This window comes from Synchiropus splendidus, chromosome 7, assembly GCF_027744825.2.
Source record: "Synchiropus splendidus isolate RoL2022-P1 chromosome 7, RoL_Sspl_1.0, whole genome shotgun sequence".
Taxonomy (NCBI): domain Eukaryota; kingdom Metazoa; phylum Chordata; class Actinopteri; order Syngnathiformes; family Callionymidae; genus Synchiropus; species Synchiropus splendidus.
Window position 1 is genome coordinate 5,169,016 of NC_071340.1, and position 144,179 is coordinate 5,313,194.

At 42.7% G+C, this 144,179-nt stretch overlaps 3 protein-coding genes across 7 annotated transcripts; all 3 read right to left on the reverse strand.

Annotated features, from left to right (window-relative positions):
- Positions 1–11,158: 11,158 nt before the first annotated feature.
- Positions 11,159–58,541, reverse strand: tmem8b (transmembrane protein 8B). The gene is made up of 13 exons (XM_053871955.1): positions 58,353–58,541; positions 51,325–51,514; positions 48,634–48,841; positions 45,942–46,075; positions 43,607–43,875; positions 41,033–41,415; positions 33,522–33,618; positions 31,911–32,034; positions 28,123–28,265; positions 27,037–27,215; positions 23,330–23,476; positions 17,696–17,812; positions 11,159–13,514 (listed from the first exon to the last, which is right to left on the reverse strand). Exons 1-13 carry the CDS (start codon positions 58,432–58,434, stop codon positions 13,179–13,181), a joined length of 2,409 nt encoding a protein of 802 aa, XP_053727930.1. The 5' UTR covers positions 58,435–58,541; the 3' UTR covers positions 11,159–13,178.
- Positions 58,542–59,419: 878 nt separating this feature from the next.
- Positions 59,420–81,722, reverse strand: mccc2 (methylcrotonyl-CoA carboxylase subunit 2). The gene is made up of 17 exons (XM_053871607.1): positions 81,534–81,722; positions 77,759–77,825; positions 77,034–77,118; positions 74,792–74,893; positions 72,243–72,370; positions 70,276–70,388; positions 70,019–70,132; positions 69,675–69,739; positions 69,423–69,522; positions 69,250–69,345; positions 67,968–68,040; positions 67,718–67,794; positions 64,780–64,846; positions 64,496–64,652; positions 64,028–64,142; positions 62,055–62,140; positions 59,420–60,067 (listed from the first exon to the last, which is right to left on the reverse strand). The coding sequence occupies exons 1-17, from the start codon at positions 81,654–81,656 to the stop codon at positions 59,950–59,952; spliced, it is 1,686 nt and encodes a 561-aa protein (XP_053727582.1). The 5' UTR covers positions 81,657–81,722; the 3' UTR covers positions 59,420–59,949.
- Positions 81,723–99,248: 17,526 nt separating this feature from the next.
- On the reverse strand, positions 99,249–134,581 carry LOC128762597 (transducin-like enhancer protein 4). 5 transcript variants are annotated; one of them, XM_053870943.1, is made up of 21 exons: positions 134,176–134,581; positions 133,753–133,850; positions 130,853–130,916; positions 130,733–130,777; positions 122,414–122,476; positions 119,778–119,852; positions 118,706–118,907; positions 117,500–117,516; positions 113,049–113,171; positions 112,517–112,570; positions 112,397–112,446; positions 112,294–112,330; positions 106,535–106,667; positions 105,292–105,482; positions 105,125–105,201; positions 104,802–105,051; positions 104,484–104,731; positions 103,670–103,817; positions 103,413–103,563; positions 102,576–102,652; positions 99,249–102,043 (listed from the first exon to the last, which is right to left on the reverse strand). In XM_053870943.1, the coding sequence occupies exons 1-21, from the start codon at positions 134,218–134,220 to the stop codon at positions 101,936–101,938; spliced, it is 2,256 nt and encodes a 751-aa protein (XP_053726918.1). In that variant the 5' UTR covers positions 134,221–134,581; the 3' UTR covers positions 99,249–101,935. The 5 variants fall into 5 exon arrangements, with proteins under 5 accessions (XP_053726918.1, XP_053726915.1, XP_053726916.1 ...); XM_053870940.1 differs by having other exon boundaries at positions 112,294–112,446; positions 133,753–133,838; XM_053870941.1 differs by having other exon boundaries at positions 112,294–112,446; positions 119,811–119,852.
- Positions 134,582–144,179: the final 9,598 nt, after the last annotated feature.

Consider the following 144,179-nt stretch of genomic DNA (forward strand, 5'->3'; position numbering starts at 1 on the left):
CACGTGACCAAATATGGTAATGAACAAAGTGGGCGGCGTGTCACACAATATGGTAATGAACAAAGTGGGCGGTGCGTCATGTGACCAAATATGGTCATGAACAAAGTGGGCAGTGCGTCACGTGACCAAATATGCTAATGAGCAAAGTGGGCGGCGTGTGACGTGACCAAATATGGTAACGAACAAAGTGGCCAGCGTGTCACACAATATGGTAATGAACAAAGTGGGCGGTGCGTCACGTGACCAAATATGGTAATGAGCAAAGTGGGCGGCACGTAACACGACCAAATATGTTAATGAACAAAGTGGGCGGTGCGTCATGTGACCAAATATGGTAATGAACAAAGTGAGCTGCGCGTCACGCAATATGGTAATGAACAAAGTGGGCGGTGCGTCACGTGACCAAATATGGTAATGAGCAAAGTGGGGCGGCGTGTCACATGACCAAATATGGCAATGAACAAAGTGGGCGGTTCGTCACACAATATGGTAATGAACAAAGTAGGCGGTGTGTCATGTGACCAAATATGGTCATGAACAAAGTGGGCGGTGCGTCACATGACCAAATATGCTAATGAGCAAAGTGGGCGGTACATCACGTGACCAAATATGGTAATGAACAAAGTGGGCGGCGCGTCACACAATATGGTAATGAACAAAGTAGGCGGTGTGTCATGTGACCAAATATGGTAATGAGCAAAGTGGGCGGCGTGTAACACAATATGGTAATGAACAAAGTGGGCGGTGCGTCATGTGACCAAATATGGTCATGAACAAAGTGGGCAGTGCGTCACGTGACCAAATATGGTAATGAGCAAAGTGCGCGGCACGTCACACAATATGGTAATGAACAAAGTGGGCGGTGCGTCACGTGACCAAATAAACGCTCTGATGGAGCGTCCACGTGTTCTTACACACAAGATCAGTTGATGAATATCAGGGCTATGACTCCGTTTGACTTACTACCAGTATTTTTGGTGTCAGTTCCGGAGTTAGTTCATCTTTTGGCTGGGCGGAAGAGACTGAGGAGGAGAGGGAAACGTACCGATGCGCTCGTTCGCCTTCGTCGAAGAGGATCGCGCACTCCGCTTCCCGGGATAATACTCTCCAACGTCCGCTCGCTCAGCAATAAGATGGATGAACTGGCGCTAATGTTGAGAAAGAACAGAGACTTTTCCTCCGCTTGTGTTTTGTGTTTCACAGAGACGTGGTTGAGCTCACCGTCAAAACCAAAGGTTCTGGAGTGTTTTTCTGCATCAATGCTCGCTGGTGTACGGATGTGACTGTGATTTTTCAGCACTGCTCTCCTTCTCTGGAAGGTCTTATTGTGAACTGTAAGCCATTTTACTCCTCACGTGAGTTTGATTCGTTCTTTGATTTGTTCTGGCTGCCGTATATATCCCGCCCAGCGCGGATGTATGTGAAGCTCAGCGTGTGCTTGCGGATCAGGTTCTGCGTGTGGAGCGAACTTTCTCTGACTCTCCTGTGATTGTGCTTGGTGACTTCAACAAGGCGACTCTGAGCGAGGAGTACAAGCAGGTTGTAAAATGCCCCACCAGAGAGCAAAGCGTGCTGGATCATTGTTACTCATCGCTCCGCAACTCTTATACCGCACTGGGACTCTCTGACCACTTGATGGTTCATCTTGTTCCCACATACGAGCAGAAGTTGAAGCTTGCAAAACCTGATGTGAGGACCATGAGGATCTGGACAAGTGAAGCTAGAGAGGAGCTGCAGGCTTGTATGGAGACCACAGACTGCGAGGTGTTCAGGGCTGTGACCAATAATCTGGATGATCACAGACACTGTGACTTCATGGATCAGCTACTGTGAAGGGTGCATAGTTCCAACGCGCACCAAGGTGAGTTAGGCAGCAGTTCACAGCCAATGACTCGGCTGCACAGTGGAGAGGGCTTAAGGTAGTCACAAACTACAGGCCACGGAGATCGGCCATCATCCAGTCCATCCTCACCTCCACCAATACCGTCTGGTACAACAGCACCACTTCCAGGGACAGAAGCAGACTGCAGTGCATCGTACGTTTTGCTGAGAAGGTGATCAGTTGCAGCCTGCCACCTCTTCAGGACCTGTATGTTTGCAGGACCCAGAGACGTGCAGGTCGGATCAGAGCCGACCCTTCTCACCCTGGTCATGGACTGTTCCCTCTGGCAGGAGGCTACGGTCGATCCAGACCAGAACCTCCCGTCACAGAAACAGTTTCTTCCCCTTGGCTGTCAGACTGTTGAATTCGTGATGAGCCTTTGTTGTTTGTGGGTTATTTCATTTTATTTTATATATTTTTATTTATCTCATTTTATCTTATTTTATTGACAGCACTTTATTCTGAAGCACTTTTCTCGTTGGTGGGATCCCGACTGACCATGGCAATAAATTTGATTCTGATTCTAACTCTGAAATGGGTGGTAACAAATGAACATAAATGGCCGGTAACAAATTTCCAAAATGTTCCAAAATGGGCGTTTACAATTTACCATATTGGGAGTCCACTATCTACCAAATCTGCGTTTACACATCCCCAAAATGGGCGTTTACAATTTATCAAAATTAGCAGTTACAAATTACCAAATTTAGTAGTTACTAATTCTCAAAATGGGCCGGTCACAAATTACCATCAATGGGCGATTGCAAATGACGAAAAATGGGAATTGTTACAGTTGTAGAAGTACAAATAAATTGCAGCAGGACAATGGAACACCATTCTTTTTTTTTTTTGTTCTTGCACGAAATAAGATGCAATTGGAACCCCATCAATTTTTTTCCGTTCTCACCAGAACGCAAAAAAGCCGTTTTTTGTGCCCCCAATGCGTGAAGCAATACATTAAATGTTCATGACAGCATGAACGAATTGCATTGAGATCGTGTTGTATATACCAAGATATATGCTATTTTAAAAAGGTAATGTATCAAGTGGATATTGCTATACTCTTTCCAGCTAAAATCTCACTCTTCTTAAGTCTCAACTTACAGCCAAATATTTTATTAAAGGAATCAACAGTACAGGTTTGTATTGAATTGACCAAAGATTGGTCATTTTCCCATTATAGCTGCTGAAATTTTCATGTTTCCACATTATATAGGGCAGTGAACAAACTATGCTTTGTGGAATTCGAGAAATTAGAAATTAGAATTGACATTCCTTAAGGTCAGCGGTCACTGCATGCTGGCCTTCAAGCATCATTCCATTCACCTGACTAACTTCCCACTATGAGCTACACATGTGAAAATTATACAGCAACTTCTTCAGTGTATTTGTAATGTGTGTGTTGAATTTCAGACATGAGTGACATTCTTATAGGTCAGAAGTCACCTTCCTCATGGATTGCCTTCAGGGCTCAAGTTTCTGTGCACCCTCCCTCAACACATCCTCACTACCATGGCGTAATATATTAACGTTGGGAAAGTGGACTTGTGACGCCAAAGGCGACCTTCCGCGCTGCATGTAGACGCATGAGCGTATCAAGAGCTGCAGAAGAGTGAGGACAATGAAGAACTGTCACTCAATCCAACTGACCCACACCACTTCTCAGTCACCTTCCTCCTCTCACTCATGTTAACAGACCCTTTCTCTGAAGCAGAAACAATAATTACTGCCATAGTTACGAAGTCTCTACAGTCACTACAGTGTCACTCATTCATTTGACTCATTCTTTACTGTCTCAGCAGTTCTGGAGGGTGCCTCGGAGTATGACCTACCAGTCCAAATGTGCTTTGTGGAATTGGTGAAGGCACATGACCAGGTGCCCAGGGAGAAGGTGTGGGAGGTGCTTTTGGAGTATGCTGTATGAGGCTCCCTATTGAGGGCCATTCAATCTATGTATTTATGGAACTGGAGTTGTGTCTGGACCCAAAGTACTTTATATAAAAACAATGTTGGATGTTGGACAACAGTCAGCTTGCATCCAGGCTAACGATAACATCGTCATACCTCTAACAGATCGATCAGCACAAGATGGCGGCGAAGCCGGCTTCGGCTGCCCATTTCTTCTCCGTTGGTTCACCAAACCAAGTGAGATGATCAGCGTCGATGCAGAGGGCTTCTCAAATTGTTGGAGCTGGCATTTCCAAAAGGTCTCCAACACTCAATATGCAGGAAACAATACACAGCACTGCAGCCAATGACACGTCCCCATGACGTCATGAGGTATTGTCCCAATTCTTAGGGACGTCAATAACTTCACTTCATTGTTGGAGGGCACTTCATAGTGGAGGGCACTCAAAACCAGTGTTCAATGCTGGTGTTAGGGTGAAAGTTAATGATGGTTAATGTCTGTATGACTGTATCATATCTGAGTGTTTTGAAGGTGTCTTGTTTAATTGTCTGAACTCTGAAATTTCCTGAAGAAAACTCTTGATGCGTTGCACATGCAAGTGAGGTGTGTGGCATTTGACAATTGAGTCATATGACATGGTGTGGAAAAATAAAGAAAAATCCGTCTAATGTTTTTTACTTTGCTTTCATCAGGATGTGCACACTTTTCCCTCCAGTGGTCTTTGTGGCATGTCCAAGGTGGAGGAGGGCTTAGGGCTAACCAAGGACACACTGGGGAGATTATGTGTCTCAGTGGAACTCAAGTCCCTTCGATGAGCCAAAGGAAGTCCTTTGGGTGAAGGAAGTTCACCCCTCTCCGGTTCAAAGACCCGACCTCAGAATTGTATGTTCTGGCCCCAGGAATGAGGTAATGAGACATTCAGCTCTGCCGAAGATGGTTTGAGGAGTTGTGGGGACCATCTGTAGTGGTGAGGATTGATAAACAGGATTAAAAATTCAACAAGGACAAACAAGCCCTCGGTTTGTGCAGATGACATCACTGCTTTGACTCACGCCACCTCCTCATGGCCAAACTCTCTGGTAATTGTTTATCACAGAGTGTAAGCTTAAGAACACTGTTTATATTCACCCTCAATAGTCGGACTGAACTCTCCTCTCTTCACACCGTCACTTTTTTAAAAAGGGCATTTTAAAGCAGCTTAAATTGCTCCAGTGCTGGAGGTTGTGGTTTGCGGAGTAATAATCCTGTTCGAGCCAAGAATCCATGAATACAAAATAGCTCTTCGCTTTGATTCCTCTGGCAATACAAGTACAGTTACAGCTCAGTTTGAAATGTAAATACCAAAGACTTGTCTTTTAGACTAAATATGTCTCATGACTACAGTCAAAGGCTTTTCATTCTGCCCGCAGGTTCAAAAAGTACTCAGAAGGTTCAGTATCTCACCACAGGGTTTTACAGAGGATAGGGTGGGCAAAACAAACTACAGCACAGCTTTTAAAATCCTGTCTTGATAAAGAGGTGTTGAGCATTCAACCTTTTTTTAGTTTTCACTGTTGTGTAATGCCAAGTGTTAGTTTTCATCGTGATCACTTGCACACACCTCTATTACATTCATTCTAACACGTGATGCACCGAAATTATTAAAAAAGAAAAAAAAACTGAAAATGAGGCAACTGAAAACCAAAACTCTGCAGAACCACAGAGGATTTTCAGCATGTGATAAGTGCAAACTAGAGAAAAGATTTAGATGTTACATCTTAATGTACATAATGCTGTATCCATGTATACCTATATATACAACATAAACCTGTATCCAGACGATCACTCACAGGCTGCGGTTTGGCTTGCAGCACCACAACATGCAGTGTTGTTTCTGTTCTAGAAGTCTTTCAGCCAAAAAGCTAAAATAACCTTTTCAGTGGGTGAGTGATTTTTTTGGCGCATCACTAATACTAACAATCCTATCGTGCAGCAGTTATATGATTAACTTCTTACTTCCATCAAACCAGCCGGCGTTCATACAGGTTCTGTGGGTTCGCTCAGTCAATTTGCTTTTTCAAAGACTCGCCCAGGATCTGAACTTTCACTCTGTGAACCAGGCTTAAATGAAGCTTCTGTCATTGAGTTGAATACAGGATTTTTGCCTCGTGCAAACTGTGAACTTCATCTTGTCCATGACATGACTGAGGACAAACATGGACTGTGGGAGGAAGAGAACATCTCAACGAATACACAGTGACAATGGTCCTCAAATCGCCACTGTCAGCCGTCACTGTGGCATCACACGCTTTCCCTGTTACACTAAAGCAGTGTTTTCAACCTCTTTAAGCTGCGGCACACTTTATTCATTGAAAAAAATCCCAAAGCACACCACCAAAGGAACCTCGGCCGAAGCGCAATTGAGCTTATTCAAATGTTTTACAAACGCAACAAATCCCTTTACATTTTTGAAAATCTTTAGCTACTGTTACTCAGTTCTTCTATTGCGGACATTGGATTTGCAAATGACTCCAGAAAGGGGTGGGCAATATGTCAAGCATATTCCATCATTCATTAGTACATTTTAAATCACTTTTTCAATTTTATTACAATCTCACATGTTTTTGAGACTAACACGCATGTTTCTGGTCAGTGTTATTTCGAAAGGGAAAAAAGTGAGAATTTAGGCCAAAAAACATCTAGTTTGGGTAATTTCCAGACAAATCCTTTACATTCTTTGCTTTGGTTTGGTTTAAAACTACCGTTATTATTTCTCTCTACACATTTTGGAGCATTGCATTCAGTTTATAGCCAGCTTTTTAACAACAAAGCAAACTTTCATAGTCTACGAGTGACAATAAAATTTTGAATTGAGATGCAAGTTAGCCGTTAGTTCTGTTAGTGCTGCACTGCAGGAGCACTGTGAAGGTGTGTGGTCAAGTTAGAGGCGCATCAGGTTTTTAAACCTGATTTTAAACCAGGATTTAACCTGGATCATTTCCCACCGCACAGGTTTCTCACAGCACACCGTTTGAAAAGCACTGCACTAAAGTAATGTGTAGAAAGGCAGCAACTCAAGGACTCCAGGGCTTGGCTCACTGCCCATTTTTGTAATTCTTTATAGTCATTGCCCGTCATTCAATCTAACCGACAACATCAAGCAGCCTCAACTTTGAACACTTTTGATGCAAAGCGACTTGATTCGTATGTGTGAATTGATCTGACTACTAATAAATTGCTAAACTGGTCCATGGTATAGCATGGTAGAGAGGGCATTGCCGTGTTGTAGTTTGGCTGCAAAGCTGTGTCATGTGCATTCCTTCCATCCTGTCAGTACGACTCATAATAAAAACAGACGACCTGTGCCTGTGTGCCATGTGTTTCTTGTTATAAAATGAAAACAAAGACAAACAAACATACAGAATCTCTGAAAGAGTCTCCAGGGACGAGACTGCTGTAGTTTTCTCCCTGCTTTATGTTGCCAATCCTCTCCGCCAGTCCCTGTTGAGCAGTGGTGCTCTGCTTTCGTTGCTGGAGAGTTCTCTGCTTTCTGTGCGCTCTCATCTGAATGTAAGTTAGAAGGTCACCTATCTTGTCATCGCTCTTCTGTTTTCATGGCTAACAAAAAACAGCATTAAGCAATAAATAAATATCCGCAGATGGTGGCCTGGAAAACTTCAAGCTTCGAAATATTTACCCATCAATTTAACCTGATGTGAATGCTGTTTGCGAAGGAAGCTTCACTGTTTTACACAAACTTTTCATCATCATTAATAAACTGAAGTGTAGTCCTAATTACTTACTTCATCTCTTGCTTGACTGCGTTCCATTGATTTCCCTCGGCTCTGAGGCAGCACTGGTGGAGATCGCCATCGTTGTCAAATAAGAATCATTGGAATGATAAATCACATCTCCCATTTCCACTACTTCCTCAGATTTCTGCTCATTTCGTTGCTACAGAATATGCCACGACACAGATGATGACTGTGACTGACACAGTGATAATGAATCCAACTCCTTTCTGGTCCTCCAAGTCCAAAATACTATACAGAGATTAAGCAATTGTGAGTCCAACTCACTTCCATTCTTCCAACTTCAGTCAGAGACAGCACTGTGCAGCCATTCTTTAACAACTCCAACGACTGAAGGCACAAGAACTCTCTTTGTCTTGTTCACCGTTTCCATGAGTCCTACCTCCTTGTGAAAACCATTCATGAACAAATGTATTACAAGCCTTGGGTGAGTCACAAGTTAATGTCCATTTGATATCAACCTATTTGTTAATATCTTTTTGAACTAGGACAGGGTTCTCATCGGCCAGCAGGAGAATCCAATGGCCAGCCACGAGACGCCCAACTATAGCAACCATGGCCCCAGAGTGTTGTGCATTAAAACCGTATTTTAGAACATTAAATAATGTAGTTCTGCACATCTTGCTTAGTAAATGAAATAGGAGCGTGAGGCCAAGCTACTGATGCCAGACCTTGCACACGAGTACCGTCAGATCGACCCTTTCCATGATCCACTACTATTCAACACAGGTTGCACAGCTCTTTCATAAAAAGCTAGAGCTTTTATTCTGGGATATATATATATATATATATATATATATATATATATATATATATATATATATATATATATATATATATATATACACCTCACCAACACTTTGCCTCTGGTTTATTCACCTTGTTTTATTCTGAGGCAGATCCCACTGAGCTGGCAGAGTAAGAGTGATCAATAACAGCTTTTCACTTCTTTTTAAGCTTGACGAGAAATTTCCACAAGATTTGATCCAAAAATGTCACTGTGAAGAGTTTCAGTGAGGCCCAGGGATTTCACGTGCTCACGCCAACACCAATTAAAGTTAATGATGCAAGCTGATTGTGATGCACTGGCACAGTAATAACTGACAACTACAGTCGTCTCGGGTGGATTAGCTAAAATATATTTGACTGACAGAGTGGGAACCTGGAGAGGACTCTGAGGAGAAAAGCTCATTTCTATGATTCAGTGAGCAAATCTGCTGCTGGACGTAATGATTGCATTAACTCCATGGCTGCTCCTATATTCTGTTGACACACTTGGAGTCACTTTTTCCAGTTATATAGAGCTGCTGTTTAACACGTCAAATCTCAACTTTCTTATGATCCCTATTGGACATGACCTACATGGCCCATTTGAACGTGGTGTGCCATCGAGAAGGCGGAATTGTGTTGTTCACCCACAATCCTTCCCCAGTCCTGGCTCCAGGGTGCTGCAAGGGCAACGCTGTCATTGTGTCTATTCAAATAGGTCTCACCTCTGACCTTTGCGTCATGGGAGATCTAACGTGTCATGACTTCTGCGGTCACAAATGAAGTGAATTCATTTATTTGTCACGATCCATGAGCCTCCATCCAGGCTGTCTCACCGTGTTTCCCCTCACCTGGATCTCCACTCCATCTGCTCCCAAGAGTCATTTGACCCAGTAGTACAAAAACCAAAAAGAAATTCCAACTTCAATCCCCTGCCAGATTAAGATGCTGCTTACTTTCATAGTTTTGCAGCACTTATCTTCATGTCTGCCTGTATCTTTATAGTGGATTTGGATCTTCTGCCTCACTCCTGTCTCGGTATGTGTTCTGTTGTCTTACAGTAGATATGGATTATGAGAACTTTCAATCTGTTTGACTTTGCCAGTTGGCTTTGAATTGAGCCAATGCCTGCACAGTAATGTTGGAATTCACAGCCTCCTCCTAGGTGCAGTTTTTTGGGCATGTCTGATGGTTGCAACACATCTTTACTGCCATGGCATCAAATATTGACTTTGGGAAAGTTGCATTTTGCATCCCATACTGGCGAAAAAGGCAGCCGTCAGTCTTGTATGTTGATGCATGGGCAGCGCGACACATGAAAAAAGGCGTAGGTTGGGGCTAGGGTAAGCTATGGTATGGCGCTTCATTCATTCTATGTTTAATAATGTGTTAAAATTTTAGGCCATCAAAGGCCATCAAACGTAGTTTTTAGTCAGGGTGACCTTCAGTGCCGTCACTAAGGAGGGGAGCCAAGTAAGGGGTTATAAATAGTCACTGACATCCACAGTGATTCAGTAAAGAGAGCTTCAGCACGTCTCCCTGTCTCCCTGTGAGCCCCTGCACCCCTGCATGCAGTGCTCCTGGCGCCAGGAGCTATATGGGAGTGAGTCATTTTTCTCTCTCTCCACCCACGCATGATGCGCCATGCACCCACACGCGATGCTCCATGTGGCCTTGCACAACGCACGATCCATGCCACCCCACCTGAACGCTTCAGAAGGAAAATATTCCTTTAGTCCATCGAAACGCCTTTGTGTAACATTCAAGGCTGCCTTTTTTGTCAGAACAGGATGCAAAACTCCACTTTCCCAACGTCACTATACTAAGCCATTTGACTGAGGACGGGTTATCTGACACAGATATTATCAGTGCTTTTCAGTAGTACATATCACCATTCATGAGGGCCACATGGGTCCAACTGGGAAGAGGGAAGTCTAGGCCTCTTTACTTTACCTGCTGGCCCCACAGCACAAGGTGAGACATTCAGACGTGGTAGAAGGACCACACATAATGTTTTATGAGACCTTTATGAAAATGAAATTTGTATTTGTCCTGTTGAATGATTCATTTTTTATGCCAAATGATTCCCTAGCAGGACATCATATAGCATAACTGATGTCCACTTCGGAGTTAGAGGAATTAACCTGACAAACAGTGAAGGAGTCCGCACGTGATGAGTAGCAAATCAGAGGCGAGTTTCAGTATAGCCATAGCAAATCTAATCTTAGAGCTAAAACTGCTGTTGTTGGAGTACAAGACTGCAAGCGAGTGAGATGAAGAAGGAACTCAAGTGCTTGCTCAGCAGAGTGCAACCATAACAAAAGAGATTTGATTGATGTGAAATCAGCAACGGACAGCGTATTGGTGGAGCAGTTAGAGCAACATCCTTTCAGCAGTAAGCTCAATTTAATCTGGGACTTTTCTGCTTCTGGGACTTTTTATGTTCTCCACATCTTCTGTGGGATATTTCCTCCAACAATCTGTAAACATTGTCTCTGTTATACTGTACAACAAGAGTTGAAGTGTGACAAACACAAGAAGAAGCTTATGAATTGAACCTGATTATGTTTGCAGCCACTCTCCCTGACTCTCATACAGCGACTCTCCTTTGGAGGGTGTGTTCTGAAGCTGCCATCACCTGGCGGCTGAGCTGCAGAAGAATTATTTATCTACCGCTCTATTCCTGGTATGATCTTGTTGACAGCGCCTCACCGACGGCTTCTATTAGACCTGGAGATTGCTATCCGGTGTCTTGGTGGGAGGTTCACGAGTTCTGTGCCAGAGGTTGAAAAGTATACGTAGAACGGAGGCAAATAAAGAAACATTTATTGTTTATGAATGTGGCATCACGCAGGCCATGCCGGAGAGATACGGGGAGGTGAGGTCTTGGTTTGAGGTCTCTAAAGTCATCTGGGCTCCCCGTTTGCTCCCGACAGGCAGCTGCACTTTGGACTTGTTCCTATGCAGAACAATCAGCACATTCGTGTTCAGAGGCGATACATTGCTGTTGAACAAAAGATACTCTAACATTCCACTTGACGACTAGTTTTTACATTTGTGACGCCACTATGAGTTTACACTCTTATAAAAATGTACACAAGAACATTTTGTCAGTGTCTCAGTGCAAAACATTATTCCAAAAAGAATATCAAGAAAGAAATGCCGTGCCCTTGATAAATTGTTACATCACGTGCTCCCGCCCACAACCACCCGCGACTGGCCCCTTTACAAGAATGCCAATAAATAACCAACAGAAGCAGTTTTACAGTCACCGTCAGATAGCAGCAGTGTTTGTGACCAGCTGGAACTGCCTCACTGATGTTGACACTGAAGTGTGTGATATGACCGCAGCAAGAAGTTGGTGACCTTGTTTGCTAGTGCATGCAGAAATTGGAGACTTAACATGATTTTGACAGTTTTGGTCTAACTGTCACGTGAGTGTACTGTATGTGTGGGTGGCTGTCTTTCTAAGAGGGAACAGCTCAAGCTTCAAGTAGCCAGGATGAACTCCTCCCCTCTGCCGCCTCAAGAAGGGAAACTGCTGACCACAGAGAATGAACGGAAAAGTCACCTACCTCACCAGCAGGTTGGATTTCTTTTAAATGTTCCCCCAGGTTTGCTGGCACTTGTAGCTCAACATTTAAAGGTCAAGTGGATCTCTCCAAACTAAAGTCAAACCGTTCCAGCAGACCAGCTCTTTGGCTTTAGCAGGGCCCCATAGGGTGAATGGGGGTTTGCCAAACAAGTCCAATATTAATTTGAGGACTTGTCAAAGGCAATGTGCCCAGGGGTGTCCTCGAGGAGGTGTTCCAGGAGCATGGGTCACAACGTTGACTGGTTGATAATCTGATTTCAGTGAGTTTTTCATTGAGTCTGGGCCAGAATCTCTAGTGTGAGCCCAAGGCCACATTCACAGATAGATGGGAATCTTTGAAAAAGAATGTCCAGCCCCCAACACTCATCATCGTCCACACAGCTTTAAAAAGTCAGCCGGTATTAATTTGCCGCTGGGCACCATCATGATGATGCCAAACCAATGCTAAACATCGGAAGATAGAATATGATGCCTTGTCTGACATTTGTGAACCTAAAAGCTTCTCTCATTTTATGCAGTCACACATACTGCTTTTTCAGAAATCTCACTTTGGCTGGAGATTACAGACAGAAGCTCCCTCTTCGTGTAAATGTGGTAAAAATGAGGATAGTTTTCGATGGCTTCCATCAGACATGATCTCCGACTGCATAGACAGAAGCCTGATGAAAATGAGAGTGTGAGGGATTGAATTGTACTACGTCAGATGGAGGCTATAGCCCAATGAGCAACCATCTTTAAAAAATATTTAAATCAAGAGAGACAAAACCCTAGTGACTTCCATCCGACAGACTTTCAAGAGCTGCAATTGAAGCAGTTTGAACTAGCTTCCCTCTTCTGTTATATCCCTACCACACTCTCGCAGCCTGAGCCTCAGCTTTTTGATGCTGTCGGCAAGTTCAACAGCTAATAATCATTATCAGTGTCAACACAAGCTGTTGCGGTTTCAGCTCCACGTTTCAGCTTTGACTTAAATACATATTCACAAACAGCCCACGACTTGTCAGGACAACTGTAGATATAGATAATAGCCATAACCGCTTCTGTTTTTTGTTCTTTTACTTCGACAAAAACACCAGAAAAGTCTAATGTGTCACTTTGCATTCAAGTATTTACATTATTGTCTTGAGTCCTGTGGCTTATTTTCCAGAGTGTTTGTGTGTGTCTGTGTGCGTGGGAATCAGCCAAGAAAAAAGAAGAAGGCAATGAAGTGTCTGAGGTGGAGAGAGCAGATTATCAGCTGGTACAGATGCTGTTGATGGTGATGATGCCAGGGTCCACCAGGCCCAGTTCCTCATGCTCGTTCACGCACAGCTGGTAGCCGCAGCCGCGCCTGCGCTTCAGCGGCGTCACTTTGGCGTCGGGCTTAGCACGGGGAGGCAGCAGGAAGCCCACACTGCCCGCGATCAAAATGTGCCAGATGCTGTGGATGTAGAAGTAGTTCTCCTCTGTCTCCACAAAGGCGTAAAGAGCCACTGCTGACGTAGCGATCATTGTGCCAGGGAATAGGAAGAAGACCCAGCGCTTCCATGTGGGAGGGTAACAGCGACGCCGGCGGATGGTTCGCACCGTCTGAATGGAAGATATAAAAAACAAAATGAGAGGTGTCTGGCATGGTTTCACACCAACAAGGAATTTTAAAGGAATGTAAAATCTTCACACACACCCTATCTTATTCTTTTAATGTTATTTATAGGGCCAGTGCTGCCAAGTGAAGCAGCTGAAACAGAGCTTTCTAACAGCCACAGCCATGATAAAGATTCAGGTGTAAATACGCAGCACCAAATTGGATCAGGAGCAAGCCAAAGAGGTCAGGCTTGTAGAGCTATCTAGCTGAAGGCAGACACAGAGCCTTTCTTGAGGTTTCCTAGCCATACAGTCCTCTTGGTTGTAATTGGTACAGATTCTGCGATGGGCAAATTTTGTGGGGTGTGCTCGCCTGAGTCGCAAAGTCGCTGAGTTCGAGCAGTTGAACAGTGATTAGAGAGAATTGTTTGTTATCAAGCTGAAATGTACGTAGTTTGGAGTTTCATAAGGCATCAAATATCGACGATTGTAGAATCAGCATGTTGGCACATTAGCCTTCCAATTGAGTCAAATTTCCTCATGGCGGTCAGACATCACTTACTGTACAAAAAAGAAAGATTGATTTGCATTCACAAAGATGAAAGAGATATGTATCAACTAAGATCAGGTGAAGCATATTTGAATATGGAATAAAGGTGGCACTGAGAGGCAGTGCTGCTGCCTCACAGCAAGAAGGTTCAGGGTGCGAATCCAGCTCTCGACTTTTCTGGGTGGAGTTTGCGTGTTCTCTCTGTGCCTGTGTGGGTTTTCTCTGGGTACTCAGTTTTCCTCCCACAGCTCAAAGACATGCACTCTACATAAATCCTGAACACTCCAGCTACTTGCCCTAAACCTAACCCTACAGAACAAATGGCTAATCCTCAAATTCAGGCCCGACCTTTTGGGCCCCACAAGGTGGTGTTTTCCCCAAAAGTGGACCTCACTGGAATAGATATGTATAGACACACACACACACACACACACACACACACACACACACACACACACACACACACACACACACACACACACACACACACACACTTGTAATTCAACATGACATTACAATAATGTGTTGTGTTTTTATACTGTATATGATCTACAAATAATCTCTATTCACTGACTGATATCAGCAGCAACAGATTTCCATTCACTTCAATTAAAATCCTCCTTAAATAGCGACTGGCATGAAATAACAACACATTCAAATTTGTAGTTCAGTAATTGAACACCACATCCCATTTTGTTTAACATGTGAATTCAATTTTCCCTAAGTGGTTCTGAACACTGAGAATGAAAATGCAGACTGATTCATTATTACGTTTTGCTCTAAACAGCGTTTGAAAATCACTTAATTATGGCAGCATTCATTTCCGATTTCCTGGCTGTACCAACAATGATTGCTTTCTTTATTATTTCTTCCCTACAGTCGAAAGGAATCACAACGCAGTGGGGAAGGTGACGACCCTTGGTGAGACGTGACCATGGTTATTATGTTGCTCTATACATTAGGAGATTAATACAAGATGTGTTTCCATTCTCCTCTCACAAATGCATTCAAGTTTATTGTTGGTTTATAGAGGAATGAGAATTCAGTTCCATGAGGTCTTAAGGAGTCTGTCGATTTCTGTATCTGATGTTATTGGTAGAGGAATGTGAGCAATTGGAAAATTATAAAGTTAAAGATTAGTAATATAACTGCCATACCAAGCAACAACCAGACATGGCTGAATAGGATCCCTCAATTCAATGCACATTTGTAAAGATTCTGGGAATAATGTTCCTGTTTCAACTAATCATGTACTGTTAAAAATATATCTGTATACCATATTCATGTCTTTTTTTTTCACTAAAACCTGCTGGTGCATAGGGAGAGGACAGAGCAAAATGTCCCCTTTCACCCTCTCAATCAAGTCCATTGATGGTGCTGCTTGGGGTTCTACATCCAGGGTGGTGGATCTCATCTATCCCATGAATTCCATGATTGCACGTGGTACTGCTGACATCAATTGGACTGCAGTCCAAACAGATGTGGCAAACCAAAACCTTTGGGCAGTCTTATGTTTAGAACCACAATAACACTCTAGAAAACTCTAGAAAACACAGAAGCAGGTATTGTTGTTGAGTATTTCTGGGGTCTTCAGAAAGAATTGAATATTAAATAAGATAACTCAACTCCAGTCGGTTAGTTACCAAACATAAGCTTGTATTTCATGGGAAAAAAAGGCCCTTTGGTCTGTTTTGCAGATGTAACGATCCCTCGCACTGGCCTCCGCCTGACTGATCTAATTCGGTCGAGGCTGAGAACAATCACAACAGCGACTGTGCCAGAACATGACAGGTTCAAATGAAAGAATCTTCTCAAATAGAGAGGTGTGGCTCGGAGTAGCAGAACGCACATATCCACTGCATGCTGTCATCAAAGCATCAGGAGCTTTTTTTTCCATTTTAAAAATATCACCACGTTCATGGTAAAACCGTGGTGTGCCGGCGCACCAGGAAGATTAGTGATTCACTTCCTCACAATTGTTTCTTGAAATCATGTCACAGCATTCCAGATAATGTCAACAAGCCACGCCAGGTAATGACAAAAGGAAATCCAGCTGAATAACAGTTTAAATCTCTAACAAGCTTTGGAACGGCACAGATTCAGAAACCCTGCCGTTAATCTGAGATTAAACTATAGTAAATTATCCTTCCTCTCTCTATATTTGTGTCAAAACTGGAGGCTTTACACGCTGAAATGAAAAAGTAGCTCCTCTCCCACAGAGCTCCGACTCCCACACTATTCACTTCTCCAAAAAACGACAAGCTTTTCAGACTGGTGTCAGAGGTTTGTTGTGAAAGGCTTCTTCCTCCGAAGGACCTTGCCTCGAAGACTATTATTTTTTATCTGTTCAGTTCAGGAAGCACATTATGACTCGGAGGAGAGTCAGTGGAGGTACAAGCACAGCTATAATGGAACTATAAGCCATGACTAATGCCCACAGGCTGCAAAAACTTTTAAAGCCCCCTGGTTCTCGTTTGAATAGCTGCGCTGGTCAGACAGACTAGAGCCACGGACAGAACAGTAAGTGGATGATCTGCCTTCATGTTGTTCGAACATCTGTCTCCTTAAAGTCACTAATGATATACTTGATACCATCATCAGTTCATCAACTTGGACACGGTTATTCAGCCAGCAGCAAAACCAAGGGAACACACTCCAAACATAAGCATGAACCCTCATGATTACAGGGCCCAGCAGCAACATGTAGTGCAGCAACTAGCTCTTTAGCTTGTAAGATTTAAAAACAACAACATCAGAAAACAGTGGAAACTGCAACAAAATAAATGAATAAATGAACAAGATGATTGAATGACAGGCTATTGTTTTCATCATTCAATTAAAAGAAGGATGTTCTTTGCAAAATAAAAACTGAAGTCTATTCCAGTTCATTAAACCCATTATTCCACTCCAACATTGGCTTCTGTTTTTTATTTATTTTCATTTGAAAGAGAACAAACTCCCACTTTTGGACGTGCAGGAACCCAAAAGTATAGTACACTCAGTGAGTTACTGATTTGTGTGGACGTTGGATTCAAGGATTTTGAAGAATGCAGTGCTGAGTAGAGGGCAACCATTCACCAGGAAAAGTGTGCAACCAGGACCTCCCTAAGCCTTACTCCACAGCTCGGACGGGAACACGCGAGGATGCCCTTCAGGTACCCTTTTCAACTCCTACAGCCCAAAATTGCACTGACCAAGGGTGTGAGTAGTCCGTCCATGCGTCTCATCCTATGAAGCTGGGTCAACAGACATAGGGAGGAATAAATAAGAGTTCTCAACAAGGTAGGTACGTTGCGTTTTTGGGCATAAAATTGTGAACATATTTCGAACCCAACCATGACAGCTAAAGGTTCTGGGGCAAAAGTCACAAGAGGAGGCAGGGAGTCACAAGACTCTCGCTGAGAGTCCTAGACATCTTAAAGGAAGGGAGCGGACAGAAAAAGTTGACAAGAGAAGAGTTTCAAATACAACAAATACATAGAGAACAAGATGATTTTTCCTCCAATATGCCTGCCGCGGGGCACTGAGTACAGAGTTCAATTGTCTCTTAATTTAGGGAAAGAGAAATGTAGCTCTTGTGCCTGTAGGCAATATCACAACAATATCAAAAAAGAGTGAATACATATTTTTGGCTTACCCAGGCCACTGCCATGATGCCCAGAGCAAACAGACTTGGTCCAAGCAGGTTCCACAGACCGTGACGGTCCAGTTGCAGAGCCATCGACAGAGACATGGCCCCCAGCAGATACAGGACCTGAACAAGCACAAACAGACAGGGCAATGAAAATCACAGGCAAACACTGAGTCATCTGAGTGGTACGTTACTGAAATGTACACATTCAGCTAATGAAGCGTCGAAAAAAAACACCTGTGCACACGTGGACCATGATTCATTTCAAAATGATTCTTTATTTTCTCACAAATAAACAGTCCAGGGCGTCTTTTGATAAACGCATCCCTCACCTTGTCAGTGTGAAAACAAACTAAAACAGTCTCCACAATGACAAGTCTGTCATCCGGCAGATGCTCTCCCTGATCAAAACGCTCACCCTCAGCTGAGCAATTGTGTTTTAAAATCATTATAGTGGAGAGCTTTGTGCAGCTCAACCCTGTGATTCGCACAAATAGCCTAGTGAACCTGCTAATCCATGATTGTATGTAAATGGAACTCATCCGGTGGTATTAGGAACCACTTCAAGAGGTGAGGATTCCACTGGTCCATCAGCTCAGTGGCTGGTGCAACAGCAGTGTGATGAGATAGCACACAGACAGTAACAAGCATTCTACGTTCCAGTTGTTTGTACTTGGTGTTCTAGCGCAAGACCGGACTTAGTCGCCAATTAATTGTATTTTCCAATGACTGCTGAAGAATAAACCGCAAGTGAGTGATTCACAAGAGGTTTTTTTTTTTTTTTTCGTGACGCTGTCATCTATGTAATTGAAGGCCCTGCTTGTGTCTGGCTTACACACTTAACACGCCACCAGCACTGACGCTTTTGCTGTCTTGATATGTGTGTTGAGTTTTCACCACCACAGAAAAATGACTCTTCTCGCTCGGCTTCCTGAGTCTCTGAACCATACAGTTCCACAACCCGCCTTCTCTTCGCGTCACTTGATCACAGTCTAGAACGCTGAGTGATCTCAACAGGGCATGTTTGGACATTTGAGGTCAGAAAAAGGAGTTAGAGAATGGTCACTGGTTATTGCCAGTTCTACGTTCCAAATGACATTCCCACTTTTAGACTTTGAGAATTAGTTTGGACACAAATTATAAACTGGAAATCAGTTCAGACTGGATAAGGTTAACAATCAAACCTGAAGAGTATACTGTCTTGTCGTCTTAACTATATTTCCATTTTAGTTTTCCATCATTTTAGAATTTAGATTTCAGAATCTCAGATTTATTTGACCGTACACTATGAACACACGTGTGACGTTGACTATAGTCAACTGAAATCCACTGCACTATGCAAACAAAGCATATGTACATGTTTAAAACAACAAATTTACTAGAGCATAGCTCTATGTGTAGTGTTGCTTCTATGTTATTGAAATCTCTCACATTTAAAAGTAAGAGGCCTACGCCAAATATCTAAATTAGCAACCAGAGTCTTTTGCAACCATTGACTAAAGTAGCGGAACACTGATCATTTCCCCAATAGAAACTGAACTGAAACAAGTGGTAAAAATGGGAGCTAAATTTAACACATCCTAACAGGTCACACGATGAAACTGGATCAGAAAGATTATCTGCACCTCTAACAGTTTCAGTTCAGGGTTCTGGTCGCGCTGGATGGAAGTTTGGATTTTCAAGCAGGCGAGGGTGAGTTGCCGGCAGGAGAACAATACTAATGGGACGCAAGCGGAGTGGAGTGGAGTAGTGTGGCGCTGCCCAAGGACCGAACGGCAACAGCAATCTGTCACCCAGCTCTGCTGGGTCCCACTGAACATGCATGTGTACATGTTCATATGTATGTGGGTGTGAATGCATGAGCACTCACAGGCTGGTACGTGTCTGTAATGAATCTTCATCCATCACCGTGTTGACAGAAGAGGCTGCAGGAGCTATTGCAGGCGTCCTATTTTTATCGCCTGCATGTGTTTTTGACGCACAAAGCTGCAGCGTCTGTGAAGGTGTCAACTCCTGCAAAGGCCACGATAAATAAAACACCTACTGGAAATCAACTTTGACCCAAACCACAATTTATGTATAATTTGCTCCACCTAGTGCTTTTTTTTCCGAATCCTCGAGTCGAGCTGAGCCAGAAAAATAGCCACGAAGCGACTCCTCGGGTCAGGTACGATCATCATGACTTCCTCGTGTTTGTCTTCTTTCTTTCTATTGTATAAACATCTCAGAGATGATTTCCCCCTTTATAAAAGTAACTATAATAAATGCTTAAAACAGCGTTTGAAGGTTTGGTGTCTCCGCTTCTTCATCCCTACAATGAATCCACAATAAATCTTTCTGGGTCACAATAGAAGAACCTGTCGACCAGAAGAGTCCGCATGCCAGTCGTATGACTACAACAGACTGCGAGAACGCTATAGACGGAAGAACTGATGAGAATATTATGACATCATCAAGGCGAGAATCAAACCAAACCAATGTTGTCGACAGCTACGTTCAGGTCTTATTCTTAATTATAATAATTTCTCTATGCATTATGAGATGCTTATGCTTTTTACTCCTATCGTCTATGTACTTGGATTGTTCATCAGGCCATTAGCATGCAACTAAACCAGGGGTGTCAAACTGGTCCTCAGAGGACCACTGTGGGTGCAGGCTAAACTCGACACTCAGTCCAACTTCAATCCACAATAATCCAATAAAAGGCGCTTCACTCGGAAGGAAACAACTGAATGACTTGACTTGACTTGACTTGACTTGACTTGACTTTGACTCGATGTGACGCAGACCTGACAAGACGGTACACACAGACAATGAGCACAGAAACATAGGGGCAGTTAAGGGGAACAAAGCCAAACACCATGTTCAATCAATTACCGGAATTTGGGTAGATGGAGACAATGTGCACGCAGGAAGATGCCACAAACCCCACCAAAATAAAACAGGAAGTGGATGAGAACAAGACAACAGAAAGTACAAATTAAGCTTAGCTAACCATGGCTCGACATAACAAAACGTAACCTAATTGACAACACGTAACACTGCGCTTGCAGGATTGGAACAAAACCCACACCTGAACTAAACAGTTATAATGTTGTCAGGGTTATTTGAATGAGAATCTGCTCTCCAGATAGGATGACAGCCTTCACCCTCACCCCTGCTTTAGACAGAACGGACCCAACTTCCTCATTATATAAAGAGGACTGTGTTCTCAAAGAAAATGTTGGTCCATTCCTCATATCAAAGAGGGTTCTCAAAGGAAAGATAGAAGGTGTGGATTTCAAAAAAACCTCTGAGCCCAAAATGTCCTTGTGCTCCCGCAAACCGCTCGTGGGGTCACAAGTGACTGAGTCACGTGAAGGCCGTAATCGACAAATCCATTTCTTGTTCACTAAAGCTTGCAAATAACCACAAGAACAAAAAAACATCCATAAACTTTTAAAAGCTCAATATACCTGAAGGTGAGCAAGTAAACAGAAAATAATGAACCTTACAGGCGGTAAAAATGATGAATGGCTGAAGCCATGCACAGACAATGATTTTATGTCTGTGAAACAAACACAATGACTGAAAATGTGTCATTATTGATGGTTCCACAACTGACTTTACAGGCCATGTGGTGATTTAGAATCCAAACCTGAAGCTGTCATACTTTATTGCTTCTGGCTTCTGTCTGTGGTGAGCATACCGGCAGAGCAAGCCACAGGCGCCAAACGACTGTTATGAAAAAAAGAGTATTGCAACAACTGCCCCCCGCCCAAAGTGATTCATATGATTCTGTCGCTGCGACCTTCACTGCAGATTAATGCACGTCTTGAAGCACTCCCTTCAAACGGACCGACCTTGGGATATATTCTGTTGTCATATTTTTGTAGACTTTAAGACCTTTGAAGAGAAAAATATTAAATGCTTCCCCTCCCTCACAGAGGTCGTTCACCCTCTGATGCTCAGGAGCGTAAAATGCCCAGACACACAGTTTGTCTCGATGGTACACAAACACATTGCCAGTCCTGACATGTGCAATTTGATTAGTGAGTGTGTACTGCAGTGCTCAGCGAAAATGAAAACTCTAGAGGACAGCAGATGTTAGTACATTCTCATCCTTCCACCCTCCCCCTTCTTCCCTATGTCTCACTTATGGACACAAATACAAACACACACTAGGCAACACACCCCTCGAGGGAGTGCTCCATCGTGTGCAGCCAGGCAGTGACCCGGGGAGAAGGTGCACCTGTTAGTGTATGCTGTTATCCACCCCAACATGTCAACAACCTGGATGTAGCCACATGCACCACTGAAGCTAACACACTGGCCTTTCAATTTAGAGGCTCTTCTCCACAGTAACCCTTAATCCTTCACTACTGGAGGACTCACCACAAATTTTTGGCTCATGACAAGAAGTTCTCAGCGCATATAGAGCGAAGTTCACGATAGCAGACTCGCTGGCAAAATGAAACCATTGAGTTATTGCAACTGAACTGTGGCAGGAGGCTACGGTCAATCCAGACCAGAACCTCCCGTCACAAGAACAGCTTCTTCCATTCAGCCGTCAGACTGAGTAACGTTACATTACACACCTAGGGGCAATTTTAGACTGTTGGATTAACCTACTGAGCATGAGCATTTATTGGACTGTGGGAGGAAACCGGAGAACCCGGAGAAAACAGGCGCAGGTAAATCGATAAGCATGTTATTAAATGAATAGGAATGAGACCAAAAGGCATTTTGTTTGACTTGCCAATCCCGCAAGCTATTCAGCCATCAAATCACCTTCATTTGTCCCTGTGACATGAGCCGCACACTTACAATCTGCTTGGTTGTCTTCACCTACATCCTTCCAGCACTCATTCTTGGACAAGACCACCTGTTACCATCCTGTTTCGTTTCCGTCCCTGCCTCACTCTTGGACTGCTCTGGGATCATCTCAACTTCTTGACTTTGGTGGAGCGCACTGAGTACAGTTACATGATGGCACAGAAGACCAAATTATTGCGTTAGTCCAGCTAAATTCGGACTTGTAAAATGCATGTAAAAACATTTTTCTACTGGAGACTACTGGAGAGACTACACAACCTGGATAATATGGTTAATAGCTTGACTGAGCAAGAATGTAGCCGTGTAGCTCGACTATGACTATGACCTGTTAGCCTCAATGGCTCGTCCTTGTATGGCCATAGGAAATGGCAGGACTGAAAGCCTCAGGGTGCCACCCCTGATCACAGTGCTACTAGTATCATAGTTCGATTCTCTCTGCACTGCATGGAAACCAGGAGAACATGATGCAATCAGACTCAGCAACTTAGTCGAGCTATTGCGATAGTCGGGCTGCAGTTACTGTAAGACGTCTTCTTTAGAGCCCATGTAATATGCTGACTGTCAGACTTGGTGTTGAATCTCAACACGCTGTCCATGTAAACAATGTGTTTTGCTGCTCTGCATCAACACAAAGTTTTGTTTAGAGTGTCTGTGCATTGATGGCCTAACACAAACAAGCTGTGACACTTCATTGAAAATGAAAGCAGATTAAATACAATATCCTTATCCTATCCATGCTCTACGCTTTCTTCCTGACTTCAATTGCTGAAACAAGAAGTGTGTGGGACATGATGCCTGACTGTAGAAGCAGGTCAGTCAACCAACCTGTTTGATGATGGACTTCAGTCTGGCCATGGCGATCACAGTGACCCAGACGGACATGAGCGAGCCCAGGAAGTCACAGAACTGCAGGACATCATACTCCATGATGCAGAAGACGACGATGCCCGGCTGATCGCAAGCATGGTAAAACTGTGAGAGACAAGAATAACAATGAAAAAATACAGCTGTGCATTGTAAATCTTAGATGTTCTCAGTTAAATTGAAGTGCAGGTGTAAAAGATGCGCCTGTGGCCGAGATTTATCACCAACCAGAGGAAGTAGTTGTTGCCAGTTTTATGTTGTCTGAATGAATGGAACCAAATTCCACTGAGAGATCACTTGGCCAATTGTGATTCAGCCGATATTTATAGCTGTTAATTGGCTGGCTGTCAGTAAACCAATCCTACGCCTTATTTGCTATTCTTCATGACCTTCCAAAACCATGGGATTCACAATTACATACATACTTCTAAAGAACAAAGCTCTGCTGGAGTGATATGTAAAGAGGAGTAACTGCACCTAAAAGGCTCAATTAGTTGCTTTTCTAATCTCATATTTTCTCACAGCTGCAGTGCCGTAATATTTCCTTTGGTGTATTTTAATCAAGAAACTTGCTGACTTTAAGTGTGTCACCGTCTTACATCAGTTGCAGCAGTCTTCCATCCTTTTAACGCAAAACTCAATTCTGAAGAATAAGGAATTCCTGGGCGGTGATTCTCCAGGTGCCCATTTCCTTTGTATCTCTTCTCTTTCATGTTCATATTTTCCCTTCTGCGGTAAATTGAATGTGGCTCTTCCTAAAACTTGAGGCAGCAGTCATGTCAATTAACTGTGCCCGAGATTCTCAAGGAGGTGCTCGTCCTCGTAGTCCTCGTAGCCATGTTTGTAGTTGGACTTATACTATACATCGACCGAGACAAATATACATCGACCGAGACGTCTGGAACCCCAAAATCATGAATTATGCTGCGTGGCTGACTTTTAATTTTTTTTTATTTGTAGACAGAATTTTATTGCCTGCTCAGCAGACTTAAGTGCATCTGTCCGTCAATAAGCCAATCCATTCTTTTCCTCTTATTCAAAGTCGGATGATTTGGGAGACTGGGAGTCCTGGTTCTTCCCGAGGGCCTCCACCCTTGTGGACATGCATGGGACACATTCACAAGAGCGGTATCAGGAAAGCATCCTGACAACCAGTTCTATTCAAAACCAGTCTTGCATGGTAATGCTTCTTACTTCAAGTGAGTCCAGACACCTATGAAGAAACTCATTCGGCTACTAGTGCTCGCAACCAAAGCTAGTGAAACAGGTGAGAGAAGAAATCAACTTCTCTTATAGTAGAGCTCTTGTATCACCACAACCCCCAGCAGGGCTGTACACATTGAGACCGGTAGTGGTGCTCGAGCACTAGGCCTTTTCTATGAGTGACTTTTAGAAAAGTGTCCCTGGTGAGGAACAATTCCGCCCAAATGTATTTTGGTGTCTGACGGGGCATGTATTGGAATTCTTATGAGAATCAATTCTGACCTGTAGCACGGATCCCGCAAGCCTAACCAAGCGGCTCCTTTGATCTGTAGCATCAGACTGGTGAACACTGTATTTGAGTGAGCCATTCATTTGGCGTAGTGTTTTATTAGCACCTGGATAATGTGATTAATAGCTCAACTCAGCTAGCATGTAGCCAAGTAGCTGGACTATGATCGGACTGGGTGATGTGTGGCTGCGCGAGCTCCAGCTACACAGCGGAAGTAAACAAACTCCATGACTAATCATAGTCTAATGGTGTCTAATAACCTTGTTTTTTGAGAAGTTGTGAGTGTAACCTGATGCTTAGTATGTGTGTCTTAGCCAATACACATAACAAACTTGATCAGCTGTTAACCTCCAGTTTCCCGAGGCCATCCCTAATTTTTTTTGTGCCAAGGACCGGTTTACTGTCAGACAATATGTTCATGGACCGGCCTTTAAGGTGTGGTGGATAAGCAGAACAAAATTAAAAGAGACAACTGACTAGGTAGTCTGCTGAAAATAAATATCCACTCTGTACTGATATGCCACTTTATTACAGAATGACCAGCGGTGTGTGAGACCTATTCCACTTACAACAAATTCTGCTTAGACTCTCATTTCCTGTCAAAGGTGTGCTACAAGTGGACTGTTATATATGACCAGACAGGTTGGACCAAAGCATGAGAGGTCAGGGATATCAGCCATTTAACTATGACAGTCAGTGACTTTGGAAGCATTGTGTCATGATTCCGCTGTTATTTTGGTCCCTTGAGTCCCGTTTTGCTTTCTCCCTCCTGTCTTCCTGTTCCTGTGGCACACAGCCGATCAACCCCGAATCTTCCAAGCTTAAGAACACCTGGACTCCAGCAACGTGTGCCAGATCGACTCCACTGCTCCCACTGGTAATCTGCTCCATTCGGTCCGCTCTTCTTTGCTGGTGTACATTTTATGTCGTTTTTGAATTGTCTTCTGTTCACCTTTCTAAACCCTGGTGCTCTGAGTTTATGTATTTGGATTTGTACCTTTGGCTTCTTGGTTTTCTATCTTTAATCTCTCACTCATGCGTTCATGTTGACGACCTCGATAGCTTACTTTGTTTCATTGCTCATTGTTTGTGTTCTCTTGCTACAGACTCTGTGTTCTTTCTCCCGGTTGGGTGACACTCTTTGTTTGGACTCATTCCGTTGTGGACTCTTCCCATTTTTGGTGACACTATTTTCTGTTTTCTTCTCTTGGTTCAGTTACGCCTTTTGTTATATTTTTGAATTTTCTTATTAAATAATTGTATTGACTCGCTCCAGCCTCCTGTGACTCTTTCACCACTGCACTGGGGTCCCGTCCCGCGTCTTAAACCGTGACACATTGCCTTTCATGTCTGGATGAGTGCTCCTAACAATCAAGGTCAGACTGGTTGTCAGTTTTGCATAACAATCGGCCAACATTTGATTTATTTAAATCTCGCTTGGAGCAGATTGAAAAAACAGTTCTAATCATTTGCATCCCTGAGTCCTATTCTTTCATATTTTCCACAACTGTTTTGCACATGTTGGTGGATGCAATCTTTTGGTTTGTTAGTTTTCCAGTGTGGCTTTTTTCTTAGATGTCGATTGGTGGACTGAACGTCATGTTCACGTGCTTCGAAGTCTCTTCTCTTCAGCAGTCATGTTTTTGTGTCTCATACATTTTTATATAGTGTCACAAACCGTTGCAGTAGTCTAAATGAGAAGACAAGGAAGGCACGTATAAGCAAATGCAGATCAGTTTAGAGATTTTCCTGGACTGAAAGAAACTATTTCAATCACTAGAACTTTTGCTGCAGGCAGTTTGCACCTAACCATTGTTTTAATTGCAAAAGACATTATTATTATCACAAGTGTTTAGTTCCTGTGCCTCTGAGGACTTAAAAGAACAACACAGCTGGATGCTGTCAGCGAATAAGTGAAAAGCATCTTAAAATTGAATAAAATCCTCATCTATCAGAATCTGTTGGACCTCCGTTGGTAACAAGAACAGTAATAGAGATATGGAAAAAAAAGGCTTGACAACGCTCAGCGGACTAAAAGACCCTCAGTCCTGAAGCAATGATCGCAGGTGTTTCTCTTTCAACCTCTGTGATAATACCATAGCGGTCCTAACATTGCCCGGCGCCATCTATTTTCCAAGGCCACTACTGTGTCTGAGGAGCTGCACGAGTTACTCACCGTGGAGAAGAACATGGTGAAGATATAGACAGAAGCCTCCAGCAGGTAGTGGCTCCGCACTGCGATGACCACAGGCGGGACGAACATCAGGTTACTGAGGCAAAGCAGCAGCGTGGAGAGGAGCTGGAAACTGTAGGAATAAGCCTCCGAGTTGTCGGTACAGCCCCAGCCGTCCCAGCCTAACAGCGGGAGAGCAGAGGATGAAAATTCATCTGTCTCCCTTCATCTACTTCAACTTACACAAAAAGTGTCCTTAAGTAAACTTCCAAAAGTCTAAAATGAAGATCTGTGCATTCAATGGAGATAAAGGATGTGAATGGACCGACCAACTAGTCCTTGTAAACATGTCTCGAATTTATATTTGGAAGTGCTTTAAGCTCATTATAGAGGGTTCTTAAGTGAAACCCTGCAGCACTGAAATGTTTTCACTTCCTGAGATGCATGTGGATCAGCCGGTAGACTGATTGAGAGAGAATTAATGAAATAATTGCGGCGATGGGCGTGCGAGGCCAAGGGCAAGTGCTGAATAAAGAAGTGTCTGCTGTGGAGATGAAGTTTGAATTTCAGTGAATTAAAAGCGTGTCTGATAAATCACCATCAAAGCAGGCTTTAGAAAAAATAAATCCAGCTGAGGACATGCTGCGCTGGGTTTTATAAGCTCGTCTTTTACTGAGCAGCTGCTCGTAATCACCATGTTTTTTGTCCAACCAAAAGGGGTTAGGATTCATCATGACTCATCAGACAGCGGCACTCCGTCGTTCCAGTCGTCACACATTTTCTTATCACAGTGCTGCTTTCTCCATTAAAACACAAACTATTTGTGAAGATGTTGCTTCAAATTGAGGCTTATCTTGACTGTCAAATTAAGCAGGAGTGTTTTTTTTATTATTAATTGTTGGTTTCTGAAGTAATTAATGTAACTTAAAGTCCGTTTGTTATTACATTTAAAAAAAAAAAAAAAAACAGTCAAAGTAATTGCTGTCCAGAGTTGTTCTCTATGGAAACTGGAGGTGATGGAGAAAATATAGAGGTGGCACACTGACAGACTGTTTGACATATCTTCAAGATTCCTTTGGGAATTCATACCTGCTTTGCATTCACACGCAGCGTAAAGGTAGTTGTTGGTGCGCAGGAGTTTGCACTGGCCATAAGTCCCGCAGTCATTGATGCACGGAGTCAAATAAGCCCGCATGTATACCTCTGCTGTCACATTGGTGCACGACTGAAAGCTGTAGAAAATTAAAAAAAGAGACGGGCAGAATACAGATGGAGTTAGGGAACATCACGGTGATGAATCTCTGTTCAATCTAATCCCATTTGGCTCAGCTGTGCAATCTTCACACCCGATATTAAGGTGCTTGCTAGCGAGAATGATAAACCAGTGTGGAGAACCAGGACTGCTTCATTTTCTGCTCATGATTTGAAGAATTACTTCTGCGAGTCCACGTGTTTCATTGTACGTATAACTCAGACTTCTTACACATAGTCAGACGGACAGACTGGGAGAGGAACCCTATGAGTACGCCAAGCATAAAGCATAATATTTTTTACTACTCTCTAGGAGTGTATATAGGGAGTATACTACTCTCTAATGCCTTCACTGCACAACACAATCTTTCCAGATCAGGTCATGATGGGGATTCTCGTCTCTCGACCTCAAACGGTATCAAGAGTTCATTCAAGACCACTGGAGTGGTGCTGCTTGAAGTTTGACAGATTGTGAAGCACACGCGTCACAGAGGCGGGATAAGTGTGACAGAGCACCACCAGGAAGATAAGGGGTCGTGCTGCTAGACCAAGGGTTGCTGGAGTCCTTCCCAGCTGACCTGGGGCAGAAACGCAAACTCAGAGTGAATCCCTGTGGCTGAACAATGGATGGACTACAAGGCTGCCACACACCTACGCTACCAAATGGATATTCATGTTGCTCCTAATTAATTTTGAGGGCATCTTTTTTCGAGTCTAAAGTTCACTACTTGATGTGCTAAAGGGCAGCCTGACAGATTTCGAATCCTGACATTTAACCCGGACATGTGCAAGCAAATATTTGAACGTGGCAGAAGGACATGCTCCTTCATTAAGCGTTGCCGTAGAGGAGCGTAGTGGAAGGACGGTTGAGGTGCAGGTCTCTGCCTGCAGTTCACTTATCCATTATCATTCACCTATATACATCTGCTGTCAGAGGATTGTTTGAACTCAGCTGTGGGAATTTGCCTGGTCACGGCTGTTCATGTGCCAAAGTGAAGGTGGAGTTCTGTTACATGGCTCCTGGAAGACGGTGAAAAGAAGGGGAAATACTGTATGTTGATGCTGAACGTCTGTCGTGCAGTATCGGTAGCTATTTTCATTCAAGACAAGTTTATTGTGCTTTATCCCCATTGCTATCTTACATTTCAAAAATAATAACATTTCCCATACTAATAAAGCTAAAAAAACACAAAACATGTGCATAATTTCTTACTATTTCAGATGGATGAAGACCATCACTGTTGGTGCCATTCACTTTCACAGTTATTCCACTGATTTTTTTATCGGCTAACTATAACTATATTGGACCATTTGCCTGAAGACTAAACATAATGAAATTATGCTGTTTCGACACCCACAAATCCACTTGGGGGGTCCAGTTTATCTGAAAACAGATGGCAACACATGAAGTGGGAGAAGGGAGTGTTGCTGTGTTGTGAAAATGCACAATGACTGTGATGTTCCAACAGTTTCACATGCAGAATCAATCAGGTGTTGCTGCAGGGAAGAGGAGCGGGTGTGAATGACAGGTTCTTGTCTCTGCTACAATTACGCAGATTGATAAGACTTAAAAGATAAAGACGCGAGCAGCTGTGTTAATTGAACAATGAGCTGGAGGAGAAGTGCATTTGCTACATTCTCTGGTTGAATGATTGTCAGAATAAAACCAGCAGTTACATGCCAGCCACCATCAATGCTGTTTATATATATATATAGTGATACATGTCGTGTCAGAGATAAACAAATGACACACAAGTTTATTTAATCAGAGCCATAAAGTGACACACTGCAGTGTGGGACAGCATAAATCATCAGTTGTCAGGGTTACATTCACAAAATATTCACAATCGACCACATCATCATAATCACCTGCCAAATTCCAATCGGTAACTCAGATGAAAAAAAAACCCAGTGCTAAAATGTTGGCAGCGAATCAGACTTTGTGAAAATTAAATATATGTGTATGTCACCGCTGCTGAGATGTTTTTGCCGGCGTATGTATGTTTGAAATCTATCTATCTACAAATGTGGACTTTCTGAAACACGTCATACAACTAGATAATGCTTGATTTATTTGAAGTCAAAATGTGTTGTGGTTGTTGACACTATCGGGAACCCAGGGAGTTCTGATGGAATCTCATTGCCGATGAACAAGAATGATCTTAGAATGTAGGACAAGAAAAATGGATGAAAATCAAACTATGGGCGGAATTGAGTTGCTTGTCTGTGGTCACAGAGTGCTTTCCTAGTGTGCATAATTTGTCTTTAGGATTATTCTAAAAATACAAGCATGCAACAGGATGAGAAGGGAGACGTACAAAGACAATGAATGTTGGCTTGTATGTTACTTCAGTAAAGTCCACACTGCATAGCCAATGTCCAGCTTCTGAGGCTGAAGGAAAGAGACCTCCTACTACTCCAGGAAAATACTGAGGCAACACAGTCTCGCTCTGTGGAAGACACATGTTGACGTTTGGGACATGACACGACCTTATGACTGTGTTGCAAAACTTGACGGTACCATCATTATAAATATCAACATCTGAGATCAATTTCCAGTTCATCAGAGTCATCGCGTGTCCATCGCGTGTCCTGTCCAACGTGTCCTGGGGTAGACCAGGGGCCTCCTCCCTGTTAACATATTCATACCCTTTGAAAGAATTTAGCTCTCATATTTGTGAGAATATGCCTGTCTTGTACCATCAACCCAAAGTGTGAGACAGGAATGTATGACATTGTCCAATGTATCTAATGCAACATCTCCAGCAACACTGGAGTGCAGTGAATATTGAATGTTGAGTCGCAGGAAATGGTTTTATGGAAGGGTGTAATGGAATTGGAGGATGAAAAGACATGACAACACACCCTCTTCACGGATAGCTATTATTCTCCTCACATAGTAGAGCATGAGCTCCCCAAACTTCTTCCATCCCCTTCCACTAATGCTTCATCAATCATTTACACACTCAAAGCCATTCCATATTTAAAACCACATTTTGCATGAGAAGCTGCGTTGTTTCCACCCAGATCTTCGACCTGCCTCTTGACAGACTTGAACACAATCATTACTTCATTATTTCTAAAGCTAATTATGTTAACTGCGCCCTTGTGAAGCCAAATGAATCTACATGGTGACAGATGGTGCAAGAATCTGCCAAAAAATACTGAGCTTGACGTCTACATTAGAGCTCTGAATTATTAATATCAGTCAACAAAGCAGAGATTGAATGACGATCAGACGTTTGGAAAGCCCTGATTTTCTATTGTCCTCCCTTTAACTGACAGCAAATATTGTCTCAGAGAAGCTCGGTGGGGCACGCGAGGAAATGATTACACAAAGTAAAAAAATAATGAGCAGCAGTCGTACAACTGCTCACTGCACGGGAAATATCTTACACTATGAATTTAGGCTTAAACATTTTTCAAACAGTTTTAATAGCAGAGGAGGTTATGCGTCTGAAGGTAAGTCTCAAAACCATTACAGGCATCGATGACAGGCCTTTTATTATCCCCCAACATTAGTCTTATTCCCACAGATGGTGCCTATATGGTGTCTAGAACAACACATCCCTTCTTTCTTGATTTTTGCTTGATGTGTGATATAGAGTGTGATTCGGCTGTCTCACCCATGTTCTGTGGCACACACCGAGCGCAGACTCAGGTACCAGGTTCCTGTTTGTGGATATGGAATCCGAAGCTTGGTGATGTTTGACGTGGCGTTCACAGATAAGAGAAACCCGGCCACCGATTCTAAAGAAGAAGAAAATAGCAAGGGATTTTAATGTCTGGAAAACTGAAACTGAAGGCAAATACATTTGTAATACATTTGTGAGCACTTCATTTTTAGTTTATGTGGCTACCTTCTGCCAAAACAACCCCAAAATATCATTTGATATGACTTGCATCGTCATTTTAGACATTTCTCTCCTTGATTTACTCTGGTTCTGCTGAGCCACCGTAATACATCTACAACATTATGAAAACAAATTAATGACCAAGGGCCACACTGGGCCCCTGGGTCAGACCAAAATGAGTTCAATCCGCTGGCTAGCTCTTTCGCCAACCCTCCTGTTCTAAAAGACGTGCCCCAGGGACCAATATCAGTACCTCCTTTGTTTCCCTTAGACATGAATACTTCTTTGCATTTTTAATGGAAATTATATTCAAACACAACTTACATTATAGCTATATGCAGATAAATGCAAAGTTATGTTTTATGAAAACATGAGACTATTACAAAGTTGACTGAAAATGAAAAGGTCCAACCTTACAAATATGTGTGCATTATTATTGGTCTTTCAAAATGAAGTTGATAAAACCCTATTTTACTGAGAAAAGATATGCAAGCCAGGATTCAGACAACCACACTGGATCGGCTGGTTGACAGGGTCTGTCTGAGCTTTTAAATTCACACCGCACATTTTTACATATCAGAGCTGCTATCTCTGGTAGAATCAAAATATACGGGACACTGTTGGTGTCTGCAGCTTCCATTCTGACCGAGTTTTCAAATATTTTGAAGATTGTGATGTGTATGTTTGTGTGGCCAAATGCTTTGCTTCATATTTCATGTTGTGACTCCTAAATGTATTTGCCGCCGTCCTGCCAGGTCTCGTAAAAGAGAATAGCCAATGACAATGGATTGATTGATCAGACCTTTTAAGACACGAAAAGTTTACGTGATGCTTGCAGTCATCTGGCAGCCTTAATGAAACTATTAAGCATTAACATTTCAAAACCACGTCAGGAGTCTTGTATTTTTATTCAAAATGTAACACAGGGTTGTGTAAACAAAACAGTGATGTCTAAATATTAAATTTCATTGCATGCTATTTAGGTGCTTTTATCCAAAGCAACCTTGAAACAACCTGGCACTGGTGCGCTCTCTGGGACTGTAACCTTCCGACTTAAAAGTCATTATTGCCAAGCAGCTGCTGAATATTTATACTCTCTTGTACTGACACATTAACAGAGTCTTCATCTCATTAATTCAGCAGCTACAATTTGACATCTGAAAAAAAAACAAAGAAAAAAAACCTGAAAATGGAAAGCCCTATTTAATACTTAGACAAAGTTCAAGTCAACTGCTTTGACCCCAAACTGTTTATTCAGCAAACACCCTCGTTTTTGCACTGAGGTGACTCAAAATTGTGAGTTGGAAGTGAGTCTGAGTAACAGTCCCTCCATCGATCATCAGACAGTGTTTAAACAATTAATGATCAACAGAGTGAACTCACCTGATTCGCATTTAAGTGACGAGTTCTCCCTCAGGATAAGTGGCATCCCATGATTCAGGCAGCCAAACACGGTGACGTTGGAACCCTTCAGAGTTGACTGCAAAACCAGTGAGAAGGAAACATTACACAATGGAATAGTTCATGATTTGGTGGGTGCACTCCACCTCGCCATTTTATAGGGTCACGTTAAAGTTTAGAAGTAGACACTGTTTTTTTCATGTGTCAAACACGCAAACTCTCTGCGCGATGGCTGTGGTGACTGCTGAAATCGTTTAGAATGGCTTTAAAAAAATATATTTTTTTAATTATTTACAATCTGAGTAATTCACATTGAGGAATAGAACACGTGTAAAATTTTACATTGAAATAGGTAACAAAAAAAAATCTTTGAATTGTATATATTTACATATGGGTATAACTGAATTATATATATATATATGTATGTATATATATATATATATATTGTCACAGTATTCTGTGACCACTCATCATGGATTGACAGTGAGCCTGTGTGGATCAGGCTAAGACGAACAAGGAACAGGTTTCTTTCACTGACTACACAGTTAATTTTCTCACCTCACTAGCATGTGGTCTCTGTGTATTGTAGTCTGAAACCTGCACTGAAACATTGTCTTTCTCGTTTCTCTCTCTCATCTGCGTAACGCCGTCGCTCTGTGCACACACACATTTTGACCGACCACGAGCAGCTTTAAGAGAAATTAGCATTTAAACATCAGCCAGCTCCAATAGTTCAGTTCAAATAGCAGCTCTACTACTTGCTGTTCGATGGCAAGAAGCCCCGTAGTCCGGAAATTGTAGCAATTTATATTCAGTTCAGGATTAATTTTGTTGCGCAGCATAGATATTTTAATAGAGATCGTATCAGCTGTGCACAATTACGCACGCGTGCAGCTTAGAGGGATCATCGGACAGTGTATAATTGATAATAGAATCTTCAATAACAGTTTCAGGGCGGGAAGAGACAATCTGACTTTTTTACATTTAAAGTTTTAATGAGCGTTTACCAGAATGGCCTTTTTTCTCAGCGAAGAGTGAAGACACCACAAGATGTGTGATTTTCCAATGTCTGTACTGATTCATCAGTCACAATCCTGACAGAAGGTTGACCATCCATGAGTGAAAACCTAACCAACCTTAACCATCCTTTCACAACACGTGTGAAACAACATTTTTAACTGTGGTTCCTGTTGTTGTGCCAGTGTCTCTGTCTACAAATCTTTCTGCCAAGTTTCAAATACTGATGTCAATATCATGCATCCAACACTTGGGAATTTCACTTGTTGTTGCTTCACAGTGAGCACAGATCCACTCATTTCTTCTCCCTGTTAACTTTCTGAACTTTCAAACACATCAAGCCTTTCCTTTCTGACTGCCATCCGGCAAGTGAAGCTGTTGTCAGTTTATCAGCATTAATAATAGAGCACCATCATCTTGCATTCATAAAAAGAGAATTATTCTGCATCTGCTTAAGTTAATTGGCTCAAAAGTGAGCGAAGACCGGAAGAGTATGGTGTGATTCATGCAGAAAAGAACATCCAAGTTAGAGACTCAAATTGCCACCTCAGTTATTCCACATCAGTAACTTTCTGTCCAAAAACACACACATTAGACTTGCTACCAGGAGGGAGTGCAGTTGTAGAGAAAAGTTTGAGCACTTATTTTGTGAATAAAAAAGATTGCGCTCGCCCCTTGGCACCCACTGAGGCTGATGTATATTCAGAGATTTTGCACAGCTGTAGATTAATGCTGGGACACAACAAACACTGTGCTGAGATCTCAAACGTCCTAGACTTACCATCTGGCCTATATTCTCCAGCTAGTAGGAGTCAGTCACACCCACTGGAGTTATTATTGTGTGTCATCTCCCCTGCCCTCTCAAGCAGGCTATCTTTTGAGATACACAAGCGTTGAGCTCAACGAATCAAAGGGGAAGAGTCAAGGAAGAGTGGAAGACTTTGTGTTCTTAACATTTTCCATCTCAAGGTCTCTTGGTTCAACACTGTCTCTCCAATGTCCAAACCATCTAGCCTCAAAATGCCTCCACTTGAGCTGTGTCTATACTTCTTTCATATCTTGCACTTCCCTCCTTCAGTCTCTCAGTTCGTGATTTAATTTCCTTTAACTCTGGTTCCCAAGTGGTAGTGACCACTTCTGTCCAAAAAAGTGTCCCATTCTTGCTAATACACATCACAGTTTTCTCCACTGTTTCAACCTGCCACAGCACTCGCAAACTTCAAATATTTTCTCATCACCTTCTGCACCCATGACACATATGTATACGTCGATTGAGAGTCACTCCGTGTCCACGTCACCGCCACTGATTCCTTACTGTCACTTCCAAACACTTTATCAATGAGCATCCATTGAGTCTCCTCCTTCACGTTGTCTTTCAGTGTCAACTGCCCAGCCTGCCACCCAGCAATGGAATCCTGGGAGATTGCTCTTTGCCTGCCCCTCAGCTCGGACTTGTTTAGGGGCCATAACAGGGCACAATGACTCCGGCAGCATAGTTCCTGTGTTTCTGGGAGGTTCAAACAGCACCACCGTGGTAAAGTGGCGATTAATAGACAGGATGTGATATTGTCAGTAATAAAATAGAGTAGTGAAACTAGCACTTAATGGGTTAAATTCTTAGTTTTGGTTGGTTCAACTTCAGATACACTAACAATTATCAAAGATGTGAATTTGAATCTCATCATTTTCACTGACATTAGCGATGTCATACACTTATTATGGTCACATGACCATCACCGTCAAGAGACTTGGCAGTAAAAGAAACAGTGAAGACCAGATGATTTAAATATGGCTCAGTCGTATTGGAAATGTTGATATTGAATTTTTGGATGTTGCTGATTTTTTTATACTGAATTTCTTATATATACCGGTAAATAATTTTTTTGGTACTTTTTTTTCAAAGGATTTAAAGTGTATTTGTGTTTGAGTCCATCCTCCAGGACAAACATCAAATTGAGGAAGTCAGATTTTCGGATACGTTTGATCGTCCTCCAGTCTTTTATCAGCTCAGAGCAGGAAACTCTGTGTTTGATAGAAGACAGCGTGAAGGCCGGAATTAAAATCAAGATACTATTACAGAATGTGTGCTTTCCGTTGTCTTTTGTGGGCTCCTCTGGCTCCTCATATCTGTGAGGACCTGACATGTTTAATTTCTGTTGTTGTTTTTTTTATTTATCAGCTTCATCTAATATTCATGGACAGAATTCTCTTATTTATCGACGCAATTTGTAAAGCACTTTGCAGCAACGTAGGATGTGTTGTGGCATAAATCACATTTATTGTTCATACTTCTGCCCTCCTGAGCCATTATGCAGCTGTTAGCCACAACTGTGAGGGGAGCAGCCATAACTGAGGATAAACTCAAGGTCGTTTGCTTAAGTGGAATCACACAAGTGCATCAGAAAAAAGTGGAAAAGCTGTGCTTCTAGTTTCTAGTTTTAGTTTTTAGTTTTAGTTTTTTAGAATTTGGGGTATTGGAAATGTTGATATTGAATTTTTGGATGTTGCAGATTTTTTTATACTGAATTTCTTATATATACCGGTAAATAATTTTTTTGTACACTAACACTGAAATACTGAATTTCTGAAATTGGGAGGACTTTGACAGCCTTTCAGGCTTACTGGACCAAAATTGTACTTCCTTGAGTCTCATGCAAATTCATGCTACAATGGGACAATTTCGGGACAAATCCTGGAATGTATTGGGTACTCTGTATCAATAGTCCAAGAAAAGAAATTCCGCCCGATTCCTGGCTGAGCCCCATGTTTTGGATTTTGAATGGTGTTGGTACAACGAAAACGGTGTGGGATCAAAACAAAATAAGCATAGGCCATAAGAACATGGCCTATGGGAAGAACAATTGTATGAAAGTCTATTGAGCATTCTCACAAAAATCTCAACTCACATTTCTTGTTAAAGATACAGTTATGGGATAGTTTCGTAAATATGCATTTTGTTTGACCCCTTGTGCAATTTACACTGCAGTGTTTCTTCTCAAAGCATTCCTGAGCTACTTCTCGAAGCTCATGAATGCACCTTCACCCAGGAGTTTGAATATTCTCCAACATAGAACTCATCATCTGAAATATCGGTTGCGGACAACAGGATTAAAGCCTGCTACAGCAACATGGTACAGTATGTCAATTAGAATCAGAAAACTATAGTGATGAATGATGACATGGAAATATGAATGAATGACTGAATGCTTACTTCAGTCCCTCACTCTGTCAACAGGAATGACATTTGTGAAGTCATCCCAGCTACCTGCGGTGAGAGGCAGGGTGTACCCTGAAAAGGTAGCCAGTCAACCATAGGGCAGGCCTAGAAAGACAGCGCCTGAGGTCCTGCCACCTTTAGCTGTATATTTGGAGGCATTGCCTCCATGGGTGAAGTTTGATTTGAGATGCAAATCTTTAGACATAAAGTTAATCTGAAACATAATTCAGAGGGATTAATGTCATGAAATCTTGTACACCGATGAAAAACATGGATGTTTCACTGTTATTCCTGAATTAGCTCACTAGATAAAACTGCTGCTGTTACAGGGCATTCCTGGCAGCAGGTTGGCCCAATTATGTCAAGGGATTCTGTCAATTAAAAAAAGAAAATTCCCTAGAAGCTAATGCTAGGAGGCAATTACTGTCAAATAAAAGCCACGTCAAATCTGCAAAAAGGGTATATGGCATTCTAGGCATTTAAATACAAGCATTTTTGGACCCTTCAGAATTCTTTCCCGCTTCACTTCTCACTTTTCTGTTTGATGTTTTTTTTTAATTTTATTTATGTATCTCTTTGCTTGATAAGTCTCCACCCCTGAATCCAGCAAAAAGGAAAGCCATGTGGTGTTTATCTTTGAACATCAGGCCCAGCGATAGAAAATGTTATAAATAGATACTAAGTGAAAAATATCAGTGAGGATACCACCATGCTTTCAGAGAATTAGGCGAAGCAGACACTCAAATCTCCCAGCGTCTTTCCCTTCTGGCCACGACTGAATGGATTCACCGCCTGAGACCAGCGAGTGACAGATCATCGCTCAGGGGGGCAGTAACATGCCCAGAGAAGGATGTCGCTTGACAGTCCCCCTGACAAACACAGCTCTTCACTTGTGCTATCAGATCCGCCAGTTGGTATCATACAGCACCATCTCCGACACAGCCAGAGAACCCGCAAATGAAAGTGAACCAAGCAAGACCACAAAGGCTGTTCTCAGGGCTCTCTCCCAGCAAAAGAGCAGCAGGACACCCGCATCATCATTTACATTTCAGCGCATCTGCTGGAAAATAATCACCAGCATCCGAGTCACTGCGAGCTATCAATAAATGATCCAATTAATTAACTAACCTCCTTATCTGAAGCAAAAATGTTGTCAGCGTTTCCTTCTGACATTTTAGGAAATACATTTGTTTTCCGCTGGGATGTGAGATAATTGATAGTCAGTCTAGGCTCTGTGCGATCCGAGGCTGAGATGAGAGATGGGCGTAGCGTTGCATATCATAAAACCCAGGGAGTCTGGAGTAAACAGGCCGCTGGCATTTTAACCGCTGAAATCATCTTTACGGCCACAAAAGGTTTATGCTTCTGTCCACATGGGTTTGTTTGTCTATTAGTCTCAAACCATCCCGCGCCAGGAGGAGATGAAGATCATGGTAATTCCTCTTTTACTGCTTATCCAAGGCTTCAACTTTCTCTCAAACCTTTCTCTGGCACATTCTCGAAAAATAATTGATTGTGGGGAACTGTCCATCAGATTTGTATGATGCCTATTGATATCAAACTGGACTGACAATTACAAGCTCTCCGTACTTAAGAGTATGTTTTCAGAAGACCTGGGGATTGGATCGATTCAGTCACATAGTTCGAGATGATTTAAGAGCACCATCGATGCATCCCAAATGTCCATGTGCATCTGGATGTAGTAGTCTTGATACGAGTCTGCATGACCGAGTCAGGGAGGGTTGGTGGTCAAGTCTCACACTCATGTGTTTGTGTATGTGGTAAGAGAAGGCAACTCCATCGTGTCCAAGTTCAGTTTACAATGGTCACCTCAAATGCACGCTGACATTTGGAATGGCACTCCATGATGGGAAGGACACATGAAAGTGGTCACTGACTGAGCTCGAGCCAAATCATCCACAAATATGCCCAGGCAAACAAAGAGGACTGGCCTGGAATCGAATGGTTCTTTTGACTATTCTGTCCAAGCACAGTAATCATTGATAAAGAAAAATAGAGTTATGGAGCTCACAGCACTTCCATTGTTGTTAATCATAAATAAGAGATGAGCCACCGAGGAAAAAGGCTTCATTATTATGATCCTTCCGTTCAATTACACAGGCAGACTCCCTATGGAAAACGCTTAAGAGTGTCAGTCCAAAAAAAGATGGACAATGACTTATACAGTCTCTTCTACCAAACTATTTAAAGATGCCATGTTTACTCATATGTAAATAAAGACCAGATTCAAAAAGGCGAGCGAAAGTAGATGTACAGCAAATGTAAAACACAAGATCACACTGGTGCAAAATATGAACCGCAGCAAAAGAGCAGGCCACGCGAAGATCTTTGTCTGTAAAAAGATAATCTCTCTCTCTCTTATGGCTGCTGACAGTCAATAAATATCTGTAACCTAGCGTCGCCATGGTGACCATCAATTAAAGTTGACAGAGCTAAGGAGTCATGTGATAAGATTGAGGAGGAGATTAGTTTCCACACCCCCTGCAAAATGTGTCCCTGAGCAAGACTCTGAATCCATTTTTGCTGTTGGTGATTTGACAACTCCCGACATCGGTGTACGGACCAGAGTGAGATTGAGGGAACAAGGTAAAAGTTCTGAAGCACTATGAGGGCTGTTAAGGTTGATAAATTGTCGTATGAATTGAGTCCATCTACCATTTACCACAAACAGTTGTCCGGCATTTGCTCTGCTGCTTTTCCCGCCGCAGCCAGATAGCTGTTTATGCGACCTCAAAATGCGTTGTGGTCCTTATGTAAAAATGTTATCCAAATGATAGAGACGGAGTCCTGGAGCGGGAGTCTGAAATATTCAGCGCATTTTGTGGAGGCGAGTGTTCGCTCTGGCTGTCACAGATAACTTTTTTAGACAGTTATCTGAACAAAAATGAAACCGAATGTGCTTGTTTTACAGCTGTACTTACTCCGATACCATTGACAGATTATTGTTTCAGCTTTTTCCCCTCCCTCACCCCACCAACCAAGCTATGCACAGAAACACAATTTGAGAAGTTCACTTTGTTGGTCCGTTTTAAAGCAAAGTTTAGTGAATTAAATCAAATCATTTAAATAAAATAGATATGCAAAAAAAAGAACAGGTCAAAGCTTTTTTTTTACACTCCACAGCCTGAGAACCAGAATACCCAGCAGTTGTGATGCTCTAAATAGCAAAGGTATTGCCAGCTTTAGAAACCAATGCAATCCAATGCAGACAGATGAGAATCAAGATCCAAAAACTCACCATGTTGAGCTTCAGTTCCATGTTCAAGACTCCCCCGCTGTCAAGAACTGGCATGAGGTTGATGGCAAACACTGCAGCTCTGTCCGGCGGAATCGATATGTTGGGTCCAAAGAACACATAGAAGTGAACAGAAAACGTGTCCAGCTCGTTACGAAGGGTCGGGCGGATGGGCCAACACCTGTTGGTGCCGGCAGTGGGAGCCAGGAACACCACACTTTCCTCTGAGGTGTGTAGATGGGTGGAGTTGTGAGACAAGCTCGGTATCGATGCCATGGAGAGTGTATCAGATAAGGAGAAGCCCATTGCTGTTCCGAAGGATTGGGGCATGTTCATGGAGGATCCTGGCGGGGACTGGTCTCTGGACAAGTTAGACTTGGAGCAATCTGGAATGTGTTCACAGTGATTCACATTACGCTCACACTTTAGATTAGGGAACATTAATAACCATACATGAACTACTTATCAATAATATGCAATAAAAATGCAATACCTGCTTATTTGTCTGTAATATATCATTATCAAGTACATAAAAGTGAGTTGTTAAGCCTGCAATAGTCACTAAAAACTTCGTTCTCAACAGCATCACCATTACTGACTATTGGCAGTAAATAAATAAGTTATTAACCTACAGATAATAGTTGTTGTTGTCTTCCCCAATCTAAAGTCTCCCCACAATAAAGTTCAGGAATACAGATGTGAACATCATCACAGTCATTGATATGATAATGATAAAGCTGTATTTATACGGTATAGCACTTTTTGGAATGCTGCTTAAAATGCGCTTTAGAGTGTTTGCAGTTTTAATGGTGGGTGCACATGTAAACATCAATATAGCATGTGATATAGCATTTATCTGTGCGCAGAGGTAAATGTCAACATATGTATTGGTCAATACAAAAGTCAAATCCCTTTAGTGGAGACAAACCAAAAGTAGTCTGTACCAGTTTTCAAAGCATTTTTCTTGTGCATCATAGTTTTGCAAAATGGACAAACTGACAATGATGTTTGCGGATGATATGATTAATTTAAGAGTGCAAGAGCAGGTTGCAGTATGAGAGGAAGAGGGAACGACTCAGTTCAAAAAATGCAATAGGAGAAAGGAGATGGAAGACTTCTAACTGGCACATTCAGACGTTTGAAACACATGTTGAGGGGAGACAAAGCTGGACAAAGAAGGAGAAGGGGATAGGACCAGAACATGCTTGAGGAGCTGCTGTGGCAACCAGTTAGGACTTGCCAAAAAGGGATCACGAAAACTGAGATATAATATGGAACCTGGCCTTTCCTTTTTCGCCTTGTCTCACACAATATGAACAGCTCAATTATAACAAAGTGGTGGAATTTACTGTGTCATATCCGTGAGATTATTATTGCCAACAGGTTTCAGCAAATGTTTTTTCAATGTTCACAAAAGCAACTGCCTGCGTGACGGTCGTTGACCATGACTGGCCCAGAACCATCAAATATAGCACAGAGCGTCTACAGAGAGCACATTCAAAGTCTTTTCCTGCTCAGCCTTGTTTTCATGCTGTTGTCTCTGAAAGGATTTGATGTTCAATAAGGCTGCCGTCGCGCCTAAAAATACCCAAACACAGCAGTCTGCAGGCAAAACTTTGACAGACAGTATGACTGTATGACAGACTGTATGAAGGAGTGGGCGAGAGGAGAAGAGGCGAGGTTGTTTCATCAGAGAGAGAGAGATATCTGATGTGCCCACTATAGGGCCAAATCACCTGCTGTAGCTCTGATAAATAATACAAAAGCAGCCTAGTTTCGTGGCCCAGCCCTGTCTAGTCGATCTCTGGAAGTCCTGTCAAGTCTATTCAAGTCAGCATTATATAAGAGATCTCTTATCAACAATAACCGCCTCAAGATATTACCCCCTCAACACACTGCGTTCTTCAATTTAAATCCTCGAAAAGGTCAAGACTAAGATTTGGCTGGCAGGCGGGTGTAAGAAACAGAGTGTGAATAATTAGTGTCTGTGTTACCATGGTGACAAAGTGCACCGTACAGTGTCAAAGCAGAAGGAGAGCACTACATGGGAGTGGACTTCCCACAGATCTGAGAGCCATCCCTGCCGAGCGAGTACGAATGGAGTCGTCTCTGCTCAGACAAACAACAAGACTGTGGACTCGTTCATTGTGAGTGGCCTCTTTATCAGAATCCGCCTAGTTTGGGCTGAAAAAAGCCGCTTGGTGTTTCTAGTCTTTGTTTAACCGTCGATTCCTGAAATCCATGTTTTCTTTTAGTTTAAGAACAACTGTTAGTTCCGTCTTAATACTTTTGTGGGAAAATGATTAGAAGAAAAAACATGTAGAACTATTATTATTATTATTATTATTATATTTCTGGGCTGGATTTGGCCCTGGGGCCTGGGGTCTGACACATATTAGTCTCAAACATGACTAGCTGGAGAGATGTTTTCAGCATGACCAACAGGGACAAGGGAACCCATCAGTATTTCCACATAACAGTTGACCCTCTCCCACGATCTGACAGGGATGGATGTAGTTGAAATGACAATGTCATCTAAAATGTATATATACAAATGCATTTCAGTGTACCACTCACCAGTCACCTGCACCCCGATGCGGAAGTAGACGTCTGAGTTGCTGAGATATCTCTCCACCAGGATGTAGTACCAGCGTTCCCAGGTGGGCACCAAGGTGTCCAGCTCACAGGGATTCCACTCCCTACAGTCCAACGCACTGGAGTTATGCACGGGCGGAGCTCGAGCTCTGATCTTCAGCACCACAGGACAACTGTCTCCACTCTTGTTCCTCGTGCTGCAGTTCACCAATTGAACTTTCACCTTCGATACATAGTTGGGGATGAACACCCTGGGGAATGCAGAAATGGAAATCAGTTCCAACAGTGAAGTCCGACTGAAGCATCTTCAACAGAACAACATATCACACTCAAAAGGAAATGATTCTGTCAGATTGGTCTTTGTGCGGCCTGAGACCAGGTATGGGTAAAGCTGTTGTTTTCATTCCTCTATTAATGGAATTACTTGTTTTTAATCATTATAGTAATAGTTTTACTTCCGTTATTTTGTGACAATTTGTCATTTCCTCCAAAAATTTCATTCTGGAAAAATGACTTCACTTGCATCACAAAATATTTGAGCTGAAAAGATTAGTTTGTTGATCCACTGATGTTTTTATGGAGAATGTTTTCAGGCTAAGATTGGAGCAAGACTATGTAAGTGAACAAACCAAAAAAGTCTAATAGTCGAAATAATGATGGGATTATAAAATAAAAATTAATTATTATTTGCCTCTGTGCTTTCTTCCCTTTAATCTTTGCTTTTCTTTTTTCAGTGTTTTCTTTTCAAAACAATACACAATCATTGAAAACATAAACAGTAAAATCAATATATTATATATTATATGAAAATCCAAAGTATTTGTATACTTTTTAAATTACAAATGGACATTTTAGATTTTTTGTGTAACCTAGCACTATTAGACAAAATTTTGGATACTCAGGTTCAGGAGGATGAGGATGCTATATATATATATATATATATATATATATATATATATATATATATATATATATATATACTTGATCTGTTTTTTAGCATTGACTTGGGGCACTTGCTGGTGAAGGTTAATGAACCACCCTGCAGGTAACCAACCAACACTCTTCCTTATCTTCCATATCTGTTCACCTGTTTCACCCAAAAGTGGATAATTCAAGTTCTATTAAAGCCTTAATGTTCGGGGAGGAGTTATTTAAACGGTTTATTTTAGGCAGTAATGACTCTCGCTGGCCTCATTCTCAAATCCTACTTGACCTCCCAATGTTTTATGAAGCAGCACTCCACCAGAGATTTGTGTGTTAACCTGCACCGAGGGGCAACATTAAATGGGGGACAGGCCATTCACAAAGTTTATATAGATCTCTGAAGGCTTTCTATTCTGGTTTGGATTGTTTTGGTTGTTGCTGTGATTTCCGTGATTGCATCGTTTGATAAGATCTATTGCTGCAGCAGCCAAGAGTTTGATACAGTTTTATTTCATCTTTAAGTGCACAAACTTCCTCTAATGTTTGTAAAATAGAATGTAAGGCATGATCTTTGAGAATTTACATTCTACATTATTGTTTTATATATGTTTTATGTGTTTTAAGTGTTGTAATGTTTACCTTTACATGTTACTATCATGTACACAGGTTTACAGCACAGCCAGTGTGGAATACTTGATGTGGTTAGAATCTGTTCGCTGTTTTTTGCTGTGTCGTGTGTCCAGGATGACGATACGACTACTGTTTGGAAAATCGGTTCTGTTTTGGAGTCTTGCCCTCAACAGACTGAGTGTGAAATTGTTGCAGTTTCTTCAGTCATGAGGACTCTGTGCAGCTCTGTCGCAGTGAAGGAAGAGCAGAGTTGAAAGACAAAGCTCTCCATTTCCCAGTGGTTTTCATTCAGCTTCAGGTTGTGACCGAAAGAACAAGATTGCAGATAGAAGCGGCTGATGTTTTCACAGCAGGGTAGAAGCACTTATCATGATGTCCCCTGGACAGTGTCCCAGTGAGGTGTCAAAGGTGCAGTCAAAGTAAGAGGAGGCCCTGGGGTTGACCCAGGACATGACGGCTCTCAGTTGAACCACTTGAGCATATCAACGACCTTGGCTGAAAGGAACGTATTGTATGGAGGGGTGGATACTCATTGACGCAGGTCGGACAGGTTTAACTTCTGATCAATAACGCTCACTCACATATTTTGCTTTGAGCAACGAAAATGGCGGAGATGTCATAGAGCTTTAATGAGGAATCATTACTTCAGTCGTAGACTAATTTCTGAAAATCTGCTTTTAAAGTAGCTCAAGAGAACTGATAGGTTCTGATGTCACATTGAGTCATTGTGGAAATCCCCTGGCAGAGTGGTCAGAAGACTCACTTATAAAGTGCTGATCTGTTGTGGACAGGAATCATTTGGTCGATAAAATAGCCTGGGTACAGGACTGAAATCCCAATCAGTCTCTGGACAATGAGCTGAGGCTGGAACAGATACTGGCACTCCTCAGACAGGCCCTGCAAGGACAAGGAGAGGTTAAACAGTAAAAACACAATCACACTGTTTACCATACATAAGGTGTTCATCTGTGTCCAGGCTGGCTTTTACAGCCGTGACACATCCGAGCCGCTCTCAGCCGTGTGGTTCTGAACCATTAGCGCCTCGTGCCCATTACTGAGCGAGATGAGCCGAGCAACGTCGAGCACAAGGCCACGCTTTGATTCCACACTCGATATGCTGGAAAATTTGTTTGAAAAAGCCACTGAGCTGTTTGCACTTGATTCCAGAGGACAGGTGTGAATGCCAAATGAGGTTTTTCATTCCTGTCAAGTGACGGCTGACCCCTCCTGCTGGAGCCACAATTACGGTGGCATGTCATTAGTCCAGGAGGAGCCGGGTGACCCTTTGATTTATGAGCGCCTGTCGGCTGGACCTGCATGGGCGTCTTGTCCAGCAGGGCCCGCTTTAATTAAATCTCCGGATGCAGAAGGAAAATGTTCCACCTAGATTATGTCCAGTTGCCTTTCATGGCTACCTCTGAGAAATGATCTGAAACTCAACGAGGACTGAAAATACCAGCGACATGGCCAACAGACTGTGAAAGATCTCTGAAGCCAAAGCTCCTTCTCAGCTGAATCGGTTTCCCTGAACCCAAAGTAAGAACATGCTTCACAAAACAATGAACAGTTTTAACATCACAATATGGGCTAGAACTAAAGCACTGATGCAGCACTAAAGCTTCTGAGGAAAAAACATGATATGTCATTCTAGATAGTCTTCCCTCTTTTGACTTGTGCCGCAATTTTCGTAAGGCACCTTAAAGTGTGGTCATGTGAGTTGTGGAAATTTTTCTACATTATCTCTCTCTCTCTCTCTCTCTCTCTCTCTCTCTCTCTCTCTCTCTATATATATATATATATATATATATATATATATATATATATATATATATATATATATATATATATATATATATGGCGATCTGGATTATTCCTTGTCCCATATCAGATATTTCCCAATAATTCCATCCAAATCCGTTCATAACTTTTAAAGTTAATCTGAACACACGGACAAACAGACAGACAAACAATTCAACAGCATTGAAAACACAACCTCGGAGGCGGAGGTAGTAATTGCTGTGGAACTGCTAGCCTCTACATTTATACCACGGAGGTAACGCTCACTTATTACATTACTTTGGTCATGCCACTCAGTGTGATCTACTTCTGGAGCAGAACATTTGGGGGAACACTCAAGGGTACACACCGTATTTCCAGATCATTAGGCAGACCTGAACAACGTAATGTAATGTGCTGCAACAGGGCTGCAATGAATCACATTACATTGGGCCTTTGTTTACACTCTTGAATGATCCCATTTGTAGTCAGGAGCTCTTCTTCTACCCCTGTCTTTTGTTTGTTTTTGTTTTGTTTGATTAGTTGCCATTTTAAATAAAGTAAACAAAGGATGCTAAAGTAAAGACAAACATGAGATAATACAATTAATATGAGATAACATTTTCACAAAAATTCTCATCAGACACTTCTGAATGCAGAAGCCAAACAAAGTTGCTGGAGAGTTGCTTCAGAATGCAGAATCAGCCAGTGTATTTTTCATTTGTTGTCATATTCAGCTGCCACAGATTTTAGTCCCTCTTCGCCCAAACAATTCTTTCCTGCACGTGACTTTGGAGGGCACTCGTGATTTCCAGGCTCCACTGGGAACAGCCGCAGAACCACAACACAGACAAAACTGCAGAAATTAACATGAGTCGTTTTGTTTGGGTTTGTTTTTGTTTTTTTTTGTGTTGAATAGAACATTGTGCAGAAGCTGATGAAGAACTCTTCTATCCTTTGTGAGTGTCTTTTTAATCTAAGTATGATGACTAAGCAAACCACGGCATGTGACACTAACAAAGCTGTCATACAGCACAAACCTTCACCAGCCAGAGATTTTTTCCTGACGATTCATTTTTATCTTTTTATATTTTGAGTTATATGCACAAATGCCAGAAATGGTCCTACCTTCCAAAGTTGAAAATTCCTGGATCCTGACAGAGGTCTGGATCACTCCCAAAATTGAACAATTTGTTCCTGGTTGTTTCCTCAAAATTTCTTCCAAATTCTTGCCAGACTTTTCAAGTTATTTCGAACACAGACCCCACAGAAAACGTAACCTCCATCACCTCCCCCCAGGTCACAAAGACAAAGGCCGGACCCGGGATGCTCATGCAACTGCTAAGCTACCTGTCAGTCAACAAGGACTTTGCATTTCAATGTTAAATGAATGCTTATTTATGATGAATATCAACAGAACCCAACCTCTCAGCTCTACCTTCCTCCCAGCACCCAGGATTTCATGACCAAGAGAATTTCATTCATGATAAAGGCAAGTCATTGTCTTGCTTGGGTAGCATTGGTGGTTTGTGTTTTTTTGAGGACAAGAACTTTAAAGCCTTCCATCTGCTTCCCACACCGTTAAGATGCATTCTTCTATCCACATCCCTTTAGTAAGAAATCCTTCCACTCTCAATGGTATTTCAGTCAAAGCGACTAAGTTTCTGATGGACACTCACCTTGACGGAGATCTTGCCTTCATCCTTCGGTAGATGTGCAGCTAGGAACCAATCTCCAGGGAGAGGACTTGTCACGTTGAAGGCTCCCGTCGTTCGATTTGGAAGCGTCCAGGTCAGAGTAACGGCAAAGGATCCCGGGATGACTGTATCCCGAGGGAAGCGAGTAGACAGGGGGTTGATTACTGGAGGAGCCCCTGACCTGAAGTAGCTGTTGGAGAAAGACAAACATAAAGGACTTCATGAGCACAGAGGGAATTCTGGTTGAAAAATGAAAAACTGAAGCCACATGCCGTTGCAGAATGACAGGAAATAGAATAATGATATTTTAGACTCTAAAGTGGGTAGCATTGTGATAATGGAAGAAGGATAGATAGAAGCCAGAACTGCTATGGATTAACCTGAAAGTGCAAAGGTGAAAGCAGCTTCCCAAAAGCAGCGCATCAAACAAAGATGCAACAGAAGCTGCAAGCTTGACACAAATCCTTAATGATCAGTATCCCATTATTTGGCACTAGCTGACGTAACAATCTGCAACATGGCTGCAATATAATTCAGTCAATAGTTCTTCTTACCTGATACAGAGTTTAGAAAAGAGCAGAGTGAAGAACACTTCTTGTAATTTCTGCCTCTTAGTCCCACCTTCCCTATTTTTGGGATCAGGTGTTGTATGTAACTGTGAGTGTACTTGTGTCTGCGTGAGGTCCTTTATGTTGTGTTGTTTGTTACAGTCAGTTCTGGGTGTGTTTGTTGTACTCTTTTGTGTGTCTGATCACTGAAGAATAATCTAGCAGTTTCTGGGTCAGATGCATTTTCTTGAAAACCATCATATTGTGGAGGATTTTGATTTCCTTAGTCACTGAGTTCACTGACTATTGCAGTGTACGTCAGTCTCAGTGTGGTTCTAGCGTATGGTTGGTAGGACTTCCCTCTTCTTCTCTGCTCCTCCTCATCAGAACATAGTTTAAACAGTCTTTGTAGATGATCCAGTAGCAGTTCACATTTGGCTCTAAACGTTAGCAGAAGTGTTGGTCTTTCTACTAGCTCAGGAAACTGCAATACTCTTGCAACCAGTTCCTTTGTACGTGCCCTCTAATCTACCTTGTACATTATTCTAACAACCGTCTTCTGTAGCAGAAGCAGTGGTCTTGTGTTACTTCGGTAGGTGTTCCACTCCCTAGAGTTGGTATAGGAGTACACTACAGTGTTTACACTTGTTCATTTCTTACAGCTGTCCTGATATTTTCATTCTGCAGTTTGTTATGTGCTGCGGCCATGTGAGGAGCTTTTCTATACTGAAACCCAAAAATTTCACCTCTGATACTCCATCTAATTGTTGTCCATTAATTTTCAAAGACCGGTTTCTGTCCACATTTCGATGAGACAGCTTTAGGGAGAATCTATTTATATGGAGCCATTTCCATTTCCGTGTTCTCAGTTAATGTTTAAATACATGAATTAAGCATGGATTCACTCAGGAGCGAGGAAGGAGCTTGGAGACAAATAAATGGTATACTCTACTATCATTAATAGCAGGGTTTGTTTTTTTCTGCGTAAAAAGAGAAAAGGAGCGAGAGCCAAACCCTGGAAGCATGGTGATATGGTGGTGCAGTGATCACCATTTTCGTCAACACAGGTGAAATATGTATTTCATATTCAAATGTTTATATTTTTGTGTTGAGTGGATGCGAACAGAGCCTCGCGCCGGACTGAGGTGGAAGAAGGGGGAAAAAAAACAAAAACAAAAAAATGTATTGAGCTGACCAAAAGTGTGCGTAGGTGTGTATGTGATAAAGAGTGAGACAGGTAGAGAGGTCGACAGCACTGCTGGCAACAGAAGGACGCTCGACAGTGGCAGAGAAGCGTGACAATGGAGCAGAGGCAAGGAGCTGAGTCGTGACAGAAATCCTGTTTACACTATTGACCTGTCTCCATGTGTGTCCTGAGTGCCCACAGAGGCAATACTGAAACAATGTGAGTCTACTGCTATGGCTTCATTGAGACCAACACCAGTATCTGTAGAAATTACTGCAGTCGTTGCTGATATGCCACAATCAGCGCAGCCCCTGCTGCTTAACATAAGCAACTTTTATTTTATAAAATAGACAAATAAACACAGTGTGGTGTCAACAACATCATTTGATTGAGGATTTGTTCTAATGTGGCAAAAAATACATAGTTCAAATGTATAGATTTTATTTATTTATTTATTTATTTATTTAATATTTGTGTGCTACTTCCATGGTGGACTTTTTGGACATGCAGGTATAAACCCGATTCTCCAGTTGACCCAGAATGACCCAGTAGTCACGATATTGAAGACAATTAACTGCCATATTAGTGTTAATATAAAAACAACCCTACTTCCTGTGAGCTGCACTTCAGTGCTGATAATAAGAAAATGCCATTTTCTCTCAAGATGAATCTGTTGCTCATAGAACATCTTTGAAGAATGTCTCAAGTATGAATCAAAGATGAACATAAATAAGCAGTTGATGCTTTCAAAAAATAATAGAGCCAATAAAGAGCCAGCCCGGCTCACCGTTTTAGCCTGCAGCTCAAAAGGTGAGGACAGGTGAGAGCCGACTTCAGCTTCTAAGCGGAACGTCAATAAAGATGCAACAGAGGCTGCGGGCTTAACACAGACTCGCTCAGGATGCAGAACCATGTGGCGGCGGGGCCTCATTGTCTTACACAGTCACATTGCGGTTCGGGCAGCTGTCTCCGAATGTGCCCCCTTGCTCCTTGAAAGTGATGAGGTTCCATACGGCCATCATGGTGTCGTCAGGCACATTGAAGTGGAACAGCTCCACACTGGCGAAGGAGTTGAAAGCATTCAGCTTACGAGGCGTGCGGGTGAAGTATTCCGTAGCAAAAAGGCAATCTGCAAGAAGGAAGACAAAAGCAAGAGTCAGTGAGGTGCACCTGCTGATATTTCAAAGGCTGTAAACAAAGAAAGGACTAATGTATTTTGCTCGGACCAATATCACATTAATGAAAATCCAGACTTGGAAGCAGCAGGGACAGGGAGCATGTGCTGGCTTACTCATATCCTGCTTAATGTCAAATCCGTGAATTACATCAACTGAAGGCTCTATATAGTAAGGCAGCTGAACAGTGACAGCAATAGTTTGTCTAGCCTTCTGTCAACATCAGAACATACCCAGCAGGGTTGAAAAATCAGGAGGGAAATAGCTTTTTTAAACTATTTTATATTAGGAATTAACTAAAGCCACAGTATTCATTTCACATTATGATGCTGCTAAACCTTGAGCTCATCTTCAACTGCTTGATCGCTCAACTCCATTCAGAGGCCAGAAATGTTTCCAGGACAGAGAGAAGAAGGACCCTCTTCTGTGGAAGGTGAAAAGTTTGACACCCCTGGACGATCATTGAGTAGTAGGTGGCCTTCTCAATGCTGAACATAAGCAGCGGTAGTGTGCTGAGTATCTAAAGACAACACCTGGCATTGTCTTAGCAAGTCCTTCACCTACTCCGCGACCTTGACCATCCTCCCTAGGCACATCGGTCCTCCTACTCACTCTACTTCATTCCTGGACCTCATCGGTTGTTTTCCTTGTTTCCTTTTAATTATTAACTGGTATATCCATCTTCAACATTGTCTACATGTGCAAGCCTCCTGGGCACCATGTCAATACTTCGGTAAGACTTACCAACACACACATCATACGTATCCAGCCGCTGAAAGTGAGTAAGTGGGGATGCAGATTCTTGACTCACTAATTGATTGCGTACTCCACATCACTGATAACGTCCAGCAGGTTGCCGTAGCAACAGAAACAAGATTGATTTTCTCAGTGTTCTGCTTTCACTGTCACAATGCAAGGTGGATGCACAGTGTCAAACTCAATCACGCCAGAGGCCACATTTTTGAACACACTTCGTAAATAATGTATGTTAATTGATGCGTCTGTCGCTAGAACTCCTTCACACAAGAGTCTAAACAGAAAGTGGAATCAGTCTCTCCTTTAAATATTGACGGCTAATTTTAGCACATGTAGTGTACACCTCATCACACCGTCATCCATTCTCTTCTTTCTGCAGCATTTCTTTAGAACCTTTGCAAGATGAACTGCTTATATATGTACGTGCATCTTGCTCAAAAACAGCCCGTTGTGGGTCATGACATCGGCAAGTGTTGGCGATCATATTGTACATGGTACACTTAAGCTACAATTTACTTCAACTTAAACTTTGTACATTTAAAATGTGTCTTCAAAATGACTTGGTGGCCCTGATGTGGGACCTTGAGTACATGTACATGGGATTCAGAGCCATAAATAAACCTCTGTATGTTTTTGGACCGAGGGACGAAGCCACAGTCTGATGGCGATTATATGGGATACTGGTGAACACAGGTGACTGGAATTGACACTTCGGGCCACTCCTCTGCAGCAGCTGTGTTTAGTGACGAAATTCAGTGGTGGCACCTGTGCAATTTGAATCACGTGTTTTCTAAAGGTCACAGAAAAGGGCACATAAAAACATCCGCCACGCTCAATTGGTTCTTGATACATTTTGAGTGACACTCTAGCTTCAGTCACAACACAAAAGTGAGGTCACCATTGATCCAGAATTCTGTCTCTATACTCACACAGTCAGGAAATGTATTTTCGATGTGGAAAGGAGGAGAAGAGGAAGACAACTCAATGAGAACATACATGTAGAGGATAATAATAAATGTGTCTGAACACCTCTGTGAGGTGTGAAGAACCAGAGGCATGAAGCTGAATTCAATTGTTTGAGGGGCATCTAAGCCCCGGATTACTTCCTGACATGCTGCTTCCTGCTGCTCAGCTACAGTGTGAATGGTGATCTCCAGTGGAGTGTCCGACTGACAACCACGTCTAGTAATATCTATTTGACAGCTCTGATTTACCAGTCGCTTCAGGTCATTCAAGCTTTCGCTAAATCGCAAACACTTGTGGCCAACTGATGGAAGATGAGTCTCACTTCACACTGCCAGACAATAAGCACCTTGACTGGAGGTCATGCTCTCTCTATGTGATCTTAAAAGCGAAGCTCTCTGTGCTTTGTGGTTGGTACTGTGACAGCCAGAGTAAGAGGTGTCAGCACCAATCCTGACTGCATGGTTTACTGTCCAGCACACGGGTCAGGAAGGTGATAAAGAAGACGTTCTTCTCTGGAGAAGGGAAAGCCACCATCTGATCTGCTGGTGTGAATCTTGGAGTGAGATGCACTACAGGCCTGCTCTGCACTCTAAATCTATATTATATTTCAGCGCTCATCTTTACATTTTTCTTTACATTATCTTACCATGGAAATGATTGTGCTACAAAATGCCTACACTTTGATTCAGTAGTAATCCCTCTGCTGATTTGTATTTCTTGAAAGGTGCTTGCTTTTCAGAACAAGGTTCCAGCACCAATGGGGCTTTGGATGTTTGGGGTTCCTCACTGAGGTCATTTCAGGCAGTGTCTGCTCAGTGTCTGGCAGAGTCAACACATTAATGTTCCTCGACATTCTGCCACATTAATTTCAGTCAGAGCTGTCATCCAGTCACAGGTTAGGTTCGACTGGTGAGTCAAGCTTAAATCTGTCTTGGCTCTGCAGTTGTTTTCCGTGAGAAGGGCTTTAGTCAGGGGACAAATATCGGGCATTACCGATTATTACAGAACCAAAGCAGCAGATCTTTAGATTCTTTTGAACAGGGCTGGTGGTTGGTGAGGTGAAATTGCATGACCTGTACTCAACTGCAAAAGTCCCATATAACCAGGATGTGAGATTTGTATCTGAACAGAAAAGTGCTCTAAATTTGTACCCAGAAACTAAAGGCAACATATGTGAATTTCAAGATCTGCAGTGGCATAAAATAGAAAATAAAAAGTGGATTTTGTTTAAATTGCAGAAATATGAGCGTCTAAAGAGCACTTCAGTCCGTGGTTCTGCTTGGCAGAAGGTGTAGTGCCAGGAGTTAGCAGCAGATTTGAAAACAAAAAACCTTCACCTTCACCTTCACCTTCTTCTACCGCTTATCCGGGGTCGGGTCGCGGAGGCAGCATTCGGAGCAGGGAAGCCCAAACTTCCCAGTCCGCCCAAACCTCCTCCAGCTCCTCCCGGGGGATCAAAAAACATTATTATTAGATAGATAGATAGATACTTTATTGATCTCTGAAGAGAAATTCCCATTTCCAGCAGCATGACAGGTGGAAACATAAGAGCAAGTTAAAAAAAAAAAAAAAAAAAAAAAACAATGCTAAAGTGATATAGGAAATTAAAATAAAAATAAAAATAAATAACAACAGTTCAGCATGTGAATGTGTGTGTGTCACGAACTAAAGTGCACGTGTGTCTATGGTGTGAGTGTGTAGTGAGTCTAGAGTGTATTTGTCCATTTTATCGTCCTTCTCGAGAGATGTTGAAGAGCCGAATGGCATGACGGAGGAACGATCTCCTCAGTCAGTATTATTATTATTATTATTATTATTATTATATTTAGGTCTTTTAGATGGAAGAAAAGCTGTCTGAGAAATCAAAACTGCCAATAAGTTGAGAATAAATCTGAGCTTCCTTTTAGCCATATTAACAAGCTCTTAACATTTCACACACATACCGGGACAGAATGCAGAGAAGTTCCTCATTCAGAAGTTGTAGGTAATTGCTACTGACCTTCGCAAACAGGAAAAAGCTTCCACTAATTATGACTTAGTGTGGACACAAAAGCTACAAGACATAATGTAACTAACACTTCTGGCAGTTATTTCAAATACAAAAGCCTTTAAACACATTAAAGACAAGCTACAAAGAATACAATTTAAGAGGATCAAGGCCCATGGTAGGCACCTGAACTGGACTTTAGACACACGATTTCAAGTCAAGCAGAACTGAATTGATCAGTTCGCATCCAGCGATAAGATAAGATAAGATAAGATAACGCAGATAGGATGAGACCCCTAACAGGAGGCAGGAGCAGCTCAAAAACTACTTCCTGCATTCGGAATGTGTGGAGCCACTGTTCTGCAGAGTAGCATTGAATTATACCTGGAGATAAAACCATCTTATCAGTTAGCAGGTCATTTCACGCCAGTGTTATGAGCCCACAGTAATTGAAATTAGGGTGATTGAAGAGAAAACTATTCTTCATCCATCCTTTTGGGAACAATTGTCTCACCTGTACTCACAGTTTGCAGTAAAAACACACACTGTTGGGAGAAGGCACTAAAACAGCACGAGACCAATTTAGTTAATAGCTGAGGAGACGGTGAGTGAACTCGCTGCTCCCACACCGCCGTGTGCTTCTTCCTCCTGGATGACGAAACTAGGGTGAGAAACTGAGTCACTTGCTCTGAGGAGCCAGAACAGCTCTATTACTAGTCCTCACTGCTCGCTCACCTAAAGAAGCATCCGTGAATACTAAAAGAGTGAGGCAATCTCACTGTCAAGAGCTAACCCTGAACCCGTCTAGACCAGGAACAGCCTGGTATGTGCATCCGTGAGCAGGTGACTTAAGCATTGTACTGTATTTACCTCGGTGTGTTAATTCTGTGAAGATACTGAAGCAGTTCGTACAACATGGTAGAGCCAAAACAGATAATGGAGGATATCTGCTGAACTTGCCCTGAAAGGGCTAAAAATATATTCATATTTTCAGTGAAAGACTATCTAGCTCTGCGGGAGATGGTATCACTCTGGATATGAGCGCTCTCTGATTTATCTGCCTGGAGTCGTGACTCTCACAACTCCGGAACAGCACACATCAAATTTCTTGAGTGAGTGGGCCGATTTGTTGAGACCGACCAGGCGACCCATAGGACCGTTACACACCGTTTTGACCTACCAGAGCATAGCCAGAACATAATTCTGCAACTCTGGATTTGAAGAAAGAAACGTGTCGTCTTATACCCAAACTTACAATCTATAATACTTGAAGTTACAAAATTAGTTTGACATTTAGCTCAGACTTCTGCCTGAATACCTCTTCTGATGGAATACTCAGGTGTTCCCACGTCTACTAGGCCAGTCCAGGGTCTAACACAGAACCTCCCGTGTTAGCAAATTCAACTGGCCTCTGATAAGGAGGAGCAGCACTTCTACTTTGAATCTCTAATGGACAACGAAGCTTCTGTCTCTAAGACAATCCCGACAGCCATCAGAGAAGACACATTTCAGCCCAGAGCTTATTACTACAAGTGAGCATTGACCGAGCCATTCAACGAAAGTGTCATTTGGCTGAGCTCTTTTTTACATCATGACATTCATCTTGTCTGAAGATGCTGGACCGACTCCTCTTGTAAGCAAGACCTCAACATACCACTCCAACTGATTCCCACATCAGCGGAAGACTCACATCTCCAACTTGACATGGGGGTGCTTCACATTCCACTTCAACTATATACTAATGCAATACAGTTAAACGCTACTCAATTGTAATTGCTTAATATTTGCAGAAGCAACTCAATTATTTAAACTTTAAATACTCCAAACCACACCATAAAATCGGTGGTGGAGTCAACAAACACTGGAGCGGAATGAAAAAGCTTCAAAGTTCTGACCAAAAAAAACTATTTAAAAATGAAAAGTGGTGCACAGTTCATAAATAAATGGTGACAGCTTCAGAAAATCAAGAAAAGTGATATGAAGGAAGTGAAAGCAACCTATCGCTCCCCTATGATGCCCACCACCATTTCCATTGTTGTGGAATGGATTGATGATGTTGTTATTCAAAGCAATCGCACTCTCACATGAATGAAATGCTTTACGGCTGTAACAAATGAGATTAGTGGAGTATTATTTGATTAGAAGAGAGTTGTAGCAGATGAGGTTAGTACATACACTTGTGTATGGAAATGAGGATCCACAAGTCTAAAAATAGCTCAATCCACAGCAATGGGATGAAAATCAACATGCTCACTGAAATTTCCTCTTTGTTCAGTAAGTTAGAGGAAACGTCACATTTCGAGAGACATGTCAGGTACTTGTACAGACTCGTCCATCAGCCACAGTCAGATTTGGAGGTATTCCTGCTTTTTTGTCATCTCTCCCACAAATTGTCCTCAGCTTTAGCCGAGCACAATTGTCAACAAAACATGAACCGTGGTGAGCAGGTGGAGTACTGGTGTGTTGATCAAAGACTGGTCAACGACAGCACCTGAGGCGGCTCTCTGGCACTGTCATTGCAAATACTCAGAGCAATTTTCCCCTAGCTAAAAGACAAGCTGATAAAGCATTAAATATCGATGCTACAGACAAACATCTCTACAGCCTCCTGGGCTGACGAGGATTCCAAAGATTTATGAAACTGCTGGAGCAAAACAGCAACAAGTCTGTCAGGGGACTGCAACATCCTCCACTGGGCTGAAGTGTCCAGCCGACTCACTGGCTCTCCTCTGTGGAAACACACCGTTCAAATTAGCAGGAAGCGGTGATGTCTTGTGGCTCAGGTACCATGTGTGCACTGGATTTATCACTTCAGAGCGAAACAAATACATTGAATACTGGCTTGTCCGCAGTTCTAACTGTCTATGAGGTGATTAGATCCGCTCAAACATGCAAATGCAGCAGTAATAAAAGCGTCCAGTGTTCCGGTGTGGAGACCCACAACACGTCTGAGCAAGTGTCACAGCACAAGTGGAGGGTCGCTCTCAGACGGGAGGTATGCGGGAGCGAGAGAAGAGACGCCAGTGTGATGGTTTCAGCACCAGGACAAAAGGAACAGCTCCTCTGGAGCAGCGCACACTCACCTCCGAGAGCCAAAGAGGAGGAGACGAGCAAGAGGAGCCGCGGCGGGCTCCATCCCGAGCTAAGACCTCGCGGGTTCCACATGGTCCGTGGTGGTGGGCTCCAGCCCGGTGCAGGTCTGGGTCTCGGTGGTGGTTCACATTTTACATCTTTTTTTTTTCTTTGCTTCGCCAACGACCAGCTGTTTGCGCATGACGTCATCAAGACGCGGGCGGGGCATCGCCTTGACACCCGAGCTGATTTGACAACCTCAATATGTCTTGGCTGCTTAGTGGGTGAGGGGAACAGTCAGTCAACATAGGGGGCGGCGCTCGCACACACTGCAGCACAGACGGCGTAACACAGCAGCGCGCCCGCAATTCTCACGCGGCTCCTGAGATGGTCAGGTGGAGGGCACGCGTCACGTGACGGGCGCTGGTTCAGCTGGAGCCTCGATGGCCCACGGGTGGCTCCAGGACACCGGAAGTGGTGGGCAAGCAACCAATAATCGGAGCACGTTTTCTCGCACCGCTCCGTGTGGTGTTGCCAAGTCAACTTGACAGCTGAGAAGAGGAACCTGGACCGTCCCCAAAAACTCATCAGTTGGGACAGTGGCTCAAGAGCTGTTAAATGGTGACCACATCATCTTCGCCAAGTCTGCAGTGGTCAGTGACTGTTGTCCAAGGATGCTTGACTCAATCCTCCCAATCCCAACCAGAGTCCATTCATGAGGTTGTGATAGTCAGTTGACAATTTTGATGGCAATTTTGTTTTTTAGTAAAACAAAGCTAAATTTCAAGGCTTGCGAAGGAGACAGAGGTATGCTGTTGTCAAGTACACAATAGTGGAGTGCCAACACAGTGTGCAAGATATTTGAACATTAATAAAACATGCTGGTCAACCAGTGAATCCTTGCACCCTGTTGTCCAACACGCAAATGAAGGAGCTGTGCACGTCTTCTCCAACATGCATGCGACTCATATTTAGTATAAAAAAGGACGATCCCAGAAATGAAGCACAGGTATTACTTATTTCTTTAATTTAAATGTTTTATTTATTTTAGTTTTTTTTTTTTTTTTACGTACACAAGTTGGCAGTTATTTAATCATAATGGTAGCATTACCCGAAAGTCTGAACTTGATTACCTCCTCTAACTGGTTGTTACAAGACTCAAAGAACAAGATACAGGTGGCTCCCTCCAGATGGGGTGAGATGTTCGGTCTTCTGGACTACACTCAAAGTAAAAATGCTGCTACTTTGCGTCAAAGAAATTGGTTAACTTTCAGTAGATAGTGGGTCCAATCTCCTTAGTTGCCCCTGAAGGCCTCATTATGTGTAATGTAGCAAAGTTAAACAGCGCCCCCTTATGACTTGGTCAGAATCAAACTTAACAATACTTTATTACCTTTATATTTTGACATTTACAATATTTGATGAACATACAAAACAGCAAGGGATTTAAGGCAAAAGTCATGGCCATCTTCTCACACTAGATCGGCACTAACATAGTATGATTCATCCAGAAGTTTTGTTGAGGTCTGTGACAAAGCTACCGGTTCATAATTCACTTTTACTACCAACACAATCTGAGAAGTGAAACAAATCAACAATCGCTGCCCATCACATCCTGAAAACTCCGAACTGTGTCTTCTGCGTTGGTGCATTCAATGCGGCGCTGAGACTCAGACCGACCACAAGGCGAGTATCAGCAGGGTCAATGATCCCATCATCCCAGAGTCTGAGAAAAGAGAGCAAAAATATCACTTCTGGACTTGATCATGTTTGAAAAGAAAAAGGTGAAGGCTTGATTTTGGGCCTGACTGAATTTTCTATTCAGAGCCACAAAGAAAACATTCCGAGATTTAAAGGAAAAACAATACACAAATAAGTTTTGTTCTTCTTAAAGCAACAATAGACAACAAATATACTGAAATATATTCCCACTTTCTGTGATGACAGGTTTCATATAGGACACACAGATGTCACCGAGTCTGTCTCTCTAGCTCTATTATGAGGAATCTCTGGATAACATAACTTTCCCTGTGTGACCCGACCAGCCCACCCACTTGACTACCAACCCATATTACGGCACCTGTGCCGAGCTAACTCTGCAGCAATCATTCATTATCATCATGGCAGAGGTAAGAGATCACAATGAAGAGTTAAAAAACTGATAGTGTGAATCTGAATGAGCAAGAGAACCGTGGACGACTGAAGAGCTCAGACGCTCAAATGACAGTGTTTGCACCGGACGTATGGGTTTTTCCAATGTGGGGAACTTATTTTTCAGATGCTAACAAACGTGAAAATGTCCACTACTCACTTCATTGTGTTCATTACAGTATAATATAGCTTCAGCCAACAAAACTGATTAGCTCCGACATTAGCCATTAACGTCCATGGCAAACGTCCACTGGCTTTTACTAGACAGAAAAAAAGAGTTTAGCAGATTCACTGTTATTAGAAGTGTTTATGGTGCACCTGGCTTGTTCTGTGGACCTGCTTGAAGCTGGTGAGAGACGTGACCAGCGCCACATTTCATCATCCCTGGCAATTGTTCTGGACCGTAATGAAGAAGAATAAATCTGTTTCCCCAGTCAACTGAAAATAAAAGCATGAACGGACATTTTTATGCTCACGCTCTGATCATTGTCTGGTCCTTATTGAAACACCCTGAGTCATAATGTAATAAAGCTAGACAGGAAAAAAGCTGCACCTTTGTCTTTCTACTGCACTATAAAGGATGGTGATGATCTCTTTTTGGTGATATACTCTGACATGATCAAATTATTAAATTTATTAAACATTATATAAATAAAGTGGAAACATTGAAACAAACGGATAGCACTTAACACATCATGGAAGTGGAGATGAAAAGGAAGCTTCTCAGTGTTTTTCATGGAGAAATCCCGAAAGAAACATGACAATGACTGATGCTCTTTGCTCGCAGAACTCCAGTGGAACATTCCGGACATGTGAAGGGCATCTTACAGACAGATTTATTTCTCTTAACTGAAAGATAGCAGTTTGTTGTCACCAATTCAGTAAATGTCAAAACTCTCCTCTCTGCTCAATTCTGAAAGTGCAATCGAAATAAAGTTTTATTATCTGGGTCCGTCGGTCTTGCAGCTGTTTCAGCCTCTCGCAGGATCCTCCCTCTCCTCACTGGCTGAATGATGGAATTTGATTCCTGATGTTGAAAGATAGATGTTTCTAGAGTGGACATTTTTTGCTGTTTCGTTACGGTCTTTTCTCAAAAACAAATAAACGCATGGGGGGCAAGTCGCATTAATTCTAATTTCTAACTAACAACTACAGGGTGAGGTCACAGGGTGTGGCATCACCCATGGATGACTGCCAAATCTAGCCCACGACCCTCTCCAACCAAAGTCAGACCTAATAAGTTTCTATATATATTGCGGTCAACAAATCTCAGCAAACAAACTGAAGTCTTGCATTTGTCATGAGCCATTGTCTCTGCTCACACCAGGGAAATCAATAAATCAGGAGTAGCTGTGACACATTTCACAAACAGCAGGACGTCCAAAGAAGGGAAATAACAGTTTGGATGTGTCCCAGCATCACCTGCGCCCTGATGTGATTAAATATTAAACCACATACAAGCACGGGTGGTCTGGTAGCGACCTCCTCCACTTTCTGTGTACGCTGTTTGTCTTTAGTCACGCAACTGTCTAGAATATGAACAGCCGGGAGGGAAGCTTCACCTGGCGCTGGAGAAGTACGGGCTGCCTTCCTCTTCAAAGCGCCGGACGATTGGTTCTTTCATGGCGGCCTCCTGCTCAGCTGTAAACTGGTGACAGAAGGAAAAAAAAAAGCTTAAACCTCATGTACCTTAAACATATGTAATCATTTAACCATCATTTGACAAAGCAGAGGTGAAGAATTAAACATCATTGCCTGCTTCTGTTTTTGTGACCTGGCTGGAACCCACAACCACACAACATGAGGAAAATTCCACACAAAGGGCAATGAATACACCTGTTTGATAAGTCTTTCATGAAAGACCCAACACAAAACTGGCTCAAACTGGTAAAACAGTGACTGAATGTGGTTTCTTCTCAGGAAGTCAAGAGCTTCAACGTGGTTTATCCAGCAGTGTTCATGTGTACAACTAGCAAGCACACTAATTAGGCAAGGCTAGCCGTCAAACTTGTGTGAAAAAGTTAGTTGTGCGCGGTGGACATATGCATTCTGACGTTTTCCTAGAAAAGGACGTTAGGAGCTCTCTACTGAAGGTGCTGCCACCACGACCCGGCTGGATGGATGGATGTAGCTTATTTCAAACGTCAGAGTTTTTGGCAAATATAAATAAATAAATAAAATATGTGTGTCCCCCAGTCCGTGTAAACAGTGGGTCGAACTCACTCGCTGATAGAAGCAGAGCTATGTGCTGCCATTTCACCCCATTTTTTCAGGAGGGAGCTCAGTCTGTGAAGAAAACGGTGGAGTGGCAAGGATATCTATGAAAGCTCCAGAGGGCAACTGGCTCACTTCAAGCATTTTTTCCAAACAGTTGTTTCCTGTCGCTTGTGTGTATGTAACCTGTAAGTATGATCACCTGACGCATGCATCAGCCACGTGCTTCTAGAGTGGCCGGAGAAGAAGTGAATGATGTAAGGAAAACAAAACACTGGCTGGTTGCATTTCAGACACTTCCAGCATGAAGTCGGATTTAAGGCGACACAAAGAGAAGTAATGTGAGATATAACAAGAGCTTAGAAGGATTGTGACCTGTCCCTTGAAATACGGAATCGTCACGTATTTCAAAAGTAAGCCTTCCATTGGTTGAACATTAGTTGCCATGTGCCAGTGTGTTGAACTTTTTTTTTTTTTTTTTATCTTAAAACACTAAACTGAACAAAGGTGTACCTCAGGGCTCTGTCCAAGCAGCATCACCTTTGCCAAATTCTGTCTGAATGAAGAGTAAAGCTTTCATCGAATCAGTTGTTTCTGACCTCTGAGTCATACATTATATCAAATCTGTGCCTGTTGTTGTTTTCAGTCTGGTGGACTTTGAGATGTACCAGCAGTCATTCAGTGGCTGCCGAAGAGAAAGGGTCGACTGTTTGATTCAATTATTGGAGATAAGCGGAGAGTGAAGTAAAGGCCAGAGGAAGAAGAAGAGGAGCTCCAGGTAATTAAATGTTATTGCTGAGGAAATGGTTGAAGGACCACTTTTCTCTTTATCATCCCTCTATTCTTGCACAGCCTTTTCACAAATTTGGTTTGTCATCTGCTTACATGTAATATGTTATTGAAATCACAGCTGATTAAATTTAGTGTTTCGATGTAAGGCATCGATGCTGTTAAAATGAAAGAAAAACATTACATTAGATTAGATTAGTCCCACAGTGCATTAAATATGATTTACAAAAAGAGATTTGGGGAATGCTTCATGAACACATGACCATGTTATAAATCATGGGGTTTAATATCCAGCATAACAAACTTGCTCACTAATTTGACTCATGGATTTTCATATTCCAATTCTGACAGGTTTCAACTAAACCAAAGCTCATGTGTGTATCGGCCATCATTCAAGCTGACAACACGGTGTCACAAACTAAAATACATTTTCATTTTAAATCAATGACGTGCTTGTGTTTGGCAGACAATGTGCAGCAGATATTGTTAAAGTCCTTACAGCATAGCTGAGATGCTGAAGGGCAATTGTTACCTCCTTTCCCTCACGTGCTCTTTGATCTTTAGTGATGGTTGCCAAGACTGTGGCCGCCTGTTCGCCGCCCATTACTGATATCCGGGAGTTTGGCCACATGTAGAGGAAACGAGGGCTGAGGGATGAGCGGCAAAGACAAAGTCATTGAGGGATGGCAGGTCAAAGAAAAACAGATTTCACACAGAACACATGAAGCAAATATTTAGCTATATGCAGTGAATTGGGCATTCAGGTCTACCAGATGAATGATAAATTAAAATAAAGTGTTAATTGAGTTTAAGAGTAAGTTAAATATGTTGGTGGCATCAAGATTGTTTGTACGTAAAAATCCATATTATTGCCACACTGTCTAACCACAAGGTTCTGACTTTCTTCACACGCTCCTCTGGAACTCCAAATCAGAGCTCTCAATGGGAAAGCTGACGTCAAAGGTGCATGGTTTGTATCCATAAACCAGAGGAGGCATACCTATAAGCTCGGCCACACATGCCGTAGTTTCCTGCTCCGTAAGATCCCCCGATGAGGACCGTGACTTTGGGAACACTGGCACAGGCCACTGCCGTTACCATCTTCGCCCCGTCCTTTGCAATCCCACCGGCTTCATACTCCCGTCCCACCATGAAACCTGAGACACAGCAGGTGAATCGAAAGGAAAACTTGACCATCTGAATGTTTTTGTGTACCATCCTGGTGTTCCTCCTTGTTGCTCCAATGCCAGCAGGAACGACATAAAAAAAAAAAAACACACTGACCTGTAATGTTTTGAAGGAACAGTAGTGGAATGTTTCGCTGGCAGCACAACTCAATGAAATGTGTCCCCTGAAGAAGAAGAAGAAAAAAAAAAAAAAACATGGTTCACACAGAATTGACACGTGTGCAACCAGATGCAGACGATCATCTGGCACTAGGCTTGCTGTTGGAAAGTTTGACACAAACTACTTGACTTATAAATTCATATTTTCATTGAAATGTCCTGTCCAGATGGACATCCTTCTCCTGGTGAAGGAATTTAAGTATCTTGTTTACGAGTGAAGGATGGTTCATGAGGCCCAACAGAAGGATGGGTGCAGCATCTTGAGTATGGTGGGGCTGTTTGGGTCTATTATTATTGTTTAAACCTTTAGCTATTTGTAAGGGTGGTCATTTTCTGTGAGACAAAAGAACTTCAATCTGTGTTGTGTTGGAGACAACAAGATGAATGGAAGGAAGTCAAACAATGTGTAACTAAGAATCACATTGATTTACCAGAAATAAGAAAGGTTGAGGCACCAGAGTTCAGAAATGTCTCATGCTGCTTCATTCTGGCTTTGTGATTATTTTGAAAGCAGCAGCTAAATAGCTTTCGCACAATATGGTGATGTCACCTTCCACTGAACATGTACATAGCACAAACAGTGCGAGCGGAACAAGCAGACACCTCATTTCCCTTCAGCTTGTACTCCAGAATTACCCAGTTTGCTTCTGGATGCCATTCAGCTCTGGCTGCAACTTTGTCGCTGATGATTGTAAGGTGGGAACAAAAGACAGAGGTTTTGTTCAGAGAGAAGCATTATCCACCGATTCTACTGTATTGTTAATTATTTGCTTTTGTTTTTTTCGCACATCTCTCTTAAAAAAAGGCTTCTAGAGTTATTGGCACCACTCACTGTGGATGGAAATTTATGAGGTGCAAAAAGATAGTAGGGTAAACAATATCCTTATTCAGCCTATGATGTGAACTTGAATCTATAGGGTTAGAAAATGAGGTGTAAAATATGTTGAGAAGAACAATATACTCAGAGAAATGAAAAAAAAAATTCTGATAAGTATCATAAGTAATATTAATTTAAAAATACTAAAAAAAATAGAGAAAGAAAAATAATTACCCAAGGAGGCGTAAATAAATCACAAAATAAAACAAATTTGATTTTGATGCAATATGTTGGCAAATGAAAAGATGAACGCCAACCAGCCATATGAATACCTAATTCTCAGTTATTGTTCATGTACTTAAGGTTCCCATTTTAACACAACTGAGTTACACAGATGACATTATCAGAAGCATTTTATCACATTTTCTGACTGTCTGCTACCATTGTTTATTATAGTAGTTGTGCAAGGTGACAAAATGGAAAACAGAACAATTCTTCCCTTCATGGACAACATGTGTGCATCAATCATTAGCATCGGGGAAAATGTTATTTTTTACATACATACATCTGCAGTTAGTCCTGTTCAGGGTTGTGGGGAGTGCATCGCTCTCACGTTGAGAGCGCAGAGGAAAAAAAGCTTGGAATCCATTTGAAAATATGTTTGAAGGGCACGTGAGCTTGTATTCACATACAGTACAAGGCTCCGTATTTTCTCAAAGCTCTGTGAATTTTATTGCTTCATGACAGTAGCTGGCAAATTAAGCCACTCCCATGACCAGAAGATTGTCTCCATGCCATGGTATTAAAATGTTATCACAGAGCATCATGAGACGAGCAGAACCAGTAATTTGGGAGCGTGTCATGAGAGGGAAACACAGCACCTGCCTATTAAGGGTCAGAGTACAGCAGCTGTGAAGACTGAAGCGTCTCTAGAGAAAAATATTGGGATTCTGCATCATCACGGTAACCATTCTGCAGCCACTCTGTTGTGTTCCAGGCCTTGACATTTTGAGAGCTGATTACCAAAACACTGCTTAATATTCAATGTGATGATGAAGCTTTGACTTTTATTTGGCGGCGTGCGGGGATGTTGCCTGCATGCGGCCGGCCATCTGAAAATTAATAGCAAGAACGGTGGCAGAACAAGAAATGCTTGTTAAAAAAAGGTTCTTGTGAAATGACAGCAGAAAGTTTTGACTGCAGACCTGTCAGGCAGAGGTTCCCAAGAAAACACTTAATCTAATCGATATTTACACGGCAAGTTTATTATGAAATATGCTAAGCATGTGACAGCCCTGTGGCTGAAAGTTCGCCACTCCTCCAGATGTGCCCCTGAGCATAACATTTAACTCCCCCACTGCATCGCAGCGTGTGGCTGACTTAGTGTAAAGCACTCTGGCTGCTGATAAGCACAAAAAGTAAGCACAACAGAAGTAAGAGTCATTTACCATCTATCCTAACACAGTGGGAGCTCTGTTCGGTTGAAGGACCCAGGTCTACCACAGTGTACTTCAGGTTAGCATTGAAACCCTCAAATGAACACACTGTGTGGACCTTCTGCATATGGCACATTTCTAATACTCACCAATTATAACAGAGAGTTTGGGAGCAGGATCAAGTCAAAGATGAGAGCATACAAAATAGATACCACACGCTAGACACTAGCTTCCATGCCAGGCCTCTCAATATTTGGTCGGTGACTGAAATACACTCATGAAAAACCCCAGCACACTCACACCACAATGCACGGTCTTACTGTGTCAAACTAGAATTGTTGATTATGACAAGATCATTTCAAGAGCTCAGGCCTGATTTTAGAAAACAATTTGACAATCCAGAATTCCTCTGTTGCAGACATTACTCTACTGTCTCCTCCATGATGTGGGATGACAGCTTTTACATAGATTCAGCCCTCTTGAGGAACTTCAGTGGTTCAAAGTCAAACAATACAGACATCATCCAGACTGGGATTAAAACATTTTGCTCATTGATAAAGGCAAATCACGCATGTCTTTTGAAACCATTTCTATTTCCTTTTTGAAAGAACGACTGAACCCACCTTTTTTGCAGATTCTGAAAACAAGACTCCGTTGTTGCCAATTATTCCTACGGGGTAGCCGAATATTCTTGAAAAACCTGGCAAGAAAGTTGACATTACAACATATCTATTCCACTTATCTCAGCAGGGACAAATCCTGAAACTTCAAAATAAGACAAAACAACTTTGTACCCTTAAATGAGCAGGGTTCCGTATTGTTCTAGCTGGCTTTGTGTAAAGACTCAAATACAGACTGTTGAAAAAAGCTTACCTGTAACTAGTGTGTCTCCATAAAAAGCCTTGAACTCGTCAAATTTACTTCCATCAACAATTCTTGCAATGACCTGTAATGAAAAGAACATTAAGTTTGTTCAACGGACACTCAACAAGGACTTTTTCCAGACAGTATTTGACTCCAAAAGACTAATGCCAGTCATCCGTTATGAACCTGCTTTCTCTTGACAGCTAAATACTGGTTTAGAATGTTAAAGTGGTCAGTGGTAGATGCCATGTCCCTCTGAGGAGCTAGCTTCCACACAAGAGCACCATCTACCCATGTTCAGAAGAAAAAAACTTTTTTTTAACTATGAAAAATGTGACATATATTTTGCTTTTAAAGGAAGTTATGAGATGAATCACCCAGTCAAGAGGAAATAATACACACAATGAAGATTTCAATTCTTGTTATTTCTGATTTAGCAAAAATAAAGGAGAAAAAGGACAGAGAAAAAAATTACATGCCACTTCTAAAAGGCATACAATTACATTAAACAATGGACCCTAACCATCTCCAAATGAGTTTGCGTTTTCACAAAAACAGGCAGAAGAGAAGGTGGTGAAATGAATGCACAGACACATTGACTATGAGGTTGTTCTGTTAACAAAGTCAGCGATCATTTTACCTGAATATATTTTGGGCTGCGATCATTACAACATGAAATACGGAACTAACCAACTTAAATCATGTTTAAATTGTCATACAACTCCTCTGTACACTGATTGGGACATATGGCTCGTTCAAATAAACTATGACTCAGAGTCTCACTAACAGCCAGAGTCATTACTGAGAGGTTTCTAGAATTAAAAATGCATTCAAAACTGCAGTCATGAAAAGACTCTCTTCATGTTGCTGTATTATGGTGTGGGTTGTCACAGGATACTGAGGTAACAAGATGGTTCCAGGCAACATCTGGTCCAAGGGCCACCTGCTGCCAACCAGGGGTTTAGAGACTCAGGAAGCAGTGTGAGGAGAGTCAAAGATGGAGATACAGAGGTTGACATTAGGAGAGGCTAGAAGAGATCTGAAATTAGTATATGAGAGGGACACGTGGAGATGTCGGGAGACAATGTTAGGGAGGCCAGATGGTTTAGTCATGAGAGAGGAGAGTGTGTTAGATCCAGAATGCTGAAGACACGCTGGAGATGGCAACCAAAAAGGTTCTTGGGAGAGGCAAATGAGGACATGAAGAGGATAGCTGTGACACAGGAGGATTATGAGATAAAGGTAAAAGACAGAAAAGTTCCTTCAGTCGTTTCCTTGAGCACGAACGTACCTCTCTGACATCAAAGTTGCGCTTCAGATTATCTCCAACGATGCCATAAATCTCATCTGCAGGGTATAGAGGTGGCTCCGGGCTTTCTGTTGTCACCTCAAAGAGACCATTTTGAACATAGATTAGACAACAGATCATCATCTGTAATCTCTTTGGAGAGAATTATGACTTACATCTATATGTTTCCTGTAGTTCAGATTCCTCACTGCTTTGCGAGCTAAATGAAGCGCATGATCATCATCTAGAGCGTAGTGGTCCGTCACGCCGGATTTCCTAAAGAAAATAAGATACGATGAGATGTTCCTTTGATCATATAGTGCTTGAGGAAAGCTATCAATGTACCTAATGAAAAACAGAATTAGATCATGTACAAATGTTGAACTAAACAACTAGTTGCATGACTATTTATTTACAATGGTCATTACCTGCAGTGGAGATCAGCACCACCAAGGTCTTCGGCTGAAACCTCCTCACCTGTTGCTGCTTTCACCTGTGAAGGGAAATAACAAATTAAGTTTTAACTAAAACCATTGCATATCTCTTACTTAAACAGTACAATCTCCTCAACATGTACCGGAGACACTTCATATTCATGACATTTCTTATCCAGAACTCTATTCCACATAATGACATAAAATCACATATTTGGTAAGCGCAATTTCTGAATGCTGAGATAGAATCAACTGTGAGAACATGGTGAGACAAGAATGCCATACCAAAACCACAATAACAATGTTTTATATTGATAATAAAACAACAGAATGCGCACCAGTGGAGGTCCACCAAGGAAAATGGTCCCTTGCTTCCTCACAATGATACTTTCATCAGCCATTGCAGGAACGTATGCTCCTCCAGCTGTGCAGGATCCCATCACCACTGCGATCTTCAACAAAACAATAAATGTATAAATGTGTTGCAAAAGTTGATATTCATATATTACAGATTACCACTCAATATTTTGTGCATCACTGTATCATAGCACGTGTGCTCTGATCGGTGGTTGTTGTGTTTCTAAATTACTCAGACCTGTGCAATTCCTTGGGATGACAGTCGAGCCTGGTTGAAGAAAATGCGTCCAAAATGATCTCTGTCTGGGAACACCTCAGCCTGTCTGGGTAGGTTTGCTCCTCCGGAATCCACTACAGGTGACAAGAATAAGAAAAAGCATGCAACACATGAAAGGAGAATTTTTTTTCTTTTATAAAAAACAAATAAATAAAACACACAAATATATATATATATATATATATATATATATATATATATATATATATATATATATATGCACTTTGTCTTTCAGCAGTTCAGGGGTTGCTACAGCAAGTCCGTTCCCTTAACTGATCTAGCGCAACTTCCCTTGTCATAGTGTCCCTCCTCATGTCTTGTATCACGTGAATCACCATGAATCTTAATGGTTGTGAATCTCTCCTCCTTTGGCCCAGAACATATCAAACATTCTTCACCCAACAAGTCCTCTGTCTCTCCTCCTCCATGTGTCCAAACCTCCAACTGATTCAGGCATCTTTAACATTTGTCTCTCAGCTTCTTGATTTGAGCTCTGCCTGTGAAGTACTTGTGTCTAGTCTTGCTCTTCAGCAAAATCAGGAATTTGAACACAGAATGTGTTTCTGTGGCTCTGTATCCCCTCTTAAAATATGCTTCCTTCTAAAAGTGGATTTTATTTGCTTGGGAATGAGGCAGAAATATTTCACCATATGATTTTATTAAAATGACTGCTGCTGACAGTGAGTGTCTGAAGTTGAAGGAGAAATGTTTTGCCTCACATCTGTCCTCGCACCAAACAAAAAAAAGGAGCTTGGCAGGAAGGTTTGAGGACTGAAAACTCTGGTTGATGACAGGTGTCAGCTGAGATCAGCTCAGGCTGACGGGAAAGTTACAGGTTCATAAATAACAACAAGTGCAGTCAAAGGAGGAGTGTCTTGTACAGAACCACAGAAAACATTTTTGATGGATGGCCGCAACAGAATTCGATTTCATAATCCTCAGGCAAAGACTGTGAGCTGATGCTGCCCAGGTTTGCGGAAAAAAATGAACAGAATATTGGTAATTTCGCACAGAAGGCAGGGGCAAAATTTGGCAGCTCCACGAGCCCAAATTGATGGACCAAGCCTGATTTGTGTCAACAGTCCAGACTGGCAGTGGTGTTGTTTAGTGTGATGGTATTTGTGTGTTGGGGTTTTTTTCTAACTCAATATTGGACCTACTGATGCAGAAGCAGTGCTGCAGTCTAACTTAACATTCCACTCTCTTGTTCTCAATTATGCTTGTACTACAGAACTATAACTCTACTCATCTCCTCCACGGGTCGTTTTTCGAATTAAACGTATTCCAAAAAGGTGATAAAAACATGGCCACAAATGGTGCTCACACTGAAGTTACAGGTGCTCGCCATCTGCTTGTGTAAAGTAGTCACTACTTAAGGGTTCATATTTGAAACTTGGTTTGATTAAATGCAGCAATCCAAACAACATATTACCACTTACGGCAAGGGCATTTTCATGGGTGTACTTTTGCTGCAAGCAGTTTAAACATTCATGGCTTTGTTGAGTAATTTACAGCAGAAGTAGAAGCAATACAGCAGTACTTTCCTATGTTGCACATCTCACTGTAGCACACTTTTTTCCAGTGTTTTTTCCCATTAAAAAGAAAGACAATTTCAGGGTGATGTTACTTTTGGGACATAATGAAACAAAGCAGATAGTAAATCATCATCATTTTATCATCAGTGTGCAGCCAGACTCAAATACATACAAATGTAGGAACTGAAGCTATGACGTCCCATGGGGGCAAATTAAAAAATCATCAATGGATAGAAATTCACATTTCATGTGTGTGGAATTATTGCTGGGTGAAGTCTTCACAGTGACAAACGTAGGAATTTACCAAGTAATCTTCATGTCTTTTCCCAGTGAGCAGGAGCAGTTGACAACATGGCGCAACAATGATGAAACATCATATACAGTCACACTCACCTAAATAGATACATGGCAAGTGGTTCTGCTGGGCGATCTCTTGTGCCCGGAGATGTTTCTTCACAGTGATGGGATAGTAAGTTCCCCCTTTCACAGTGGCATCATTGGCTACGATGATACATTCAACTCTGGAAGGAATAATGTTAAAAATTAAAGGCTTCAGAGCTCATGACATAAATCCATCTCACAGCATGATACTTGTGAGAAACCCTCACCAGTTGCCATCTGATGTACAAATGTGTGTACTTTCTGTATCACAAAATGCAGTCATCTCCATGGGGACACACAGATAAGGATATGCAGTAGCTATGTACAGTAGATAGATAGTCCTAGGTAAAATGATGCATAAAATAAATCTGTGGAATCGCAGAAGTGTTTCTATGGCTCTCAATAACACTAGACAGGTACTTCAGAGCATTCATATGTCAAGTAACAATACATTCAACTGCACTGGCTGTTGATATCTGAATTTAATATGAAGATATACACTTACATTTGGTTTTCACAACAAACTCCTCCAACTCCACTATGACTCAACTAGTAAGACCAACAACCCTTCTCTCACATCATCTCTCGAGTGAGTGAGGTAGCCATGGCAACAAAAGTTAAGTGTTCCATCGTCCATTTCATGAGAGGTAGTAGCTGAATGAATGTTTACTGGTTAATGAATCAGTCGTTGTGTTTCAAGTGATATTTAGTCACCAAACCCATTTTGGAAACAGCAACTGACAGAAGCCAAGACTGCCAGTTGGCTACCACAACCACTATCCTTCGTGAGGGAGGGGGAGAAACAGATGGCCATATGAGCACCTCCAGACTCATGCCCACCAAATGCAGCCTGAGATAGGGGAATGCAAGTGGACTTCATTCAAAGACCATCCACTCCACCTGAAATTGCACATGAATGTAGCGTGCGCTCTATTTCATGGCAAGGGTGAAATGAACATGGAAATATGCGGTAGCAACTGGTGGTGCAACTTTCCACAGATGTTAGTCCATGGGCTGTGGCCATCCTGCGAAGATTTAACACAGTCCCGCCTTGACAGCATCAGTACTGGTCAGTGGTTTAAAGTGAGTGACTGTTTTTTGTCTGGCTTAACAGATTAGGTGAAAGGTTCCTCACTGCAGAACAGGTGGGCAGGGTTGGACTGGGTTTAACACCATGCCCCTGTCCAAAACCACGTATCCTTGTCCAACCCCACACCAGGTTCAAACCCCCCACAGTAGTTTCAGTCCGAACCAACTAACACAGAGCGACGAGCGACGGTCAGTTCAAGCTAAGATAGGTTATTACTTAATTTCTGTAAAAAAATGAGAGGAAAATAAACTTCACTAACCGTTTCTTAGATATATTGTTAATCCTGCTTGTCCATCAAGTTATTTTTTTCAATGTTTATCTTGCATTGTGTGCAGACAATTACACGATAATGAAGATAGACCATGTGATACCTACCTTACTACTGGAACATTCTGTCGTAGTTACTCATACACTAGTGTGCATATCAAAAAATGAACATAATTTCAATGTGTGTTTTATCTTTTTGATTATGTTTAAGTTAAGGAGACCGCAGAGAGTGATCTTATGCATTTATGAGCGAGACTAAACAACGTATAACATCACTAGTTGAATTCACCCACAAGTTGACTTGCACTTGCTAATTCAAATCGGCACGCACATCTACGGACTTTGTATGTGTTATGAGGACTCATCGTTACTTTTAATACCTGTTTACTGTGTTTGTGATTCTGTGTTTTTGACCTGCAGTGATGCATCCAGCTATATTAACGCGAGAGCACAATCCCCTACCTTCTCTGAAGCAACGACAGTGTGATGCTGCAAATATTGCAGCTTTTGTAAAATGATATTTACACTATCTTACAAGATCAAGAACCACATCAAGATTCGCCTCCAAGTATAAAGGCAGAATTGAAAGGTTCTAATATACTATTGTTTTGTTACAGAGAATTGGCTAACCACATTTCACCACACCATTGGACCTCTGTGTTAGGAGTAACACAGGAGTCTGTTACAGGTACAGCTTTTGGACTTATTTGCATATAACCCTTACTTACTCACTGTGAAGTATCATCATCTACTTTGTGTGGTTCTCTGCAGTGGGGAAGGAATGTATGCATGATGATGGTCAGTGGTCTCAGAATTGGTATATATCATATATCATTGGTGTTTGTGTGTTCCAAATGCAGCGTTTGTAGCTTTCAGACCTTGATCAATCTTTATCATTGTCCCTAAATCACACCTCTTCATGTCCTCATTCCTCCATGAGACTCTATGACTGTTCTCTCTCTATGCGACTTCAGGAATTGCCAAGTTAAAACTTGTGCGTCCATCAAGCCAATGTGTTCAATACTGCAACCAACTGGTGGTAATATTATGAGGACACGTGTCCGTTTATCATAATCGGTGTCTTTTTAGCAGCAGTTTGGAATCACCGGTCAGCAAGTATGTTTCAATTTGTATTAATTTATAGCTCAAAACTTTTGAACCAACCAATCTCAAGACAGATTAAACAAAGGTGGGAGCCTCTCACCCTGACACACGTCCAATCCCCGTGATGATCCCACCGGCTGGAACTTGCTCTTTGCCATACAACTCGTACCCCGCAAACTGGGACAACTCCAGGAAGGGAGAGCTGCAGGAAAAGAAGGGAATACAAATAAATAGGCACATAATAAAGTCATATATATGGAAATGGAAGGGAAATGGACTGGCCTTTTATTTAAAGACACCTGAGGTGAGCAGAGACTGGAGCAGAAAATAGTCTTTATTCATTTCAGATGTCAGAGAACTGTATAATTCTGTCTCCTGTTATTTTCACAAAATGCACACAATGGTTTCTGAAATGTCAAACCAGAGAGGCAGAAATAAAGCGCTGGCTCTGATCGACTTCAAACAATAAATATTAACTCCACTGGTCAAGCTTTCAGTAAAATTATCAGAGAGATTCATGCTGTTGAAATGATGAAGTTCAATTAGACCCAACAAAAAAAATGTGTGTGTCTGGGATTGCAATGTTTAACTGTTGAATTTCCTCATTGTGAGACAAATAATGGACATTTAACACATCAAAAACAGACCTGAGCTGGGGAGCTACAGTGAACGCACCTTAGTTATGTTGACGTTATATTTCACATAAAACCTTTGAAGCATGATGAGCAGATATATTCAAAGAAATACATATACTTAAAGACCTCCGTTTTGGAGATCTCTTTCAACTCAGGGTTAATACATGTTTCTGATCAGACCTGGAGGATTGACTTCAGATATATATGCACATAAACCAATCATGACACGTCCCTGTTTCATTGACACTAAATCCTCTTGAAGCTCTTTGATTTCTAAATGCCAGTTTTGTAGGTTTTCAAAACGTAGGTTACAAACCGGTTTCCTTCAGTAAAATCACACCCAAAATCATAATAATGATGACGGGGATACTTTCCCCCCAGGAAATGAATCTATCGTATCAATTCTGATTCCTGTCCTGGATTGGATGTGTAATTATTTTTGTATATTTGTTTGAAGTGTATGATGTCGGAGTGTCACTTTTAGTGGTGAGATGATTTAGGAGAAACAGAAATCTAAAGCAAGTGCTACGTAACAAAGACCATCGCAATTAGTTCGCAAAAAATACTCTAAATACCAGCTGCAGCGCTTGAAAAGCACTGACAGAGCAAAGCGCAATTCATGCAAAACTAATTTTGATGAGATTGTCAAATCCTAACCACTAGACCACCATTCCGTGGTCTCCAGTTCCCTGCCAAGAATCATTCAAAAAACTGCTTTATCTGGGGTCTACTCTAGTAACCCAGAATACAATCCAATCATGTTCCTCCATTCTTAACTTCAATTGACTTTGCTTGAAGACATACATACAAGGCTCATGAAATGCCTCATAGCCACATTTGACAGTCACATTTCTTCAATAGTAATTCTAGTTAATATTAAAAATGACAATTGCAGCAACCATCTTATTGTTTCATCAGTAGTCAGCAGTAAGGCTGCTTGATCAGGACTCTGTGGATGATGAGACAGAGCTGCTGGATCTGATCCATCGACGTCATAAGGGGAGCCTTATGTAAACACTCAGAATACTATGTTCTTCTGGCTGGGGTTAGGCTGAGGTCAAGTTGTGGGAGCAGTCGATGAAGTAAACAGGTGTGGACATCTCAACTTCCCACTTCACTAATACAGAGATCCTTCATCGTGAAATGACAAACACAATCCCTCTCCCTTTCCCTTTCCCTTTCCCTCCCAATCCCTTTCACTTAATCAGAATGCAGTTTTGCCTCCTGCACTGTGCGATTGTGGGTGTGGCTAGATGGAGGATGATTGGCGGAAGCCACAGTGCAGCCCTACAGAGGGAGTGGAGAAAGTTACAAATACCTGCTACAGCAGCCGGCTCACTGCCTCTCTTCTCCAACCACTCCCAAGCTAGCAGCGCGTGTTGTTTCAGTGGTTCATGTGTATATTCTTTTTTGTTGGTTGGTTTTAGTCCTCAGGGCTTTAACCCGTTTTGTCTTTGTCTCTTGTTTGTGTAAAATCCCACAACTAAAGTTAGAACAAACATACTGAATTAAGTTGTATTGTGTATTGGTGTTTGTCATATTTGTAACCATTAAGTTTCCACTCAGAGTTTTGAATTGGTTTCTCTGTGTCAGTATAAAATAAATTTGTGTTATATTCCCTTTCTTTGCGGCTAGTGTCTTGGGACTGCATGGTGAATCAAATTGTGTCCACCTTCCCCTAGACTAACATACAAGTTAAACAATTACCCAGGATCCAGCAGTCGGTCGATCCGTTCTCTGGGTAGAAGTTTTCCACGAGAAGTGTGTAGAGTTCTGGCTTTTTCACCTCCACCTGAATTCAGCAAATAAATAAACAACATATTTAGGAGGTGTCATAAGGTGTCGCAAACAGCATCGCAGCAGTCATGGGTTTGGAAAAATTCTTTGCCCAGCACTTCCAAGGAACTAGTAAAGACCTCATTTGTGTTATGGAAGCGTAAAAAGGTTTTCATGTATAATAGTGAGTGTCAACAGCTCAGTCACTGCGCCGCTGCTGTGAAGCTCATTAAAAAAACCTCAGCAGAACAGGCTGATAATAAAGTAGGAGCACAAAAAGAACCTGAAGACAAAAGAGAATTACTGTATTGATCCCTGCAGAGAAATTATGCCGTTCATTTGGCTCTGTGACATTTACTTCACTAAATAGCAGCCGTCTCTTTTTATCACATATATACACCATACACGGTTTCACTCTTCAGTCTCTGGAGGACAATAATACTCATGGCACTACGACACAAAAATCACACTCTTTCTGACACTTATTTTAATCAGAGATGTGATCCTTTGAACAAAGGTGCAACACTCTGTATGTCTCAATACTGTCTGAGGTAAAATCACAAGAGTGGTCTAAGACTCACACGTTCCTCTTGGCCTGTAACAGACCTGTTGAAGGTTGCGGGTCAGAGTTCGATTCAGCAGCTTGGGTCACTTACCCAGTTTAATGCTCTCAGCTCTGCTTTTCAGTTGATCAACAAGAACTTGCATCCGTTCATAGTTCTCCTGCAAAAAGGAAACAAAAATAATGTTTCGGATCACGAGATTAGTGCCTGAGATGGTTTTAAACTGCTGCCTGCAACTCTTCCTCCAATAGCTGCAGAACACATTACAACAACTGCAAACCATAAGATATATGTTGTCATAGATTAGTGGCACAACATTTCCTATTGTCTCCCATTTTTATGTGCTTTATAGATGAAAGAATCTCTATTTCAATCTCCTCAATAAAATTGTACCCCGCTTAATATATAATATAATATAATATATATAATGGACTTCTGTTTCTTTGCATTCCATTGCTGCGCTTCCATTACATTGTAATACATCTAATCCAAATATAGCAATTTTATCTTAGATTTCACAGAGATTGATAGTTGAATTCCCCACCCGGTGAGACAAATAAGGGCCTAATCTAATCTAAAAAGGATCATTGAGGAACAGTTCTGATCATTTATGACCCTTATTCCCATGAGACCCTATTTCCTGGACCAGTGGTTGTGTGTAATTGTGAAAGCTTGAGTCTGTGTCATATCCTTTGAGTTGTAATGTGACTGTCAGTGAGTTCCTACTGGTCTTTATCGTCCCTACTCCAGAGTAATCTAGCAGTTTGCATGTCAGATCCATTTTGTTGAAAACCATCATGTTGTTTCGGTTTTTCATATCCTTTGTCATTGAGTTCCACATTTACATTCCCACTATTGCAGTGTCCGTTTGTCTCAGTGTGGTTCTGGCATATGGTTGGTAGACATTCCCTCTTCTCATACGCTCCTCCTCATCAGGAATAACTTTAAATAGTCTTTGTAGATAATCCGATGGCAGTCCATTTCTGGATCTAAACATGACCCGAAATGTTTCTCTGCTAGCACAGGAAACTCCAGTACTCATGCTTTAGCAAACACTTTGTTCGGTTATGCTCTGTATGCTTACCTGTTAAACCATTCTTTAGCAGTAGATGCAATGGTACTGTGTTATTTTGATAAGTGTTCCCCCACACCTCTACTCTGTCGATAAAGTGTGGGCATATCAGACTGCAGTACAGTGTTGTCAACGCTTTTTCACACCAATAAAGAGTAGATTGTGAAAACGGATAGCTACATAGCTACAAGCAAGTACTAAAAGTTTGAATTCTGCGTCACCAACTGAGATGTCCAGATTCAACTACAATTATTAAGGTCCTGATTCAATTAACAACCAATCATTAATGATAATCGATAAGACACAATCACCAATTACACAGACATACATGACATTATGGCCCCAGAATAACACTTTTCATGATAAAACTATGTAAAAAAAAATTTGAATTTTTGTCACTGGTCCTGTGTTGATAAGTACCTGGCTTCATCATAGAGAAAATGTGAGGGTTAGTCATGATGCTGTTTATTGTCCCTGGTCCTCCTCCCCATCACCACCTCCACACACCCTGGCAATGACATGGCCAGCCTTCTTCTCCATCTTGTTCAGCTGTCACAACCCCTCCCCTGCACTACATTCGGAATATGTAGTATTTTAGTGTGGTCTGCCTCACATCTTTTCACAACCTTGGTCTTTCTGTGGACAACATTTGAGAGCATCTTGCACAGCTTTGCATGGACGACCTTGATAGAAAAAATATAGTTCACTTATGGGCAATATACTGTACAGTTAACCAATTCAGCGTTAAATTTCAACAGTTACGAAGTGGAAACATGTATTGACGTTGAAAGAGGGAAAATGTCAGAGTGGAAGCAATGTGGTAGGAAAATGGTGGAGTCGGGGCGCTCCCTGCTGGACAAAATGTTGAATGACAACAACATAATCGCAATTTTTGAAGAGTTTAATTTCAAATTTGTTTACAATAAAATTTGATTTCAAAGTTGCTGTATCTAATATCTCTGAAAAATGTCACCTTCCAGGTCTGAAAATAAGAGCTTTCTGAACTCTAAACATTTATATTTCTGCTTGTTCTATCCTTGAAAGTTAATATTGATTGCACTGTAAAACACACATTAGGTAAATATAGATTCTGAACACAACCAGTACAACACGTCTGATAAGTATCACAAAATATTGCAATATATATCAGTTAATGATAATAAGTGAAGTAATATTAAGTGTGATAGCCATTAGGTGACATCAAAAATACATATTTTTGAAATAGAAAAATGAGAGTAATTCCAACAAATGGTCCAGGAGATGAGCTTTTACATTCACATCAGAATCATTTTCCTCTGGAGCTGCAGCCACATAATAAAGCACAAATGAATGGCTCTCAAATAAAAATAAAAAAACAAACTTAACTTCATATTGTCCACAACAAGAATGTGGACACACACACACACAAAAAGGAGGGTAAATCTCTCGCCACTAACACAGCAATCCTAAAATCAGAGTGTGCCATCAGATGACAAAAACTTGCATATTGGAATGCAGCAAGCAACGTCGTGCGAAGACGGAACATGATGGTTCACTTTTATTCATGTCAAGGTCCATTAAAAGAGTCGCCAACAACGCTGTAGAACTAAGCAAATCAAGTCAAATTCATAGCAAGTGTAGCACGAAGCAACAAACAGAAATGTGCCTCAATGACACAAGAGTCAGTTCCTCAGCACATCTTCTTTCTAATTATGTCTTGACTGACTTGATGTTAGTGACACTTTAAGCAGCTCAGTTTCTTTCAGCGATATCTGTTTTTATTTGTTGAAACTGGAATAAAGTCCATGAACATGCAAAGTGTACCTGCCATTTTTGCAGTCCTTTTCGCCTTTTCAAAGAGTGGCAATACAATTCAAATTCCATTTTCATACAAGCTACAAAGTTCACAGAAATTGACAATGAATAATAGAAGAAATGCACAAGAAATTTTATTTAAGATCATAACGGGTAAGGCTGACCCAACTAACTTAAATTACGAGTTGATAGCAGATTTGCTCCAAGTCAGACAACTGGTGACAGCACAGAGATGCCTGTGGCAGAGGAGACATATGCAAATGTCTTTTCATATATATATTTCATAATTCTTTATTTTGTAGAAATCATCACAGTGAGAAATTGTGCTAGAACTTACTATTTCTACATGTATTTTTCAAAAGAGCGTAGTTACGAATGAAAATTGAAAGTAAGATTTGGAATGAGCAAAACTAGAATCACTCAAATTCAAGGCAATGAATTACAGGATCATATTAGTTATTGTAACATCTTAATAATGGATTTGTTGCAAGCCAACATTAAAAATCCGTCGCCAAGCAGCCAGAAACGGCCTCATCCACTGTGTTGTCATGGCAACCAAATGACCAGGTACTCATTTTATTCCCCAAACACATGAACCAGGAAGCAATATCATGGATTCCAAAACTCGAACATGATCTGCTCGTTCTGTAATGTTATGGTCTTAGATTAGTTATTATGTTAGACTTGCTGTTTAGATGAAGCAAATAACACATTTAACAGGGATTTTGAAATATACATGGAGTACATGCTTGTAACGAAAATAACCACATTTAACACGTTCAGCAAGAGTAAACAACTTTGTTTGTTCGTCATATACAAAGTGTTCCAACAAACGCTTCCTCATGCTTTCGACCTCTTGCGATTCCCATGCCATTCCCATGCAATAAGACAACTTTGAACATCGTTGTCGAACTTTATCTTCATCTCTCCTCCGCCAACATCACGCAGGAGCAGTGGTCAAGGAGAAGGGAGGTAGCTAACATTAGCAGCGGGCTAGTTTACCTGATATTCCGCCGACTGTTTGTCAGGTTGAGAGCCAAGACGAGCCACTTGGTCAGCGTGGTACGGTCGAGAACAAGCCCGGGGGAAGGGCAGCATGCACGATCTGAGAGTCCGAAGAAACATGATCGGGTCTCCACAGCTCAATGTGAACGCTGCAAACTACTAGCTTTGCTAGCTAGTAGCGTTCTTGCTCTCTGATTAGTGTGCAGTCAGAGAGCAATGTTGCTGCCACCAAGTGGTCAAAAATGTCAATGCAAGTCAATTCTCAGATTAGATTTGATGGGTTGTTTGCATTAGATTAGCGTCTTTTTATTTCTAAAAAAGATATTTAACATAAGAAAAATAAACGTGACGGCGTCCTCTACATTACAGTGCATAGTGAATTCACTGCACATTACTGTAAGAAAACATTGGAACATTTGAACAAACATTTGACTGACTGTAAACAAATCTGAATTGATTGACATCTCATAAAACCTCTTTATCTTCTGGTCAGTTTGTTGAAACCACAACTACGTTAAGGGGAAAAAGACCTATTTTCATGAAATCCTGTATCCACACTGTAAACTGGATCACTCCGAATATGTAATCATTTATGCCTGGTCCCATTTCACACATTTCCTGAAAATTTAATCTAAATCTCTCATTCATAGACAAACAGACAACCAACTCTGTCAAAAACACAAGCTCCTTTGCGGAGATTATAATTATTCAGCTCAGACATGAACATGCATCCAAGATCCCTTGTGACCCGAAACCCAGGATTTTTAGATCTTCAGTCTTATGTTATCCCTACTGAACTATTTCAGCACACACCCCCCCCGCTTGAATGCATGTTAAATAATACATGCACATATACACTGAATCAAGCAAACAGTCTAACAGAGACCATGAATGCTAACCCATGGTTTCAGAGTTGTTAGTGGCAATAGTAGTAGTAGAAGAAGGAGGTTATTTCAATGCCACATCTAACATAAATCTCCAGTGCGAAGAACCATCATCATCCATTTCTGACAACGCTACTATAAAGACTTGCTGCCGCAGTCTCATTGAACTGCTCATGCACAATCAAGGTGCATTTTCTGTATCTGAACTTGATGTCAGAATGTGAGCATCTCGACTGAAGCTGTGAATTCTGAGGTTATGCCACCAATTCTGGTCTCCACGACTAGAGTGAGGCTAAATATATAAGAGGCAAGGCCGTTTCTTGCTTATCGGCAATCGAGGGGAATGCAGGTGAATTGACCGTTTTCATCTCCTTACCTGTTTATTACACCTATTATATGCTCACAAATAAAACTGGCTATAAGTAAAGTTTAAAGAAACACACCATGGTTTGTGTTTTTTAGTTTTATTAGGTTGTTGGACCACTCACGTAGTTAAGGCAGGGAGGGAATGTTGTTGTCAGTGTTGATCAGTGGGAGTTGTCTTTCACATCGTTGACACTGTTATTTTAGCTACTTAAGATTAGTTACTTAAGATTAATTTACTAAGCTTAGCGTGCTCTTTAAAGGGCCCTAAGTAAAAAAATTCTGGTTACTCACATAACCTAGGTTCTATGAACATGTGCATAGCCCTCTAACAGTCTTTGCTATTGGTTAAACCACCTGGAGACCTCGTATAGTAACAGTAGAATAAGGGGGTAGTTGTTTTGAAAACCTACTTTTTACTCACCAAAAAACTATTGAAGATAATGAGGGCAGATGGGTTATGGTTGTGGAAAAAATTGGAGGTTCCAAAATAACATTATAACAAATAGTATGTCTAGATTCAACAAATATTGTCAATCCTATACTTACCAAATGAAGATGGACCAACATTTTTCAAAAAGATCCTTTCATCCTTACTTGCAAAGGAAGCAGAAGGGTTTACTCTCATGACGGGAGATTTTAATATAGGAGAAGAAAGAGAACCATATAGCTACACAACCCATAGATGTTACTCCCCCATCTGGAAAGACTCTTGATGGGGGAGTAATGATCAATGAGTGCATGGTAGCTACTTGTGTTTATACATGTTTCTCGTATCAGCAACACACAGCCACAGAGCTTAAGACTGTAAAATTGAACCAATAACACAATCAGATCATGCTCCAGAAATTCTGGGCCTTGGCGATCAATCTCTTTGCCAGCATAGAAAATCACAAATCTTGCCCCAGTTCTCTCTCCGCATGTCCGACAACCCGCTACTATAGGTCGACTCTCTGGGCCATGTGATCTGGCCAGGGGCCAGATCACATGGCCCCTGCTGCTTACTCTGGTTCGGAGGTTTAAAACTCCATGACTGAGTGCAATCATCATAACTCCGGTGTGTCCTAGTGCCCGATGCTTCCCGGAACTACTGCAACTCTCAAAGGGCAAGTATTGGGTGCCTCCAAAGAGATGTCATGGACGTGTTCCGAGGCGCCCTGCACTCGCCTATTCTCCCGGGACATCCTCTAAAAGCGTGGGGGTTCAGAGTCTGAGATGAATGAGGCGAACCCCGATGATGATGTAAAAACGCAAGAGCTCCTTCTATCAGAAGACTCTACGCTGCAAAAAAAAACATATTTTTAATAAATGATGTGTGTAATTCTGTCAGTAATTCTATCAGTACTTTTTGGCTCGTGTCCTCTGTATCCACGATCAGGTCTTGCTAGCTGCTATTTTCGGCGAGAAGTGAACGGTTCAATATAACCATTGTTCTCTGTGCGAAGCCCTCTTGTCTCATCACCCAGCTACTACACATAGTGCAAAAGTTGAATGAATGGTGAGGCATTGTTATGCCACCCACTTTATAGGTTGGTAGCCCCCATTGGGTGGCAAGTTCATGGCTTTCCTCCAGTGCCGGAACAGGGTTCCTGGAGAATATCCAATAGTGAAGCCTTAATAGAGTGCTTCACACACTTCAGAGAATAATGGTTACAGTAGGTAGCCTACCTTTTTCCATGTGAATACCACAAAATCTTTAAAGACGAGCTGATCCCAGTTTTATGCAGAGCATATAATTGTTCTCTCATATAAGTTGCCTCTGACCTTTGTACACACTCCTGCACTTCTTCGTTCCTCATCCACTTTTCTTCCAGATGACATACCAAGAACTCTTCTACCTGTCTCCCTGATCACCTCAACCGTAGTTGTCCAGTCATCTGGAAGTCCTTCTTGGCCACCCAAAGCCTGCTTCAATCACTGAAAACAACACAAGCCTCTTTCTCTTTCAGCTTCCACCACTTTGTCTTCTTTTCTGCCTTTTCCCTCTTCACCTTCCTCACCACCATGGTCATCCCGCACACCACCATCCTAAGTTGTCTGGCCACACTCTCACCCACTACCTTACAATCACTAATCTCCTTCAAGTGACATGGTCTGCACAAGGTATAATCCACCTGTGTGTTCCTACCTCCACTTCTGTTGGTCATCCTATGCTCCTCCTTCTGGAAGACAGTATTGACCACAGACATTTCCATCCTTTTTGCAAAGTCTACAACCATCTGACCTTCAGTGTTCCTATCCTGGATACCAAACTTTCCCATCACTTCCTTGTCACCTCTGTTTCCTGCACCAACATGTCCAGTGAAGTCTGCCCCACTGACCACTCTCTCACCTCTGGGAATACTCTCCTGCAGTTCATCTAATTCACTCCAGAAGGTCTTCTCCTCAAGGTCACATCCTACTACATTGAAGATGACCTCTTCAATTTCTAACTTGAGACCGATCACTCTGTCTGATACTCTTTTCACTTCTAGGACATTCCTGACAAACTCCTCCTTCAAGACGACTCCCACTCCATTCCTCTTTCCATCTACACCTTCATAAAACAGTTTAAAACCTGCTCCTAAGCTTATAGCCTTGCTACCTTTCCACTTGGTCTCCTGAACACACAGAATATCCAACTGGTGAATCTTAGTATTAGTATGTCTACAAAGTTGTATATTTTTCTTAGTTATCTTATCTTAAGTTATTTGGTAACCCACCTATTCACCATGGATCAAACTACATTAATATTTCAATATTAAAATATTCAATTGTGAACATTGGCTCCACTGTGAGCTCAAGAAATAGGATATCTACAAGTCCATTTTTATTTGCAGATATGCTGACGGAGATGATGTCACTGAAATGTGAAATTCATTGAAAGTCAGTTTTCCACTCAGTTGGATATAAAACCCGAAGTGAATTGTGTAATATATTTAGCAGCGATAAAAGGTGACTTCTGAAAATGACTATGTTCTTTTTCTCCTCCCCCAAAAGAGACTCCTTGGCCTCAGAATAAAAGAGTCTCAACTCTCGAGTCTCAAGAGTTGAGGACTCAGACTTTGAGGAAACCACAAGGTACTGGTCATCTATTTAATTTATTTTGATTATAGAAGGAATCACAACGTTCTATGGTTATTTGTGCTTATTGATATTTTGTTGATTGTTTGAATATATTCATGTTAAGCCCCGTTAATTAATTTCATATGTGAAATGCCTATATTGCTATTGCAGTCTTCAATAGTGATGTAGTATATATGTATATTTACCTTGAGCTCTCTCCACACTGCAGCCAAGCCATTGGACGAGAACTGCTGCCTAAGTATATCTGAATATAGAGCCTTAACTTTCTTCAGCTGCCTCTGAAACCGATACTTTAAATCATTGTAGCGGTTCCTGTGCCCACTTTTGTGAACTGTGTCTTTCTCCCATCTTAGCTGTCTGAGTTTCGCTGTGAACCAAGGTTTGTCATTTGAATAACTCACTTGTCTCCTCACAGTAGCTGATCCATGAAGTCACTGTGTCTGTCACGAACCACCTCTGTTTGGTCAATTTGGTTTGGACCGCTTCCTGCTCCCGCCTCTCTCTCCACCTCTCTCTTCCAAGATTGGGGGTCTTTTTCCCACCACAGACACACACACACTTGAGTCTGATCCCGCAATCATCCTCTGCATGACTTGAACACCGGCCAAATGACAACCGGTGTTATGACCCTCCGTGTTTGTCTCGACATCTTGGATGGTTCATCTCTGGACCATGGACATTTTGCTGCCATGCGCTTTCATTTGTGTGTTTTACTGATTGATCTCTTTTTGTTTTCCATTGTGTCTGTGCCTGATAAACCTGGTTTCACCAAGCACAATAATAGGGGAGTCCTGAAAAGTTTGCACCATGTGCAGGGCTGGTCTGCTAGCACGCACTGAGCCTCGTGAACGCAAACTCATGTGGAGAGTAAAATGGCTTCACTGTAAGACATTCCAGAGTGGGAGAGCAGTCTTGCACAATCACCGACACTTCTGTACACCACCGATCGTTGATGTAGAAACATACTCCTCCACCTTTGGTTTTGCCGGTGAACTCCAGAACCCTGACACTGACAGTGGAATCCCTCCAGATGAAGCGCATTGTCCAGGATGAGTTTACTCAACCATGTTTCTATGAAACACAAGAGGAAAAGTCCCTGTTCCTTCTCAAGATCATGTTATTGCTGAGCAAGTGGACGTTGGAGAGGAATATCCTGGGAATGGGTCTGCGCAAGCCACTTCGGCGAAGGCGAACGAGTGAACTGGCTGAAACGTATCTCTGGTGTAAGAATGCCCGGTTGTACCTTAAAAACACAAAAACAAGCAAAATAACATGCACGATAATGCCAGGCCTGTCACTGATCAAACTTGGAACACTCTTTCATCATTATACCATGATGTTCAGGGGGTTTGGTCGTCCTAAAGTAGCATCGTCTCTGCAACCAAAACAATGCCTAATGAGTGCTTCACCATCCATCGCTGCTCAACTCCTCCATAACTGTGATCAGCTGCAGCCGGCGGTGGTGACGAGGCTACGTGAACATGCAGCGATGGCAACGAGAAGAGTTGAGTCATCATCCAGTCCATCCTCACCTCCTCCATCACTGTCTGGTACAACAGCGCCACCTCCAGCAACAATAGCAGACTGCAGCGCGAGAAAGTGATCGGTTGCAGCCTGCCACCTCTTCAGGACCTGTATGCCTCTAGGACCCAGAGACGTGCAGGTCGGACCAGAGCCGACCCTTCTCACCCTGGACATGGACTGTTTGATCCTCTTCCCTCTGGCAGGAGGCTATGGTCAATCCAGACCAGAACCTCCCGTCACAGGAACAGCTTCTTCCCCTCGGCCTTTGTTGTTTATTTTATTTTTTATTTTTTGTCAGCACTTTATTCCAAAACACTTTCCTAGTTGGTGGGATCCCCACTGACCATGGCAATTTCATTCTTTCAGATTCTGATGTTTGGGGGATCTCTGAGATGAAATGTGTGTGCCATATCTGAATGGTGTACTTGTTTATAGTCTGAGAGAAAAATTTGAGAAAAGTCCTGCAACAACAAAATTAGGGTGGTATGAAATTAAGATGTAAGTAAAGTGCAATGAAAATATTGCCACAAAATTGGCTGATTAATTTTCAAAACTGTGTCAACAGGTGCTTTCATGAACAGTTTTTACTGTTGGGGGGCGCCATCACTTTCTTTATCATTTTTGTCTTTGCAAGAACTTCTCCATAGTTAATAACTATCACAGACTTGCGGGTGTCAAGTCAATTCAGAGGCACACTATGCCACCATATGTGTCTAATGCTTTAAAACTGAGCATCTCGCGGCCCTCACGGCCCAAAAGTGTAAAACAAACAAACTCTTAAATATAAAATAAAGCTGCCCAAACTGGATGAAGTCTCGTCAGGGTGTCAAATTTGATTACAGAAGAGAAAGGCCACTGCAGGATGGTTCCTGGAGGCCACACGGCTGCCTTGTGGTTAGCAGTCTCGTCTTGCAGCAAGAAGGTTGCGAGTTTGATTCCAGGGTCGGACTGGTGGCATTTGCGCATGGAGTTTGTCAGTGTGCTCGTGGGTTTTCTCTGGGTACTCCGGTTTCCTCCCACGGCCCAAAGACATGCTCAGAAGTTAATTGGACACTCAAATTGCCCCTCGGTGTGTGAATGGTGTGCGTGCCCTGCGATGCACTGGCAACCTGTCCAGGATGCACCCTGAACAGGAATGGGCAGTGGTCAACTGACAATGTGTGTATGTCTTTACTTCACTGGTAACACAAATAAAAAAATAAAATGATAAAGAAATCAGCACGTTTAAAGGCTTCCCACTATTTTTTTTTCACATTACTTAAATTTGGACCACATACACTAACCCATGGTTCAACAGTAGTGAACAGTGTTAGGAATATAAAACTTCACCTTAATTGATGGTGTGTGAAAGAACCATGTTCCATAGTCATCTGCTTATCCCTTGCTGGGTCACGGGGGCAGCAGCTTCAGAAGGTTGCGCTAAATGCCCTTTTCCTGGGCAACATCCACCAGCTCCGTTTCAGGCACTGAAACACCTCCAAAGGGAGGCGTCCAAGGGGGCATCCTCAACTGACCCTTCTCAACATGGAGAAGTAGCATATCTTCTCCGAGTCGCTCCCGAGTGACAGAACTCCTCATCTTATCCCTAATGGAGACCCCCCTCACCCGTTATTACAATTGTAGGTATTGTTTTTGTAAAGTACGTATAGGCTGTGAACATTAACCTTATCTATCATGCTCATAATATTTTTATACTGTTGTTAAAAAAGTGCTGTGGAGGGTTTGTAAAGGTGCGAATACACATAAAGTAGTCACATAATCTGCCACCTATTGCAGGTGGTCCCGGAATCCAACACCTGCATTAAACGAGGAATAACTGCATTTCAAAAACACAAAATCACCTTTCAGTGATATCTACAGTGAAACATTAAAACAAAACTAACCGTGCAGAAATGAGGCGGCCTCGCTTCTCATTTCAAAATTGGAACTAAAGTTGCTTTTAAGTGGGAATCAGAGTTGGTTTCAAAACTCTAAAAAACACCCGCTCTGACCTCAGTCCTTTATTCGGTGGAGCGGAGCACGAGCTGAAGAGCATTCAAAACAAGAGCTTTTAGTTCATTTGGTTTGAAGAGGCTTTTCTCCTCCAACACTCCCACCTTTTCGATCAGCATGCACACCGGCGACCGTGACCCACACTCAAACAGCCGCTTCTGTTTTCTTAGGAAATATACAATCCTCCACTCTCTGCATGAACTTCCACCCTCTCACTCATCTGGCTCTCTCCACTTAGCCGTCAACTTTGAACTCTCCTCAACACTGCAGCTGTGAAGTGACAGAATAGATGTAGAGGCATGAAAAGCCACTTATAGTTTGATGACTGCACAGAGCACAGAAGAGGAGAGTGCCTCGGTATGAAAAGAAAGCGAGTTGCTTTAGCTGGAGCGATTTATGGAAAATAAGGCAGAAGACAAAAGATTTTGTTAAAGTTCAAAGTTGCCTTTTTCAGAAATATGTTTTTATTTTATGATTTTACTTGATCCTAAAGTTTCTATTCAAATGTGGAAAAGAACGCAGCAGAAGGAAATTAAATTTACTTTAGTTACTTTGTTTTTAACAACGTATATCTGTTTTTCTGTGTTACAACTCAACCAGTTATGGACAGACCTGAAAGACATTTTCAGGATGTATCGGGATCATGGTGAAGGGAAGACGTGATTGGATTTAAGGGCTGATCAAAAGGTGCGTTTGGTTTTGCAGTTCTATTGTAAGACTTTGTGTCCGTTATTCCCAATCCTGTGACCTTCTAGGGTTAAAAAGAAGCCTTGACTTCTTGACTTAATGAAACACAACATTGAGTAAAATCAACAAAGTTTGCCTCTAATGGTTCGAGCAAAGCGGGACCCAAATGCCTTAATGAATAAGACTCACAGGAGATCAGAGTAGCAAATAAATGTATTTCATTTTAACAAAGAATTAACAACAATAAAACAAAATTCGAAGAATCCAAGCAGAAAGCGTCGTCGAACCGGGAGATCCAAAAAAGTAGGAAGTCCAAAAACTGAGGTCGTTGCCAAACCAGGAGGTGTAGACAAAAACTGAAATAAGTCCAACCAAAAGCGTCAACGAACCGGGAGGTCACGAGTGAGGAATCTGAAAATACAAATACAAAACGCGATGATCAGGGAAAAACAAGGTCACAAACGGTTGTAAAAATGAACTCACGAGGGACAAAACAAAAATCAGAGGAAACAGGAAACACGCAGAGATCGGAAGCAAACAAAGAATACAATCTACAATAACTCAGGCACCAGGGAAAAACCAAGAGATCTGAAAAAACGCAGACAGCAAGCGGACAAGGAGAATGATATGCAAAAGCCAATTACCTACAGATGAGTTGATTCGATCTGGCACCCGTTGCTGGAACCAAGGTGCTTAAGAAGGAGAGGATGACGATCTGTAGATCAGTTCCAGCGATCGTTAACGCCATTAACATAATTCATGTCACTGCGCATGCGCGACACCTGACAGCGAAGTCGGAAACTTTTGGTTTTGCGTGTAATTAGCTGCCGCTAACACCAGATTGGATGCGATGGAGAACGTTGGAAGAGGATTGTTGGATGGGATGTTTTTTTTTTCAAAACGCTGAGTGACGGAACAACAGACCGCTCTAAAGTTGTGTGCTCAATTTGTGAGTCTGAATTCCGCTACCATCGTAGTACCTCCACGCTAAGATATCATTTGAAAGCGAAACACCCAACGGAAAGCATCGCATCTACTGCCAGCCGCCAGACAACGCTCCCCGAGTACAGTCGGTCAATCTCCAAACCTGTGAAAGAAAAAATCACGAATGCTTTGGCAGTTTGGGTTGCTGGCGATTGTCGGCCAATTAACAGTGTGGAGGATGCTGGACTTAAGCATGTCTTACTATTGGCATCGGGGGACAGTTCATTTGAACTACCGTCAAGGAGCACAGTTATGACTCACATTCATAAACTCTTTGACACCGAAAGAGCACTCGTAATGAGCATGCTTGACAAAGCTGCTTACGTCACCCTCACCGGTGACCACTGGACATCGTTCATCAATGACAACTACCTCGGTGTCACGGCACATTTCATTGACGAAGACTGGAAAATGCGATCGCTTGCTTTGACTGTAAAGAAAACAGAGTCACGATTTATAGTGGAGACATGTGCAGAGGAATTCGTCGATGTGAGTGATAAACTAACCACACTGTGAACCGACAGTGCTCGTAATGTGATCGCTGCTGCCAGCCTACTGACGTTTGAACATCCACCATGCGCTGCTCACATTTTGCAAAGGACAGTCACCGTCGCCCTAAAAGACAGCGGTTCTATTTCATATGTGCTCCGCCCTCTAACGGCCTTCGCTATTGGTTAATCCATATCGTGGCACTGGCCTCGGCCTGAGACTTCGAATGATTGGCTCTCCACCCAGGAAGACACCACCCACCACGTATAACTCTCCGCTGCTACCGCCGCTCTACTCCTTTTTCCACTCAGCCTGCGACTACAACCATCGGGTTAACATGGAGCGTTCCTGTTCGTCCTGCGCTGATTTACTCGGTGAGTCCGACAAGCATGACGCCTGTGTTTGCTCGGGGCCTGATCACCTGAGTCTGCTGGACTCGTGTCCTGCCTGCGGGAGCGGCGCAGGCGGGCAGGTCTAGCACGCTGGAAGGGAGTCGACCAAGAGCCAGCCTCCCTTCCAGCAACTCGGCCTCCTCAGCCCTCTCACAAACCACCTCCAGCGAAGATGGTTTGGTCGGACGTTTCGGTGGAGGATGAGCGTCGTTTTTACGAGGAGGAGGTCCACCTCATCATTTTTCCCGACGACGACGACTTGGGGATTTCTCAGTGCCTTTGTACGCAAAGGCAGCGAGGAAGGCAAGGCGTCCAGACCCTCAGCCACGGTTCCTAAGATGACCAGGCTTTGGGCTCACTCGGCGAAAGACCTTCAGGCGCCCTTGACTATCAAGGCGCCGCCTAAGGGCTACGCCGTGTATTGCACTGTGGAAGGCGTCGACCCCACCAGGGGGCTTCCACCTCTGGGGGACAGTCAGGGACAGATCGAAGTTGGTGGTCCTTCCGGCTCAAGTTCATCTGGATCTGATCTTTTGGGCCTCCAGCAGTCGTCACACGAAGAAGGAACGGCATCAACAGTCTAAGCGGAGGAAATGCATACAGAAGTCCCTGCGGCCACGTCGCGTGCGCCAGAGCATCCACCCCAGGTGGTTCTAGAAGGGCTCTGTACGACTCCGTGCGAACCACTGGCTGCCGCTTCGCTGAATGTTTTGCCCTTGAAGACGGCTCTTCTTCTAGCCTTAGCTTCAGGTAAGAGAGTGGGCGATCTGACAGCCTTGTCTGTGAGCCCACGGTGTATGTCTTTTGGTGAGGGTTTGACCTCTGTGACCCTTCATCCAAACCCGGCTTTTACACCGAAGGTCATCACGGCTTCGTATCGGTCTCAAGTCTTGATGTTGAGGGCCTTTTATTCCCCACCTCATCAATCTGATCAGGAGGCTAGGATGCACCGGTTGTGCCTGGTGCGGGCCCTAGCTTGCTATGTGGACAGGACAAAGGACTTTCATCAGACCAATAGTCTGTTTGTCTGCTATGGAGGGAACCTGAGAGGCAAAGGTGTCACTTCGCAGCGCCTTGCCCACTAGGTTTGTATGGCCATTTCTGCTACATACAAAGCTGAAGGCTCTGTGGCCCCAGAGGGCCTCAGGGCTCATTCAACTAGGGCCATCTCCTCATCTGCTGCGCTTTTCGGAGGTGCTTCTATGGAAGACACTTCAGTGGCTCACACTGTTTTGTCTATTCAGGGATCTTCGACCTTGGCTGGACCCTCTGGTCGTTGAGTTGTTCTTTCCTGTCAGGTCTTCTGTAAGGCCATGCTGGGAGTGAACTAATCCCTACAGCCTTCGCCGAGGTTTTTAACCAGTAGCGAAGGCCGTTATAGGGCGGAGCACATATGAAATAGAAATAATGGTTACTCACGTAACCCAGGTTCTATGAATATGTGCGTAGCCCTCTAACTGGCCTGTTTCCGCTGAGTTCCAAAAGGAGCAGAGCGGCGGGAGCAGGGGAGAGTTATACGTGGTGGGTGGTGCCTTCCTGGGCGGAGAGCCAATCAATCGAAGTCTCAGGCCGAGGCCAGTGCCTCGATTGGATTAACCAATAGCGAAGGCCGTTAGAGGGCTACGCACATATTCATAGAACCTGGGTTACGTGAGTAACCATCATTTTGAAAACGTCCTCGCTATAAGCCGGAAAATAGTTGGACATTTCAAACACAGCCCATCAAATGCATGTGATTTAAGAGCACAACAGACTGCACTCGGACAGCAGGAAGAATCACTGGTTCAGGATGTCTCCACCCGGTGGAATTCTACTGAGATGATCAAACGAATCCAACGAAACAAGGATCCACTGGCTGCATCCCTGGCTCAGCACAAGACCAACATTGTGACGTTGACAGCACAAGAGATTTCTAAACTGGAGAAGCTGGAGCACTTACTTGAGCCATGCAGGCAAGTACATCTTTTGTCCTCTCTCATATGTGGTTCAGTATGTGCAGTGTGTGTTTGTGTCTGCGTGTGTGTGTGTCTGGGCATGTTTTGCAGGACTTGTGAGTACCAACTCTTGACAGGCCACTTTCTTGTGAGGACATTTGGTCTGTCCTCACAAGGTTTAGAGGGTTAAACATCAGTAAATGTAGTTTATTATAATTAGGTGCAAGTTTGGTTCAGAATCCTGGTTAAGGTTAGCCATATGTTTTGGATGATTGAGGGTTAGAGGCTGGGGATTATGTCAATGAGAGGTCCTCACAGAAATAATGAAATATAACTGTTTATTGATTGCTTGAAAAAAGGCCCTAAAACTGTACCTTCTATTGCAGATATGTCACTGAACTACTTGGAGGAGAGCAGTATGTTGCATGTTCAATGGTCTTGCCAGCCTTGTGCCACTTGTCCCGAGTGATGGCGGTGACTGACGATGACTCTGCCTATGTTTTAAAATTTAAAGAAACCTTCAGAGCAGACCTTGTCAGCCGTGGAGAGAGAACCAATCTACCTTTTTTTTAACTTGTCTTTATACACAGAACAATGCCAATCCTTAACTGGACAAAAAATTCTCAGCCGTGAACACTCCAATGGCGAGCAACGAGAAAAACAACTTAAGAATGCAGGCAAGTTCAGTCAAGCGTGAAAACCACCCAAAGCACCAAAATTGGTTGAATTCTTGTTTGAACTCATATATTACAACATGAGCTACAATATTGTGGAGCAGTCCTGAAAAAAATACAAAATTAAAGTGTTTCCATTATATATATAAAAAAAAAAATATATATATATATATATATATATATATATATATATATATATATATATATATATATATATATATATATATATATATATGTTGATCGTTTGGTCACACAAAGCAGTCATTAATGGGCAACACATCAGTGAATGAGAATATCAAACAGGTACAGTCGGACAGGACGGATTGCAAACACCAAACCTTTCTTCTTTATAATTCGCACAAAATTAATCAGGGAACAGGAAAATGAAAGTGCAATGACAATGTCTGTGTGAGTTGAGTGAGAACAAAGGTAATTACAACCGAATAGCAAACTGGAATTTGACTTGTAATTCCCATCGTGGAGTCTGTAGACCCTCTTAACAGTGATGGCCAGGACAGTCCACTGATGCAGAAATACAGTCTGTCAATAGTATACTTTCAAGACTTCTAACTTTCATCATTTCATTGTACCAGAACCTTTACACCTAGCAAACACAATTTCATGGTGAAACAGCCATCTACATACTCAACTAACTTTTTTCTTCTTTCTCCATGGTAACAGGATTACTAGCCTCAATGACCCTACTACTTTTGGTATCGATCTGCTCTGCTCAGCCTCGGAGCGTTCAAATACTGGAAAATATCTCCGGGCTGCCACTTGTTGATGAAAGCGTTTCCTCACAACTATACATCACCATCTCTGCAGCATGTAAGCAGGTTGAACCCACAGCAATCGGACTCAGAGGCTTAATCATGCTATTGCCTTACTCAGGCTATTCTCTGCATGTAGCCGTGGTCACAGTCTGTACTTACTCAAGCAGCAACACGCATCACATACTCTCGTTCCCCATCCTCCTATTACCTGGGATCAAAGGTCAAACCTTCCAATCTGGAGAGACATGAAGAACAGCAACACTTTTCATGGTGAGGTGAGTGCAATGCACGCACGTGTACTGGCATCTGTTCCATGAACCAACGCTGTGAATTCATATAAAGTTAGAAGTACAATAAAGTAGACAGTAGAGCGTGACCCTGAAAGTCATCTCTAATTCTTTTGACTTTTCATGCAGAACCAGCAGGCTACAGGCCTGTTTAAAGTACTCTTTTATAGTACACAATTAGCTATAAGAGTGTTTCTCATTGATTTCATAATTACACCAAGAATCAGATGTAATTGCATCATGAACATGTTACATTGTTCTGTAGTCCAGTAAGTGAAGGGATGACCGTTGAACTTTGAAACAGAGTTTTCATCCTCAGTTGAAACAAGCAGACTCACAATCACCCGATGACAGTCCTCAGACACCTGACTGGTGAAGTCGTGTGTGATAGATGAGGTGGAGCAAAAACCTGCACCACCCAGTCCTTTGAGGACCGGTTTAGACACCCTGGCCTCAGTGTGGCACTGCCATCCCTATTTCATGCTCCAATTGATTTCACTCGTTTTTTTTTTTTTTATATACTTTATACTCGCACATTACTTCAACTGGGACATCCATGCTTTTAATTTTGTGATTCCTGGTTGTTCCTTCATTTCCCTTTCCTGTTCTCTCTCCAGCTTTCCGAGCGACACAGCTGGCGTGCATTTGGTAATTGAACTTTCCACGGATATCAACTCCTCGACGCCAGCTTGTGTCGCCAGATGGTTTCTTCGCGTCCCTAATGGTAAACTCTCCCAAGACTTCTCTCTCGTTTAAGCTCCTTCGAATATTCTACAGTCCTTGCGTGCTTGATTTCCTTTTCAGCCGTGTCCTTACTTCTTCTCGCTTCGTCTCTGCTTTCATTTTCCATCTCTGGTAGATCTCCGCGTGTGAGTGTTTTGTTGATCCCACTTATATATATAGTTATTTCCTCATGTGTGTTTTCCACCGCCGAGCGTTTTATGTTAATGGGGCCTCGCGAGTATCTTCCGAGTGCGTTTGTGTTCTCCCCGTTTTATTAGGCTTCATTATAATTCTCCTCTCTTTTTTTCCATGTTTTTCCCCAGCCCTTTCGTGTAATTCCTGGTCCGTCTTCTGGTTCCAGCACCTTTCGTTCGTCTGTGTAAAACCTCGTCTTGTTCATTAAATAATTTAACTTGTCTCCGTGCCTTCTGTCGTCCAGCACACATTGCACCTGGGTCTGACCTTGAGACAGCCAAAACAGGCATGTCCCGGTCAGGTTCGACATGAGATGCTATTCCAGGTGTCGCTGGGTCTTGTTCTTGAGTTGACAGATGAATATGAGGACGTGAGAGTTTTGCACTCGTCAGTTATTAAGGCTGTATCAGTCTGTCAGGGTGAAGAAAGAGCTGAGCCAAAAGACACTACGATTTAGATGATCCGCGTTCCTGCTTCCAGTTGTCTTCATAAGTCAATAAATCAAATCACACAATGCATTTCCAGAAGCCTCCTTTCAACAGGGGGAAGCCAGGACACACTGTCACTCGCTCTTGTTTTTTATTTGATCTGTGTTCATCACGCAAATGTAAAACGCGCAACTCCGCATCCACAAATGTCTGTTTAATTTATCATTACAATTGATTGATATTCACCAGTGCTCCAAGCTCTTTGTGTTGATTTTCTGAAGGTTTTGATGAGAAGATGTGTGCAACAGTGTCTCGGGGGAGTTTGTTATCCCATCACGGACATGGCCAAGTTCACCCCAGGTTTTATGATGAAAGCGGAGCAGCAATAGGAGTGGAGTGATGTTGACGAGCGGCTACCTGGAGAAGCTGCTGATGCTGATGCCTAGCAACCATGACAAGAGAGAGAGACTCTCCAGACCAAGTACTGACATGGAGTAGTTTCTTTTTTACTTGCAAACCATCTTTTTTTGTTATAGTTCCTCAGGTATATACTTCAGAGCATTTAAACATATATTTTGTTTTCACCTGAGCTTCACCTTCACCTTCTTCTGCCGCTTATCCGGGGTCGGGTCGCGGAGGCAGCATTCAGAGCAAGGGAGCCCAAACTTCCCGGTCCGCACAAACCTCCTCCAGCTCTTCCCGGGGGATCCCGAGGCCTTCCCAGGCCAGACTGGAGACATAATCTCTCCAGCGAGTCCTGGGTCTTCCCCGGGGTCTCCTCCCGGTAGGACATGCCCGGAACACCTCCCCAGGGAGGCGTCCAGGGGGCATCCGAATCAGATGCCCGAGCCACCTCAGCTGGTTCCTCTCGATGTGGAGGAGCAGCGGCTCCACCCCGAGCTCCTCCCGGATGACCGAACTCCTCACCCTATCTCTAAGGGTGCGCACAGCCACCCTGCGGAGGAAACTCATCTCAGCCGCTTGTATCCGCGATCTCATCCTTTTGGTCATTACCTAAAGCTCATGACCATAGGTGAGGGTGGGAAAATAGCTCGATCGGTAAATGGAGAGCTTCGTCTTGTGACTCAGCTCCCTCTTCACCACGACGATACAGCGACCGCATCACTGCTGCCGCTGCACCGACCCGTCTATCAATCTCACGCTCCCCTTTTCCCTCACTCGAGAACAAGAACCCGAGATACTTAAACTCCACCACTTGGGGCAAGAACTCTCCACCGACCTGGAGAGAGCAAGTTGTTATTTAAATCAGTCAGAATATTATAAAAATGATGCTTATGATGCTTATACTGTATACACAAACCAATGAAACAGGTAAACATTGTCACCATAATAAGTCATCTGTGGATCATGTGTTTCTAATGAAAATATTTTTAATGTTCAATTTGTGTTTCAGGCAAATCGAATGACATTTTAAATGCCAAGTGCCACACACCACACTTCTGCCTCCAGATATTTGATATTTGTTAAGTTAAAACCACCTCAGACGGCGTGCAAAAACGTGGAGCGTGTATGAATAATGATCTGGATTAATGGTTTGTATAGTGTGAAATGGCTATTGCTTGACTGCCACAGTCATTTGGCGAGGTCACTGAGCTCGCAGGAACATGGTGAAATTCTGATTCCAACTGATCTTGTGATCCTGCTTAACATGTTTGCTTGATTCTTCATCTTACAATGATCATCTCAGGGGTCTTGAGAGCTGCCTTAGGAACTTGGGAAAAGAAGAACCCTCTTCATTCCCTCTCCAGATTTGGAGTGCAGCTTCTTCTCTAGATTGATTCAAATTGAAACAAGACCAGCATTTTCACATAAAACTCATCAATTCTTTCTCTTCTCTTTCACTTCAGTTCCAAATTAGAGTGATGCATTGCATTGTATTACTTTGTCTTTCATCTTCGAGACAAGCATGTGCCTCTGACAGGGTTTCAAAAACCCTGTCGTTTCCCTGGCTGGGGAGCAAAGACCATGCAACCTGCACAGCATCACGGTCATTTTATTGTTGAGCGCATTCTTTTTGTTCCTGCAATGCCTATGTTCCAACAACAGATGGCGAACTCTAGACTCGTCTTCTCTTGTGTACAGCCAACTAAGCAAGTGAAAATGAAAAGAAGGCATTTCCAGTAGAATAGATCGTCATGAACTCCACGGCATGTCCTCCCTCTATATGGAGAAGCAATGGCTCTAATCTGAGTCTCTCACGGATGGTGAGCTTCCAATAATTCTAACAGACGACAAGAACAAACATGAGTTAGAGGCAGTATTTCACACAATAATTTAATAAAATGGACAACCAACTAGAAAAAAACAGACGTGTACAATTTACACTTCACACCTCAGTCATAAGTGAAGCAATAAGAGTGTGTCCATCACTGGTGGCTCAGGACATATAAGTTCTAGTGGTCCATCAAATACCAACGTGAATATTCATTCATAAAAAAAAAATGTAATTTCAAATAGAATTGAAGAGTCATTCCTTAACATGAAGCTTGATGGACAGCAAGGTCAGCCAATCATTGTCAACCTCTGCCAGGGAACCTTTGTGGTTTTCCATCCTGTGTCTTTCCTTTTGTTGTGCAGCCATAGAAAATGATTCTCGGGAGTCCAACAAGCAGAGTGCAACCTTTTAGATATATACACAAGCAGATAAATTGCACCTTATGAGTGGTGGGCATAAAGGCTGCTTCAGCAGATGGAAGTCGTTTTCTTTCCTCTTTGATTCGGCGAAGATCACTTCAAGTGTGCGAATGAGTATCAGGGTCAAGTGATGACAACTAGGGCAGACCACTTATGCAACTATTCTGGAGGTCATCCATCAGCAACAGGGCCATAAACTTGAAATGTAAGAATATAGTCAAGCACAGGTCAGCTTCCTATATTTCAGTAAAAGGCTCTTAAAGAAACACAGGCGGCATTTCGAACATGGAACAGACCAACAAATTCACCTCATTGTATTCATGGAATAAAAAAGATGACACAAATATCTGCAATATCTGTTCATAAATCTGAAAAAAGCTGAAAAAAAATCACAATAAAAATGCTGAAAAACGTAACGGTCGATCGTAACAATAAAGGACTAGAAAAAACTTAAAAAGTTAAAATAAATTAAAATGTCACTCAGATTAAAGCAAACATCTCATAAACCTCATTAGGACAAAAACAAATAATTTATTTCAAACAAAATTCCTCATTATTGACATGCCAATAATGAACCTAAAAAAATGTAATTTTTACAGTTAAAACATGTTCAAATTATCACAACAAAATGCATTCATACAGTAAGGGAAGGTTCTCCAGTCAATACACTTGGTGAAGTGAAGACTTCTGCATTGTCTATCATGCATCCTCCAGACTCACACCTATCCTCTTTTTTGTCTGTTTCTCCTTTACATTTCTAACACTCTTTGTCCAACAGGTTCCCTGTCTCTACTCTCCACATCCCCAAAAAGTAAATCTAGTCTCCCTAACTTTGTCTCTTAACTTCTCCATGAGTCGTCCCTCTGATATTCTGGTTTCTAATGTTGTTCTTCATAGTCATTCCCAATGAAAACCTGAGCATCTTCAACTCTGACTCTTCTCTTTCTGCTTCTTGTCTTTCTGTTAGAGCAACTGCCTCTAACTCATACATCATGACAAGTCTCACGACTCCCCACAGCGCTGTGTTCTCTGGGACCAGAACAAAGAGTAGCAGAAAAGAAGCACAGTTTTGCAACATGTTGTGTGTTGTTTGTGATGTTGTGTTGATAATGAATTCTCACAATAAAAGTCCATCATTAAGCACTGTTTATGTCACTGTGCGGTTGCACCCCCAGCTGGACAAGCTGTGGCTGCATAAAGGCACAGAGTTTCTACAAGCAAACATAAGTCCAAGAGACACAGAAAGACCAAAATAACAAACCCAGACATGAAGCCATCGGATCTCTCATCAACAATGTACCAATTTGATAGCCTGTCAGTAGTAAAGACTCACAACTGTATATATCAGAGTCACTTCATACACAGAGTTTGTAGCGTTAGCCTCAAATTAAGGAAATATTTATCAGTAAATATTAAAAATCAGGACAGAAATTGAAAAAAATAATGAAGACAAAGCTACACAAAAAGCACTTCTGCATTTCAGATCAAATGGTTGAATAGTTTTTATTCTGTGTTTTGGAATAGAATTTAGCAGCAGCACTAGAGTTCTTGCATTACTTTAAGTGTTGAATCTTGGTTTTTGTTATGGCAGTCTTTTACAGCATTTGTGATGCTAATTCATATTAGACTTCTCATGTGTTGACATTTTGTTGTATTAGCATATACTTTGGCAATTGTGGTAGTTTGAGATTAGCTACAGCTACAATATTGTTGTAGTGTGACTGCAGTATATGTAGCAGTTATCATACTTATTGTATTATCAGAGAAGGTTTTTGGAATGAGACATGTGACATAAGCTGTCCTCAAAGTACGACATGGTTAGTGTTATTGCCATACTGGCATCATAATGATTCAAGTTAAAGAAGTATTGTACTGTACAAGTTAATCTTAGGGAGTACAAGTGCAGTAGTAGTTTTTGTAGTTGCAGCATAGTGGTTACATTAGAGACATTCACCGCTGTAGTGCTTGATGTGTGATATCTTAAGTAGCTACATTTGGATTGGTTTTTCAACACGTGGTTTGGGAGACGATGACTTAAGATTTAAATTTAAAAGAGGAGATAATGAGTTTTTGTCAAGCAAAAAAAGCTCCATGATTAGCAAATGTTTTGTTTCTTTGGCCTTCAGATAACTCCCTTACTTAATCTGCGGCACAAAATTAAAAAGCTTCAGAATGTCGGCTGTGTTGCAGAATGTTAGCTGAGCTTCTTGGTCCATCCATCAAGGGGAAAAAAAACATCTGTGCTTGCTTGTTTTGATCCACTTCCAATTCAGAACTCCAGAAGTTCTGTGGGCTCTGAAAGGTATGTGCAGAGGCGCTTCCACATTCTTGGACCCCCGACGGGAGCTTTCAGTAAATGACCTCGTACACGGTGGCTTTCTTGTCCCCAGAGCCGGTGACAATGTACTTATCGTCTATGGAAATATCGCAGCTCAGCACCGAGGACGACTCTTTTGACTGTCAAGGGAATCAAAAGAATAGAAGTGTGAGAATGTAATAAAAGGCTTTTGAGATTGGAAATAGTACATCAAGGATGGGGGGGGGGCAGCTGAGGTGGAGGAGAGCTGCTCACAAATTATCCTTTGATTTTGAAATCTCACCGTTTTGAAGTCCTACTGAGATTTTGAATTCAGAAAGTTGGACATGCTCATTACGCCAAGTGAATACACGATACACAACAAACTCGAATGGCAATTAAGTGAGCGCACACCTTCACCATGCTGCACATTCCATCCACATTTATTTACTCAATATTATTGCCCTATTTTTATTTTGTCTATACAATATGACTGAATGACAGCGACAGGAGATGTGACGAAGAGATTCATGTGACCAGCAGCGCAACACATTGCAGTTTCTCTGGACTTGTTCATCATTCATTGTGTGCACAATGGGCTGAGTTGTATTATCATATGGGGAAATTATTTTTGTAATGCTAACAAGCATGTCAATGTCCACACGGAATCTCTGGAAAGGGAAAGAGAGTTACCTGGAATATACTGGCTCCATAGGGAGTTCTCCAGGCGTTCAACAGATTGTCTTTTCCGGTGCTCACAAACCATTTCCCTGCAAACCAACGACAGAGCTGCTTCACAACGAGGAGTATCTCAGATTTCAAATGTATCCCACATTTGAAAACCAATCAGCAGTACTTGTTTGCATAGCAGAAAGTAAGGGTTATATGTAGCAAACTTGTGATGGTTCACCCGTGACATCAAAGCACAATATTTCACAAGAACATAAAAAATCCTGTGTTTAATACTTTTGCATATCTTCTAGTTCTAGTAGTTTTACATTGTCACTGCAATCACATCACATACCTTCTGTAGAACTAGCGCTTACAATAATTACTGATGACTGTAAGATCCATTCTATTGGTACTACAATCACAGTAGTAGTGGTAAATGATAGTGGAAGTAATCGTAGTAGTACAAGTGGTGGTGCACGGATGTGGTGGCACTGCTCTTAGCAGTAGGATAAGTTTTAAACAGCTCACTGGGATCACGCTAAAGTTGTAGGGGTAGTACGAGAACTATAGGTATGTACTGCTTCTAGTGGATGCTCATATCATGAATAGAAACACTAGTAGTAGTAGAGATTGTAATTATTGTTGGAAGCATCAGATATCACTAGTAACTATTATTGTACTCATTGAACAGTAGTTTTTATGTGAGTGCAGTAGTGTGTATAACAACTGTCATAGTTGGTTAACTTGCATACTGTTATATTATGGCAGCACCAACACAACAAGAGGCATTCATTGTTTAAAGTTTGTAGGAAAGGAAGAGGTATAAAGGATTGTTTCCAAAGGTGACAGATTTCTCACCACAGTGTGCGAATCGGAGTGAGAGCACACAGCTCTCATGGAGGTGAAGCTGGTACTTATCCGGTTTGGTGACGTGCAGAACCTCGACATTACTGTTTTCCATCCCCACAGCCAGCCACTCCCCAGTTGGACAGTAACCCAAAGAGAAGATCTACGAGGAAACAAGTTAAAAAAAAAAAAAGGACCTCAGTACTTATGCTTTTCTATCAGGTAATGCTTAACTACTTCAAGTCACTCATAATGTACAGTCTGCATACCTGTGATGTGAAGTCGTGTTGCTGCAGCTGTCGTCCTTCTCTCAGGTCCCAAGACCGGACAGTGTTGTCGAGGCCTCCCGTCCAGAGTTTGGTGCCGTCATTAGAGATGTCGATACAGCTGGCACCATCTGTGTGACCTTGGAATTGCCTGCACAAAAACATAATGAAAAATGGAACCACTCAAACACTTTATCCCAGTTGGACCTTCCATTCAGCAGGACTACAAGCGCTGAGTAGGGAGAAGCTTTTGGAGCGAAGAGGGTTAAATGTTAGACTGGGGGCAGCTCAGCGTAATGTGCAGGGGAAAGGTCTTCACATTTAGGATGTTTGCTTGCCACCACTCACATTTCCCACAGGTGACACTCAAGGACTGACATGGTCCATGCAGTCTTTAATCTACCGTATCTGGAAAATGTGGTCCTTAAAGAAGGGTAGACAGTTGCGAAGACTGGACACCTCTCCTGCTTAATTCCTTTGCTGCATTACTTCAGACACTCAGGAGCTCCATCAGGTACATGCAGGAAGAAAACTGCATTTTGGAACACTTTGGGATCCCCCCGCAAAGGCAACAACAGCCTCTCTGCTAGGCAGGACAGTCAGCTACAGTACATGAAGATAGTTGTGAGGGCCCATGGAATTTTCAGGTTGGAAAAACCTAAGATATTGACTGCTCAGCAAAATGATGTCCTGCAATGGCACATCCTCTTATGTTGGCTAAGAAATTAACCACAGTCACGTGACACTTGACAGCTTAGTAAATTACATTCATTAACAAGTTTCACCAGTGGATAATCTCTGCTGCTCAGGTGCTTACCGGACTAGCGTCTGGTTATGAAGATCCCAGACTGCAATGTTTCCATCCGAGCAGCAAGAGAAGCAAACTTTTGAGTCTGGACTGATGGCCAAAGCGTAGCATGCTGGTGCTGATGACGTAAGTTCCGCTTTGATCCGAGGAGTCGGTGTCGCCAAATCCCATATGGAGAGAGTGCTGGCCTCACCCCCGACAATCAGAGTGCGTCCGTCAGGAAGCAGGCGGCAGGATCGGATGTAGTTATCTCTGTTCTGATGGAGGGTGGCACACTTTTCATTATTTGCTTCAGCATGATGAACATGAGATAAGAAGACTACGTACCAGACAGTCAAGCTGGGACACGGAGGTCTTGTTCCCAGGGTGGCTGATGTCCCAGACCTTTACACAGCCTTTGCCACCAGTGTAGACGTGACGTGTGGGGTTGCTGATGGTGACGGCACACACCACCTCACCGTGGTTGAGGGTATTGATCTGGCGCGCATGTCTGGGGATTCCTGGACCAATCAGTGCATCCGGAGGGAAAGGTACTGGCTGCATCTGTCCATCAGCACTCACATGGAAGGAGTAAGCTCTGAAGAAGCAGGAAGGCCATTAGAATGACTTCTGCTAGATTTGTTTGGTTAAAAAAAGAGAGTGCAACATACGGTTTTCCTCCAGGGATGCCTGACAAGTTAGTAGGAAGCGCAGGAACTCGGATGTGGTGATGAGGGTCGAATCCCACCTACAAGCCACGAAAGAACGCCAAAGAAGCAACCAGTTAGATCTCACCAATTCGTTTCTGTCTTTTTATGGGATGTGGGTGTGGAGTTACCACTTGTGTGCGACCATATGCAGCGACTGCTGCTGCAGCCACAGTGCTCATTTGCGGAGAGATGTTGTGCAGACCAGTGTACGCCGCTGCTGCTGCTCCAGTCAACTCTCCATTCATGGCGAGGTGAGGAACCATTCCAAATGGACCCGGGTACGAGCATGGCACTGCCAGGGGCGTGCGCAGACCAGGAGCTGGATTTAAAAAAAAAAATAAAAGACAGATACAACAATAAAACAGACATTTATATTGATGAGCCATAACATAAGGGCCAAAAACATTCGTGGTTTGTCCTCGAACAGGCTTCACTATGGGTTTACTTCTAAGTCTACGCCTTGGCACTGAGAGAGATTCATGGACTTGCTGCCAAGTGGGTGGGCAGAATGGCCTTCCTTTGTAAAACGCAACCCCTTCTGAAGGGAAGGGCGTGACCTGAGAAGACGATCAGTGCAGAAAGGTTCTCCAGGAGCGCGCCCCATGATGAGACAAATGTGGACAAATAAAGAGATGGATAGACAAGGTGATAACGGGTATTAAATGAAAACTGTAATAGAATATTGTATAAATGTTGAAGGAATAGATGTGGACAAAGGTACTGTTAAAGGAAAGGTAAAAGAGAAGAACTAAAAGATGACAAATACTTCTGTCATTATGAATTTCTATATCTATCTATATCCATTTCTGTATCTCTTGCTACATGACAAAAAAAGTATAAAAAAGTATTTTATTGTATTTTTATTGACTTGAGCTCATTTTATGCAACTGGGGTTCCATGACATTGATGCACTGACTGGCTTTCAGTTTGACTACTCAATCAGACAAATGGCCTAGGTCTTGACTTGGTCTGTCTTGGCCCAGGTCTTGGTCTCAGATCTGGTGGTCTACGTTGAGGTCTGCAAGCCTAATCTGTCAGTGTTGTTCTCTGAAGACGTGTGGAAAACTCGGCAAGATCCAGAGTAGCACAGTTCTCCAATGGAAGAGGTGAACACTCCACATGATGGTGAGCAGGCGACATGTTCAAGTAGATTGACTTATTCTTCTCAAAAGTTCCTTTGGTTCATGGCTCTTCAAGCAGGGGCTACACTGTTCCCAGTTTGTGCCCGTCAGTTGGCGTTCAGGTATTTGAAGAGCTAGGTACTGAACAGGAATTGTACCAAGTAGTTATGGATGATGGAAAGCAATAAACTTATATGACTTGTATGGGATTTATATGACTTTGTGGTAACTCAACGAAACTACTGCTTACCAAGAGTCTCTATTGTGGAGGGTTTACTAGGGGCCAGCCTCAGGCTGGGCGTGGAGGTACTGCTGGGTGTTGGGACATCAGAACGAGATGTTGGGGTACTGGACTTGGACACAGGCGTTGTGGATTTTTCATTCTGTATCAAAAATGAATAAGCAGACATTATGTCAAACAATGCACATCTGGTATCTGACGGTCTGGCCTTGGCTGCAGTGAATTATTTAATGTAAATATAATGATATTTAATGAATAAACGTTGATGTGATGTGGGTAACTTCAAAGCTTCAATCATGAATCTTTTGGATTGTTTAGCAGCTGCCCAGGAATGGATATCTAATGATCTGCTGCAGCCACAAAATGTAACTAGAGCACATTTTCTGTATGCAGCATGTGTCACAACCTCTTCCGCTGACGTCACCGCCCAACCCACCTCGTCACATTCACACCTGCCTCCAATCTTCTGACGGCATAAAGACCGGACCAACCTGCCAGTCCTCGCCTGTTCGTCAACCCTTCATGGTTGGTTCTCGAGCGGGATAGTTAGTAATTTATCTCTGCCTGCACAACGCATCGTCAGAGTCTTTTCAGTTTGTGTCTTCTGCCTCAGATTCTGCCTGCCTGCACCTCCTGAACCCCTACTCCACTGCCTGCACCTCCTGCACCATCACCGCACGGACAGCCGGATTCCTGGATCCTCAACCACTAGTCCAGGATCTCCTCCACGGAATCAGAAGAACCTTCCGCTCAGCACGATTAAATAACCATCTTCTAATCCCCAACCTGCATTTGAGTCTCCTGCTTCCGTATTCGTTACAGAACGAACAGGCCACGATGGACTCAGCAGATTTGGACGCTGTGCGCAAGGCTGTCTCGTCTCAAGGTGCTCTTTTAAGCCAACATGACCAAACGTTGGAAGAGTTAGTTGGGGTCATCAGAGAACTGTCGGTGAGTGTGGCCCGCCTGCGTGACGGGCTAACCCCGCCGTTAGCCACTGCTCCAACACCTCACCCACCCATTGTCTCCGACCCGCCCGCCGTTACGACTCATTCCGTTGCCGCTCCACCTCCTCACCTGCTCCACGAACCTTGGGTTCCTGCGCCTGAGAGGTATGACGGAGATCTGGGTCAATGCCGATCCTTCCTCTTGCAGTGCGAGATTGTCTTCGAGCAACAACCATACACTTACTCCTCTGATGGGTCCAAGATTGCTTTCGTCATGAGCCTGCTTCGCGGAAGCGCACTGTCCTGGGCGGCTGCAGTGAAGGAGAGAGGAGCTGAGACGGCGCTTCATTATTCCGCCTTTGTTTCCGAGATGAGGAAGGTGTTTGATCATCCCGTCCGGGGTAAGGACGCATCCAAACGGCTGCTGACGCTGCGCCAGGGCGCGCGCAGCGTCGCGGAGTACAGTGTGGCTTTTCGGACCCTCTCGGCCGAAGCGGGATGGGAAGAGGAATCGCTCCAGGCAGTTTACCACCAGGGGCTAAACGAAGCCGTCAAGGACCACCTCGTATCTTATCCGGAAGCCACTAGCCTGGATGATTTAATTGCGCTGTCTATTAGGGTCGACAACCGCCACCGTGAGCGGAGGAGGCAAAGACAGCAGCAAACCACGCCGAACCCAGTCTCCGCCCAGCCTCGTCAATCGCTCCTTCCGATTGGTCACACCCCCAAGGATGAAGGCACACCTGCTCCCCCGCCCAATGACACTTCAGAGCCGATGCAGTTGGGGCGTTATCGCATTGATCCGGAGGAGCGGCGCCGTCGCATTCAGTCCAACAGCTGTCTGTATTGTGGGATAAGCGGACACTTCTTAACCACCTGTCCTCACCGTCCGTTAAACGGGCAGGCTCGCTAGAATCGGGGAGACTCCTAGCGAGCCGCACCTCCTTCCCACAATCTCCCCGTCCGCGCACCAAGTTTGACGTCACCATAACCCACCAAGGTCAGTCACTTAAATTGTCTGCACTCATTGATTCTGGTGCTGATCAAAACTTTATTGATGGCAACACCGTGAAAACCTTTAATATTTCGACCTTTCCGCTCCCTGAACCGCTTGAAGCAAATGCCTTAGATGGCCGTCTCCTGGCTTCAATCACCCGTATGACTGCTCCTGTGCGCCTCCTGCTGTCCGGTAACCATCAGGAGGAAATTAGTTTTTATGTTCTGGACTCCCCATTCGTGCCTGTGATCCTTGGACGCCCATGGCTTCTCAAACATAACCCCCACATTGACTGGAGAAATGAGAAAATCATAAGTTGGAGTCTAAACTGTCATAAAGTTTGTCTTCTCTCCGCTTTACCTCCCACTTTTGGTCCTCCTTGTACCATTGACACCACTGATCTGTCTCTCATTCCAGTTGAGTACCAAGATTTGAGAGCTGCGTTCAACAAAGAGAAAGCCACATCTTTACCACCTCATCGGCCTTATGATTGTGCAATTGATCTGTTGCCAGGTGCCCAGTTACCCAAGTCTCGCTTGTACAACCTCTCTCGCCCTGAACGGGAGGCCATGGAGCGCTATCTAAAGGAGTCCCTTGAAGCTGGCATTATAAGGCCTTCAGTCTCTCCACTTGGTGCTGGCTTCTTCTTTGTTGAAAAGAAGGACAAGAGTCTACGCCCCTGCATTGATTTCAGAGGACTCAACAGCATCACAATTAAAAACAAATATCCTCTCCCTCTTATAAATTCGGCTTTTGACGTTCTTCAGGGAGCCACCATTTTTACAAAACTGGACCTTCGAAACGCCTACCACCTGGTCCGGATAAGAGAAGGTGACGAGTGGAAAACTGGTTTTAACACCCATCTCGGCCACTTTGAATATCTGGTCATGCCATTTGGTCTCTCTAATGCTCCAGCTGTTTTTCAACATCTGGTCAATGACATTTTAAGAGACATGTTAAACCAGTTTGTCTTCGTCTATTTAGATGACATTCTCATATTTTCGAAGGATCTGGAAGAACACCGAAATCACGTACGTCAAGTCCTCCAGCGGTTACTCGAGAACAAACTCTACGTGAAAGCTGAGAAATGCGAATTTCATTCCAAGTCTGTCTCCTTCCTTGGTTATATCATTGCGGGTGGCCAGGTTAAGATGGACCCGGAGAAAGTGAAGGCAGTGGTCGACTGGCCAACTCCCTCCAACCTCAAACAGCTCCAGAGGTTTCTTGGTTTCGCCAACTTCTACCGGAGATTCATTCGGAATTACAGTAAGGTCGCCGCTCCACTCACTCACTTAACCTCTACTTCCAGACACTTCCAGTGGTCCTCTGAAGCTGAAGCTGCCTTCGCCAATCTTAAGCGTCTCTTCACTACTGCGCCAATACTGGTCCAACCAGACCCATCAAAACAATTTGTGGTCGAGGTGGACGCTTCTGAGGTTGGGGTCGGAGCGGTTCTCTCTCAGCGTTCCACCGAAGATGGTAAGCTACATCCCTGCGCCTTCATGTCTCACCGCCTATCACCTGCTGAAAGCAACTACGATGTGGGGAATCGGGAATTATTAGCGGTAAAACTTGCCTTGGAAGAGTGGAGGCACTGGCTTGAGGGGGCAGAACTACCATTTCTCGTCTGGACCGATCACAAGAATCTGGCCTATATACAATCTGCAAAGAGGTTGAATTCCCGCCAGGCCAGATGGGCACTCTTCTTTGGACGCTTTAATTTCTCCCTGACTTTCAGGCCTGGGTCCAAAAACGCAAAGCCAGATGCTCTCTCCCGTATCCCTGAGAAGACTGGACTTTTGGAGACACCTGACACCGTTCTGCCCAGGAACTGCTTCATCTCTGCTGCCGTCACGTGGACAATAGAAGAGGAAGTTAAGAATGCCCAACATCAGCAGCCAGATCCTGGCAATGGCCCCCCCGGTAGGCTTTTTGTTCCCGACTCTATGAAGACCAAAGTGTTAGAGTGGGCCCACTCTTCCAAACTCACTTGTCACCCCGGAGTCACTAGAACAATCTCCTTCCTCCGGCGCAGGTTCTAGTGGCCCACGCTAGACCAGGATACAAAGTCTTTTGTTTCCGCCTGTCATGTCTGTGCCAGTAACAAGACTTCCAACCAACCCAGCTCTGGCTTCCTCCGACCACTCCCGATTCCCGGTTGACCTTGGTCTCATATAGCTTTGGACTTTGTTACTGGGTTACCAATCTCTCAGGGAAAATCTGTCATCTTAACCGTTATCGATCGTTTCAGTAAATTTGCACACTTCCTCCCGTTGCCTAGCCTACCGTCGGCTAAAGAAACAGCTGACCTACTTATGAGCAATGTCTTCAGACTACATGGACTGCCAAGCGACATTGTCTCAGACCGGGGTCCACAGTTCACTTCAGCTGTTTGGAAGGCATTCTGTCCCGCCATTGGAGCCAGTGTTAGTCTGTCCTCAGGTTTCCATCCACAAACCAACGGTCAAGCAGAAAGGGCCAACCAAGAACTGGAAAAAACCCTTCGTTGTCTCATCTCGGCTCAGCCTTCCACTTGGTCAACCCAACTGCCATGGGTCGAATATGCCCACAACACCTTGGTCTCTTCTGCTACGGGTATGTCTCCGTTTGAATGTCTGTATGGTTACCAGCCACCGCTGTTTCCTTCTCAGGAGAAGGAGATCTCCGTGCCCTCTGTCATGGCACACATCCGCCGATGTCGGGGAACCTGGCGCAGAGCTCGCTCCACGCTCGTAAAGACTTCTAAGCGTTACGAGCGTTTGACTAACCGCCACCGCCAGACAGCACCCAAGTATTGCCCTGGAGACAAGGTTTGGCTTTCCACTAAGAACCTCCCCCTGAAGACTGATGCCAAGAAACTGGCTCCCAAGTTTATTGGTCCCTTTGAAATCTTGAGGATTATTAATCCAACCGTGGTCCGCCTTAAACTGCCCCGAACCCTCAGGATTCACCCCTCTTTTCATGTCTCTTGCATTAAGCCTGTTTCTTCTAGCCCCTTGGCTACTCCCACCCCTAGCCCTCCTCCCCCTCGGATGATTGATGACCACCCAGCCTACACCGTCCGGCGTATCCTGCGGTCCAGGAGACGTGGTCGTGGAGTTCAGTATCTCGTGGACTGGGAAGGATACGGCCCCGAGGAGAGATGCTGGGTTCCACGGAAGAACATTTTAGACCCGACTCCCCTACAGGACTTTTATAGAGACCATCCGGAGATGCCCGGTGGGCCGCCTGGAGGCGTCCGTCGGAGGGGGGGTACTGTCACAACCTCTTCCGCTGACGTCACCGCCCAACCCACCTCGTCACATTCACACCTGCCTCCAATCTTCTGACGGCATAAAGACCGGACCAACCTGCCAGTCCTCGCCTGTTCGTCAACCCTTCATGGTTGGTTCTCGAGCGGGATAGTTAGTAATTTATCTCTGCCTGCACAACGCATCGTCAGAGTCTTTTCAGTTTGTGTCTTCTGCCTCAGATTCTGCCTGCCTGCACCTCCTGAACCCCTACTCCACTGCCTGCACCTCCTGCACCATCACCGCACGGACAGCCGGATTCCTGGATCCTCAACCACTAGTCCAGGATCTCCTCCACGGAATCAGAAGAACCTTCCGCTCAGCACGATTAAATAACCATCTTCTAATCCCCAACCTGCATTTGAGTCTCCTGCTTCCGTATTCGTTACAGCATGACTGTGACAATGTCAAGGTCTGATGAAAATATAAATATATAAATATATTTTCACATGCAGTTTCAATTCCCTAAAAATAGAATAGAAGTATCTTGAGGATGGATGAAGAGATAATGCTAAAATTAGCCAAATGACTCACCAAATTCATCTCCTTGGATTTGGAGGATGGTGTGCTGCTGGAAGAAGCAACAGAGGAGGGACTCAGTGGAGCATCCTTCTTCAACAGGCGGCTCTTGTCTAACCCATTCTCCCGAGGTGAGTGGGCCGGACTTCCTCTGGGGGACGCCAGATCCTGCAGTGAAACCACTATGTGAGGTAACATCAACTTTACGATGGTGGAAAACACAGGAAGGTGAATGGACCTCATTGGAGACGTCCACGACCAAGTTGTCATCACTCTTCTCGCCATCACTCTCCTGGGAAATAGGGAACATCCCTGTTTATAGTGTTTGGATACAGTTTGTATCTGCTCAGTGTACAGATATAGTTTTGAACCAACGGAAACAAATGGTGCTGAAGTTGTTGAAGTTCATTTCATCTTCACCATCAAACCATCAAAGTAATCTCTCTTCGGCCTCTCTGCCAATGAGATAGTTACACACATCACAGAGGCTCCACACCTAATTTCACCGAGGTTCAAACCCGCAATATTCTGGGTGTCCTTGCAACCATCTGAGTCCATTGGCGACACATGCCATTTTACTGGCTAAAAGCATTGCTTTATGACATACAGTCTGATCTGAAATCACCAGTTCTCCTCTGGATTGAATTCCCCAAATATTTCCAGGGCAGAGTGGTGACACTAGTTCACTAGTTATCTCAAAAAAAGCTGTCCATTCTATGAATAATATATTCTTGTCGCTTCTCAGGAATCTCTGTTAGGTTAGGGCTTACGTAGCGTGTGGAGGCCAACTCTTTATCGTCCGTCTTCTGTTTCTTACTCTCAGATGAGAAGTCGTTGGATCCTCTGTGTTTCTCTCCCACTCGAAAACTGGCAGATGGGGACACGGATGAGCTCTGGAAGACAAAATGAGTTATCATGAGACATCATGACACCATGCAAACCTCTACATAATTTATGCAACTAACATAATTCCAGTATGTGTGTCTGCTCTATTTATACAATCTTTTGTGGACTCAAAAAACATTATTCCTGACCATGTGGAAATAACATAATTGCAGGAGAAAGGGGGGACCTTTAGTTCAGAGTTAGACACCGTGATAATGATGCGTTCAGGGACTGCCAGGAAAATCTAATGCTCAGTGATATTTCAGAGAAAAAAAGTGTGCCTTCGTTTTGTACAACAGTATATATATGTACTATAAATAAATCAGGTGCATGAAACAGGAAAAAACAACACTTCTGGTCAGAAACTACACTCATCTTTGGATCAAAAAATTGCACTTGAATTTCTATTCTATCTCCATTCTGACAGACCTAAGGCAACACTCCTGATCATCTCTGATGGAACCTTTCATTGAGCACATGACTTGATTGGACCAACAGTAGTGTGAGGGAGAGCCAGAATGAAAAACGAAGTCAACAAGTTCACGCCCAGATAAATTTGTTTTGGAATGAGGCCAAAAATAGAAAGGAAAAGAAAAGATCACCCTCATGACACTCCATGATGATTCTGTGCCAGTACTGACAGAACTATTCCATCCTTCAAATATCCTTTGAGAAGCAAAACACATCAAGATCAGGGCAGCCGAAATCTTCAGCAGCAGACATTTTGTATAGTAGAGGACAGGAAGGGAGAGAAAAAAATCAAGCAGAACCTTTAACTTGACCTTTAGACTAACTCACGCCTGTAACCTTTTCATCTGCCTTCGCCGTGCTGCAAGTGTTGATGACCAAGGTGGTGGAGGGAGGAACAAAGCTATGTGTGTGTCGGCGTGTGTACATGTATTAATATTCTTGGACGTGGAGTCTTTGACAAGACACTGATCTTATGAGGACATCTTGGTTTTGGGGACATTTTGGCCGGTCCACAGCAACTTTTGAGGGCGAGAATATGGAAATAACTGTGCATGATAATTGGGTTTAAGTTTGGTTCATTTGTTTTGGATGGTAAGGTTTAGGGGTAGAGGCTGAGGAAGGCATCGTGGCAAAGATGTGATGAGATGTGTGGCAATGTTTACAACAAAGCTCGATGTGTGTGCAAACTTTGCTCGGTCTAGCACTGTCTTTAGCCCCTCCCTCTTCTGTCACAGTTCTATTTCCAATCTGATTAAATCAATTTGCGTCCAAATGAGTTCTTTCAAAAACATCAAGGCAAATTAATTTAGCAGCAGATACAAATGAACAAGGCACGGTGACTGTCGGGTTGTGTTGCTTGGTGAGGGAGCTCATTTACCTGCATATCATAATTACACATTTGGCGTGTTTCAAATTGATGAGTGAGAGTGGATTATGAACTGACAGAGAGTCCAACCTTTTTAAAGCAGTTCTGCTGATCAGTGTGAATGAGACAGCTAATCTTTATCAGGTCAGAAGATGTCAGAAGTCAGAAGAAATGTTCCACTGTTTTGTATTTTTAGTTTCTGTTGTAATATTCAAGCTGTCTAGCTGCTGCTGATGTCTACTGTGTCTGTCAATGCAAATCACAGTTCAAAAATTCTTCATTTTTTGAACCTCCTTCCTTCCTATTAGCCCTGCTTATTCATTTAAATTGACATTTATGTATAAAACACATTTCCTTTGCATATTGTTTTGCAGTTCCAATCTATTAAATAATAATGAAATTACTGCTTTCTGAATTATTTTTATTGATTGACTTGTGGCTCTAAGCAGTATATAAAACTAATGTTTAGATTAGATATTCCTGATCTGTCCCACATTGGGAAAAAAAAGTTGAATCTGATCACATAAACTCAAACATCTGGGGGGAAGTGCTACAGAGATGAACAAACTCTTTGCTGCATAAAATGCAGACAATAACATTTTGTGTGCTTCTATCCTAAAGTTTTCTAAACTTTAATTTTACTGTACATCCATCAGCACAATCTTGTATAGTCTCCATCACGGACGGACATCACATTGCACTGCATTTGGAACTGGGACTCAGACATGTTCCATATATTATTTTTTGTCAGAAATGAATAAATAGAAATGAATCTCTGGAAGTTTCTATCCTTATTTTAACAAATAAATGACAGATGATTTGACAGCCCATCACGACAGCCTCAGTATATCCAGTGTTCCCACCTCTGAACTTAATAACAACAGGCCGATGTATCTACTTATATTCGGCTATACTTGTATTTTTAAATGTGTGCGCTGGTGTCTGCAGGCAACAAGTGCCTGGTCAGATACCAAAGCACATCTGGGTGTGTCAGCATGCCACCCTGCCAGTCATTCCTCCCTTCCTTTGATCCCAGTGGCCTGCTGCTTCACACCACAGCTCTCAATAATACAGCTCCTGTGTGCAGTACAATATCATGCTGAAGCTGAGCATTAAAAATGGTAAAAAGCAGGAAAATCAATTTCATTGATAACCGAACCATCAATTAGCTCCTTTTGATAAGTGCTCTCAGTCCCTGCAGCCACAACACAGCTGAGGGACGGCAGGTCCTTGAACACACAACGCAACTAACAACCTGTGTTGGCAGTGGAAATCAGCGCACAGCAAGGTGTGTTTCATTTACTCTGCGTACCGTGAGACTGCGCGTGAGATGTGAGGCGCTCGTGCCAAGGACATTAAGACGCAGATGTTCATACGTTTCACTCAGACTGTACCCAGTGGACTGTTGCCAAGGCAACTGTGGACCACAGACAAGGGTTTTATTGGTTTCACGAAGTGACTGTCATGACTGCCATGTCAGAGAGCAGCTGTGTGTGTGTGTGTGCCCCGCTTGTGTTTGTCACAAGTTGCTAATGAAAGGCATTCATCATTCTATCTTTTCTACTGATCTCAGACGACCTGCGAAATTGTGGGCACCACACACGCACAAACACACAGAGCTGCAGGCAGAGCGATTAGCAGTGTGTGTGTGTGGACAAAGACATGGGGGGCATGTGATACCGTATTAAACATTCCTGCTGTCTCCACCTACTTTAAAGCAGAACAGACCACACAGCCTGTGAAAATGTGTGTGGGTTTTGTCAACGCATGTGTCTGTGTGTTTATGCTGCTGGAAAATGTGGAGGAAAAATGCTAATGTGCTCATTGAGTATTCAACAAACCAAATGTTTGCCATGGGAAAAAGAGCTCATCTTAAGGGACTAATTACAACAAGCGCTGGATGAATGTTTGTTTCGGGCTTCCTTCCTCTCCACCAACGAAACGTGTTTGTCATCCTGCATCCCGTCTCATCTTCTTTGTTGCTATTAATTGAATCTGAATAGTCCTACAACTCAGTTATAATGGGAAAAATGAGATTTAAAAAGAAACCATCGGTTTGTGCGGTCTCAAGGAAGAGAAAAAACAAATATTAAGTTTAAGGAAGCTAAACACGGTCAGCAGTCGGAGGGATTCATGGCTGCTTGGAACCAAGGAAGGACCCAGTAATGATAACTAGAGTCCGATTTGTAGTTGGTTTAATCAGTGATTTATCAACCAGTTTCATTTATCTTTCATATTAGGTGTATTTAGATTTATATGTGGGTCATTTTTAAATTAGCATGATTAAATTCACATTCACAAACATACCTGGGGGCAAGTGTCGAATGAACCTAGTGAGCATGTCTTGGTGGGGGCAAAAACGCTGTGGGAGGAATCTGGAGAACCCGGAGAAAACTCCATGACCTCAGCGAGTGTGCTAACCACTAGACCACCGCGTGGCCCTCTTTAGGTCAGCGCCTAACTCATTAACAAATGGCACGACTTGGTTGATCACTTGCTTCCGGAATGTGCATTTATTGTTATGATACAATATGTCCTCTCTAAGTGTCCTTTACTGACTTCAGTCATTAATTGTTTACGCATTCATAGATTCACTTCCCAAAATCACAACAGAAAACATGCAACACTAACCGCAGTGCGACTGGCTTCACTGTAAACTGACAAACATTTTGGCTCAGTTTCTGCATTCATCATCCACAGCATGCCACAGTCTCACATCTGACACTGAATCAACAGATTTGCTCGCGACCTCAGGGTTTCTGCAGCTGTCTTTCAAGGGTTCCCAGTGACAAATGGCGAACTGCATGTTCCGAATTACACCACCAGGTGTCTCACACACCAGAGCAATCTTTACCAGCCACCAATAAAATCCACCTGCTCATGACAGCAAGCCTCGTCGTGTCCTACACCAGTAAAAGCCTTCATTATTACTATCATCAATATTTGAGTATTGTATGCCAAACAAGACACATTGATTTTGAAAAGAATCAAACATCTTACCTTCACAGAGTCTCTCTCTACGGTGGAGCCAAAAAATAAAAAAATAAAAAAGAGATCAATTCTTAAACCAGCAATATAATAGAATTGTTCACACAGCAAAGTTTATAAAGAACAACTAAAGTAAGAATTAAATACAAAGTCACCGAATGTGAGTTTTATATCATAACTTGCTAAACAGGAAATTGGACCCAGAATCACATGACATGCTTTTATTCGGTAAACAGCGCCTTGGGCGGCCTTTAGAAGAGTAGCATAGTCATAGCTTTAGTGTTTAATGTACAGTATACAGTCATTAAGATTTATGTATTTATTCTATCTATCTTATCAGTCCACACTACAAATCATTTTGCTTTAAGGAGAGCCCCTTTAGCCCATCATATAGCTAAAGAGTGGGTTGTATGATTTAAAAATAACTATTCTGCTCACCTAACAGATCCTAGTATGAAATATGATATAAAATGTATCAGACGTGAAGTCAATGGATCTCACCGATGTTAATATTCATGTCCTTATTTTGCCTTGTCACAGGGTTAATCCCCGTTTTGCAGAAGGAAAAAGCTCCTGGCTTTTTGGGACTCTGCGATCAGCCTCTGGAGTGGCACGACCTTGGGCCGTGTCTCATGGAGTTCCCTCGGATTAGGATGGGAGCCCATTTACTTGACATAAAAAAATCTGGATTTGATGATTTATCCATCATTTTATTCATTGGCTACTAGGAGAACATGTAATGAGGGACTATTCAGTCTTGACGAACGTCAGGACAACCTCCGAAGGTTTGAAAACGAGAGGATGAGACGAGGTCTTTTGACACTGTGACTCCATCTTACTCTAAAGTGCAGGCACTGCCTCCAAGTGGCCATCAGGATAGGTGGCAGCACCCCTGTGTGTGCAAGTGCACTGGCACCAGAATAACAGAGAACGGGGTCATCAGGTCAGTTTTTACAAGTAAAGGTCAGGTCGAGGTTAAATGAAGAAATGGGTGGAAATGTGTCTGACCAATTAATGAGAACACTTTTTGTTTGATTTCCTGAAGCGTATGGACAGAGATTTGTTGTATTCATATTCACAGGAGCCTGAGATAGATGTACTAACAACATAGTGTTAAACACCAACAAGAAATAGTGGTGGACAGGAGTCATCCATCAACTTCTGATGAATGACTCACAGATAGCTGAGGCAGACATGGTTGTAGACAGACGAAGCTACCTCTTGGGTGGTCGCTGCTACTGTCATGATGCTTCCTCTCGTCTTTGAGGGGAAGCTGATGACTCAAGGCCGAGGAAAGTGCCAGCAGACTGGCAGTGCTGGCACCTGGGGGCAGTGGGGGCTGGAGCCCAGCAGGGTGGGGTGTCAGAGGGACTGGGATGGCATGGCCATGAGAGAGGTGCTGAGCCTGGAGCTGCTGCTGCTGAAGCATACAAAAATGCTATTAGTGACACAAAAGAGTTGAGCACCCGAGGTACACACTGGCAGCATGACAGCATCATGCATTACAGTTTAGAAGCATTTTACAGTTTGTCTGTGAGTTTTTTGTTTTACACCACTGGGTTGCGAGAGCTGCGAGACGCTCAGTTTTAATACATTAGCCACATTAGCCACTGGTGAGTCACTAACTTGACAGCTGCATATATATATGTATGTATGTATATACATATATATACTAGTGGTGGGACTTTATATTTATTAATTTAATTTAAATATTTCCAAGACAAGCTTTAGTTTAAATAAGGTTCTGACAAAACTTGAATATAGCCACCATTGTGATTTATTGCCAAACTGATGCAAAATAAACTAAATATTTTGTTGTTTAAATGTACATATGGGTCCATTATTTGATTCAGTAATATACCAAATTTTTTCAAATTGAAAAATGTGGCTACTTGTGGCAAATATTCTTATACCATTAAACTGCAACTAATTGAGATTAGTTAATCACACATTCTCTAATTAATTTGATAAATATTTTAATCAAATCCCACACCTATTATATATATATATATCCAAGTGAGGTCCAATATTGGGGACAACAGCTCCTTGTGGGGCCATTAGGCTTTTGTGGGGGCCTCTTGCCGGACCCCACAAGGTGAAGCCTCAATTTGAGGATGAGAGCTTAAAAATAACTGGGTCATTATATATGGGTTTAAGTTTGGTTCAGAGTCTTGGATAAGGTCAGCCATTTGTTTTGGATGGTTAGGTTTAAGTGAGGGGCTCGGGAAACCAGGTCCTCACTAAGATAGAAAGACAAACGTGTGCGTGTGTGCATGTGAAACACACCCACCCCAATGATGGCGTTGAGTTCAGCCATAGTCACCTGCTTGGCTCTTTCTACCGCCTGAACCACCTGCTGTTGGTGCTGAAACGAGACCAAACTGTCACAAAAAAGATTTTTAAATTGCAGAAAGCCTTTATTGACATGCATGTATCTGCAACCAGAGTTCAGAAGAAGTTTTGTTGATGCAGGTTTAAAAAAAAAAAAAATCAATCATCACTCCACAAACTTTATATTCATTGGGTCACTAACAACTTTGAGTTTCTCTTGATTTCTGCTTGACTTCAAAACTAAAATGTGGACCATGAAAAAAGAAAGGGTTATTTGTGCATCATCAACAGACTCAATCAAGATCAAATGTGTGTTCAGGCAATCGTATGGTTGTTGCAATTTTTGTTGCAAACTGCGCTCTCTTCTCTGATTTTTTGAATGACTCACGAATTAGACATAATGAGGCATCAAGTTCGGCCTCATCCAGGGTCATCTCATGGTTTTGTTTGTACGACGCACTTCAAATCAAACAGCAGGACATCCATTTGTGCTGGAGGGTTTTGGTGTCAGGAAAAGTAGCAACACATCCACATGGGGAAAAAAAAGAACCATGTTTGTCTGCAAAAAGTTTAATTATAGCCTCTGTTCTGCAGTGTTTCACTTTCAGAACAGTTAACAGTTCCAAACCGTCAATTTGTCGTCCGCTTCTTTTATGGCTCACCAGCTATTAGCAGGCGACAGCACAAAGAGAACGAGACATGTTTGCAGAGGAAAGAGGCAGCAGAAGATGAAGCAGACAATGTCGTCTGAAGGGTAGAGAGAAAGATGGAGAGAGAAGTGAGAATCATCCAGGAGCCCGAACATCAAAGTGGGCCAGAGATGAAAGAGCTTATCAGGCGTGAAAATGAACCCGAGTTCAGCTTCGACTCCAAGTCACGCACGTGAACAGATCCCTCCGTCTGATCAAGCACAGAAAGGGGAATTTAAGCCAACATGAGACCATGAGAGGCAGCATCACTGACTGTGGTTACACGATGGCTCAGAAAACCAAATTACAGCTGAGAGAATTTCACTTAGCTGGACTACACGACCTGGGTAATAGCCGACAAAGCTAGCATGTAGCCGAGTAGCTCCACTATGACCGAACTGAGTGATGCGTAGCTGCGCGAGATTGAGCTATGCAGTGGAAGCCCAAGACTAATCCCGGTCTAATGATGTCTAATACAACAATAACATACAATCGAGAAGTCGTGTGTGTCTGTGTGTGTAACCAGTTGAGCAGTATTTGTGTTTAGCCAGTGGATTTGTAAAAGTTGAGAGAAGACACAAAGATGGATCTGATTTGTTTCTACATCTATACTATACACTGGTCTATGTATTAGCTTGTCATATCATGTGATTTACAGTGCAGTTGTTTTGCTCTCATCTAATGCACATCATTGAGTGGAAGAAGTCATAAAAATGGCATTAAAATGCAGAATGTTAATGAGTTCAAATTTAAAACATTCATTACGATAAAAGGTTGAATCCTGTCCCGTGATGCTCATCTATATCTACATAGGTTTGCACATAGGTTATACGGTTAAAGTCTGAGCGACTAAACTGTCGGTGAGCGCAGGTGTGTTTGTTTGTCTGTCCTACTGTGACCTAGGATGGACTGCATCACAGGCCAGGATGTACACCGTCTCTCCTCCCAAGCAGCTGGGTCTGAATCCAGCCCAGTCTCCACTCTTTTTCTCTCTATCATATTATATATATTCATTTAAAATCATGATTTATGCCAGCCCAGCCCACTACACGACACAACACAAATACACTATATTATATTTTTTAATATTATATTTTAAGAATATATTATATTATATTACAACACACTTCAAAAGCCACCTGAAACAATGGAAAAAATTGCCCAATGTTTTTCGTCAACAATGGTGGCATGATGTTATTCTCCGAACTGGCACAATCGATCAGCACGTCGGAGCGAATTAATAATATGAAAGACAAGCAAATGAGTCTGACAATCCAAACAAAGCAATAAAAGACACTTCCTGTCCCTGCCTCCCCTCTCTGCGGGCCTCAGGCCTGTGTAGCACCACCGCTGTCTAATGCCATTATTCCTAATCCACCCTAAACCCTCCTAATCCATGGCTAATCTGGAGGAGAGCTTTAGAGTCCACATTTCAGCACTTCCCACTTCTGAATACACTTAGGCGCGCACACACACATACACACTCTCACACTTTCCACAACTCCAGATGAGGGATTTATCAGCGCGACACACACCTAAACGCTCCCTCATAAACAAAGTATAAAACACTTCTCAGGTCACCGGCGCACAATTGCATGCAGGTGGACACATTCTTGCACACACTTGGCAGCAGCCTGCTGCATATGTTACTTGGAGAAATTTAATAAGTTCAGAGCATAACTGCCTATCCTGAGCAGAGGGGATTAGCCCAGGATAATCTCCGTGTGTGTGTGTGTGTGTGTGTTATGTCCATACGTGTGTGTAAAATAAGTAACTTTGAGTTTCCACCCCTTACTTCTCCTCCCTTTGTCATTCCTATCCCCTCTTTCTCCACCATTCTCCTTCCCTCCCTCTCTGGCTCGCCCACCACCTTCTTAACTCAGTGTGACAGGCGTTTGGCTCTTACCTCCTGAGAGAGGAAGGGGATGACTTGGGCGCAGATTGCGTTCAGACGCTTGACAATCTCCGCCTGCAACACAGAGAGGTGGGCGGTGAAATACTGCAGCTACTAAGTCACCAAATGACAAAACCTTCCTTGTTTATACAGATATTTCATGTCTTGCATGACAAAACACCCTGAAAATTAATGAATGAATTACTTATTTATTCATTTATTGACATCACTGACAGCAAGGATGTGCACAACTGAAAGTGAGAGATCCAGTCATTTCTCATTTGGACAATGAATGAAAAAGCATAAACGAAGAAAGAACGAAAACTAGGATGAGTGAACAGGAAAACCAAAGAGAGAATGAGGAGAGTATGACTGAATGAGAGAATGGATGAGATTGACAGCATGTAACGAAGAGATGTGGCTGAGGGGCTAATGAGAGATGAGCATTTATGAGGCGCTGATAAATGATAAACAGTGGGATACAGAGAGAGCAAGAGTCGCAGGCTGGGAGCAGATAAGGAAATACAGAATGTGAAAGCAATAAATGAGAGACGGAGAGGAGAACAGAGTGAATGAAAGACAGCGATACGTAATAGATAATGTGATTGAGAATGATTTACAGACTACGATCGGAAACAAAGGAGAGGAGAATGTTGGAATGTTGATGATGCAGAATGACAGAGAATATGCAAAAAGAAGACAGGACGCACACAGGAGACGGAGGGATGGCCATAAGTCAACAAGAAAGTAAGACATGAATGAGGCGGTTAGAAGAAAGATCTATGATGAATGACAGGATGTGATAGATGAGATGAAGCAGAGAAGAATGAAGAGAGAGATGAATGGAAATTAATTTCTTTTTAGCAAGTCAGAACGCATTAAGAACATGTACAGTATGACTGGCTACATCATCATATCATACCTGTTACTAACAAATATGATCTCCTTTAGCTGTTTATTCTGAGTCAGATGTATATGTGGACTTTGCTGGTTCAGTCGGCAGTTTGCTTTTATCACCGCAGTAAAGCCACACACTCTTGATCACCGCACGCACACGCCTGCCTCCTCTGTATTCATCACATTTTGGCACATGGGTTTGCTTTTAAAGATTATACAGCACTCTGTTCCTCTAAGCATCAGGTAGGAGTTTTAACAGGAAATTGCCTGATCTACGGTCCCACAGGGAGCGTTGCAAGTGCAACACAAATCCACTGCAAACATGCACATAATCCAAGACAAAAGACAGGAAAGACACTCCCGGTGAGCAGGCAGGGATGCAATCGTGTTCTTCATTTCTAACACTGCGCTGCCTACATGCTCTAAACAGGAGAGCGAGTCTCAGGTATTGAAGACGAGTCGATTCTCCATGCTTTGTCAAACTCTTCTACACTGTTGTTCACTTCAGGTTGCATGTCACTCAAATGAGGCTTGTCTCAAATACCCATGCCAGTGACAGGTCCAATGAAATCTGTTGCTCCCACTCGATACCCAACGTCCAGCATCACAGAGATGAATGACCACGGTTATGACACCAGTAATTGTTAAGTCAAGGTGGATCAGGTGTTGATCCATGTTAGGTCCACCACAAGTGGACTGCTGGATGCTCTGTAGTAGGGATGGGTGACAACTTATTGTACATGATATATCACCTACAACAGTCTCCATATTGAGAATTCTCCATGTCACGATAAATTTGATAAACACACGGCACTTGCTGCATTGGACCCATTTATGAGAACCGCAATGTATTTTATGGTAGAGTATATGGAACAAAATTCACTTTAATATTTTGCATAGATAGAATGAAAGTCCAGTATTTCTTCTCTCATTATTCTTGAGTGGATGTTGATGTTTGTGACATTTGAAGAGGGCATCTTCGATTGTTCATTAGGCTGATGATCCTCTAACTTGATCACCATCACAGCAGAATGACGGAGTGTTCTTTGTTCAAACCAAGGCGCCAATGACCCCCAATCTCCATCACAGTGCGAACGGAGCTAAATGCTAAGTCAGATCAAATGAATAAAAAAACAACAAAAAATTACAAATGTACATATTTTGTAAGACAGAATTATGTATGTTGAGGATTGTTCAAGAAACTCTCCAAAACTAAAAGAAAATGATACAGTCTGGCAGATTTCAAAATGTGTGAGTTACCAAAATACGTGTGTTGTCTTCAAATGAATTTAGCAGAGCACTGAGAGAACCAGTCCTCCGCTCAGCAGCTCACAGTCCTTCTCTCTCTCACTTTACTAAAGGTCAGTCACCAGCGTCACTGCAAATGCATGAGTTGTCATTTGCCAGTAGCTCACTGAATATTTTATTTTTAATTTACGTGACCTCATCAGTTTGGTGCAGATGTCACAACACATCACTGAAAGGCATTTGGGAAGCGCTTTGGATGATTCGCTGAACTGGTCGCTCACTACACCTTAGAAACATGAAAAGCAGATTTCAAAGTTACTTCATAATGGTGGTGTTTTTGTTTTCTTGATATTGTCTTATTTGAAAAAATTGCAAATGTATGTCATTCTTCTCAGGAAATTCAACTCCTCGCTAAGAATTTGGCTTTAGTACTGTGGTTTCATCTAATGGCAGTAAAAGACGATTTATCTGAGAGTCGTGTTGAAGGACACTAGTTCTGCTTCAAACACTGGGAAGATGAGGAGAGCTCAGTGATCACACTGAGGTGTTGATGGCTTATGTTAAATTGCAGAGCCTTCTGTTTCCTCACTGTTAGAGTTTAGATTATTTTCATCTTATGTATTCAAGTACTCAATCGTGAAACGAACAGAAAGAAATGTCCATTTTCACTAACTGCTGGGTTAACTCCCAAAAAGGGTAATTTCTTCTGACTTTGTTGCAAGGCAATTTGAAAACCGATCTCTGATTGTCAAACCATTCGTTTCTTATTCAGAAGGATGCAGTTGAATCGGATAGAAATCATTGGAATCATGAAAATTGTTCTTTGTTTTTGTCCACTGGTTCCAACTAACAACCCCAAATTTCTGCTCAACTCTGGGGCGTTAAACGTAGAGAGAAATAAAAGCAGCAAAGCATGAAAGGAAACAGAGATTCTTTTTCAGGAGGCAACACAAACAATTTCAGGTGACATTTCACATCTGCGGTGGACAATTGTGAGTGCAGCAATGTCACGTCTGTCCTCGTCACAGCTCTTTTTTTCCCATGTGTAACAGTCCTGTGGAGAATTTGTTATCTGCAGACCTTGACTTTCACCCGGCCCCGTTGTTGTCGAGAATCCTCTGAGGTTACGATTCGGACCAAGTCAGTCTGCAGAGCTAGTTGCTCAATTCTGTCCAAAAACAGAGGTGAGATCTGAGGGCCAGAGAGATTTGACAGCGCAGCTAACCGCGGTGATTCATGTCTTTAGCTCCCAAAGGGGTGCCACACTAATTGTTATCCCGGTGAGCCACACGCACTCCTGGCATTTCTTCTCATCATTTCCGACAGTCTCCCTTCTTTCACATCAATCAGTCACATATTAGCATGAAAACAAGATCCATGTTTTCATGGAACATTTGCAAGACACAGTACATCTTACAATTTCTCTTTGTTTGTTTGCACCTCTTCCTCCCCCATGTCAGACCACCTGTGGCTCGTAGGCACTCCCTCCACTTTCATATCAATAAACCAGTCAACATGGTCAGAAATCACAAAACACAGTCATGTGTTTCCAGGTAAAAATTGACGCACAGTTAAATTATAATTTCAACATTCACCTGCTGCGTTACCTTTAATGATGAAATGATCACTGAGACCACTTTTCATCTGAACAATGTCAAACTTCAATTTATTATCTTTAGAACAGAACGTGATTTCGGCTTGCTAGTTAAAGCATGAGTCCCACCAATGTTGTAGAGTCTACTTCCCAACAATCACTTATCCCAGCGACTGTTGTCTTATGGAATAAGCTAGCAGCTCAAACACTTTAAATCCCACATCTGAGAAATGAGATCAGGCAGCAGCTCTGGTGTCAGATTGGGTCGGATGGAAGATCAAATGTCGGCCTACCCCACGGAGCTTTGTAAGCACCACATCAGCACCACTTTTCACCGGCAGCTAATACACCTAATGGACCCACCACATAAAGGTTCAACTCCCCAGTGACTGTGTGCATGCATTCCATGTGTGTGAGTGTGTTTGTGTTTAAGCATATCTACCTCGTGATGTCTAACTTTGGGGAATCTCCCCCGGCCCCTTTAGCTGGACACCACAAGGTTAAGTCTCAATTTGAGGATGATGACGTCAAATAAAAATCATTATAATTTAGTTAATTTAATTTAGGTTTAGGTTTAGTCAAGTGTCATGGTTAAGGTTAGTCATGTGTTTTTCGTGGTGAGGTTTAGGGTGAGAGGCTGTGGAAAATTTTATGGCAATGAGAGGTTCCCACAAAGATGGTGTGACAAATCTGTCTTTGTGTGTGTGTGTGTGTGTTTGTTTATCCTACTTTGCGGGGAAAATTCTTGACATAACACTATCCTTGTGAGCACCATAAGACATTGCGGGGACTTTTGGATGGACGCCATGAGGTTAGGACTCAGTTTCAGGATAAAACTTCAAAATAACTGGGTCATTATAATTGAGGGAAGATTTGGTGGATAGTTAGGTTTAGGGGGAGAAACTTAGGGCAATGAGAAACCGCACAATTTCCCCACAAGTATAGAAATGCAGACATGCGTGTGTGTGCTCATGTTTTGCCATACTACCAAGTCTTGGATCACATTTTCACCCATCCTCACAAGGTTTAGAGGGTTAAAACGTCTGTAAAAGTAATGTATTACCATCAACTGCATGTTTGGTTCATAGTCCTGGTTAAGATTAGACATTTGTCTTGGATGGTTGAGTTAAGGAGAGAGGCTGGGGAAAGCATTATGGCAAAGAGTGGTCCTCACAAAAGTATCAAAAGAAACACGTGAGCGTGTGTGTGGAGGTGTGTGAAATTATGTTCAACTCAAAGACTGTATACAGATGGAGGACAATAAGTTGACAGAGCTTGATGTATATGCTTCACCAATACAGCCAGGCCTTTTGTTGAAACCAGGACTGCAACCTGGATCTGGTTAACGTCACATGACTAGATCTCATAATTGTACCCCTAAGTTAACAGCATGGCGTTTAGCATTGATCTAAAGCTGTGCTCTTCCCAAACACCTAAGACTGAGCCACAATTCACTTCCACAAGGTTCTTCAATCCTTCTCTCCTGACGCGCTTTGGAAAGAGAATAGATATTTACAGGGGAACAGAAAACGGTTCAGCAGTTACTCAAAATAATTAAACTAGTTTAAAAACATTCATCCATTTCCCGATGGCTGATACTAAAATGAGACATTACGTGAAGGAACTGCACAACACGGCTCCGGCGGCCCTCTGCCCGCTGCAGTGAAATGAGTTGTCAGACCTCGTATAAAGCACTGCCAGTCCTCGGTATCAAAACGTCTCATTACTTCCGTCTCTCACCACTTTCTCCTCCCACCTCCTTCCCGCTTTTCCCCATCCTCCGCTGGCTTTATTTCTCTTTTCAGCCTCGCTAATTTGCAATTGATTAGCTGTCCTCTCGCCTCTCAGTCGCCCGCTCTTCCCCTCCGCCCCCTCGCGCTCTCCCCCGCCTGTCCTCAGTCTACAAGTCAATTTCTCTTTAACGAGTGTTGGTACATTTCACTCCCCAGACACCGGAGCCCTTCTGTGTAAATAAAGCAGAGAGCTGAGCCAAAAATCAATGGGGCTGTTACCTTCAGAAAAAGCTAAACAAGCAATATTAGCAATTCTCAGAGAGCATCTGAGTTAATGGGACTGTAGTTTGAAGCCCCACAGACACCATCACCGGTCCCCCCTCCCACCCCTCAATTTGGCAGCGGCATCATCACATTTAGTTGTGGATAGAAAACACATATTTGCATCGATGCCCGCTGGCAAACACGCACGCACAAACACAGACTGCACAATTATTTGCTCCCAGAAAATGACACGCAAATACACGCTGGCAGAAATTAATCAGTCTCTGAAAGAAATAATTGGGCAGCACAAAAACACAGAGGCCACGTTGGTTGTGATTTTTAGTTATTGTAGGCACTGATAGGGAAACACACACTGAGGAGTAAACACACACACACACAGCGGGATTGAGACGGGACATATTTCATTAGAGAACTGCGATTAGTGAGCAGAGCTGCATTCGTGTGCGACACCAATGCAGACTGAATAATGAGCACACACACACAAACACACACACACACACTAAGTCAACATGTACATTCTAAACACAAACACACAGCATGAAAGCACGCTGGTGCTGTGTGTTTTGTAGCACACACACACACACACACGCACACACACACTTCTCTAAAAATGAATGTCGCTTCACTGTGGCCCATCTAGCCTGGGAGCCAATGTGTAGTTAACACACATTTATGCTAATGACATCCTGTGTTGTAAAAAAAAAAAAAAAGGTCGGCTGCAATGTAAAGGCTCGTTAAAGAGCAAATCTTTATTCACTACAGTCCTTTTTACGGGCCATTTTCTCATTCCATTAAACTGAGGAAATCATTTTTCACTTGACAGAATACGTCATGAGATGAGGAGGAAGAATGAATAATGTAATTATATATTTCACGCCAGGCCCTTTTCTGGAGCAAACAGTGAATTGAACGAAGAAAGAAGTCTGTGTTTATTTAAAGGAATTAGCTAATATCACATATCAAGATGAAAATGTTCAGTGTTTCAGTCAATGAACTAAAATTGAATGGTGTTTCACAGTCAAGGTTTGGGCCAGTGACTGTTTACTGAACTGCTACTGCCTCATGGTTACACAGTGGGTGTACAAGTTTGATGGCTGCTTTGTTGAATCTCCCTCGGAGGGAAGCAATTTGTGGGAAACACAAAATGAAATAAACTTTTGGTGTGTGTCTTGATTAAAGTAATTCATCTAATTTGTGAAATAATGAATTAATAAATTGCATTTCGATGTTGACATCAGAATGCTTTCGATGTTGCTACATTAGGTCCACTGAACATTTTTTTTTCCATACATACCTTTTTTTGGTTTGTTTTTTTACTACAATTCTCTGTTATCGCAATCTCATTTACTCTTCTTCATCATGGATGTTCTGCTTGTGACATCGCAGTGTATAATGCGGAGCACCTGGTGATTTATCCGCTTATCCATCCGCTGATTTAACAGCTCACAGATACCGATACCAGGTACTTACTCCATTACACATAAAGTTACTTTGAGTTGTATTGTTTTTCCATTTATATCATTATTTGATCAACATTACTCAGTGTTTTTCTTGTACATGGGCAACAGTCACAACTTTCATTGCTGTAAAATACAATCTTTATAAAATTGTGACAAAATGACATTCAAAAGCTGTGGTTTCCTAGTATCAGTGGCCATTCTATGAGTACGAGTACTCAAGCAAAGTATCGCGTATTGGTCCAAAACCGTGCTTGAGTACTCGTATCATATCGGTGCATCCCTACTTTTAGACATTGATTATTTACTGCTACCAGAGAGTTTTGGGCATGATGGTCCATTTCTCTTGCTCAGCCAGGCAGGACAAATATGGCTTACACTGTAGATATGCTCACAGGGAGGTACGTTTCACCTCTCTGTGCCGATGTCGCCCAGGCCTCATGCGCCCACACTCCTGAGACCGCGTCTCCTGACATGTTTCCCTGAGGCGGTGGGCCCAAGGGATAAAAATTGAATGGCTGGAATGCGCATGTATGTACTTCTTTATGGTCATAAGCTTTGGGGCATGACGGAGAGAACGAGATCTCAAGGGCTTCGAGGGCTGGCAGGTGTCTTCCTTAGATATAAGGTGAGGAGTCACTCGGGAGAGACTCAGAGTAGAGTCACCGCTTCTTCATGTTGAAATGTGCCTGATGAGGTGGTTTGGGCATCTTAAAAGGATGCCCCCTGGGCACCTCCCATGGGAGGTGTTTCAGGCACGGCCAGCCAGGAGGAGACCAAGGGGTCGACCCAGGACTAGGTGGAGAGATTCTTCACTGACCTGGGAGGGTCTCGGGATCTCCCAGTCACAGCTGGTAGACTTTGACCATGCGAAGGACATTTGGCGCTTCCTGTTGCTGTCCCCGCGATCCAGCGTCAGATAAGCGGATGGATGGATTGAAATGCTCACACATACAAACACAACTAAGCCAAATCTGAGGTAGCAAACTGCAGTCAAAGAGAAACGATTTTCGCTTGTCTATGTCTTGAATTATGCCATCATCGTCAAGTTGGTCATTCATAACCACGTGAGCACCATGTATTACATTTATAGTCGACATGAGAGAACATGTCCTACCTGCTTGTGCATCTCAATGTTCAGTCCGTATGACATCTCGTAATACTGAAAACCACAGAAAAGTAGCTATAGCAACATGTTTGTGCCAGGCATTTTTAATTCATACTGAAACCGACTCACCATGACATAGTGTCGCTGCATCTCGGTTTTCTCGCTGGCCAGTTTCTCACACTCCAGTTTCAGACTGTGAACAGCACACAGACACAGAGTCAACATCAACTGCATCCACGACCTGCAGATGAAGATACTTACTCAGCACCCGCTGTGTGGTAACTAATGGATCAATAGACGACCACACAAACCTCATCATGTATTTTACGCAGAGAGTGGAGACCCAAACTGCACAATCCACAAAAAGGCTAACTTGCAATGGAGCGGCCATGTGACGACTGACACTTTTTAAATATTATTACAGGAAAAATTCCCGGTGATCCACTCCCACAGCCAGTGAAGAATGTGATCAAGTGAAGGTGCTGACGGGCCAAAAGGCGTCAGATGCAATAAAGTGAAACGTGAATATTAAGTCAATCAAACTATTAATTGAAAAGACAATTTATAAAGAAAGGGGCAGAAATTAAAGAAACTGTTTTATCAATTTGTACATATCTATTCATCCATATTCCAAACCACCAAACATGACTCCATTTCCATCAAGGTTTCAATATTCAAATTTTGAATTTGCTGAACCATTGTCATATAAAGCCAATCTTTAATCACACTGTCAACTGCCTATGATGGGTTTTTTTTAGTATGAGTGAACGTCACCATAATTTACTGGCAGGACAAAAGCAAATGAGGAGTCAGAGATGAAGATCCTGCGGTTGTCATTTGCATCTAATGTGGAGCTTTTGAGAGGCCAAGTTAGGGAGTATAGTTTTGAACAAATTATGTCTCTTCTACCTTTAGCATTTTTGGTATTTTTATGATAAATATTCTCAAATATTTTGGGTTTTTTTTACAAATAAATAATAAATTGTAAACATTCCATTCATGTTTAATATGCTTTTCATGTGAAATATTGTAAGTTGCAAATAAGTATTTACCCTTTCCTCATAAAATAACAAACACATAGTAAGCAATGTCTGAAGATTGTCGGACCAGTGGCTTCAACACTGACCCTTCCCTGACAGGATCCAAGTTTTGTCACTGAGTGACACAAATGGACTTTTCATCGGAGCACTGATGACTCATCCTCATTGTTAAACTATCTAAAAAGATGAAGATTACACATTTTACATGTTTTCAGCTCTCCCCTGACTACTTCCTTCTAAAAAAAAGCCCATGTAATAAGATAAATGCTTGAGATAAATGCATTTTTAAGCACAATTTATATTCAGCACGTGCATCTGATCCTTTCCTCTTCGCTGTTTACAAATCAATCTATCAGCTTGCATTTCAACTTCATGAGGCGGACTGCTCACGTATACTAAAGGATTGGTTCAGGTCCAGTACTGGCTGACAACTCGGTTCATCTCACCAGGTGATTGGACAATTACCACACGGCTTCCAGTGCTTGGTCATTATTATGCATTGGTATCTTGTGCTGGATACATTTCATGCTTGGTCATGCTGGCTACAAGGCATTTCACACTTCCAGAGAGGCTGATAGGGTTCAGCCAAAACAGATTGAATTCTACCATGTTTGCTCAAACTACACAAGTTTTATTCATTTACAGGCCAATAGCTGTAAATAAAAATTTAAGAAGCTAGGTGAAAGGAGGTAGAGAGATATTGACTCCATGAGATGCACCATTTGAAAGTCATTAATCATAATAACAAGGTTATTTTTAAGAGCTCTCATGTGTTACTCAGAGTTGAACCATTTCATGAGACAACTTAGTCCTGTTCAAGGTTGCAGGGAGTGCAGGAACCTTTCGGGCGAGAGGCTGGAATACACCCACGACAGGTCGCCACGTGAGGGCAACTTTAGCCCATTTAACCTAGTGAGCATCCGGAGAATACCTTAAGTGCTTAAACCATTTGCGCTTAAAAAATATCAGACCACAATCGCACATAAATCCACGTTTATAACTAGAAACGCCATTAATTTGTAGGACCTAGGAGTCCTCTTCTCAGCGAACAGTTAAAATCACTTATTTGTAGGTTTTCAGCCAGTTATTCCCATAACAAACTCGCTCCTACATACATAGGTCCAGTGGCAAGGGACACCCTACAAAAACAACACTTAGATCAGATAGGTAGTTTTGATCACCATGGAGCTGAATGTGCAACAACAGTGAGTCACTAATGTCTGTGGTTACCAAATACCGAAAAACAGCGGTTTCGATTGTCCAACGACAATTAGATCAAGAAGAGCTATAATATAAACAGCTACCAAATCTGTTTTCAACTATTCAGTCAAATTACCTACTCCCTGTACACTCATGTGGCTCCACAGAGAGACGATGATACCCGGCTTATCTTCAGATCCTAAACTGTCTGCTGTAACAAAACCATGACTAATCATCTATTGTAACACATCAATTCCAAAGAGAACGCGGATATCAGCAAAAACACCCCTCTCCATTCCACAGAGTAAAATGTGGCTCACGCAAGCTTGCAGGTGTATTTGGCTAGACGAATATAAAGTGATTTATGATTGACTGCATTGAAAACAATTACCAGAAGAAAGCAAGCACAGTAAACTCACTCTTCAATTCCTGTGTAAATAGTAGGTACTGAGTCTTTTTAACAACTCTGAAACATCCTGGGATTTTAATCTCCATTGTGTGTTCTTTGCCACTCACAGATAGTCATTCATTGGCTGTTAATTTGTAAAAATGAGTCCTGATCCAACGCCTAGCAACATGAAAGAGAAATTAAATATCAAAATAAAGGCATGTGTTGTTATTGAGAGTCAAGTTATCTAGTTATATTGTAGTTTTGCATTCATGTTAAGAGACAGATGGAAGCAAATCAGATAATGATATTAGACATTGGGGGAAGGTACAAATAAAGTATCAAAAAAGTAAGAGGTCATTACAGCCGTACAAGTTCATTGTTCTTCTCCAAACTCTCACCTGTGATACTGGGCTTGCAGGAACTGGAACTCTTCCTTGATCCTGTCGCAGGACTCGCTGACGGTGAACTTGAACGGCTGTCCCGGCTGGTGCGGCACCTCAACCCACAACCAGAGAGCGCGTGAGGGGGAGAAAAAACATGATGATATTGGCCACCAAAGTTCACTGTCACGACTCTTAGTGAACCGATTGCATTGTACATCACAGTGTCCCTCTGTCACTTGTCTGGACTTTCATCGGCCACAGTCACACGCACATGGACACACACGCACGCATACGCACAGCTGCGGTCGTTTGTCATAAAGATTTATTTCCCGTACGAGCGCGCACTGGCACGAAAACGCAACCCAAAGTGAAGACGCGCGGTCGTTCATTTGCACTCTCTCCTGTTCAACAATAACACGAGTAAGCAATGGAACATACCGGATGCCGTGAAGGAGGGTACATCTTGCTCAAGTCTCGAATCATTTAGAATCAATTCAAAAGTTCATCGACCTCAGAAAAAAATCAGAAGTGCGCACCACCCGTGCGTAAGAGGCGAACAAAATTTATGTGCAGACGTGGAAGAAAAAACTGGAAACATCCACGGATCTTCTTGTGGCCGTCATATTGAAGTCCTCTCAGCGGCAAAGCAAGACTCAGCCAGTGGATTCCAGGTGTGGATGCTCTCCAACGTCCTCGGTACTCCCGCTCCACGTCGCCCCGCACGCATCAGTTCATCTCAACATCCCCTTCAAAAGCGTCACCTCACCGATAGTAGCGTCTCGTCGCTGCGGAGCCAAATTTAGGAACTCATCCGAGAGCAATTACATATTCACAACAATTACGAGGGCGTGCGCCTTGACGCCGGGACGTGTAGTTTCATTTCCATAAGCCTGAGAGCAGCGGAACAGATGTGAGACCGCTGTAAAGAACTACAACTTCCCTGCACCTCCGTGACGCCCCCTGCAGTCAGAGCTGGGTGGTCCGGAGGAGGGGCGACTATTAACGGCATCCAATAATGTCCGGATTGTCCGTCATCCACCTTCCGATTGCAAATCTTCTGTCCAATGAGCTGCGGGACAAGTAGGTTCCCCACGTGGGTCCGAGCAGTAGGAAAGATGACAGAGGTTTTTCTGGAAACCATCATGCACTTCCAATCCAGTGGCTTCAGGTAGAGGAGTGCGACTGACCGGCGTGTTTGTCACGTAATGTGTCATACTGAGCTGGCCACCTTGATCAGACAAGACAATGGTTTTCTGATATGGCATATTAACTGTACTGGTGATGGATACAGTATATGAATACAGCATGTTTGAACCTGTCATAGAAGGTGATTTCTGATTGATATGATACTCCTGATGAGAACCCAAATAAAATGCTCAAAAGGCATCTTGATCCTTTCATTATCGCCCACTCATGAGCCTGACAATGTTTGGATTCGGATAGAGGGAATGAAGAAATAACAGCAACATATAGCTCAAATGATTCGGATTCACTTCTTCAAGGGTGTTGTGTTGGACATAGGTTAGCTCAATTTTCTGGGGAATCCTGATAATACCAATAGATGACAAATAATGAACACGTATTACCCAGAGTGCCATCAACTAGAATGATTTTCCCATTGAAACTAGATGGAGAGTCATCAAAGTGACTAGTAGGGATAGGTGAGGGACACCATGGAACTGTCCGTCACAGGGCACATACGGTACCTGTGTTGACAAAGTACCACTCACACCTATAGAAGTATTGTTTATCAATCTGTTAAGTTGTGCATTTGACCGGCTTCTTCACTGTGAGTACGTGTGGGAAGAGGAGCACCATGTGCAGCTCAGTTGCGAGTGATGGACAAGTCAACGCATCAGCAGAGATCTATAGTGTATAGAAAGAATGTGACCGAATCCACATAATATGCTCACATTGGTAGACTGTCAACACATTGTAATTGTTCATGATTTAATGTCATCTCATCGCCACCCTCTGTCTCTGGAGAAATGAGGTGAAACTGGTTCATTTCTCATGGCACACCTCACAGTCTCTCACGGCACACTGGTGTGATGCGGCACACTGGTTGAAAAATGCTGCTATGGACAATTCACTATAACAACCAGTTCATCGTCCTCTTATTTTTACATGACCATTCAGTGTGATGGAGCCAACCAATGTTTGGCACCATTTTCAAAATCTCATATAATTTAATCTAATCTTACTATGAAAAGGGTGAGTCATCGCTTTCATTAAAGGTCCTTCGTTTATATGACCTGCAGTTCTTCCTCAAAAAGCAACAGAAATCTACACTGAAGGTGACATTTGAACCAGTTATGAGGATCGAGCTATTGGTAGTGCGTGATACCTTTGTCCATGTCTGGTCAAGTGATTCAATCAGGGCTTATTTGTTGTCTGCAGGTTGTAATTGACCTCTCGACAGATTTTCCTGGCCAGCCAGGGGAACACCTGCCACACCCACTGAGGTTTTCAACAGTGTTGAAATTGCTTGATGATGATGCTCTGGACTATTGACACAGGGACATCATACTGCTTTGATATGACCTTGTGACCTCTTCCTTTACTGTGGGAAAGCACTTAGACGTTGATGCAGATCTTCACTGAGCTCCTTCTTCTTGGCCATATCGATCAGTCAGAAGACCAGAACATTTTCCCTCGATTTACACTCTTCTGGAAAGACGCTACTTTGATCAGGGCTTCACAAATGGTCAACAAAAAAGAGTTTATTCCATGGGAACATCTTGAGACAACTACAGACAACAAAAAATGACACGTTTTTCTGGAATTTTGCCATGAGCATTTATAATTCTGAACATGTGAAAATCAACTTCTGACCATAGATTTACTTATGAAAGTAAAGTTTAGTTTGTGGGTTTGTGCCAAGCAATGAGAAGACACAAGCTCCACAGGAATTGCGAGCTTTTATAAATTAATAATTCCAAAATGTTTTGGGGTTTTTTTCATGGGTATGAATAATTTTGAGGCCGAGTGTACATATGTAGATGCTAGTACACAAGATGGACACGTCAGTCCAGGTCTTGATATAAGTTTTGGTATAAAAAAACTGTTGATTTAGTCACTTACAAAATGAAGGGCCTGGTTTACTGCATCGTTTACAGATCTGTTGGCTCTGCACTCCAGGAGTCCAGGAGGGCAGCAGTGATGGCTTTCAGGTGGGATAACAAGCTGTCCCAGACTTAACACCGTTCTTTTGTCTGGTCCTTGTTCGTTTCAGCAGGAGGAGAGGACTTTGTGTGGGAAGATAAAGCACTATTGTAGGATCATTATGACACAAACAGCAACAAACTCAAAATAACGTCCCTAATGCAATGTCTAGTGCTGGCTGCGATGTTTGCGTTCAGTGGTATGTATGGCGCCCATTTGGTCCTGAACCTGCTGCCCTGCGGGGTAAGAAGGGGATGTCTGACATCACTACCCCTTCTTACCTCTCGTATTCTCTGGTACAAACAAACACTATGACACACATCAATCCTGCTTCCCAGTAAGCCTGCCTGCTGATGTCTGACTGTCTTTGCTGTTGTCTCGGACTCACTCAGACGCCGGGCTGTGCACACACCCACCTCCGCCATTCAAATACACGTCCTATCCAGCACACATACAAACTAATATTTCGGGTAAGCACAGGGCCTAAAGTGACCTGCAGTAGCGGTGCATGAATCCCACCAAGGCTCAGGAAAGGTAATATCGTGCCCTCTCTTTTTCCACTTCAGCGGTTGAGCTCAGATGTGGGCGAGCATGGGGAAGTGAGTGGTGGGGGGCAGCTGAGGAGAATAAACAGATTTATTTGCCTCTCTGATTATTTTGCCCCTACCTTTTGTTCCAGACCTTATGAAACCCAAATGTCAAGTGAGGCGAGGGCCTCATATCAAGGCCTGTCAATCATGGCTCTCGGAGCACCTGAAGCCCCGACGCCGGATTATTGGCCTCGACACAAGAGCAGCGGTTGCCGGCAGCCGCGAAGCCTCATACCCGTCGACAGGCGCCTTTTTTTTTCTAAAGAGGAACTTCATTTGGCAATTGATGTGCAGGAGATTGCACAGGAGCAGACTTTGAGAGGGCGTGTGTGTCGGTGAATGTGGGACAGATTGGCTTATGCGGGAGAAGGCAGGATTGACAAGGGTTGAAGCGGGGGAGCAAGGGGCTTTAACATCTTGTGCTGATCCAGAGACATGTTCAGCCGCTGTACATGTGCAACTTAATCTTGGACCAGCTTTGTCTGTCCAACCTGCACAGAAATACTCCCCCGCACTCTCACAGAAACAGATTAGAATAGATCAGCCTGTACGTTATACCACAGCCCAGATACTGAATACTTCTCAAAAAGGTTGAGAGGATGCAATAGTCATGAAACTGGATTGATCAAAACGGAAGCACAAAGTTAACCAGCCAATAACACACCGTTAATTGTCCACTGGGCTTCTAAACCAACGACTGTCCTGGAATGAGTTACTTTCTTAAAGTACTTTTTGTTTACCTTACCACACTATCCGTGACAAATTGTGTGAATAGTCTCCATGGTTTCAATGGAAGTGTTTACAGTGGTTGATGTATACAATAGAACAACCTGTGTGATCCATGGTTTGCCTAGAGGACAGGAAAGTACAGAGAAGAAGGAGCCGCGGTGTCTTCTAGAGAAAGCCTCGCTCGAAGTTCCCAGGCCTGATGAAGCTACTAAGGTGGTCATTGGTAATAAAGAGAAACAATATTGCAGTATAACAGAGGAACAGAACATATGGAAAAGCAGGGACACAGATTGTTTGCACATGTGAGAGAAGAGTCAGTGTTGGACCGAGGATGTTGGAAATGACCAACGTGGTTTATGGATGAGTGAGGACATGAAGAAATCGGTTTAACTATAGAGAGGGGATGATTTAGCTAAGGTGTGGGGACTCCAGGAGGAACGATTGGGTCTTCAAAATTCATAATCCGAAAAGTGTTTTTCACAGCAATTTGACTTAGAACTGAAACTTCCATTTATTCAGTCGCAACCCTCACCAGATAATTTTAGAAAGACCTGATCACCTCCACCGCCACCGGGATGTCATACTCCTCCTGCTCACATTTCCAGGTCTGAAGAGATTTGCAGCTTACTGGCGCCGCAGGTAAAAAACATTGAAAACTGAGATGAGCACTGGCTAAAGAGGTGGATTAAACATATTATGTGCAGCCATCCAGAAGCTTCCTGCTCAATTGAGTGCTCCATCACTGTGTCAGCACAAGAGAACATCAATATCAAGAGGTTGGGCCAAACCCCAAATTACATTCGACGTTTCTGAAGCTAAAGTGTTCAACTGTGTTCAATATTGTGTTGAAGGGTTTTCAGGCTCACATTTTTCAACATGGGTGGCCGAGGATTCATAGTAGACAGAGCTCAGTCCAGTTTATCTTGAAACTAGTTGGACACACATGGCGCAAAAACAAGTCAGTGCCTCTCACATTAGGTGTGTGAGGGCATGTTTGGCCTTGACAAGCCACCTTCTTGTGAGGGCATTTTGATTTGTGATGACCCCACAAGGTTAAGCTTGTACTTGAGGATGGAGATATCACAATAACTGTGTCATTATAATTAGGTTTACGTGTAGTTCAGAGTCCAGGTTAAGGTTGTTTTGGATGGTTAGGTTTGGGGAGAGAGGCTGGGGAAAACATCATGTCAATGAGAGCTCCTCACAAAAATAGAGAAACAAACGTGTGTGTCCGTGTGTGCATGTGTGTGTATACCTGGTGGATCTGGACTCGAGGGGACTAATACTTGACAAAACACTATCCTTCTGAGGACCTCTACGCCTATGTAAGGATCTTTTTGCCAGACCCCACAAGGTTCATCCTCAACTTGAGGATGAAGACATCTAAATAACTGGGTCATTATAGTTTAGTTTATGTTTACTTCAGAGTCCTGGATGGTTGGGTTTAGGGTGAGAGGCTGGGGAAAGCATTATGCCGAAGAGCGAAGATGGTGCAACAAACTCGAGACAAACGCTGCAAATTTTGGATTTGAAAGTAAAGGGATCAGAATCAGATAGAATAAGTCCTGCATTACCTTTGTTGACATTAAAATGCTGTGATCATTCCAACGCCACAGCCTTAGATGAAAACACACAGTGGCGAGCCATGCATTTTACACCCAGGCCTTCAGTCAATTGATATGCATTGTCGTACACTCATTTGCAAAGTCTCAGTTTCGTAACAGAAAGACACCAACAAGACGGCCACAGTTTGCCGACAAGGGCACAAAAAACATGTCAACGTAGAATCACAGAGCTGAGCCAGCGTGCTCCGTCATTAACATGTTAAATAAATATCTCAAACATTTGCACTCTCTAAGCGCCAAGCCTGCGGTAGCCGCTTGATTGGAAGTGGCGAACTCTCTGCCCGGTTATCTTGCCGGTGTGGTTGTAGATTCCTGAGAAATGCAGGGGCGGAGAACAGCGTGACACATGCTGGAATGCCACAAAACATCTGTGGTTTCATTGCTCTGAAGCTAGTTTGCCCATAAAATCTGTATATGTTTAAGCTACAGGGTTCAGAGAGCGAGAAAAGAGTAGCGGTTAGTCCGGAATTGATGGCATGAATATCCAATTACGGGACGCGTATAAGTCACAAAAGGTTAAATCAAACACAGTTATTTATTTCACATTTTCAGTTTATATACAAGTTGATCACTGATTTACTCATTTACTGTCGATTTCCCATTGTTTGTGAAGTAGCTGTCCTATATTTCCAGAGGTTTAGAGGGATACCTTCTGCTTTTTGACAGCCATGCATCTTTTTCCCTGACTAAACTGGTGACATTTGACACCCAGGCCACAGAAGGTGATCAACAGGTTTTTATTTGTATATCAGCCGTTTTCTACTTGTGTATTTACTACTGCACAAGAAACTGTATGCACATAACACTTTAACTTGTGTGTACAGGTGGCATTCGAACATACCAATAACAAATAACAGATTTTCACTGTATGCAAGGGGTTTATTCTTACTTGTGAGTCCAATAGAATTTTCATTTGTGTGAGTCATATATAATTTAGTATGCTGGAGGCTGTCTATTGAGAGTGTCTGAGTTTGTAATGTTTCTGTGTGAAAGATTCTCCTGATTTGGAGCAAGCTGTTTTCAACTGTTCAATTTGGATATCATTTTCATATGCTAGTGTGAGTAACCCAAATGTGCAATGTGTTTCAGCAAGTGCTGTGTAACTAATGATGCAAATTGATGTTCATGTGTTCTGATGGCCCTTTTCAAAAACATCTGTCCAGGTTCTAGAAATTGTGTCACGCATCTTTGGAAATGGTTTGAGTTTTTTGTTTGTTCGTTTTGCAAAAAAAATAAAATAAAATAATTATTCTAATCATGTGTAGAAATATAGTGTCACACAACTTTGTACTGATTGCTGTATCTCCATCCCCGAAATGTCCTGCTTTAAACCCTCCCACCACACTCTCATCTAATACTTTATCGAAGGTCATTATTCTGGTGCCTGTGTGCGCATTGTCCCAGCTCATCAATGCAGGCTCCGGCTGAGGGAAGTGCTGAGCAGGGATAGAGGCTCATGGACCGTCGCTGTCCATGGTCCTGCCATACCAGAGAAGGAGACAGACCCACCTTTTTCTGAACAGGCACGACCTGTTGCCAGGACAGCGGGTGTGGAGAAAGAAAATGTGCTGCAGGAGCTTTGCCATCTCCCTGCATCCACTTGTTGTGTATTCATGTTCGCTAGGTGCTAATTCCTGAAACAGCTAGCTCAGCAACCAGAACTTTAGGTGCCCGCACCTTCCATACAACAAAAGTTGTAACAACTCACAATGAAGCAGGAAGTTGTTCAGCCTAGAAATAATCCACTTCTTGCAGGAGAACCCCAAGATGTGCCAACGGCATCCTGGTGTGTTCACATGACTCTTGCATTGAGGTCCACGGAGCTGCACCTCTTCCTCAGTAGATCTGTTAAAACACCACAGGTCTGAAATGGGAGTCAAAAGATATACCAAAAATACCTAAGATCTGTCAAGGTTAGGAAATAGAACATGTGAAGGGCCTCCTAGAAGATAACCCCTGAAAGGTTCATCGTCTGAGAACCTATTGCTGTAGAGATAAGGGAAAGGGGGGGTAGCCATTTTTGTGCCTAGAGAGGGAGACCACTCCAAGAAACCCCCTGTGGAAACCCCGTAGTCAGTCGAGGCAGACCATCCGAGAACAATGTCAAAGGTGACCCCACCTCCTGCTGAGAAACGAAAGAAATAGTAGAACATTTGCCTCCTGGGCAGCTTTTGTCTCTCCCACTAGTGGGCTGTAGGAACTCAGTAGCCAACTAGCCAAGGAGGCTAACCAGCTTGGTGCTAGTAGTAAGTAGTAAGATGTCATTCAAAATAAGAGCTGACCCATACGACAGCCATTTAGCAGAGACAAAGAAGAAGTGTTGACTCTCTACAGTGCTGAAGAGAGTTGGAGCACAAGTCTAAGTCAGACTCCGCCTCATATAGAGAGGGGTGTTGACATCCAATTGCGGAGCCTTACTAGAGGGGTGAGCACGCTGACAGAGAATGCTATGATACCTATATAACGTGACAAAACCCACGCCAACAACAAGAGGTGTTCCCCAGAGAACCTTCATTATCAACCCTTGGCTTTGCTTGTTGTAACATAAAGCATCATATGGACTTTCGGAGTTGAAATGTTTCATTTTAAAGGATATAAATGGGGGTGCTCTGGTTCTGTGTCTGGGACAAAGCAGCGTCACATCTATAGATAGATTGCTGTCTGTTAATGTCAGAACTTGGCTTGACAAAAGAGGAACAAAACAAACTTGCTTTTGTCAACCACTTTACATGAACCAGTCAAGTGTTGAGCAGCCTTGAAAGCAGACAAGCACTGTCTAGAAGAATCGGGCCCGAATAAATCTCACAACTACAAAGAATAAAAGTAAATGGATTGTTGGAAAAGTTGTGTTATTGAAAATGAAGAAAAAGAAGACCAAAACTCTGAATTCTCCAGAACTTTCTTGCTTCTTTGCTTTATTTTTGTGAAGTGCCCCTGAGTATTGTTGATTGTTGTTGCTGCAGAGAGAGCTTCACTGTTGACACTCTCAACATGCACGGAAAAGTTTCGAAATCACAGTAACCGCCAGAGGGAAGAAGAAAAGTTTCACATAGTAGGTTTTTTGCCCAGAACAACAACACGCGCTTTTTATGATCAAGCCTTTCACATTTATTTCCATTATTTATTCCTCGTTGTTGTTAAGGTTGTGTAAAGGTCATGGTTGCAGTTTCATTACGCCTATTGAAGGTAAACAAGAGAACTAATATATGACCTAACTGTACAACTTTTTTTCTCATTTTAGCCCTGAAAATGTTACATTCTGAGAATGTGTGAAAGGCCAGAGTGCAGTTTATTGTTGTTTGTCAATGTATACAGGCACTGCAGATTCCAGACTTCAAATCATTTTATAAAGCTTATAGACCATCTTGACAAATGATCAGTGCGCCACAGTAAAGTATTTAATGCATAACTGAGGGGTCAGTGATGTCACGATCGAAGATAGCGGTAAACATAAACGCATCAGCCAAATACTGTGGATCAGACCAAGGTCAGTAACAGGGAGATCACTCCTGCAGGCATACAGGGTCAAGAGGATGGATAGGAATTTGGATGACAAAATTCAAAATACAGTGATCACTGCAACACTACGTGGAAATGGTCTGAGTATGAGACTGTATTTATATGGACAGAACTGGGGACCAGTGTGGGGCAGGTGGGGTGAACCCAGTGAGGGCTGATCGTGTGAAAGCGGAGTCTAGAATGTGTATGACCACAGTCACAATGTGGTCAAAGAGCAAGGAGGAAATGCTTCCCATTGACCAAATAGTTTCCATTGAAAGCAATGATGAGAATTCCGCAAAGATAACCTTGCATTTCCAACCTTGATTTCAGGTCATTTCTGCCTTTCTTGTGCAGCAATACTTTTTTTTCTTCAACATCTGAGCTTTTGAATGCTTCCTGTTCCTAGAGTGACATTTAAGTATTTTCAGAAACATGCACTTTTAAAACAGATTTACATTTTTGTTATATTTTGTGACATCCTCACTTAAAGTAATTTTAAAAAGTTAAGTTCAACAAAGCAGAAGTTATAGACGCAATATAAACAAAGCAGCAATCGTAAGCATAATAAAGTTCTGAATACGACAGAACTAACAGTGACAAACACAAACAACAGAATCAGTAAAGTAAATCACAAACTGTTCCTACATCAACAGCATGATGGACACCTGGCCAGATGGGTCACTGGAACAAAACACAATACACAAACAGGCCATGCCGTTTCCTTTATAGCATTCACAACTTTTCACACAAAGATTTTTGTGATGATTTAGCATTAAAATCGTTAAACTGATAATAATATGTGATCAAACAAGGAGTTCTTAACTTTTTTTCC

What these genes read in the sequence shown, in the direction of transcription:
- mccc2 (XM_053871607.1), bottom strand. Translation starts at nt 81,656, where the DNA reads ATGTTTCTTCGGACTCTCAGATCGTGCATGCTGCCCTTCCCCCGGGCT. An exon ending in GTTCCTTCAAAACATTACAG is followed by an intron (nt 64,653 to 64,779) that starts GTCAGTGTGTTT and finishes GCTGTGTCTCAG; the next exon opens with GTTTCATGGTGGGACGGGAG. An exon ending in CCGTACTTCTCCAGCGCCAG is followed by an intron (nt 60,068 to 62,054) that starts GTGAAGCTTCCC and finishes CTCTTTTCTCAG; the next exon opens with ACTCTGGGATGATGGGATCA.
- LOC128762597 (XM_053870938.1), bottom strand. Translation starts at nt 134,220, where the DNA reads ATGATTCGAGACTTGAGCAAGATGTACCCTCCTTCACGGCATCCG. An exon ending in AACTCAACGCCATCATTGGG is followed by an intron (nt 118,908 to 119,777) that starts GTGGGTGTGTTT and finishes TGTATGCTTCAG; the next exon opens with CAGCAGCAGCTCCAGGCTCA. An exon ending in GGCATCCCTGGAGGAAAACC is followed by an intron (nt 105,052 to 105,124) that starts GTATGTTGCACT and finishes CTGCTTCTTCAG; the next exon opens with AGCTTACTCCTTCCATGTGA.
- tmem8b (XM_053871955.1), bottom strand. Translation starts at nt 58,434, where the DNA reads ATGTGGAACCCGCGAGGTCTTAGCTCGGGATGGAGCCCGCCGCGGCTC. An exon ending in TGGAACTGAAGCTCAACATG is followed by an intron (nt 33,619 to 41,032) that starts GTGAGTTTTTGG and finishes CTGGTTTTGCAG; the next exon opens with TCAACTCTGAAGGGTTCCAA. An exon ending in GCATCATGGCAGTGGCCTGG is followed by an intron (nt 13,515 to 17,695) that starts GTAAGCCAAAAA and finishes TCTTCCATTCAG; the next exon opens with ACGGTGCGAACCATCCGCCG.